General features: G+C 42.6%; 6 protein-coding genes and 2 long non-coding RNA genes across 14 annotated transcripts in view; 4 read left to right on the top strand and 4 right to left on the bottom strand.

Moving 5' to 3' along the window:
- LOC115132857 (E3 ubiquitin-protein ligase MARCHF9-like) overlaps nucleotides 1-2,078 on the top strand; it is a 25,130-nt gene extending 23,052 nt beyond the window's left edge. Inside the window, exons 3-4 of the mRNA XM_065020050.1 lie at nucleotides 13-205; nucleotides 665-2,078. Coding sequence (XP_064876122.1) covers nucleotides 13-205; nucleotides 665-993 — 522 coding nt within the window. The 3' untranslated portion in view covers nucleotides 994-2,078. The remainder of the gene's footprint in view (nucleotides 1-12; nucleotides 206-664) is intronic.
- Nucleotides 2,079-32,232: 30,154 nt separating this feature from the next.
- LOC115132475 (carboxy-terminal domain RNA polymerase II polypeptide A small phosphatase 2-like) lies at nucleotides 32,233-47,786 on the top strand. Its single transcript, XM_029665162.2, has 7 exons — nucleotides 32,233-32,782; nucleotides 42,074-42,228; nucleotides 43,984-44,088; nucleotides 44,352-44,408; nucleotides 45,056-45,148; nucleotides 45,524-45,709; nucleotides 45,943-47,786. The coding sequence occupies exons 1-7, from the start codon at nucleotides 32,722-32,724 to the stop codon at nucleotides 46,066-46,068; spliced, it is 783 nt and encodes a 260-aa protein (XP_029521022.1). The 5' UTR covers nucleotides 32,233-32,721; the 3' UTR covers nucleotides 46,069-47,786.
- A 232-nt stretch (nucleotides 47,787-48,018) lies between these two features.
- Nucleotides 48,019-58,595, top strand: LOC115132474 (probable Bax inhibitor 1). Its single transcript, XM_029665161.2, has 10 exons — nucleotides 48,019-48,133; nucleotides 48,301-48,387; nucleotides 48,986-49,094; nucleotides 54,970-55,090; nucleotides 55,366-55,414; nucleotides 55,541-55,638; nucleotides 55,852-55,931; nucleotides 56,075-56,175; nucleotides 56,286-56,361; nucleotides 56,474-58,595. Exons 2-10 carry the CDS (start codon nucleotides 48,332-48,334, stop codon nucleotides 56,495-56,497), a joined length of 714 nt encoding a protein of 237 aa, XP_029521021.1. The 5' UTR covers nucleotides 48,019-48,133; nucleotides 48,301-48,331; the 3' UTR covers nucleotides 56,498-58,595.
- Nucleotides 57,403-96,960, bottom strand: LOC115132472 (nck-associated protein 5-like). Of its 6 annotated transcripts, none has more exons than XM_065020846.1 (13): nucleotides 95,780-96,960; nucleotides 77,240-77,343; nucleotides 68,344-68,503; nucleotides 67,774-67,881; nucleotides 67,522-67,641; nucleotides 67,225-67,323; nucleotides 64,256-66,913; nucleotides 63,692-64,104; nucleotides 63,206-63,320; nucleotides 62,885-62,960; nucleotides 62,450-62,743; nucleotides 59,547-59,695; nucleotides 57,403-59,401 (listed from the first exon to the last, which is right to left on the bottom strand). In XM_065020846.1, the coding sequence occupies exons 3-13, from the start codon at nucleotides 68,497-68,499 to the stop codon at nucleotides 59,138-59,140; spliced, it is 4,452 nt and encodes a 1,483-aa protein (XP_064876918.1). In that variant the 5' UTR covers nucleotides 68,500-68,503; nucleotides 77,240-77,343; nucleotides 95,780-96,960; the 3' UTR covers nucleotides 57,403-59,137. The 6 variants fall into 6 exon arrangements, 5 of the variants coding, with proteins under 5 accessions (XP_064876918.1, XP_029521017.2, XP_029521016.2 ...); XM_029665157.2 differs by lacking the exon at nucleotides 95,780-96,960 and adding an exon at nucleotides 88,505-88,667; XM_029665156.2 differs by lacking the exon at nucleotides 95,780-96,960 and adding an exon at nucleotides 80,013-80,271.
- A 2,359-nt stretch (nucleotides 96,961-99,319) lies between these two features.
- Nucleotides 99,320-119,812, bottom strand: LOC135572576 (uncharacterized). The gene is made up of 2 exons (XR_010464417.1): nucleotides 119,739-119,812; nucleotides 99,320-100,649 (listed from the first exon to the last, which is right to left on the bottom strand). It is a non-coding gene; the product is annotated as an uncharacterized LOC135572576 (long non-coding RNA).
- On the top strand, nucleotides 109,938-117,680 carry LOC135572577 (uncharacterized). The gene is made up of 2 exons (XR_010464418.1): nucleotides 109,938-113,994; nucleotides 114,124-117,680. It is a non-coding gene; the product is annotated as an uncharacterized LOC135572577 (long non-coding RNA).
- A 1,167-nt stretch (nucleotides 119,813-120,979) lies between the features above and the next one.
- Nucleotides 120,980-131,685, bottom strand: LOC115132471 (cyclin-T1-like). 2 transcript variants are annotated; one of them, XM_065020845.1, is made up of 9 exons: nucleotides 131,454-131,685; nucleotides 129,963-130,044; nucleotides 129,696-129,824; nucleotides 126,079-126,139; nucleotides 125,298-125,360; nucleotides 125,061-125,106; nucleotides 124,671-124,834; nucleotides 124,437-124,507; nucleotides 120,980-124,327 (listed from the first exon to the last, which is right to left on the bottom strand). In XM_065020845.1, exons 1-9 carry the CDS (start codon nucleotides 131,621-131,623, stop codon nucleotides 123,044-123,046), a joined length of 2,070 nt encoding a protein of 689 aa, XP_064876917.1. In that variant the 5' UTR covers nucleotides 131,624-131,685; the 3' UTR covers nucleotides 120,980-123,043. The 2 variants fall into 2 exon arrangements, with proteins under 2 accessions (XP_064876917.1, XP_064876916.1); XM_065020844.1 differs by having other exon boundaries at nucleotides 125,061-125,116; nucleotides 125,299-125,360; nucleotides 131,454-131,683.
- A 5,560-nt stretch (nucleotides 131,686-137,245) lies between these two features.
- Nucleotides 137,246-142,650, bottom strand: LOC115132470 (SAP domain-containing ribonucleoprotein-like). Its single transcript, XM_029665153.2, has 11 exons — nucleotides 142,542-142,650; nucleotides 141,944-142,043; nucleotides 140,508-140,557; nucleotides 140,240-140,301; nucleotides 140,074-140,125; nucleotides 139,901-139,974; nucleotides 139,072-139,112; nucleotides 138,865-138,887; nucleotides 138,691-138,762; nucleotides 137,528-137,602; nucleotides 137,246-137,416 (listed from the first exon to the last, which is right to left on the bottom strand). Exons 1-11 carry the CDS (start codon nucleotides 142,572-142,574, stop codon nucleotides 137,369-137,371), a joined length of 630 nt encoding a protein of 209 aa, XP_029521013.1. The 5' UTR covers nucleotides 142,575-142,650; the 3' UTR covers nucleotides 137,246-137,368.
- Between the last annotated feature and the right edge of the window lie 1,529 nt (nucleotides 142,651-144,179).

Genomic DNA, 144,179 nt, shown 5'->3' with positions numbered 1-144,179 from the left:
TGTTCTGTTCAGTGGCAGGCCATCTCCCTGACGGTGATTGAGAAGGTCCAGATTGCTGCCATCATCCTGGGCTCCCTGTTCCTCATCGCCAGCATCTCCTGGCTCATCTGGTCGTCCCTCAGCCCCTCGGCCAAGTGGCAGCGTCAGGACCTGCTCTTCCAGATCTGCTACGGCATGTACGGCTTCATGGACATCGTGTGCATCGGTGAGGGGGATGAATCATGTGAAACTGGACCGTTTGCATAGTCACACAAATTCTCATACACAGGCCCATGAATACACACACATGCACGCAGGCAGGCAGGCAGGCAGGTAGGCATGCACAAAGATGCACGCAGGCATGCAGGCAGGCAGGCATGCACACACATGCACTCAGGCAGGCAGGTATGCATGCACACGCACAGACACGCACACACACGTAAATCTTTGTAGATAGATTTGTTTTGTGTGAAATGGTGCATTGCCAACCTGAAAACAGATGGTACTAGCTTTGTATCTGCACTGTGTGGTTATGCCAAATGCCAGTTATATATACTAGTGCTATAGTATTTGGCTGATTCTTACATATTAGTTGCTGGAAGTATGTCATGCAAAAGCCTTTAAAATCATTAGATATCTTGCCTTTCCCATATCTGTAAAAATAAAAAACTCTCTCTCTTCCCAGGCCTTATAATCCATGAGGGCTCATCAGTGTACCGAATATTCAAGCGATGGCAGGCTGTCAATCAGCAGTGGAAAGTATTGAACTATATAAAAGCCAATGACTTGGGGGACCCGCTGAGTAGCAGTAAGGGTGGGGGTCGGGGCTCACGAAGTAACTCCCATGGCCTGGGTAGTGGCAGCAGTGGGAGACGGAACCGGAGGTTCAGGACTATTCTGGACCACCACTGTGGCTACACCATCCTGCACATCCTCAGCCAGCTACGGCCCCACAACCCACGCTTTGGCTCCACGGCCAACCGGGAGGTGGTGATGAGGGTGACAACGGTATGAGACTGAACGTGGAAGGGCTGGAAGAAAAGACTAAAACTGGGTATCGTGTTTTCTTTTTTAATCTGGCCAGTTCTTTCAAGTGATTCTGTCAACACCATTGAGGAACTGGATTTCAATACCCAGCCCAGGGAAGGACATGTACAGACAAGACCATGTCTCGCACTGCAGTCAAGCTACTGTGATATTGTAACGACCATTGCCATGCTAGGCTCATCATGATTCCTCCCAAGTGGATTTATCCTACTGGAGCAGTGGTTTGCCCTGAAACAACAACAGACAGAACATGCTGAACTATGAGGATCTTTCCAGGAGTTTGTTTAGAGGTGCACATTTGTAATAATTGAAGAACTGATATTATGAGCTACGTTAAACATGCAAGGCTTTATAACAACGCAATCCAAGGTGAGAACAGATATTTTTCGGGACAATTTCAGGATGCACAAAGAGGATTTTATCTTTAATGTATTTTCTCCGGCATTTTTTGGTATGATTTCCATTTTACTTCTATTTTTTTTTGTGGCAGTATGATTTAAAGAGATACCTGAAACTCCTTATGCCACGCCAAACATTAACAAACTCTGAATAATAATTAATTTACGAGTTTTGCAGTTCTGAAATATTGCTGTAGATAATGATGATTAGGCTACAGACCAGAGAACAACAAATACATCATATCTAAGACATCATATGAAAACAGCAGTTATTACTGCAAACAATAAATACAGGGATCAATGGATAGACTACAAAATGAAGATTATTTATTTATTAACATTAAAATTACTCCTAGTCCTATCTTCTCTGCAATAAAGATATCTGTACATTTCATGGTGAATTTTGCATGGGGTATATACTTTTTTTATGCAGCATCATCATCACATACCATTTAAGCACTTCTACAAATTTGCTCATTCAGAATGGTGCTTTTCAGAAAAGCTTTTTATCCATCTGGTTTCATTGCACCAAACTGTTTTTTGAATCTGTCAAATAGCAGTGTGTTATTTCAGCTAAAACAAAGATGACTGACTCACTGCTGTGTGCTGATGATTCAGATTTGGATTAAAGATGGAGATCTATGTAATCTCTTGCTATTCACTATCTCACTCCTGTGTCATTGTTTTTCTTTATATCTACTTATACATTTAGAAATGACTGCCTCATTCTTATTATTATTAAAACTGCCCTCTTGCAAGTTGTATCTTGTTTCATGGTTTAAATACAATTACATACACACTACCATTCAAAAGTTTGGGGTCACTTGGAAATGTCTTTGTTTTTATGAAGAAAAGCAATTTTTTTGTCCATTAAAATAACGTGAAATGGATCAGAAATACAGTAGACATTGTTAATGTTGTAAATGACTATTGTAACTGGACAACTTCCGGTGAAACTGGAGGGCGCGCAATTCAAATAAATAATCATAAATATTATGGATTTTTAAACATTTATGTACTTATAAATGTCTTATATTGGCTGAAAGCTTAAATTCTTGTTAATCTAACAGCACTGTCCGATTTACAGTAGCTATTACAGTGAAAACATGCCATGTGATTGTTTGAGGACGGCGCCACACATCAAAATATTTTTCCACGGGCACAGGTTTCATACATTCACAAATAACGATTAAATATTCACTGACTTTTTGAAAATCTTTCTCTGATTTGTCATCCAAAGGGTCCCAGCTATAACATGTAGTGTCGTTTTGTTAGATAAAATCCTTCTTTATATCCCAAAAAGTCTGTTTAGTTGGCGCCATCGATTTGAGTAATCCACTCGTTCAACAGCAGAGAAAGAAATCCAAAAATCTACCCCTAAACTTTGTGTCAACAAGTCAAAATACATTTCTATTTACTCCTCTGATACCCTAAAATGTAATCAAACTATAATATTTATTTTGAAAAGAAGTATGATTTTAGCAGGTGAGTAATTTATTATGGCGCGCGCAAACACAAATTTACAAGACTGTGTTTTTGAAGTTACAAGCCTGAAACCTTGAACATAGAATGCTGACACCCTGTGGAAGCCATAGGAATTGCATCCAGGGAGGGACTTTTCAATATGACCTTACTCTTGCATTTCTAAGAGGACAGTCTCTCTCAAAAAAAATGTCAGGTTGGTTATTCTTTGGATTTTCTCCTACCATATCTATTGTGTTATATTATCCTATATTATTTTAACATTTCTACGAACATCAAAGTGTTTTCTTTCCAATGGTACCAATTACATGCGTATCCTGGCTTCAGGGCCTGAACTACAGGCAGTTTACTTTGAGCACGTCATTCAGACAGGAAGTGGAGAAAAAAGGGGCCTAGACCTAAGAAGTTAAAATAACATGAAATGGATCAGAAATACAGTGTAGACATTGTTAATGTTGTAAATGACTATTGTAGTTGGAAATGGCAGATTTTTTTTATGGAATATCTACATAGGCGTACAGAGGCCCATTATCAGCAACCATCACTCCTGTGTTCCAATGGCACGTTGTGTTAGCTAATCCAAGTTTATCATTTTAAAAGGCTAATTGATCATTAGAAAACGCTTTTGCAATTATGTTAGCACAGCTGAAAACTGTTGTTCTGATTAAAGAAGCAATAAAACTGGCCTTCTTTAGACTAGTTGAGTATCTGGAGCATCAGCATTTGTGGGTTCGATTACAGGCTCAAAATGGCCAGAAACAGAGATCTTTCTTCTGAAACTCGTCAGTCTATTCTTGTTCTGAGAAATGAAGGCTATTCCATGCGAGAAATTGCCAAGAAGTCCTCATCAAGAGGATAAGTACGTTAGACTGTCTAGTTTGAGAAACAGATGCCTCACAAGTCCTCATCTGGCAGCTTCATTAAATAGTACCCGCAAAACACCAGTCTCAACGAGTTCCTCTGTCCAGTGTCTGTGTTCTTTTGCCCATCTTTTATTTTTATTGGCCAGTCTGAGATATGGCTTTTTCTTTGCAACTCTGCCTAGAAGGCCAGTATCCCGGAATTGCCTCTTCACTGTTGACGTTGAGACGGGTGTTTCGAGGGTACTATTTAATGAAGCTGCTAGATGAGGACTTGTGAGGCATCTGTTTCTCAAACTAGACAGTCTAGTCTAGTACTTATCCTCTTGCTCAGTTGTACACCGGGGCCTCCCCCCTCTTTTTATTCTGGTTAGGGCCAGTTTGCACTGTTCTGTGAAAGGAGTAGTATACAGCACAGTTTTCAGCTGTGCTAACATAATTGCAAAAGGGTTTTCTAATGATCAATTAACCTTTTAAAATGATAAACTTTGATTAGCTAACACAACGTGCCATTGGAACGCAGGAGTGATGGTTGCTGATAATGGGCCTCTGTACGCCTATGTAGATATTCCATAAAATATCTGCCATTTCCAGTCATTTACAACATTAACAATGTCTACACTGTATTTTTGATCAATTTGATGTTATTTTAATGGACAAAAAAATGATTTTCTTTCAAAAACAAGATATTTCGAAAGGACCCCAAACTTTTGAACGGTAGTGTAGGTAGGTAATTTATGGACATTAGAAGTTTTGTCATCGGCCCATTATTACATTAGAAGTTCTATCAAAAGTCCATTATCACATTAGAAGTTCTGTCAAAGGCCATTTATTACATTAGAAGGTCTGTCAAAAGCCCAGTATTACATTGAAGTTCTGTCGTAGGCCCATTATTACACTACAATCTCTGTCATAGGCCCATTATTACAATGTAATAAACTGTAGTATGATCTCTGCATACTGTGGAAAGGACGCCTCCTAGACGGAAAGGGCGCCTCCCTGAAAGGACGCCTCCTTTGTCACCTCCTAGAGACCTAACCACATACTTCTCTCTTCATAATGCAGTCTAATTCAGGTGTATGGCCTAATCATTCTGATAGATGGCGCCCCAATGCCATACATTCATTGTTACCTCAACGGCTCTAGTCCTAGGGTTTTGTCTAGAAGGGATACAGCTTTTGTCAAAATTGACTTTTTGTAGCAGGTTTAGGATATCTTAAGCAGCAGGTTAGGAGAATGAACGTAGCAAGTTAGGATAATTAGGTTTAGGTTAGGAAAAGACTTAGGGTTAAGGTTAGCTAAAATGACTTTGCCCTCTCTCTTTTCATCTTTTTTTACTAATTGATATTTTGACCAATCAGATCAGATCAGATCTCTGAAAAAGAGCTGATGTAAAAAGATGTGATGTGATTGGTCAAAAGACCAATTAGTGGAAAAAAGATCAAAATGTGCATGCCTTTGTAAACACACCTTTACTGGCCTCCTCTCACCCTCAATGGCTCAGACACCAGTGGACTAGATAAGTTGTAACACGGTGGAACTATTATTTGAATGGATGGATGAGGTGTAAACTCACGAAGTTGGCTATTTCAATACAGTAAGGCACACTATTTTCCTGAATACCTCAATGAGGACTTATAAATGGACAGGTAGCCTACCTTTCGCTTTGAAGACGAGGATGAAGAGCTTCAGTTAAAACATCTTCTCTTTTCTGACGACAGGTAATGTGCCAGTAGGGTTGTAATATTGAGTGCTTTAGAGGAAAATGCAGACCTCTGTAGCGACACCATTTGATTTGTTACATTGACTATTAAAACGTGTGTACTGTACAGGTTGTGTTCAATGCATTATCATGCTATTTCCGTATTCAGTGCATGAAGTATAAAACATATTTCCATTGTCACCATGTTTGAGGGCAATATGTCTTAACTGGCACCATAATACAATGAATTGTTGACAGCTAAAATGTGCATGCTTATTATTTGACTCAGTCAGTTCAATTGTTTGTGTGTGGCCTTTTTCAGCAAGACCCTGTAATGTGCAGTTTGTGGAAAGTCCCAGTTCTCTTTACATGGGTTGGATTAGTTTTGTGTATACAGTAAGCTATGGTGTCTTTTGTGTAGCCTACCACACCACAACCTACCCTAAATTATAACACTTTGTGTTTGCAGAGAGAAACCCCCAGCCTGAGAACATCCACATCTCTTCTCTACCTCCCAGTCTTCCCACAGGCCAGGAGCCAACGCATGGAGAAGGTAAGGGAGCATTAGAAATAGAACAGTAAAGTGTACTATGATAGGAGCAGGTTCGGTTACGTTGGCTGGTTGTTTCAGCGGGAGTCCAAAAGACAACACAGAAGTTAGGGTTTGCATGACAAACACATCTCAGAAACCAAACCAGTTATCAGGAATCAAGGTAAGCCCCATGTGCAGACTGTGTGAAGTAACAATGTTTATTGTAACCACAAGGGCAGGCAAACGACAGGTCAAGGCAGGCAGGGGTCGACATTCCAGAACAGAGGTACAGGTACAGGACGGCCAAGGTACAGGACGGCAGGCAGGCTCAGGGACAGGGTAAGACAGATGTCGGTAATCCAGAGATGGAGCAAAGGTACAGGACAGAAGGCAGGCAGGCTTAGGGTCAGAGACAGGCAGTGGTCAGGCGGGCGGGTACAGGTTCAGGACAGGTAAAAAAACAGGAGGATGCGAAAAAGAGAGACTAGGGAAAAACAGGAGCTGAGACAAAACGCTGGTAGCCTGTCCTTGAACAGGCAAGATGAACTGGCAACAGACAGACAGAAAGCACAGGTATAAATACACAGGGGATAATGGGGAAGATGGGTGACACCCGGAGGGGGATGGTGACAAGCACAAGGACAGGTGAAACAGATCAGGGCGTGACAGTACCTCCCCCCCCTCTTTAGGGACGCCACCTGGTGTCCTACCTGGACGCATACCTGGTTGAACGGGGTGCTGGCGCTGGGACTCAGAGATGAGGGCTGGGTCTAGTGGAGACCCAGGACCTCTCTTCCGGGCAATACCCCTCCCAGTCAACCATGTACTGGAATCCCCTGCCCAGAGGTCGAACCTTCTGGAGGCGTCTCACCATGTATGCCAGTCGGCCGTTGATGAGACGAGGGAGGGGTGGGCATGGAAACAGGAGACAAGGGGCAGTTAGACATGGTTTTAACTCCAGACACAGAAAAGGTAGGAAAAATACAGAGGGGAAGGGGCAACAGAGGACGAACAGCAGAGGGGCTAGTGATCTTGGAGCAGGGGGAAAAGGTCTCGGCTTCTGGGGTAGTAGCCACGGCACTATAGCAGCGTGCCAGCGCCTCAGGCTTGACCTTCTTGGATACCGGTCGGTGCTGCTGAAGAGAAGTCGCCCGGGCCTTACTGAACCCCTCCCGGAGGTCCTGGTACTCTGCGGAGCAGGGTCCGGGCAAATTTCCAAGCCCCCAGGAAGATGTCCTGGGGCAGGCAGAGCTGACTTCAGGCAATGAGAGTGGCAGGACAGGCTCCAGCCCATGTTGGCACCAGTAGCCCAGTCAATGGAGGGATTGTGTCGCTGGAGCCAAGAGAATCCCAATTCCATGGGAACCTGCGGAGACTAAACCAGCAGGAATTGGATCGTCTCGCTGTGGTTCCCCGACACTCGTAGGTTTACGGGGGTGGTCTGGTGGGTGACCCGACCTATAGAGCGCCCATCCAGCACTCTAACACCCATGGAAATGGAGAGGGGTTGAATGGGGATGCCCAGCTCGGACATCCCGAGTCGATGAGTACCTGGAGAGACTTGGATGGTCGCCCCACAGCAGGGTGGCATGGAGAGGTGGGTAAGTAAGGGGAGAAGAATAATTATCTTTAAGACCCACCAGAGTACTCACTCCAATGAATGTGCTGGGTCTCTTGAAGGGACAGGTAGACACATAATGACTGAAAGTACCGCAATACAGACAACTCTGGGTGTTCAGTCTGCGTACGCATTCGGTTGGAGGCAGCCTAGCCCTGCCGAGCTGCATCGGCTCGGGAAGAGGCAACTCAGCGGTCTTCGGACTCTTTTGGAGGAACTCGGGTAAGCTCGAGCTTTACCCCCACCGATAATCTGTGCAGGAACGCGTCGAACAGCGCTTCTGGGTTCCAGGTTCCCTCCGCTGCACCGCATAGAGCCTCAAACTTCTCACCTCCCTCACAAATATCTCCAGACTGAGCAGGTGCCGGATAATTGCTCCCACACCGCCGTGGCCCAGGCGAGTGCCCTACCGGACATCAGTATAATAATGTACGCTATCTTTGAGCGGTCCGAGGGGAACGAAGAAGGCTGCAGCTGGAAAAGGAGGGAGCATTGGGAGCGAAAGGCCTGGCAGGTTCTGGAATCTCCATCGTAGCACTCTGGGGGAGTTCCCGGGAAACCGGGGTGATGGCGCTGCTATCAGCCGGGTTACTGAGGGGCTGGGAGGTTACCGTCATTGTAGGCTGCCTAGTAGGCAAGCAAAGGAATTGCTCCCGCAAAGCATCTAATGCTAGGTCGTGATGTTCGGCCACGTCCTGGAACCCTTCCATCAGACCACGAAGCATCTCCTTGTTTCTACCAATGACGGCTCCTTGGGAGGAGATGGCATTGCAGAGCTGGTCCAACACAGGTATAAATAATGGGGAAGATGGCCAACACCTGGAGGGGGGTGGAGACAAGCACAAGGACAATAATCACCAATCGTATGTACATTACAATGTAACCTGCCTGCCTTGTAGCAGTGATTATAAACTCAGCAAAAAAAGAAACGTCCTCTCACGGTCAACTGTGTTAATTTTCAGCAAACTTAACATGTGTAAATATTTGTATGAACATACAAGATTCAATAACTGAGACATAAACAGACATGTTAGTAATAGAAATGGAAAAATGTGTCCCTGAACAAAGGGGGTGGGTCAAAATCAAAAGTTACAGTCAGTATCTGGTGTGGCCACTAGCTGCATTAAGCACTGCAGTGCCTCTCCTCCTCATGGACTGCACCAGATTTGCCAGTTCTTGCTGTGAGATGTTACCCCATTCTTCCACCAAGGCACCTGCAAGTTCCTGGACATTTCTGGGGGGAATGGCCCCAGCCCTCACCCTCCGATCCAACAGGTCCCAGACGTGCTCAATGGGATTGAGATCTGGGGTCTTCGCTGGCCATGGTAGAACACTGACATTCCTGTCTTGCAGGAAATCACACACAGAACGAGCAGTATGGCTGGTGACATTGTCATGCTGGAGGGTCATGTCAGGATGAGCCTGCAGGAAGGGTACCACATGAGGAAGGAGGATGTCTTCCCTGTAACACACAGCGTTGAGATTGCCTGCAATGACAACATGCTCAGTCTGATGATGCTGTGACACACCGCCCCAGACCATGACGGTCCCTCCACCTCCAAATCGATCCTGTTCCAGAGTACAGGCCTCGGTGTAACGCTCATTCCTTTGACAATAAACGCGAATCCGACCATCACCCTTGGTGAGACAAAACCGCGACTCGTCAGTGAAGAGCACTTTTTGCCAGCCCTGTCTGGTTCAGCGACGGTGGGTTTGTGCCCATGGCAACGTTGTTGCCGGTGATGTCTGGTAAGGACCTTCCTTGCAACAGGCCTACAAGCCCTCAGTCCAGCCTCTCTCAGCCTATTGTGGACAGTCTGAGCACTGATTGAGGGACTGTGCATTCCTGGTGTAACTCAGGCAGTTGTTGTTGCCATCCTGTGCCTGTCCCGCAGGTGTGATGTTCGGCTGTACTGATCCTGTGCAGGTGTTGTTACACATGGTCTGCCACTGCAAGGATGATCAGCTGTCTGTCCTGTCTCCCTGTAGCGCTGTCTTCGGCGTCTCACAGTACGAACATTGCAATTTATTGCCCTGGCCACATCATGCCTCCTTGCAGCATGCCTAAGGCACGTTCACACAGATGAGCAGGGACCCTGGGCATCTTTCTTTTGGTGCTTTTCAGAGTCAGTAGATAGGCCTCTTTAGTGTCCTAAGTTTTCATAACTGTGACCTTAATTTCCTACCGTCTGTAATCTGTTTGTGTCTTAACAACCGTTCCACAGGTGCATGTTCATTAATTGTTTATGGTTCATTGAACAAGCATGGGAAACAGTGTTTAAACCCTTTACAATGAAGATATGTGAAGTTATGTGGATTTGTATGAATTATATTTGAAAGACAGGGTCCTGAAAAAGGGATGTTTCTTTTTTTCTGAGTTTATATGTGCTCTCTGAGTGGATAAATATTTGTTCAGGGACAAGTTGTAGTGCCCCTCTTTGTTCAGGGACACATTATTCCATTTCTGTTGGTCACGCCCTGACCATAGAGAGCTGTTTATTCTCTGTGTTGGTTGGGGCGTGACAGTGACTAGGGCGGGTTATCTAGGTGATTATTGATCTATGTTGGCCTGGTATGGTTCCCAATCAAAGACAGCTGTTTATCGTTGTCTCTGATTGGGGATCATATTTTGGCAGCCATTTTCCCATTGTGCTTTGTGGGATCTTGTCTAGGTATACTTGCCAGTGAACATTATATCAGCGTCACGTTTCATTTGTGAGCTTTGTTTTTGTTCTTTGAGTTTTTCTCTTCCTAATTAAAAGGATGGAAACATACCACGCTGCATCTTGGTCCACTCCTTATAACGATCGTGACAACATGTCTGTGGAACTTGTTCAGTTTATGTCTCAGTTGTTGAATCTTGTTATGTTCATATAAATATTTACACATGTTAAGTTTGCTGAAAATAAACGCAGTTGACAGTGAGAGGATGTTTCTTTTTTTGCTGAGTTTATTTTATTTCAATGCTGTGTTGCTTCTAGACGTTGTTGTTGACGTTATTAACATGTCTTGTGGCTCTTTATTTCAGCATGAAGTCTGTAAATCAACACACATTCCTCATCTAGATCTGTTCCTGAACAATTAGACACTGCAGGTGAACATCTTCAAAGGGTTAAGGCTGCCCTTTCACCCTCAGGCTGAATGCCAAAATTCAGGTTTTTCCTGGTGTAGGCACATTGTCTTAAGTCAGAGAGCGTGTTGATTCCACCTGCACTGATCGTTTAAGGGATGAGCGTCGCGTAGGAGTGACGCGATCTGATGTAAGACAATGAATGGGTGTAGGCTAGGTGTGTTCTAGCCTGGGACAACCATGACTGGGACCTACTCAGGATAGTTTGTCATGGAGGATTGTGCAAGAACTCATTCATTTATTCATTCAAGGTCAATTGAATTGAGAGATGAGATCCTCTTAGACTCACCTATAACTCTGCCCTATTTACAAGTCAACCCCTGGATCAATTAGATGTATTGATCTGTTAATTGCTTTAACTGTCTGTCGATGACTAAATAATACCAGGTATCAGGCTGTGGAGCGTTTGTGATGGTAAGAAGATGAAATGACAGTGGCTCAGCTCTCTCATCACCACTAACATCATATAAAACCTTACAGTAGCTAAATGAAAATCAGAGTTAAAGATTTGAACTCAGTCTCGTCCCTACAGAGCTTTCTGAACCTCCACTTGTCCCATTTCTCTCGGGTGTTGCTGACCCGCTCCATCGCCATCACGCCCACCCTTCTGGTAGCCGTCTTCAAGGACGTCACCCATGAACGACTTCCTCAATGTGTTGCAGAGCAACAGGCAGGTTTTTTTGTTTAAAAATAAATTAACTTCTTTAAGCAGATGAGTCAGGTCAGACAGCAGATCCCCTTTATCTAGTTGCATGTCCACACCCCAGCTCAACCCTTTGTCACGTTCTTTCAAAATCGAACCCAGAAGCAGACCAGGACAAGGAGAGTAGGAAGAATGTGAGTATTTATTTACAAGTGAATGGGTAGATATATCCAGGTGGCATAGCGGGCAGCGGTGGTGAGTTGATGGGAGTAAATAGGTGGATCCAATGGGGTAGCGGAATCCTCCGACGACCAGGCGGGAATGGGGTAAATGATCCAGGTGAGTAACTGAAGACAGAACAAACTGAGGTAAGTTTAAGGCAAGCAATACGTAAAAAACAAAAAAACAAATTCTATCCAACTTGAGGCTGATACTATGGCACAACATACTGTTCATGGCTAACGATCCGGCAGGGAATGGATGTCAGGTCAGAGCTTTTGAAGGGGAGAGGTGATAATCAGGACAGGTGTGCAGATTACTGATGGGATACAGGTGCGGGTGAACATCGATCTCCCAACAAGCTAATTCGCCCGGCAACCAGACAGGGTGCGTTCCAGGACACCGGAAACACACTCCAGGACAGAAACACAGGCAAACAGACTCAGGAAGCGGGATTCGTGACACCCTTACTCTATCCTCAACCCTAACCCTCAACCCTAACCCTAATCCTAACCCCCCCCCCATGCCTACACTAGGGTGACCACATGTCCCACATTGTGTGGGGAAGTCCTGCATTTTGTCCCTTTGTCCTGTGTCCTGCAACCAAACAATCATATCCCGCATTTGATCAACAAATTCAAACACCACTACTTTAGAAAAAAAGGTTGATTTGTCCCGTATTTCAGTCAGACATTCCAACCAGTCTCTTGCAGTCACGTTTGGCTTTATGAAAGGATATACACTGCTCAAAAAAATAAAGGGAACACTTAGCCAACACAATGTAACTCCAAGTCAATCACACCTCTGTGAAATCAAACTGTCCACTTAGGAAGCAACACTGATTGACAATACATTTCACATGCTGTTGTGCAAATGGAATAGACAACAGGTGGAAATTATAGGCAATTAGCAAGACACCCCCAATAAAGGAGTGGTTCTGCAGGTGGTGACCACAGACCACTTCTCAGTTCCTATGCTTCCTGGCTGATGTTTTGGTCACTTTTGAATGCTGGCGGTGCTTTCACTCTAGAGGTAGCATGAGACGGAGTCCCACACAAGTGGCTCAGGTAGTGCATCTCATCCAGGATGGAACATCAATGCGAGCTGTGGCAAGAAGGTTTGCTGTGTCTGTCAGCGTAGTGTCCAGAGCTTGGAGGCGCTACCAGGAGACAGGCCAGTACATCAGGAGACGTGGAGGAGGCCGTAGGAGGGCAACAACCCAGCAGCAGGACCGCTACCTCCGCCTTTGTGCAAGGAGGAGCAGGAGGAGCACTGCCAGAGCCCTGCAAAATGACCTCCAGCAGGCCACAAATGTGCATGTGTCTGCTCAAACGGTCAGAAACAGACTCCATGAGGGTGGTATGAGGGCCCGACGTCCACAGGTGGGGGTTGTGCTTACAGCCCAACACCGTGCAGGACGTTTGGCATTTGCCAGAGAACACCAAGATTGGCGCCCTGTGCTCTTCACAGATGAAAGCAGGTTCACACTGAGCACATGTGACAGATGTGACAGAGTCTGGAGACGCCGTGGAGAATGTTCTGCTGCCTGCAACATCCTCCAGCATGACCGGTTTGGCGGTGGGTCAGTCATGGTGTGGGTTGGCATTTCTTTGGGGGGCCGCACAGCCCTTCATGTGCTCGCCAGAGGTAGGCTGACTGCCATTAGGTACCGAGATGAGATCCTCAGACCCCTTGTGAGACCATATGCTGGTGCGGTTGGTCCTGGGTTCCTCCTAATGCAAGACAATGCTAGACCTCATGTGGCTGGAGTGTGTCAGCAGTTCCTGCAAGAGGAAGGCATTGATGCTATGGACTGGCCCACCCGTTCCCCAGACCTGAATCCAATTGAGCACATCTGGGACATCATGTTTCGCTCCATCCAGGTCATACAGGCACGTGGAGGCCACAGACACTACTGATCCTCATTTTAACTTGTTTTAAGGACATTACATCAAAGTTGGATCAGCCTGTAGTGTGGTTTTCCACTTTATTCCCACTTTAATTTTGAGTGTGACTCCAAATCCAGAATATTTCATTCATTCAGATCTAGGATGTGTTATTTTAGTGTTCCCTTTATTTTTTGGAGCAGTGTATATCATAAGGATATGGTACTGGTGATGTTAAACACTTCTTCAATCGTTGTTGAGATCTGACATTCTTCGCAGCGCAAGACGAGTTATAGGCGGCCAATGTCATAGACCTATCATCAACCAATCACGTTTCTCAAATCCTTTCTGGATAAATACCAGCTAAACTTGGAGAGGACAGTTTTCCTAACTAAAAAAAAGTGTGCTTCTGACGTGGAGCTAGAAAAGTAAGTAAATAGTCAGATTAGACTGAAAGATAGGTGATTTAGTCAAATTTGTGAGGCTCTCCAGACTCTATGCTCCATGATTTCTTCCGGCGCCGACAGAGATGGCCGCCTCGCTTCGTGTTCCTAGGAAACTATGCAGTATTTCGTTTTTTACGTGTTATTTCTTACATTGGTACCCCAGGTAATCTTAGGTTTCATTACATACAGTCGGGAGGAAATACTGAATATAAGAGCAACGTCAACTCACCATCATTACGACCAGGAATATGACTCTCCCGAAGCGGATCCTGTGTTTTGCCTTCCACCCAGGACAATGGATCGGATCCCAGCCGGCGACCCTAAACAACGATGCCGTAAAAGGGGCAAACGAGGCGGTCTTCTGGTCAGGCTCCGGAGACGGGAACATCGCGCACCACTCCCTAGAATACTACTCGCCAATGTCCAGTCTCTTGACAACAAGGTTGATGCAATCCGAGCAAGGGTAGCATTCCAGAGAGACATCAGAGACTGTAACGTTCTTTGCTTCACGGAAACATGGCTCACTCGAGAGACGCTAACGGAGTTGGTGCAGCCAGCTGGTTTCTTCACTCATCGCGCCGACAGAAACAAGCATCTTTCTGGTAAGAAGAGGGGCGGGGGTATACTTTATGATTAACGAGACGTGGCGTGATCATAACAACATACAGGAACTCAAGTCCTTCTGTTCACCTGATTTAGAATTCCTCACAATCAAATGTCGACCGCATTATCTACCAAGGGAATTCTCTTTGATTATAATCACAGCCGTATATATTCCCCCCCCAAGCAGACACATCGATGGCCCTGAACTAACTTTATTTGACTCTATGTAAACTGGAAACCACATATCCTGAGGCTGCATTCATTGTAGCTGAGGATTTTAACAAGGCTAATCTGAAAACAAGACTCCCTAAATTCTATCAGCAAATCGATTGCGCAACCAGGGCTGGTAAAACCCAGAATCATTGTTATTCTAACTTCCGCGACGCATATAAAGCCCTCCCCTGCCCTCCTTTCGGAAAAGCTGACCACGACTCCATTTTGTTTCTTCCAGCCTACAGACAGAGACTAAAACAAGAAGCTCCTGTGCTCAGGTCTGTTCAACGCTGGTTCGACCAATCTGATTCCACGCTTCAAAACTGCTTCGATCACGTGGATTGGGATATGTTCCGCATTGTGTCCAACAACAACATTAACGAATACGCTGATTCGGTGAGCGAGTTCATTAGAAAGTGCATTGACGATGTTATACCCACAGCAACGATTAAAACATTCCCAAACCAGAAACCGTGGATTGATGGCAGCATTCGCGCGAAACTGAAAGCGCGAACCACTGCTTTTAACCAGGGCAAAGTGACCGGAAACATGACCGAATACAAACAGTGTAGCTATTCCCTCCGCAAGGCAATCAAACAAGCTAAGCGTAAGTATAGAGACAAAGTAGAGTCGCAATTCAACGGTTCAGACACAAGAGGTTTGTGGCAGGGTCTACAGTCAATCACGGATTACAAAAAGAAAAAAACAGCCCCTTCGCTGAGCAGGATGTCTTGCTCCCAGACAGACTAAATAACTTTTTTGCCAGCTTTGAGGACAATACAGTGCCACTGACACGGCCCGCTACCAAAACCTGCGGACTCTCCTTCACTGCATCCCCAGCTGTGTTCTCGGAGCATGCGCAGACCAGCTGGCTGGTGTATTTATGGACATATTCAATCAAGCCTTATCCCAGTCTGCTGTTCCCCCATGCTTCAAGAGGGGCACCATTGTTCCTGTTCCCAAGAAAGCTAAGGTAACTGAGCTAAACGACTACCGCCCCGTAGCACTCACTTCCGTCATCATGAAGTGCTTTGAGAGACTAGTCAAGGACCATATCACCTCCACCCTACCTGACACCCTAGACCCACTTCAATTTGCTTACCGCCCCAATAGGTCCTCAGACGATGCAATCGCAACCACACTGCACACTGCCCTAACCCATCTGGACAAGAGGAATACCTATGTGAGAATGCTGTTCATCGACTACAGCTCAGCATTTAACACCATAGTACCCTCCAAACTCGTCATCAAGTTCGAGACCCTGGGTCTCGACCCCGCCCTGTGCAACTGGGTACTGGACTTCCTGATGGGCCGACCCCAGGTGGTGAGGGTAGGTAACAACATCTCCACCCCGCTGATCCTCAACACTGGGGCCCCACAAGGGTGCGTTCTGAGCCCTCTCCTGTACTCCCTGTTCACCCACGACTGGCCATGCACGCCTCCAACTCAATCATCAAGTTTGCGGACGACATTACAGTGGTAGGCGTGGTGTCAGGAAAATAACCTCACACTCAACGTCAACAAAACAAAGGAGATGATTGTGGACTTCAGGAAACAGCAGAGGGAGCACCCCCCTATCCACATCGACGGGACAGTATTGGAGAGGATAGTAAGTTTTATGTTCTTCGGGCTTACACATCACGGACAAACTGAATTGGTCCACCCACACAGACAGCGTTGTGAAGAAGGCGCAGCAGCGCCTCTTCAAACTCAGGAGGCTGAAGAAATTCGGCTTGTCACCAAAAGCACTCACAAACTTCACCAGATGCACGATCGAGAGCATACTGTCGGGCTGTACGGAAACTGCTCCGCCCACAACCGTAAGGCTCTCCAGAGGGTAGTGAGGTCTGCACAACGCATCACCGTGGGCAAACTACCTGCCCTCCAGGACACCTACACCACCCGATGTCACAGGAAGGCTATAAAAATCATCAAGGACAACAACCACCCGAGCCACTGCCTGTTCACCCCACTATCATCCAGAAGGCGAGGTCAGTACAGGTGCATCAAAGTAAGGACCGAGAGACTGAAAAACAGCTTCTATCTCAAGGCCATCAGACTGTTAAACAGCCACCATTAACATTGAGTGGCTGCTGCCAACACACTGACTCAACTCCAGCCACTTTAATAATGGAAATTGATGGGAATTGATGTAAAAATGTATCACTAGCCACTTTAAACAATGCCACTTAATTTCATGTTTACATACCCTACATTACTCATCTCATATGTATATGTATATACTGTACTCTATATCATCTACTGCACCTTGTCATCTTTATGTAATACATGTATCACTAGCCACTTTAAACTATGCCACTTTATGTTTATATACTCTACATTACTCATCTCATATGTATATACTGTACTCTATACCATCTACTGCATCTTGCCTATGCCGTTCTGTACCATCACTCATTGGTACAATATGTACATATTCTTTATCCCTTTACACTTGTATGTATAAGGTAGTAGTTGTGGAATTGTTAGGTTACATTACTCGTTGGTTATTACTGCATTGGCAGAACTAGAAGCACAAGCATTTCGCTACACTCACATTAACATCTGCTAACCATGTGTATGTGACAAATACAATTTGATTTGATTTGATGCTCATTAGTTGCTCATTCAACATATTGGCTGCTGCTTCACTCAATCCCCTTTTAAAAGTATCCCTTACCCTTCCTAGCTGTTTAACATTCTCTGAGACCAACCAGAAATGTTTCCTTTGCCAAATCTTCCAAGATTTTCATAAAACAGCCACACATGTGGCCTCTCGTTTCTGCATTACCAAATTTTGCGCAAGGCAAAATAGTAGATAACTCAAGGATCAGATGTGTAGGTGCTGCTGGATCACACTGGAGTTCCACCACTTCTCACACTGGAGTTCCACCACTTCTCACACTGGAGTTCCATCACTTCTCACACTGGAGTTCCACCACTTCTCACACTGGAGTTCCACCACTTTTCACACTGGAGTTCCATCACTTCTCACACTGGAGTTCCACCACTTCTCACACTGGAGTTCCACCACTTCTCACACAGGAGTTCCACCACTTCTCACACTGGAGTTCCACCACTTCTCACACAGGAGTTCCACCACTTCTCACACAGGAGTTCCGCCACTTCTCACACTGGAGTTCCGCCACTTCTCACACTGGAGTTCCGCCACTTCTCACACTGGAGTTCTACCACTTCTCACACCGGAGCTCCGCCACTTCTCACACCAGAGCTCAGCCACTTCTCACACCGGAGCTCCGCCACTTCTCACACCAGAGCTCAGCCACTTCTCACACCGGAGCTCCGCCACTTCTCACACCAGAGCTCAGCCACTTCTCACACCAGAGCTCCGCCACTTCTCACACCGGAGCTCAGCCAATTCTCACACCGGAGCTCCGCCACTTCTCACACCGGAGTTTTGCCACTTCTCACACCAGAGCTCAGCCACTTCTCACACCGGAGCTCCGCCACTTCTCACACCGGTGTTCCACCACTTCTCACACCAGAGCTCTGCCACTTCTCACACCGGAGTTTTGCCACTACTTCTCACAATGGTGCTCTTTTAGTGAAGTTAGATCAAAGCTGTATCAATGTCTTGGATGATCACATAATGATTCATTAATGTTCTACATAACATATCCAAGTATAATAGCATAGTATAACGTTACTGTTACACAAGAAACACCACATTTCTTTTGACACTTTAGGATGGTTAGCTGAATAGTCAAAAAAAAATATCTCATGTAGCAAAAACGCAGAAGCCTGCGCCACTACACAGAATGTTCTTTGATTAAAACAAAATACAGGAAGACTACAGTTAGTTAACACCATCTGCTCTAATTTGCTCACATAATTTACATTTTATCGTGTGTGTGGGGGGTGGGGGGTTCTGAGCAATGTTGCCTCTATGCCACACAGCTCCCCCTTGACTGCTGAGTTTTCCCTGTGCGTTAACGCTATCAATGTTTTCCTTTACTGTGACAGTTGTGATCGAATCAACTAATACTGGCCACTTTCATACCAAAACGAAATATGCAAGAGATTTTGCTGTAGGCAGAACGTATCTGAGTAGGGATCTATTGCGCCCATACTCTACATAGACCTGTGCAGCATAACCAATCAGAGCTGCACTAGGCCTATATGCAAATAGACCATTGCCATATATGGATCTTTGCCATTTACTTTGAACTGGACTCTGTTTACAGCTGTGGTCCTGTGCTTGTTTTGAAATCAAAACAAGAGCTGCATGTAGCCACGTCCACATTTAGTTCATATCCTTTGCTAATTTGTGAGTTACTGGCCCTGTTATAGATCATTTGTAGTCAGCAATAGGGGAATGATTGCTTCCTACAAGAGCACAAAACGTGTACGTACATTTCTAGACATCTTTGAAAAGTGAGTCAAGTAGAGAAAGCTTTTTTTGTCTTAAAGGGGCAGTGTTGTATTTTGAGACTGCCTTATCTGTAGGATAAACAGGTTAATGTCAAGCCCTGTATGTTTTTTTCAAAAGTCTCATGGAATGTACAGTCGTGGCCAAAAGTTTTGAGAATTACACAAATATTAAGTTTGCTGCCTCAGTTTGTATGATGGCAATTTGCCTATACTCCAGAATGTTATGAAGAGTGATCAGATGAATTGCAATTAATTGCAAAGTCCATCTTTGCCATGCAAATGAACTGAATCCCCAAAACACATTTCCACTGCATTTCAGCCCTGCCACAAAAGGACCAGCTGACATCATGTCAGTGATTCTCTCGTTAACACAGGTGTGAGTGTTGACGAGGACAAGGCTGGAGATCACTCTGTCATGCTGATTAAGTTTGAATAACAGACTGAAAGCTTCAAAAGGAGGGTGGTGCTTGTAATCATTGTTCTTCCTCTGTCAATCATGGTTAACTGCAAGGAAATACATGCTGTCATCATTGCTTTGCACAAAAATGGCTTCACAGGCAAGAATATAAATGCCAGTAAGATTTCACCTAAATCAACCATTTATCGGATCATCAAGAACTTCAAGGAGAGCGGTTCAATTGTTGTGAAGAAGGCTTCAGGGCGCCCAAGAAAGTCCAGCAAGCGCCAGGACCGTCTCCTAAAGTTGATTCAGCTGCGGGATCGGGGAACCACCAGTACAGAGCTTGCTCAGGAATGGCAGCAGGCAGGTGTGAGTGCATCTGCACGTACAGTGAGGCGAAGACTTTTGGAGGATGGCCTGGTGTCAAGAAGGGCAGCAAAGAAGCCACTTCTCCCAAGGAAAAACATCAGGGACAGACTGATATTCTGCAAAAGGTACAGGGATTGGACTGCTGAGGACTGGGGTAATGTCATTTTCTCTGATGATTCCCCTTTCGATTGTTTGGGGCATCCGGAAAAAAGCTTGTCCGGAGAAGACAAGGTGGGCGCTACCATCAGTCCTGTGTCATGCCAAAAGTAAAGCATCCCGAGACCATTCATGTGTGGGGTTGCTTCTCAGCCAAGGGAGTGGGCTCACTCACAATTTTGCCAAAGAACACGGCCTTGAATAAAGAATGGTACCAACACATCCTCCGAGAGCAACTTCTCCCAACCATCCAGGAACAGTTTGGTGACGAACAACACCTTTTCCAGCATGTACCTTACCATAAGGCAAAAGTGATAACTAAGTGGCTTGGGGAACAAAACATTGATATTTTGGGTCCATGGCCAGGAAACTCCCCAGACCTTAATCCCATTGAGAACTTGTGTTCAATTCTCAAGAGGCGAGTAGACAAACAAAACCCCACAAATTCTGACAAACTCCAAGCATTGATTATGCAAGAATGGGCTGCCATCAGTCAGGATGTGACACAGAAGTTAATTGACAGCATGACAGGGCGGATGGCAGATGTCTTGAAAAAGAAGGGTCAACACTGCAAATATTGACTCTTTGCATCAACTTCATGTAATTGTCAATAAAAACCTTTGACACCTATGAAATGCTTGTAATTAAACTTCAGTATTCCATAGTAACATCTGACAAAAATATGTAAGACACTGAAGTAGCAAACTTTGGAAATTAATATTTGTGTCATTCTCAAAACTTTTTGCCACGACTGTAGGCCTACATTGAACATCACACATTGGCTGCTAATGTAGGTTGAATGATAGAACAGCAATTTCCATGTTAAAATGTTATGGGATGCATTTTCTCCATTTTTTTTTTATGGGGACACCTACATTATGATCAAATAGCCACAGTAGCCCACTTGGCCAAGGTTAAAACTGTACTTTGAAGTGGGTACATTCTCAGTGTTTACAGAATTGTCACAACTTTGAAGTTTGCGCTCAATAACATTGGTGCTGACTATTTTTGTTCATGTTTTACATTTTTAAATGTAACCTTTATTTAACTAGCCAAGTCAGTTAAGAACAAATTCTTATTTACAATGACGGCCTACAGCAGCCAAACCTGGACGACTTGCGCCACCCTATGGAACTCCCAATCACAGCCGGTTGTGATACAGCCTGGATTCGACAAGGGAGTCTGTAGTGACGCCTACTAGCACTGAGATGCATTGTCTTAGACCTCTGTGCCACTCGAGAGCCCGTGTGGGCTACAATATCCCGTGAATGTCTTGCAAAATCATCCTATTTTTCCACATTTTGGGTATTTTAAGCGTGGACACCTTAGACCACACCCCAGCTCAATCCTAACCCTAGCCTCAACCCTAACCCTACCTTCATGTCCACAACCCAGTTCCACCCTAACTCTAGCCTCAACTCTAACCATAACCCTAACCCTAGTTGTATCTCCACAGCCTGGTTCAACCCTAGCCTTTACCCTAACCCTAACCCTAGCTTCATGTCTACAACCCAGTTCCACCCTAACTCTAGCCTCAACCCTAACCCTACCTTCATGTCCACAACCCAGTTCCACCCTAACTCTAGCCTCAACTCTAACCATAACCCTAACCCTAGTTGTATCTCCACAGCCTGGTTCAACCCTAGCCTTTACCCTAACCCTAACCCTAGCTTCATGTCCACAACCCGGTCCAACCCTAACCCCTGTCTCAACCACAAACCTAGCTCTAGCTTCAGCTCCACACCCCGGCTCAACCCTAACCCTAATCCCAGGCAAGCTGTTGCATTCCAACAGAGTAGTTGGTTGATGATTTCTGTTTCTCTCACTCAGCTGCCATTCCAACAGAGTAGTTGGTTAATGCTTTCTGTTTCTCTCACTCAGCTGCCATTCCAACAGAGTAGTTGGTTGATGCTTTCTCTTTCTGCCATTCCAACAGAGTAGTTGGTTGATGCTTTCTGTTTCTGCCATTCCAACAGATTAGTTGGTTGATGATTTCTGTTTCTGTCACTCAGCTGTCATTTACTTTGATTCCCATCCTCACTTTCACCAGTTTGTCATCCCTCATGACTGAATTAGACAATGGATTGTAAGTATACTGTGAATATGCTGAAAACGTTACAATTTTAGCTACATTAAATTGTATATTTTAAAGAACATCATATGATAATATGAGAAGATTCAACGTACAATTTTTTTGATCCGAATGATTTCTGTTGCTAACCACCATTCTTTCAGATTTTGGAAGATTGGGGAGGAGTTGTGATCCTGCTAGTGTGTTGTATCAACGTGTACTTTGTGGTCATCTATGTGACAGTTTTGGACAGTGTTTTTAATTTTTATTTTATTTAACCTTTATTTAACCAGGCAAGTCAGTTAAGAACAAATTCTTATTTTCAATGACGGCCTATATGTGCTGGCTGCTTTTCTTTGCATAGGATATTTGGGATTTGTAGGTTACCTGGTAAGTATTTATTTTAGTTTAGGCTGTTTATTTATTACTGAAAGCTTTGTGTGGTCAGTTTTAAAGGTTTTTCACTCTTTGTTTTCTATGTCATGCAATGCATACTAAACTAAATTGGTAATATAGAGGACCACTTTAATCTTCAACCACTGAGTCAGTTATTAATCATTTGACAAACTTTGCATGAGGACAGTTATATGTGTGAGAATGCCCTCCTGGCAGTATAATGATTATACATTGTACTGAATCTCTCACACACCTTTCTCTCCTCTGTCTCTCCGTCCCTTTCTCCCTCTCTCTAGGTGTTGTTTAGTCTGATAGCATTAGGCGTGTCCTGTCTGGATGTCAACAGCAGGGTCAGGAACGACACCACAGTACTGATACAGCAGCTGTGTGTGTGCGCGTTCGTGTGCGTGTGCGTGCGTGTGCGTGTGTGTGCGTGTGCGTGCGTGTGCGTGTGCGTGTGTGTGTGTGTGGCTATGTGAGGATCCTTGGGATATTTTTAAGTTAATTGACATATTAATGGTAATAGGACTTTCTTTGTGATGAGTCTAGAAAATTATTGTGAAATGGTACTGTAAATGTCAATATATTATTTATTCACTTAGTGACTGAATTACATCTTGAAATGGTTAACTCAAATAGATTTTCCAATTTTTTTGTATGTGGTGGTCAATGAGATCTACCAGAGAAAAATGGTTTCATAATGTCAGTGCTTGACAGAAGCCTAGCATTCCTCAACTCCTGAAACGACTTTTCCATTAGATGCCATTGATCATCACATAAACATTAGGGCCATCTATTTGATGTGCTATGAGATCGGTGTTTGCCCTCTACCTGTTTGTTTGTTTGTCTTGTCTGTATAATCTTTAAAAATATCAAATAAAAAAACCTTGATTACATTTTTTTATCGTACAGTCTGTACAGTCGCACCTCCAGCTTTGGGCCAGTAACCGAAAGGTTGCTGGATCGAATCCCAGAGCTGACAATCTGTCGTTCTTCCCCTGAGCAAGGCAGTTAACTCCCTGTTCCCCGGGCACCGATGACGTGGTTGTCGATTAAGGCAGCCCCCCGCACCTCTCTAATTCAGAGGTATTGCGTTAAATGCAGAAGACATTTCAGTTGAATGCATTCAGTTGTACAAGGGACAAGATATCTCCCTTTCCAAATATCACCTTCAAGGCTCATTGCATAGCCTCACAGCACAGGTTTCATAATGCACGTGCTTGACAGAAGCCTAGCATTCTGCCACAGGGAGGCACTGTTGACTAAAACTCATGGTAATGTTTAAAAGTACCAGACTACCAGTACTGTAGTCTGAACAACAAACATTTATGCCATGCCATGAGTTTTTACATATTGTGAAAGTGCATCACTTTATTTTTATTTGTACATCCACCATGTTCATCTTATTTCACCTCAAATATAAGTCTTGATTGCTTCTGGATGCAATTGCTACCGTGTATAGCTAATGTTGTTGATTGGAATTCTTATCCTAGTATGCACAATTGTGTCATTACATTTCCTGTAGAAGACTGGTAGAGTCATTGTTATAAGAGTTTAGCATATTTCAGTCCTCAAGTGCCGTGCTGTGACTGTGAAATAGAGCGCCAAACAGGTTTTCTTTGCATTGTGGTGGCTGGGAACGTTTTCCTGTCATTGAGGCAGCAGCCTTATGTAAGGAGGAGTTTTTGTTTTTCTCTATGAGCCAATCTTTCCCTGCAATAGGCCTCTCTCACAGCCTGTCCAGCAGGCCCCTTTCCTGGAAACATAGCCCAGCAGAGGCCACTAAGGGGCAGGGGAAGGAGGAGGGAGGGGAGGGGAGGTGGGCTTCCAGCAAATCACATGATCCTAGACCTAAAGTCCCAGTCCTACATAAAGCTCAGATGTGATCTTCATAGTCGCCATAGCCAAGTATGGAGGGGGCAGACATTGAACATGTATGCTAGATTTACAGAGTCTGATTGGAGATACAGTTGAAGTCGGAAGTTTACATACACATTAGCCAAATACATTTAAAGTCAGTTTTTCACAATTCCTGACATTTAATCCTAGTAATAATTCCTTGTCTTAGGTCAGTTAGGATCAATCACTTTATTTTAAGAATGTGAAATGTCAGAATAATAGTAGAGAGAATGATTTATTTCAGCTTTTATTTCTTTCATCACATTCCCAGTGGGTCAGAAGTTTTCATACACTCAATTATGATTTGGTAGCATGCGTGGTCCCATGGTGTTTATACTTGCATACTATTGTTTGTACAGATGAACGTCGTACCTTCAGGCATTCGGAAATTGCTCCCAAGGATGAACCAGACTTGTGGAGGTCTACAAAAAAAATTCTGGGGTCTTGGCTGATTTCTTTGGATTTTCCCATGATGTCAAGCAAAGAGGCACTGAGATTGAAGGTCGGCCTTGAAATACATCCACAGGAACACCTCCAATAGACTCAAATGATGTCAATTACCCTATCAGAAGCTTCTAAAGCCATGACATGATTTTCTGAAATTTTCCAAGCTGTTTAAAGGCACAGTCAACTTAGTGTATGTAAACTTCTGACCCACTGGAATTGTGATTCAGTGAAATATAAGTGAAATAATCTGTCTGTAAACATTTGTTGGAAAAATTACTTGTGTCATGCGCAACGTAGATGTGCTAACCGATTTGCCAAAACTGTAGTTTGTTAACAACAAATTTGTGGAAGTTGTAAAACGAGTTTTATTGACTCCAACTTAAGTGTATGTAAACTTCCGACTTCAACTGTAAGTAATATGGTTAATTACATGTTTAGGTTCATGTTTAATTTAAACAGTGTATTCCCAAATTAATATTGTGTTGATATTGTGTCATATTTTCTTTTACAGAATTGAATAACTTTTTAGGGCCGTGGTTCCGTGGTGGGAACATAAATCAGCGAAAATGTTCAAGAGCGCCACCTATAGTTGTTGATAAAACTCAAACTTTCATTAAAATGGACATACAATGTACTGAATTAAAGCTACACTCGTTGTGAATCTATCCACCAAGTCAGATTTATAAAATGCTTTTCGGCAAAGGCATGAGAAGCTATTATCTGATAGCATGTATCCCCCAAAATACAGCAACGTCACCTAACGACAGATTTTGCGATAGCCGGGGGCTACTCAAAACGCAGAAATAAAATATAAAACATTCATTACCTTTGACGAGCTTCTTTCTTGGCACTCCTAGATGTCCCATAAACATCATTTTGGGTATTTTTTTGATTAAATCGGTCCATATATAGCCTAGATATCGATCTATGAATACTGTGTGAACAACGGAAAAAAATAGCGTTTTCTAACATAACGTCATTTTTTTAAATTAAAAAAGTCGACGATAAACTTTCACAAAACACTTCGAAATACTTTTGTAATGCAACTTTAGGTATTAGTACACGTTAATAAGCGATAAAATTGATCACGAGGCGATGTAAATTCTATAGGTGTCCATCTGGAAATAATGTCTGGAGAAATCTCAACCAAAACATCCTGTCGGAGACCGGAGGAAATCGGCTCCCTTGTTTCGGTTTGACCAAGAAACAAAGCCGAAGCAAATGACAAGACTCTAGACATCGTGTGGAAGCTGTAGGTACTGCAACCTCGACCTCATTTAATCCGGTTCACCTTTAACAATTTCTGGAAGTGGCGCATGGATATTTATTTCCATTTTCAGTGATCAGATTTTCCTGCACTTTTCGATGAAACGCACGTTCTGTTATAGTCACAGCCGTGATTTAACCAGTTTTAGAAACGTCTGAGTGTTTTCTATCTAGACATACTAATCATATGCATATACTATATTCCTGGCATGAATAGCAGGGCGCTGAAATGTTGCGCGATTTTTAACAAAAAGCTGCGAAAATTCGCAGCTTCCCTAACGTAGATGTGCTAACCAATTTGCCAAAACTGTAGTTTGTTAACAAATTTGTGGAAGTTGTAAAACGAGTTTTATTGACTCCAACTTAAGTGTATGTAAACTTCCGACTTCAACTGTATGTAATATGGTTAATTACATGTTTAGGTTCATGTTTAATTTAAACAGTGTATTCCCAAATTAATATTGTGTTGATATAGTGTCATATTTTTTTTTACAGAATTTAATAAGATGAAGTTTGATGGTGAATGATAACTATCTGCACATTTGGATTGTTTTGTACAAAGATTGATAGATCCTGATTCTCTGACCTTGCTCTTTTCAGATAACTAAGATTGGAACTAAAGAATAAGATAGGACATTTGAAATTACTTTGTCTAATTATTTATTTTAAAAAAGCTTTCCTTGAAACTTCTCATGTTTATAACACAATTTTATAACATAAAATGTTCAACTCAATTATCTTTCAGTGATTATTTGGGAAATCAAATGCTGCTGTTGTCACGTTCGTCGTACGAAGGAGACCAAGGTGCAGCGTGGTAAGCGTACATTCTTCTTTATTATAAGAACGAACACTGAACAACCAAACAAAAATAACAAAACGAACCGTGAAGCTAATATGAGTAGTGCAGACCGGCAACTAAACATAGAACAAGAATCCACAAACACAAAAGGGAAAATGGCTACCTATATATGACCCCCAATCAGAGACAACGATCAACAGCTGCTTATTATTGGGAACCATATCAGGCCACCATAGACATACATACTACCTAGACCTACAAAACTCCTAGACAATACAAAACTAACATACCCACCCTAGTCACACCCTGACCTAACCAAATCCCGGCCGCAAACTCCCAGCCGCAAACCTGAACCTATAGGGGAGGATCTGGGTGGGCATCTACCCTCGGGGGCGGGTCTGGTTCTGGACCCCAGATCGCCGCTGGAGGCTCCGGACTGTGGCCCGCCGCTGGAGGCTCCGGACTGTGGCGCGCCGCTAGAGGTTCCGGACTGTGGCCCGTCGTTGGAGGTTCCGGACTGTGGCCCATCGTTGGAGGTTCCGAACTGTGGCCCGTCGCCGGAAGCTCTGGACTGGGAACTGTCGCCGGAAGCTCTGGACTGGGAACTGTCGCCAGAACCTCTGGACTGGTAACTGTCGCCGGAAGCTCTGGATTGGGTACTGTCACCGGAAGCTCTGGATTGGGTACTGTCGCCGGAAGCTCTGGACTGCGGAGGCGCACTGGATATCTGGTGCGTGGTGCCGGCACTGGTGGTACCGGGCTGGGAACACGCACCTAAGGGTGAGGGCGAGGAGCAGGCACAGGACGTACTGAACTGTGGAGGCACACCGGAGGCCTAGTGCATGGTGCCGGCACTGGTGGTACCGGGTTGGTGACACGCACCTCAGGCGAGTGCGGGAAGCAGGCACAGGACGTACTGGACTGTGGAGGCGCACTGGAGATCTGGAGCATAAAGCTGGCACACTGCGCCCTGGCTGTGCGGGGCGCTAGCACAGGACTCACTGGGCTGTACAGACACACCGGAGACACAGTACGCAGAACCGGCGCAGGATATCCTGGTCCAAGGAGGTGTACTGGAGACCAGGAGCGCTAAGCCGACACCATCCTTCCTGGCTGGATGCCCATTCTAGTCCGGCAAATGCGAGGAGCTGGAATAGAGCATACCGGGCTATGAATGCGAACTGGAGACACCATTCGCATCACTGCATATAACAGTGCCTGACCAGTCACACGCTCCCCATGGTAAGCACGAGGAGTTGGCTCAGGTCTCCAACCTGACTCAGCCAATCTCCTCGTCTCCTCGTCTGCTTCGCTTTCGCTGCCTCTATCTACTCCTTAGGAAGGCGATACTCCCCCACCTGCGTCCAGGGTCCTGCTCCATCCAGTATCTCCTCCCAGGGAAAATGGCTACCTAAATATGATCCCCAATCAGAGACAACGATCAACAGCTGCCTCTGATTGGGAACCATATCAAGCCACCATAGACATACATACTACCTAGACCTACAAAACCCCTAGACATACAAAACCCCTAGACGATACAAAAACTAGCATACCCACCCTAGTCACACCCTGACCTTACCAAAACAATAAAGAAAACAGAGATATCTCAGGTCAGGGCGTGACAGCTGTGCTGTTTTGCAACATCATGTAGGCTACTTGTATATTAGTTGCAGTATAAGTGTGCCACCATAATGGTTCATTTGTAATCTACATAATTTGATTTAATATCAATAATAAAAACACATGATTTAAAGCAATGTCGCATGATGATTTGAATTACTCTTCACTTTTTCTTCATTGTCCTTAATCCTCTCTCCCTACTCCACTTCTAATGTTTGTTTGGTGAATTTTTGTCAGGTCTCACCAAGTTGTGTAGTTTGTTTCCCACAGGTAGAACACTACTCTCTTTCACTAGTTAACAATTGGGTTTCATCTTTTGAAATGAAGATGCCAAATTGATAGATACACTACTGCTGCTAAATATGGAAACGATAGTATGTCATCGTATGGCTCTTCCATTACTTCTCCATTCCATTACACACTCTTGTGTGTCACTTTGCAATTCATAGTCAAAACAGGGCATCAGCATCAGCTGCCCTTCTCTCTCTTTCTCCATCTTTGTAGTTCTCTCTTTCTCAGTCCCTCTCTCTGTCTCTCTCTTTCTCAGTCCCTCGCTCTGTCTCTCTTTCTCAGTCCCTCTCTCTCTCTCTTTCTCAGTCCCTTTCCATGCCTCTCTCTGTCTCTCTCTTTCTCATTCCCTCTCTGTCTCTCTCTCTTTCTCAGTCCCTTTCTCTCTCTCTCAGCTCTTATAGCTCAGAGGAATGCAAAGACAACATGACCAGGAGAGAGACACTTTAAAGACAGACAGACCAGAAAACAAGCACAGAGAAACAATTTCAAGTTTAATTTGTGTCATCAGTGGCCTCATTTTTTTTACATTGAGCCTCATGACATTTTCCAGGTCATCCAGTTGATGCTAATTTGACATACATTCACAATGCATCTGTGTTGCTGTGTAAAAACAGTCCGAAAGCAGGAATGCAAACAGCTGTGCCATTCTTGTTTATGCTTTAGTTTTGTGGTTGGCGTTTTGATCCGGATCCATGATTTTGGCAGTAGGGCCCCAGAGTTTCTCTCTCTCTGCTCCAGTGTTGTTAGTTGGGTTTTAGTCATAAAGAAACAACATCTTCCGTCTTTTGCGTCCTCTGCTCAGTGCTCCTGTTAGAATACACAGGTTGGCTTCCAAAACATGCTGCACCCAAAAGAGATGCAGAATTTCCTGATGTATGTCCCTCTCTCTGTGTGCATGTCCATAAGCATTTCATCAATGTGTTATCTTATTTCCATGTATTTCCAGTCACAGTATACACCTGCCTCACATCACACAGAGTCAGTCAGAGCACTCAGCCCTTACTGCACTACAGGTGTGTTCTGAAATTCACCCTCTGTTGCTGTTGAAGGTGTTATTGTTACACATTATTTCAGTGTCAAGAGCATTTCAAAATGATAAGAAACACATTTGTTCATCCATTTCAGTGTGTTCTGTGGAGCTGGTGAAATTTATTTTTAGACAACAATCAAAAATAAAAATGCACCTCAGGAGGTACAGTGCATTCGGAAAGTATTCAGACCTTTCATTTTTTCCACATTTTGTTACGTTACAGCCTTATTCTAAAATGGATGTAATTATTTTCCCCCTCATCAATCTACACACAATACCCCATAATGACAAAGTGAAAAAAGTTGTTTTCTCTTTTTTTCGCAAATGTATTAAAAATAAAAAACAGAAATACTTTATTTACATAAATATTCAGACACTTTGCTATGAGACTCAAAATTGAGCTCAGGTGCATCCTGTTTCCATTGATCATCCTTGAGATGTTTCTACAATTTGATTGGAGTCCACCTGTGGTAAATTCAATTGATTGGACATGATTTGGAAAGGCACACACCTGTCTATATAAGGTCCCACAGCTGACAGTGCATGTCAGAGCAAAAACCAAGCCATGAAGTCAAAAGAATTGTCCATAGAGCTTTGAAACAAGATTGTGTCGATGCACAGATCTGGGGAAGGTTACCAACAAATGTATGCAGCATTGAAGGTCCCCAAGTACACAGTGGCTTCCATCATTCTTAAATTGAAGAAGTTTGGTACCACCAAGACTCTTCCTAGAGCTGGCCGCCCAGCCAAACTGAGCAATCGGGGGAGAAGGGCCTTGGTCAGGTTGGTGACCAAGAACTCGATGGTCAATCTGACAGAGCTCCAGAGTTCCTCTGTGGAGATGGGAGAACCTTCCAGAAGGACAACCACCTCTACAGCACTCCACCAATCAGGCCTTTAAGGTAGAGTGGCCAGACGGAAGCTACTCCTCAGTAAAAGGCACATGACAGCCCACTTGGAGTTTGCCACCTAAAGGACTCTCAGACCATGAGAAACAAGATTTTCTGGTCCGATGAAACCAAGATGGCCTGAATGCCCAGCGTCACATCTGGAGGATACCAGTCACTATTCATCGCCTGGCTAATACCATCCCTACTGTGAAGCATTATGCTGCAGATATTTTTTTCAGAGGAAGGGACTGGGAGACTACTCAAGATTGAGGGAAAGATGAACAAAGCAAAGTACATAGAGATCCTTGATGAAAACTTGCTCAAGAGCACTCAGGACCTCAGAATGGGGCGAAGGTTCACCTTCCAACAGGACAACGACCCTAAGCACACAGCCAAGACAACGCAGGAGTGGCTTCGGGACAAGTCTCTGAATGTCGCTGAGTTGCTCAGCCAGAGCCCAGACTTGAACCCGATCAAACATCTCTGGAGAGACCTGAAAATAGCTGTGCAGCGACGCTCCACATCCAACCTGACAGAGCATGTGAGGATCTGCAGAGAAGAATGGGAGAAACTCCCCAAATACATGTGTGCCAAGCTTGTAGCGTCATAACCAACAAGACTTGAGGCTGTAATCGCTGCCAAAGGAGCTTCAACAAAGCACTGAGTAAAGGGTCTGAATACTTATGTAAATGTGATATTTCAGTTTTTGCTTTGTCATAATGTGGTATTGTGTGTAGATTGGTGAGGAAAACAAAAATGTAATCAATTTTAGAATAAGACTGTAAAGTAACAAAATGTGGAAAAAGTGAAGGGGTCTGAATATTTTTGAATGCACTGTATGTGATGTGTGCAGCACTGCATTTCACAAAAAATACTTAGCTAGCTACCTCTTCCTTCATCTGTATATGATGAAGTGTTGTCATGTTGGAGTGCTGGAAAATTACAACAAATCAACTAAACAGATTACCATTAGTTATGATGGACATAAACATTATATTTAGCAAAAATTGTATATTTATTTGTAAGGAAACAATCATATACTGTGGATAAACTTGAATGCTTAAGTTCTGTTTTTTCTTAGTCATTACTGCAATTACTGAAGTCCTGTGTCTCAATTAACTAAATATGTATAATATTATCAATGACAATATCAATAAAAACATTATTATTATAATGATGATATATCGAAGAAAAAAATTGCTTAATTTACTAATCAAATTTATTACAATCATAAATGCACACTCAGTCGTAAGAAAACCAGCTCTGGAACATATTTTGGTGTGGAGAGTGCAGAATGGCGAGGAATGCCTTTGCAACTCCCACTTTGAAAAGATCCAATCCGAAACGAGCAACGGTTTCAAGGCGCCCTTGGTGTCCCATTCGAAGAAAAACAAAGCCCAGAAAAAAAAAATACATCTCACATTTAAAATCGAATTATATTCATAACCAATTCTCTTTTTGAGAAATATGTCCGCCGATGTAATCTGTTTTCTTTTCCTCCTCTCGGTAATATCAATTTGACGGTGTTGTTTATCTGTAGTAAGGGGAACTTGAAACCGCCCCTTGCCCCATTTCCTCGGTTGTTTTTCTTCTTTCGCCTGTATTCTCCATGTTGTTGGAGCGAAAAGTGAGGTCTTCGCAGAGACAGGAAGGGGCCGTTCGGTTCCGAAATATACTAGCGATAAAGTAAACCGAGACGCGCAGCCGAGGAAAACGCAAAGACGAAAACATATCCAAGCGCCCTGCCCCTCCCAGAAGAAGCAAGAAATAAAGAAGCATTGTTGGTGATGAATTGTAGCGTCTTCCATATCCAACAAAGCCACGGATGACAGTTATCAGGGCAATCATTTAGTACCTTGTCAATATAACCTAATGAAGGCTGCTTATCTCTGTTTGGGGAACGGATTGGATTTTGAGGGCTCTGTGCTTGTCAGATGGAAAGTTCTATCATCACTCAAGTGCAAAAAGAAGACATTCAATTGTCACCGAAAACAGGTAAGAATATGATATGCTCCGGTTTTTATTGTTTGTTCTGATTAATCATGGGTTTAACTAGAAGGGTAAAGGTTAGTTTGATTTGGAGGAGCTTCGTTAAGTAATCAAATGAAAGCACTCTAACGTTGATGCAAACATGTTCCCAGCGCGTCCATTTGACAGTTCCAACGTCGCGGATATTGCGCGCGACATTCTAGAGCTCACTGTTGTTCTTCACGGTCGGATATGTACACATTGGATTAATCTGGCATATAAATAGACTACGTTGAATATCAATATTATATTTCATGATGATTCAAGCCGCCACATGCAACTGATGCTGAACATGGATTGGTTTTCAAATGTATTATGGAACACCTGCATAATTGGAAGGGGAAAACCCCTCTGGTACAAACACATTTTTAACAATGTAAGAGTAAAGGCTATTTGAAAAACCGTATCGCATTACATGTCTTTTGTCATCACGAATTCAAGGTTGCCAATAATATTCAGTCACTGTTTGTTGCCTACTGTAAACAATTCAAATCAATATTTATTTCCCATTTTACATGATTGGATTTTCAAGACCAATCAAATGATTCAGTTGTTGATGCTACAGTATTTCTATCGATCAAAACAAGGCTACAACATCCAATACCAAATTATTATTTCATTAATTGACAGACAAATAATTTTGCGTGTAAAATGTTCAACCAAACCAACCCCAAATTTAGCCTACCCTGTGTTTTTCATATATCTGTCCAGCTGTTGTATGTCGCCGTTCCATTTATTACTTTGTCGCATATGTCTCTAGGCAGCCATACACACAGCACAGCACAGCCATGTCTTGTTTTTGTTCGCAGGCTCAGGCTGGAAACACATCAAGGCAGATCAATGCGCGCAGGGTGGCACGCTATCCTAATGTTATTATAAAAATACCACATCACAGGCCTATACAATACAAAGATTGGCAGGTGTATGATATACAATTTGCTGTTGGAAATTAAACCAACAACGGTTGCGGATGAAAAACATAACCGTAGAAATGCCAGGTGCCGCGGTCGATATTGACAGTGGAATGCACAAGCACACCCCTCAGCACACGCCCTCCGCCGCCCATTGTAAAGCGCGGTTTCAAAGAATCTTTGTTTTCATGCTTCAGGCATTCGGGTTTGAATTGGAGGGCAGGGTACTGCTGTATGGTTATGGTTGATTTACAATACCTGATTATGTGTGATAGGAGCAGCAGGGTTATCCTATGTTTGCTCAACAGATACAAATCTAATAGATTCGATTATTTGATTATTATAGATTGTTTTTTTTCTCTCATTTATTAGAATTTTGTTTCGATATATTCAGGAATAGGCTATCCTATCCTTTAAAATGACTTTTTGGCACTAGCATGTTATGTTTGTGTTTATAAAGGAAATCCACAACAACAATCATGTTTACAGTTAAGTAAGCTGTAAGCTGCTGGGTAATATGCCTATACATGTCAGCCCTAAACGATTTTGGTAACACTTTATTTGAAGGGTAGCTACATAAGGGAGACTTCATAACACATTAATAATGCTTTCATAAACAATACATGAGCATTTCATAGATGCATATGCCAACAACCACATGAATTAGAATTTTTTGACCGTTCAAGTACTCACATTATTATTTTTTTCCCGAGATCTCCAATGGAAAAAAGTATATTTTTAGAACACAAGGCCTGCACTGGAAAAACATATGTGCACATTTATCTATACGTTTATGCCAACAGTGTGCAACGATGCTTCATTTATTATAACCGTTACAGATAACAAATCCTAATTGCTAAATTGCCATATTCAGTCAATAAAAAAGCAAGTGCCATTTAAGATTAAATTATTGAAACCATACTATCAACTGGTTATATTATATTGTGGAAAACAATCTTTTTAAAAAGACACACATTTTATTGTAAAAAAAACATGATGTTATATAACAGAATAAAATATATCAGAATATTTTTCCAAATGAAAAAGTTGCCAGTGCAAGTGATGCGCATCTCGAGTCTGGGAAAGTTATTCTCAAAGAGTGTTCATTTGAAACGGGGATCAATTTGGCCAGTTAGAATAGAATTTTCTAAAATTCATTGAACACTGCATGGTAATGAATGCTTAATGATTCTGGTGAAAATATATGTCTTTATCAAACTAATGTTTTTGCATATTTTCAGTGTGGAACCTGTCTATATTAGGGGGATTATAGCCTAGGCTAACTAATTCTAAATGGCACTAGCAGTTTGCAAAGTAGCCTAAGTGGAAACTAGATGGGACACAATTATTCCTAATCTGCAGCTCATTGTTGGAATGCATATTTTCCTACATCAATAAACCAGTCCATTTTTGAATTTGTGATAAAACTGTCATCATCTGGCAAGGAGTATATAGCTTGTGTATCCCATCAGTTAGATACATTTTTATAGACAGTTATTTCTATAGGAGCTTGTGTGCACACTCAGCACACGTGTGTAGTGAGCGGTCGGAAGGCAATCGAGTGAATGACACAAGGAGGGGAAAGGGAATTTAGGGAGAAGAACTGTGCGATGCTTGGGTTGGTTTCTTTTTTTGTTGTGCTCCGCAAATGCAGATGTGCAATTGGAACACTAGAGTCAAAGCAAATTAACATTGGCTTCAAGACAAAATGTCAACATTTTTTTTCGGGACAATTTCACTTGCCTGTTTGGGCAGCCACAAAGCACAGTCCACCAAATAGTTTTATGTTATTTGAAGAAAATGTATCTCTGGTTAAAGATCAAGCTTTGACGTCCGTTCAAGTACTTATGCCCATTTCTAACATGAATACTGCAGATTTCAACATGTGGTTGTTGACAATGACATTACTGAAATGCTAAAGAGCTTCTTTATGAATGTGTTAAGATGCTTACAGACAGGCTCCAAAGGTGTCATAGACTTCAATGGGAGTAGGGCGTGGCGGGCGGCGAAACGCAAGCAGTGTGGTTCCTGGTGCTCGCTCCCATAAGCGGCGCCGCTGGCCCTGCTCTTGAGGCACCAAAAGATGAAATTAGCTGAAGTCTTGAGCGGCCGATGCACAAGGTTAACCAATGAGCAGAGTTAATCTTGTCAACCATTGTTTTAATGACAACATTCGAGCTGACAACAACCAGGACCGCTGGTCTCTACTAGAGGTAGACCGATTATGATTTTTCAATACCGATACCGACTATTGGGGGACCAAAAAAAGCCGATACCGATTAATCGGCGATTTTTTATTTATTTATTTGTAATAATGACAATTACAACAATACTAAATGAACACCTATTTCAACTTAATATAATTCATCAATAAAATCAATTTAGCCTCAAATAAATAATGAAACATGTTCAATTTGGTTTAAATAATGCAAAAATAAAGTGTTGGAGAAGAATGTAAAAGTGCAATATGTGCCATGTAAGAAAGCTAATGTTTAAGTTCCTTGCTCAGAACATGAGAACATATGAAAGCTGGTAGTTCCTTTTAACATGAATCTTCAATATTCCCAGGTAAGTCGTTTTAGGTTGTAGTTATTATAGGACTATTTCTCTCTATATCATTTGTATTTCATTAACCTTTGACTATTGGATGTTCTTATAGGCACTTTAGTATTGCCAGTGTAACAGTATAGCTTCAGTCCCTCTCCTCGCTCCTACCTGGGCTCGAACCAGGAACACATCGACAACAGCCACCCTCGAAGCAGCGTTACCCATCGCTCCACAAAAGCCGCGGCCCTTGCAGAGCAAGGGAAACAACCACTCCAAGTCTCAGAGCGAGTAACGTTTGAAACATATTAGCGCGCACCCAGCTAACTAGCTAGCCATTTCACATCGGTTACACCAGCCTAATCTCGGAAGTTAATAGGCTTGAAGTTATAAACTGCTGTTGACAAACACACTTAAGTGCTGTTTGAATGAATGCTTACGAGCCTGCTGCTGCCTACCATCGCTCAGTCAGACTGCTCTATCAAACCATAGACTTAGTTATAACATGATAACACACAGAAATACCAGCCTTAAGTCATTAATATTGTCGAATCCGGAAACTATTATCTCGAAAAAACAAGGCGTTTATTCTTTCAGTGAAATACGGAACCGTTCCGTATTTTATCTAACGGGTGGCATCCAGTCTAAATATTCCTGTTACATTGCACAACCTTCAATGTTATGTCATAATTACGTAAAATTCTGGCCTATTAGGCGGCCCAAACTGTTGCATATACACTGACTCTGCGTGCAATGAACGCAAGAGAAGTGACACAATTTCACCTGGTTAATATTGCCTGCTAACCTGGATTTCCTTTAGCTAAATATGCAGGTTTAAAAATGTATACTTCTGTGTATTGATTTTAAGAAAGGCATTAATGTTTATAGTTAGGTACACATTGGAGCAACGATACGCACCGCATCGATTATATGCAACGCAGGACACGCTAGATACACTAGTAATATCATCAACCATGTGTAGTTAACTAGTGATTATGATTGATTGATTGTTTTTTATAAGATAAGTTTAATGTTAGCTAGCAACTTACCTTTGGTTACTGCATTCACATAACAGGCAGGCTCCTCGTGGAGTGCAATGAGAGGCAGGTGGTTAGAGCGCTGGACTAGTTAACTGTAAGGTTGCAAGATTGAATCGGCCAAATCGGTGTCCAAAAATACCGATTTCTGATTGTTATGAAAACTTGAAGTCGGCCCTAATTATTCGGCCATTCCGTTTAAACGGTCGACCTCTAGTCTCTACACACAGTAGGCAGATTTTCTCCCGGTTCAATTGCTGTTTACTATGGCCCGTCCGAAAGTGCCTTTGAAGTCCTTACCCTTCAAATAGTGTTACCACAAGTGCTTTAAGTTACATAATTTTTAACCTGTTACCCATGGCATATCTGTTTCCTGTGACCCAGGGAGGGGCTGTCTATTCTATTTATTATATTCTATATGTGTTGAATGATGTCACCCAGGCGAGGGCCCAGTGTCCTGTATGTTTTTATATAGATAGACAATGTTTTTTTACAGGAGTGGAATTGGAAATTATCACTCTATGAACTCAACATGTAAAATCCTATAGAATTCCTAGAGGAATTAGCCTTTAAACACATGTTTACATTTTTACAAGTGAAAAAGATTTATCTTGAGTTCCCATACACTCTTCCCCAATTCCTTAGTTATGTACACTATATGAACAACATTATTTGGCTATTTCAGCCACACCCGTTGTTGACAGGTGTATAAAATCAAGCACACCGTCATGCAATCTCCATAGACAAACATTGGCAGTAGAGTGGCCTGTCCTGAAGAGCTCAGTGACTTTCAACATGGCATCGTCATTCCAACAAGTCAGTTCATCAAATTTCTGCCCTGCTAGAGCTGCCCCAGTCAGCTGTAAGTGCTGTTATTGTGAAGTGGAAATGTCTAGGAGCAACAATGGCTCAACCGTGAAGTGGTAGGCCACACAAGCTCACAGAACGGGATTACGAGTGCTTAGGCGTGTAGTGCGTAAAAATCAACTGTCCTCGTTTGCAACACTCGCTACCGAGTTCTAAACTGCCTCTGGAAGCAATGTCAGCACAATAACTGTTCGTCGTGAGCTTCATGTAATGGGTTTCCATGGCAGAGCAGCAGCACACAAGCCCAAGATCACCATGCGCAATGCCTAGCGTCAGTTGGAGTGGTGTAAAGCTTGCCGCCATTGGACTCTGGAGCAGTGGAAACACATTCCCTGGAGGGATGAATCATGCTTCACCATCTGGCAGTCCAACGGACAAATCTGGGTTTGATGGATGCCAGGACAAAGCTACCTGCCTAAATGCATAGTGCCAACTGTAATGTTTGATGGTGGAGGAATAATGGTCTGGGGCAGATTTTTAATGGTTCGGGCTCGACCCCTTAATTCCAGTGAAGGGAAATCTTAAACCTACAGCATACAATTACATTGTAGACGATTCTGTGCTTCCAACTTTGGCATCGGTTTGGGGAATGCCCTATCCTGTTTCATACAGAAATGGTTTGTGAGATCGCTGTGGGAGATCTTGACTGGCCTACACAGGCCCTGACCTCAACCCCATCGAACAACTTTGGGATGAATTGGAACGCAGACTGCGAGCCAGATCTAATCGCCCAACATCAGTGCCTGACCTCATTAATGCTCTTGTGGCTGAATGAAAGCAAGTCCCCTCAGCGATGTTCCAACATCTAGTGGAAAGCCTTCTCAGAAGAGTGGAGGAGACCCACTCCATATTTGATGCCCATGATTTTGGAATGAGATGTTCGACGAGCAGGTGTCCACATACACTACAAAAGTATCATCATTCCAATTGCTGCAGACGCCCCCCAAAGATGACAGGAAGAGAATGATAGGTGGGAAATTAAAAGATAGTATCAAGGCTTGAGGTTATGAATCAGGAGAGAGTCTCATAACTAACACTACTTCACAAAATATGACAAGCATGATGAGTGTTGTCGTGATGTGACTCATTAATCCGATAACTATTTTTATCAAACTGTTTTAATTGATATTCTATTAAATTAGTCATGTAACAATTAACTCAGTAGGAATTTGGGGCACCACAGGAAAAGTTATTTAACGAGTTACTATCTCCTGACTTAAACTCTAAAGATATACAGATATCTCTTACATCAATAACAGTCAATTATTAATTATTACCTCATCAGTTGCAATATCCCTGGATTTCCAAGAACCCTATCCCTTTGAATATTCAGTACTACACAAATTGATTTAATCATTTTATTTATTAACTAACTAAATAATAACACAGAATACCATACACACTTACATGAGATAAAAGTTCCTAGTGGACAGACATGGTATGACTGCTTGTTACACAATGGAAAGGGGGTGGGGAAAGATAAAGAGCGTGAACATATCGTACATACATTTGGAAGCTGTACTCACGGAAATATGAATACTTTGCACATGAACGACCGCTCATTCAAATAAAAAAGGCAATGTATATATTTATGCGTAGATGTCTTTGTCCTCTCTCTGTTGAAACCACTAAGTCTGTCTATGGGGTGTGGTTCGATGTAAGTCTCTGGTTGTCCACCAGAGGTCACAATCTCCTTATGCTTATTTGATCTTGGAGTGTTTGTTAGTGTAGATACTTCAGACATACCTACGGTGGTCAGAGGGACCTATTCTTCCCCCACGTGTTGAGAGTTAAATGTCCTAGAACCACTTTTACATGCACAGCTGCAGACTGTGAGTATTCTGGTCTAGTCTTTACCTTCTTCACTCGTGTTGAGGGTTTCAGGTCTTCTAACCCTTTCGTAATGTGTAGCCACCGTTCCACACTGTCTGGTCTTGTAGTTTTAACCATTCGCGATGCCTGGTTTACACCATCCGTCTGCTTGATCCCTAGTTGATTATTAAGGGTTCAGCTCTCGACCACTTTACACGCCAGCAGCGAACCGGCACGTTTTGGTCTGGTTTCCAAAGTTTCTAACCATTTCAACGTGTGGACCGCAGCCTCACGTTCTCTAGTCTAGTTTTCATAGGTTCCAACCATTTCGAAACGTTCAGCTCACGCTGTCTGTCACGCTGGTCTGATGTAAATTTCGTTAGCGAGTCCTTTTAAGCACTCTGGTCGGAATGGCGGTTCCATCACACTGACACGAACTCTGAGCTCACTTGGGCGTGGCTACTGACGGCATAATTTTGCATGGAAAAACAATTATCATTTAGAATGCTAAAATCACATTGCTTTCTTCACGAAAGTATTCTCATATTTAATCATCATTTTTTTTACAACATTTAGATGTTAACCTGATATACACAGTGTACAAGCTCTTCAAGTTACAATGTTTCCGTTATAACGTTTTTCTATCCATTTTAATGACATCACCATATTCCATCTCTCATCATTCCCATCGTTCGGATGTTGAAATATATTGTCCAATTGTTCTTTGTTAGATGTTGAAGTTTTGGGTGGCCACTCTTCTGTAACACAACGACATTCCATTCTCCCAAACTAGAGACCAGAAAGCAGTTGGTCTGCTGCATTACAATTTACGATCGACGTGAGGTGTCATAAAACCCACACATCAATCCCCCCCCCCTGCTCTGTAGAGCTGATCCACTGTAACCGGATCTTTGGATCCTCACAGGAGAGTCAGTGTTCAGATGTGTGAATCACACTTTTTCTTTTTAAATCAGTTTTTTATTAATCCCTTTGATAGCTTTAGTCAGTACAGCCATCTGTGTTTTGTATATCAGAGCCATCCATGCATTCGATTTTTATATACTATTACCAGCGGTGCTATGCATATCCAATGCTATTTGCCTCTGGTGTAACCTTTGAACTATGACACATTTTTACATTGACTGATCAAAGGGACTTGGAGCATTGAGGTGTGACTGGCTTCAGCTCGCTCCACTCCAACCAGAGATCTTGTTCCAGGAGAGTCAGTGAAACGGTTGGAATGTTTTCTGTCTGTCTTTTTTTTTTATACAGCAGAAGTTACCGACCGTATCCTAAATGACACACTACTCCCTATATAGTGTACTACTTTTGACATGTGCCCTGTGGGGATTAGGGTGCCATTTGAGACTCAGTCACTGCCTGGTGAAGAGTGTGGGGTTTCCCGCACTCTCAATGATTATATAACATGTACCAACCTCTTCCAGCTTCCAGCAGCAGCAGCAACCTCATTAAAGGCAGATTTTTATTTGTGTGTGTTTGTCCAACTGTGCTTGTGTCCGTGCGTGCGTGTTCAGGCTGGCTGGCATCTCTGTAGTGTAGAGGGAAGCCTTTCGTGAAGGGAGCACAGAGTTCATTCTACATGTGTGCAGTAACTATGTCTCTCAAAATGGGGGAAATCCTCCTAACTACTTTATGGCAAAATCCTGAGAAATTCACATCATACATTTCCCTAACATCTACAGATGTAAGGTCTTAACTTGAGCCAGTTTGCTACAGCAGGATGATAATCCTGCAACAAAAAGAAATGTGGATGAAATTCATGGAAGGGTTGATACATTTTATCGTAAGGGAAAATCAAGTCTGAAATGTCAAAGTGGAAATTACAAACTTCAAAAGCCTTTTTAAACATTCTCCAAGTTTTAAAAGTTCTCCTGCTACAGGGGGATCAAATAAAAATCCTACATCTGTACCTGGATTATAAGAACCTTCATTGCAGGTGGAATCACCATAATGTGTTGGTGAATAGCATTTTCATTTGGGACAAATCCATATATCACTCAGAGTTTTGATCAAAAGCTTGGTTGTGTCATAGGCCTACAGCATTCTTCTTTTTGGTCTTGTGACAGGCGAGGTGAGCAGATCTTCTCTGAAGAAGCCTAGGAGCTGTAACATCTTCAAAGCACTCTTCTGTTGCCTCAGAGGAGCACAGGATGCCCGGAATCCACCATCTCCTTCACAAGATGCCTTGCTGGGGCCACAGGACAATGGGGACGTTGTCAAGGTAACATAATATATTATTCTCAACATCTCGGCTGCATTGTTGTAATTATCCATATAGCGTGTATGGGCTGTAGTTTACTGTATTTCAAACAAGTGTGGGACTACTATGTAGCCTAAAGTGTCCTTTTTGCATTTTGCTATGTTTGCAAAGCTTGTTGGGACCGCTTAAGCAGATGACAAATGAATGGTTTTAACCACAAGGTTTCACACATTGTAATTTGGCTAGTTTTATACTTTTTTTTATAGGACATGAATCTTGTGTATACAGTTTAGCTAAGTATTTTTAAACCCAAACAACGGTCAGGCTTAGCTCAGCTTTCTTTTTATTTTACAACTGTCAACTTCCTCATCAAGTGTTTAACAACTCTGCCATGCTTATTACAGGAAAATTATATATAAGCAGACAATAACTACACAAGTGATTGCTTTCCTATCTTGAGCAATACCCTGTGAGAATTTGTGGGATTATTGCCCGTTGATGTTATAACAGCATGATGCAATAGAAAATGGCTGCTGCACCTGTTGTGAACTTGTTGAACACTATAACCATGACTGTAGGCGGATACAGAGTAGTTTAGGTCTGTTCATATTAATCTCCTATGATGATAAGACAGCTGAGTGCCTTGCAATCCACTAAGGCGAAACAGTGGTGCAGTGGGCCTACAAAGAGTGGATAATGTGATGTGTATGTTAGTTCATGTTGGAGATATTAGATATGTACAGTATTTTGTACCTGGTACGTCATAACCGAAGTGTACAGAGGAATGACAAATTGTGTGTTGCCCACAAGCAACTAGTGAGGCTGTCAGTGTAGGGGCGCTAGCGCCATGTAAAGGCGTCCTCATGCTTCCCATCCCAAACAGTTCCTGCATATATTAAAACAACATTTTGTGATGTTTTGGTCTTCGGCAAGGGTTTATCGGCCGTTCGTGCACACAAAAAGTTTTTCTGACGCAAGCCGAAGCTCAGTAGCCAAAGTATACACCCCTTCGTCAGTAATTGGTCAACAGTAGGAATTCTTCAATTAATTGTCAATGAGAAACGACTCGGTTTTCATGCAAATATTTCCACTTGAGATATACTGCACCAAACATCTTAGATGTAAAATTGCGTGACTAAGACCATCTCGGCAAAAAACGTAAAAATGAATGACATATATCTGGAGTTATCTTAATTCGGACTGTATTGAAGAAATGGCTTCGGCATCTCAAGAGGGACAAACGGTACAATTGCCGCTTCTTTTTGTTCACATTGCCTAGTGTCCTCCAGGCAGCGCTGTAGCTGTTGTGAAGCATGGGTATTGTTTGGGTCTTTGAATTTAATCTGATATTCTATTATTACACTGTTAGAGCTCTTTTACCCCGACCTACATGTACATTTTACCTCAACTACCTCGTAACCCTGCAGATTAACATGGTACCGGTTGTTAATTTATTGTGTTCATATTTCCTTTTTTAATTTAGCACATTTTTCTTACTTTTTAACTCTGCATTGTTGGTAAAGGGCTCGTAAGTAAGCATTTCACATTAAAGTCTACATCTGCTGCATTCCGCGCATGTGACATAACATTTGATTTAATTTCAACTGCAGTTATTCCCTGTGCTTGTAGAGTGAGGCACTGTGTTTACTAAGCATAAGAAAAGCCTAGTAAAAAGGATAAGATGTGGTGTTCTCTGCACAGTCCTGTACTGTACTCTGTAGTACTGGCTGGAGATTGTGTCAGCTATAGTGACCCTGTATGTCCCCTGTGCCACAGCTGTCATCAGGGCCCAGTCTGCTGCCTGAGATGACACCCCAGGACCAGGGGAAGATATGTGTGGTCATAGACCTGGATGAGACACTGGTGCATAGCTCATTCAAGGTAGCTACCGCTTTTCCACCCACTCACTGTTACATGTGGTTTTGTAAGGGGTGTTTGTATGCAATGCAAATGTAAAATATATTTCATGAAATTAATTATAATTTTGAATTACATTTAAAAAAAGTGTATTGTTTGATTTACGGAATGATTTATAGTTTAGCGTTTAATTTAGGGATTTGATCCTATGTAATTACATACAGTATAACTGTAAAGCCCAGGAGCATCATAACAACAATCTTCCACGGTGTTCCTTCTCTCCTCAGCCTATCAGTAATGCAGATTTCATAGTGCCTGTGGAGATTGAGGGGACCACACACCAGGTAAAATCTCTCATCTGAATATGTTATCTGTGTGCTTGTAGAGGTGGGTGGGTTCGTATTGTGTGTGTGTTATGGTCAGTGTTTGCCGAGGTTAAAATGGGATGTGTCTCAGGACAGATGTTTGTTATGGGCGCTGTATGAGCCCTCTACTGGACAAAAGTTGAATGGGAAAGGAAGTAAACAGTTCAATTCAGCTTAGTCAGTTCACTTCATTTTGCTCACCAATGCAATGTACCAGAGATAATATTTAAACTCTATATATTGAAATGTACTGGAGTCTGCTGTACATGCAAAACTACATGCAAAACTTGCACTTCAGGTCAACATGATAACTGTTGTGGTGTTTGGAATTCTTCTCCATGGGCCTCTGCCTGGTTCAAGTAATCCAGGATAGGCTGGTTAACACCTGCACGGCCTATTCTTGATTACTTGTTTCAGGAACCAGCCACCAGCAACTGAGATGGGAACAAAATGGACACAGCAGAGGAAGAAAAGAGTTAATGTTACCTTCCAAATATTTTCTTCCAGATACTTTATTACTGTTCATTTATAAAGCAATTGCTAAAATACTTCGTAACAAGCAGAAATGTCTGTTACTACACAGGTAAAAGAGCTACCAAAGCTTCATGCCAGGTGTTTGTTTTCAGGTATACGTGCTGAAGAGGCCTTATGTGGATGAGTTTCTACAACGAATGGGAGAGCTGTTTGAGTGTATTCTGTTCACTGCCAGTCTTGCCAAGGTAAGCCGAAAAGACCTAACGAAACCTTATCTTGTCTTGACATCTGGCCTATTTATTTGTTGTTCTTCATGAAAAAAACTCTTGTATTTTAGTTTAGAAAGTCTTACTACTTTTTTCTCTTTCACAATCCTCTGTAGCCTTTTCCCCATGCACTAGGTGACCTTTGTAGTACCAAAGACTGCTTTGTACATTTGCATATTATGAGCTAGCATACATTCCATAATCTAACCCATAGTTACATTATTAGTAGCTTTGGTGCCTTGATGACACCTTGTTAGTCCTGACCAAACTCCCTTTCCTTCTTCCTCTTGCCATTTCCTCCCTTCCCTGATCCTGGTCTTCCTCCTTTTCCCCCTTTTCTTTGCCTGCCCCCAGTATGCAGATCCAGTGACTGATCTGTTGGATCAGTGCGGGGTATTCCGGGCACGGTTGTTCCGGGAGTCCTGTGTGTTCCACCAGGGATGCTACGTCAAAGATCTCAGCCTGCTGGGTCGAGAGCTCCATAAGACCCTCATCCTAGACAACTCTCCTGCCTCCTACATCTTCCACCCAGAGAATGCTGTGAGTTTGAGTTTCATTCAACTTCTGTCAACTCAAATGTGACCTCTTTCAGGATTCAAAGTGATTATTAATAGGATACTAGTTCTGATTCTACTGCATTCTGATTCTATTCTAACCTTATATTCCACTTAACTTTTGGATTTAGTAGTTATATACGACAAGAATATACAGTTGTCAATACTGCAAAGAAAGCATTAGTAAGTGAGTGAATAGTTTCTCTGATGCTCCCTCAGGTTCCTGTGGTGTCCTGGTTTGATGATGTGGAAGATGCTGAGCTGCTCCACCTGCTGCCTGTGTTTGAGGACCTGAGTCAGGCAGAGGATGTCTACACCAGACTGGGGGAGCTACGAGCACCATGATGGAGGGACCCTGCTGATGAGCACTTCATGACATTCTAACGCCTTTTCTCTGACTCTGAGTATCTCTCTGTATGTCAACCACTGTCTGATAGTTCTGAGCGAGAACTACCAAAATACTGTAGAGTACTACAGTCATTCCAAATGAATATGAATAAAGTGGTTATTTTTTTCAAACCAGAAGCCTGCATGGCCTGATCTGACTCAGGACACTTGTATCTTTGTGCCTTTTTCGTAAACAAACACAAAAAGCAAGCAGCTCAAACTATTTTTATTAGCATTTTGTCAAATAAATAAATAATAATCTTCCAATCTCGCTATGCAATCCTCTTCTGTAATCATGATAAACTTCAGTGCTACTTGTTATACGGTTCACAGTCAAATCCAGAATGCCAACAGAATGTAACCTTACATGTTCCATGATATATGACCAGTTAGTATATGCTCACATACTCAATGTTTAACTGATACGTATGTAAATGTTTGTATTATTAACTGTAAAATGGCCAACAAAGCAAAATGCCACTCCATTTAAGTACTGAATATATTAGAATAAATAAAGTCTTCATAAAGTTTGAGACTTTATATACATTATATCAATGTATTTTTCTGAATACCATTAATAGCATGCATACAGTGATGTTATAAAGCTTTAAAAAGCTTCTTGAGTTGATCATTTAGGACCACATTTTTTAAGATTAATTCCTTTATGGTCACTTGAATGCAGACATACTGGATGCATGGCTACTCAGCAAAAGTATATTATATTGTCGCTCTTAGAATATTTGGTCCAGTCTAACACGTTTTCCTTGGAATACTAAATGACAAAATTGCACTTGTTGTTTTATAAATAAGACTGCTAAAAAGTGACAACTGTACCTTTCAAATTCAGTCAGAGACATCATGCACTGCCTGTGCAGATATATGCACCCTAATGCCATGCTGGATGTGGTCAAATACTGTATTAAAAAAAGGATATGTAGTTGTGGTACTCTTAATTCTGAAATGATATGCCTTTTTTTCTTATACATTTTGTGTATTTGTTTGTGTATTATTTGCCCACTACAAGTGAGGGTATAGAAACAACAATATTGAAAACATCTGCCAAATTATAATTTGTGCCTAGAGTTTTTGGATCGTGTAAACAAGTTAATCAAACACCACAGATTATTTTCCTCCCAAGAGTGCCTTTCAAACATCTCTTAACCTTCCAATGCCTCCTCATATCATCATAGATGATACCAACGACATTGGCTTATCCAAAAAGCAATAACCAAGTTCAGGGTGTAGATCAATGACAAATAACTAGCAAAATCTGGATTATTTTATGTAAATACAATCAAGTATGTTTTTAGAATGTTAAATATCTGTTTTTATTGTCTAGCTACATGTTGACCACTAAAGAAATGTCCAATCCTAATGAATAACCAAAGCTATCTGGTTGTTGATATTGTGTAGATTAAGTTGTCCTCATTGATATTGTTATAATCAAACAAAATAAAGTGTACAAAATGTACATTTTAAATCAGTAACACATATTAGGCCAGATCATTGTGTTTAGTGCTAGGGTAAAAACCAAAACGTGCACCCTTTGGGATCCCCAGGACCGAGTTTGAGATACAATGTTGCTACTTTCAATAATATTGGACTATTTTTTTAAAGAAATACATGTATTTTGGAGCCAAACTGGTCAAACGTTGCCAAATAAAAGTTTGATTATATTTCCTTGTCGGTGTGTGTTTTTGTGGAATAGTCAATTGTTTGTGTATTAGGAAATTACGATATTTTCATAATTTGGGCTATCTGGCATCCTTAGGGCGTCCATACCCTAAACCCTAACTTGAACCATTTTAAACGTCAACTTCGATGCGGGTATGGACGTCCCAATGATTCCGGATGGCACCGACAATAGAATAAATATCAATGAGTTTTTTTGCAATGTGATGATGTCACTACGTTGCGACGCTCAATCGAATGACACGTACAGTTAGTAAACAAGGATAGATAGAAAGTTGTCGAAGGAAATAAAAGACAAGGAATAAAGCTAGCTGGATTACTACTGTGCCAAGTACGTTATTATTACTATTTTTTTCGTTAACGTTTTAGCTAACGTAACTCTTAGAGTTACAATTCTGGCTAAGTAATGTTAGCTAGCTAGTGTAGCTAGTTAACTAACGAACAGTCAATAATCGTTGGTTACGTTAAAATTAATCTTTGTAATTTCCTTGTTTTTAGATCTGCCAAGATCTCAGAAACCTGTCTCAATATGAACGTGTTTGACCGCAGCATCAAATTGGATGTTCTCCTCAAGTTCTCCCAAATGTAAGCAGAACTCTTCTGTCAAATTTCTAATGCAGATAATACATGCTCTGTATAATGCAGAGACATACCAATAAATTAATATGTCGTTTTCAATGGGAATAAATGAAACATAGTGGATAGAACAAGTAGGGAGCTGGGCAGAGCCAAGCACCAGCTAGCGAGGTCGTATTGGCGCGTTCTAGCATGTATTTGCATATTTCCTTTAGCAAAAAATAATTCCGTGAAGTGCGTGTGTAATAACTCAATTCGCCCATACACTCCTAAAGAACGCACATTTGAAACTTTGACAAAAAGTCACGTTTACAAAACTTGGTGCACTTTTTAGTTTTGGAAAAATAACTATAGGGAGATCTGGCTTTACTTTGATGAGAAAATCAGCTGAATGCCTGCCCAGTTCCATCTCGCTCCATACTCTCAAACTGCCAGACACTGACTGGGCTTCATCTTCTCACCATATTTGGTGGGAAATGGAAATTCCAACTGGATGCTTCAGATTTATACATCCGGTGAAACATTTGACACCTTGTTCTATCTGTCCATACTTATGGTAGCTAGCTAAATGACTAACGTAACATGGTTAACACAATGCTTTTCCCAGTTCCCAATCTACCCAGTTACACCTGAAGAATGTCTACTCCAGTTTGGCAGTTTGCATGTTCGTGGCTGCAGCAGGCTCCTACGTCCATGTTGTCACACGGCTCTTTCAGGTAAACAGTAAGCACACTACCCGATAATAGACACATTGATAAATACTTGGGGTGAAACGGTATGTCTATTCGTATTGAACCGTTCTGTACAGGGTGCACGGTTCGGTACGCACTGCGAACCGAACAATACATGAATCATATATTATAGCTAGGAAAATATATATCATTGTAAAAAATATATTATTGCATAAACCAATAGCGTATAAATTAACGTGGGAAAAATATCCACATAGTAATAAAGTTGTTATAGTTGTCTGCAGAGACCGTCGTAGCAGCATTTCGCTTATGAAGGAATTAGCAGCTAGCTAAATGCAAAGGAGCAACATGGCAAGCTTTGGCGAGCCAGAACTAGAAGACGCCCCAGTATCATGAATGTCTGCCGTCTGGGAACATTTCAGGTTCCCTGTAAACAATAACGGGGATTGCCGACGAGTGGTGGATAAAACGTCTACAACATGTAGGCTCTGTTAATTACTGATAGCATATTAGAGTGGTGGATAAAACGTCTACAACATGTAGGCTCTGTTCATTACTGATAGCATATTAGAGTGGTGGATAAAACTTCTACAACATGTAGGCTCTGTTCATTACTGATACCATATTAGAGTGGTGGATAAAACGTCTACAACATGTAGGCTCTGTTCATTACTGATAGCATATTAGAGTGGTGGATAAAACTTCTACAACATGTAGGCTCTGTTCATTACTGATAGCATATTAGAGTGGTGGATAAAACGTCTACAACATGTAGGCTCTGTTCATTACTGATAGCATATTAGAGTGGTGGATAAAACTTCTACAACATGTAGGCTCTGTTCATTGCCGATAGCATATTAGAGTGGTGGATAAAACGTCTACAACATGTAGGCTCTGTTCATTACTGATAGCATATTAGAGTGGTGGATAAAACGTCTACAACATGTAGGCTCTGTTCATTACCGATAGCATATTAGAGTGGTGGATAAAACTTCTACAACATGTAGGCTCTGTTCATTGCCGATAGCATATTAGAGTGGTGGATAAAACGTCTACAACATGTAGGCTCTGTTCATTGCCGATAGCATATTAGAGTGGTGGATATAACTTCTACAACATGTAGGCTCTGTTCATTACTGATAGCATATTAGAGTGGTGGATAAAACTTACAACATGTAGGCAACATGTAGGCTCTGTTCATTACTGATAGCATATTAGAGTGGTGGATATAACTTCTACAACATGTAGGCTCTGTTCATTGCCGATAGCATATTAGAGTGGTGGATAAAACGTCTACAACATGTAGGCTCTGTTCATTGCCGATAGCATATTAGAGTGGTGGATATAACTTCTACAACATGTAGGCTCTGTTCATTACTGATAGCATATTAGAGTGGTGGATAAAACTTCTACAACATGTAGGCTCTGTTCATTGCCGATAGCATATTAGAGTGGTGGATATAACTTCTAAACATGTAGGCTCTGTTCATTACTGATAGCATATTAGAGTGGTGGATATAACTTCTACAACATGTAGGCTCTGTTCATTACTGATAGCATATTAGAGTGGTGGATATAACTTCTACAACATGTAGGCTCTGTTCATTGCCGATAGCATATTAGAGTGGTGGATATAACTTCTAAACATGTAGGCTCTGTTCATTGCCGATAGCATATTAGAGTGGTGGATATAACTTCTAAACATGTAGGCTCTGTTCATTACTGATAGCATATTAGAGTGGTGGATATAACTTCTACAACATGTAGGCTCTGTTCATTGCCGATAGCATATTAGAGTGGTGGATAAAACGTCTACAACATGTAGGCTCTGTTCATTGCCGATAGCATATTAGAGTGGTGGATATAACTTCTACAACATGTAGGCTCTGTTCATTACTGATAGCATATTAGAGTGGTGGATAAAACTTCTACAACATGTAGGCTCTGTTCATTGCCGATAGCATATTAGAGTGGTGGATATAACTTCTAAACATGTAGGCTCTGTTCATTACTGATAGCATATTAGAGTGGTGGATATAACTTCTACAACATGTAGGCTCTGTTCATTACTGATAGCATATTAGAGTGGTGGATAAAACTTCTACAACATGTAGGCTCTGTTCATTGCCGATAGCATATTAGAGTGGTGGATATAACTTCTAAACATGTAGGCTCTGTTCATTACTGATAGCATATTAGAGTGGTGGATATAACTTCTACAACATGTAGGCTCTGTTCATTACTGATAGCATATTAGAGTGGTGGATAAAACTTCTACAACATGTAGGCTCTGTTCATTGCCGATAGGATATTAGAGTGGTGGATAAAACGTCTACAACATGTAGGCTCTGTTCGTTGCCGATAGCATATTAGAGTGGTGGATATAACTTCTACAACATGTAGGCTCTGTTCATTACTGATAGCATATTAGAGTGGCAATACGAGTAACAAGACTACTCATTTGGGCCGACATCACCCCGAAATGCCAATCGGTGGGACTAGGCGAAAAAATTCAACGGCAACCACTTCTTCCCACACAGCCTCTGGCAACAATATGCGTCCGGTAGGGCTAAAGAAATCAAGCAAAATTCATAGCGGCAGATATGATACCCTTCTCTGTGGTAGAGAATGCGGGGTTCAGAAACATGTTTAAATTGGTCGAGCCGCGCTTCACTATTCCTTCCCCGTACACATTTTGCCCAGACATTAATACCTGCCTTATACAAAACAAATAAAACAACTTGAGAGAGAGTTGTCAGAAACGCTGTCTGTTGCTCTAACAACAGACAATTGGACGTCTAGAGTTACCTTACTGTAACGGCTAATTTCATTATGGCAGAGTGAGAGATAAACAGCCATGTCCTTCAAACACGTCCTCTTGAGAGTAGTCACACCAGTGAAAACCTGGAGGAGGAGCTAAGGGAAGTAGTTGCAGTGTGGAAGTTGGAGAGGGATGATGTAATGATTCCTGTGACCACTGACAAGGCTAGAAATATTGTAAATACTGTTGCACTAGCTGGATTGAGGCCACAAATAGGATGCTTTGCTCACGTTATTAATCTAGCATCTCAAAAAGCAGTATCACCTCCTGTTTTCAAGACAAAACAGGAGCTGTTGGAGCTGCCAAACTACAAACTAATCCAAGATGCCACTACTTGATGGAATTCAAGCCATGACATGGTTGAGAGATACCTTGAGCAGAAAGTCACAGTGTATTCTACACTGACTGATCAAGCTGTGAGGAAGAATGTCAAAGATATTGTGACTTTGTTTGAAAATGACCTAAGAGGAAGTTATCAAAGTGTGCCTCTCAAAACAGTCACAACACTGATATGCACTGAGAGCATTCCATCAGTTTCCGCTCTATGAAAACAATGATCCTGAAATCAATGGTGGCATCTGATGAAGATGAACCCGCAGTAAGGGATGTCAAGACTGCTATCAGAGTTAGCCTGGAGCCTAGATATGCTGACCATGGTGTCCAAGACTTCTTACACAAGAGCACCGCTTTGGACCCCCGGTTCAAGTCCCTGCCGCACCTGGATGCTGCTGCTCGTCTGAGAGTACAATGAACTCACAGCAGAGATGGTGACCAATATACAACAGGTATTGTATTTATTTTGTTAATGTGACATTTATTATTTTATTAATTAGTGATTTAACAATTAATTATAAAGTAATAATTGTAATTGTCATAGTTGACGCAAGAGCACAAAAAAGAGCTTTGAGGACACCTCACCCTGGGTGAACTTGATGGAAGATTTGGGTTTAGATGATGCATAGACACAGCCACCAGAAGCACTGCAACTAATAATAGCACTGCCACCTCACGACACAACCACCCGAAGCACAGCAACTAGCAACTCGCACTGAAGTGCCGCTTTAAAAATACAATTCAGAGCATGGACTGACTTGGTCCTGGAGAAAGAGTATATAAGAAGCATGCTTTCAATGGAAAGGCATGATAGTGCTACTTGACTTATCACCGACAGACAGCTCGTGATACTTCAACTATCATCAACCTAAAAGGTAAATAACTGACTTTCATACTCTAGAACAATTGTATCTCTTGACTTCTGATTTCTGAACGAGACATACTGAGACTTCTACCCAGTACACTCCTTGTGCTGAATACATCCACCTCCTAAACGGAGTGGATAAATAGCAACAGTGGAGTTACAAAGGGTCTTGATCTCGAACCGTTCTCTTCACTAATCACTAAATCATAGTACAAACTTATAGTAGGAGAAACAGATACTGAGTGATTGGATAAGCCTCTAGAGCAATTGTGAGTGGAAGAACATACTCTTTGGAGACCAACCAGGTCAACCTACGCTAAGGTAATTAACCACTTGTTGTAATACATATATAAGGCATTAATAGTAGTAAGTGTTTTGACGATGTTTGATGTTATAGATTAAGGACCAGAAAGAAACTAATAACGTGTACAACTGTGTGAACTGCAAACATTGAATAAAAAGTAGAAACTAGACCCAAAACCCTAGGGGAGAGAACAGCTCTGACACTCCCGTTCTAGGGAAACAAGTCTAGTTTCTACACTAAAGACAATATGATGGTTTGGACAGAATAATCATTTTATTGTAACAAGTATCCTCTATATTAATACTCAAGTAGTATTAGTCGACGGACATAGACTGTAACTCGTAACCAAGGTATAGCTTGCGTGAGTCTAGATATAAGAGCATACAAAGGGAAAGCAAAGCAAGAGGTACTCTAAATCTGATTGATATTATTTAAGATAATCCCGAAACCAGCCTAACGGCATCACACAAGGCTGATCTCTGAATAAAGGGCAGGATACATAACCAGGTCAGTCCGGCGGATCTGTGAGTCACCTGTTAGCCGGGTGACATTAGAATTTGAGTGAGACGACTTGTATCAATCTCGACGGGGGCACCTTAGCGGTCCTATAGCAAAATCCCCTACCGCGACACAGTGTCTGATATATATATATTTCTAACAACAAATCATATTTTTAAAGCCACTTCAGAGATAGTAATTCTCATCTAATTTAATTCTTCAGGGCTAAGCCACAGATACCACAGGAGCCAACCCCTCTCCACAGACTTCAGACGACAGGGGTTCTCCTCCAGAAAATAACGTCTGCCATGGCTGAGCTTTTTGGGGAGTTGTTCACAACCCAGGAGCAGGGAACCAAGTCAAAGGTCAAGGTCATAGAGGAGGAGGTGACCTCATACAGGAAAGTGGACTGTATTCCCCTGGATGCTGATCCACTTACATGGTGGAAGACCAAATATTTAATATACCCTCATGTTGCCATGTTAGCAAGGTGCTACCTGGCTGTGCCTAGGACCTCTGTCCCTAGCGAGAGGGTATTCTCCACAGCGGCTGACATTTTCACAGTAAGCCTATCTGTGCTCACTGCAGATAATGTGGATAGACTAATCTTAAAGAAAAACTTAAAAATTTGATTAAAATGTTTTGTGTTTTGTTTTTTCTCAAGTGATCCTATTTTGTTGAAGGCACTGCTATGTGACTTAATGTTGATATATGCTGCTGGACTATGCACTCCTGTTGAAGTTCTGTTTTAAATGACTATTTAATTTCATGTTATAAGGCAGGCACTGCTGGTTTTTGTTGTCCCTTTGTTTCCATCTGCTCCTGGGAATTCAAGCTGCCCTGTTTACTATTATAATACATGGAAAATCTAAATAGAAATGACATATTTCTCAGGCATTTATTTTGGCGATGTATCAAAACCGTATCGAACCATGACACCACTGTACTGTATCGTACCAAACCGTGAGTTTTGTGAACCGTTTCACTCCTAGTAAATACAGTAACATTCAGATAGATTTTAGGCAATGTTGAAGCTATAACTACTAAAAATACTTTGGGCTTTATCCTATTCCTCTAGGGTGGGTTGCTGACTCTTCTGGGTTCCCTGGGCATGGTGGTTTGGTTGTCCATGACACCACACAACCCAGAGACCGAGAAGAAGAGACTGGCTATCCTTGCAGGGTTTGCTTTCTTCACAGGTAAACTCAGAGCTTTAGACAGCCAATTTTGGCTGTTATTGACTGTTAATTTGTCAGTCATTGGAGGGGAAAAAAACTCATTATAAAACAGGTTGAATCCTGGATGCTGATTGGTTGATAGCAGGGAGTTAGTTATTCACCACAATCCCCGGGTAATGTCTGTTAACAGTTCCATTTTAAATGTATCAATGCGCATCCACTGTCCCATGGCACAGCCAGGCAATTCATAAACTTTGTCTCCCCTGCAGTCAAATTGACTTTTTCTTTCTCACCAGGTGTTGGTCTTGGACCAGCAATGGACTTTGTCATCATCATTAACCCAAGGTAGAACATCGAAGCCTATGTGCTATTAAATATTTTTGGAAATAATTTCTTAGGAGTATTTGTTATTCAATTGAGTCAAGAAGATTGTCCTTAAATTGTGTGTCTATCTATCTGGTCTCTCTCTAGCATCATTGTGACAGCCTTCCTTGGAACCTCAATCATCTTTGTCTGCTTCACTCTCAGTGCCCTGTATGCCAAGCGCAGGAGCTTCCTCTTCCTAGGAGGTACAAAGATGTAATACGCTATTCAGTAGCATAGTTATTTATCTGTTCTGGTCATAATATCTTAACTTACTTGAATAAACCCTTTTGCTCCTTGAGAAGCACAAGTCATTCACAAATTTCACAGAATTTGTGTTAATTTAGTCAAGATATAACCCCCCAAAAATCTTGAAACAATGTGTGATTTTTCCTCTGACGTGTTTGTTGTCTTCTCAGGTACTCTGATGTCTGGCTTGTCTGTCCTGTTCCTGGTGTCTGTGGTGAACTTGTTCTTTGGATCAGCGATACTCTTCAAGGTAGCCTAAATATTTAGAGCCATCTCTTACTACTTGGATGTGAAGTGATTCCACTCGTAAATTTGGAAGTGTGTAATATAATTGTGTGAGGAGGTCTCAGCAAGGTGACTCAGATGTAACATGGCTCTTCTCTTCACTAACAGGCTCACATGTACCTGGGTCTGGTCATTATGTGTGGCTTTGTTCTGTTCGACACTCAGCTCATCATTGAGAAAGCAGAGAACGGAGACAAGGACTACATCTGGTAAAGCATTTCACCAAATAAGCAGTTGTAAAACTTTTTACTTGCTGATGTATTAGAATGAAAGATAATATAACGTCAATGAAATTAAGTCATTGTTTTTCTTTTGAAAGGCATTGCGTGGACCTGTTCCTCGACTTTGTGACCATTTTCAGAAAACTCATGATTCTCCTTGCCATGAATGAGAAGGTAATTTGTTTTATTTTCCCCCAAAGACAGATTATTAATCTCGTGTAATGTTTACTTTTTCTCATACTAGCAAATGTCACAATATGCAAATGGTAATATTTTATATTTTCAGGACAAGAAGAAAGAAAAGAAGTAGATTAAATAAATCCAGTTGAAGTTTCAAATGAAAAACGATCTGTGACAAGGAACAGAACCAGCAACAAAGCCTCTGTCTGCAGTGCTGTTGGTGCTTTCACTATTTGTCGTTCTTGGTATTTTTTGTCCATTGATTTGAGCTTGCAAGAGGTTATAAGGTTGTATTTTAGGCTATTGCTGCAGTGAGAATGCTTGTCCTGTAGGGGGAGTGGTTGTTCTATGAAGGTCTACATAACAAAACTGAACTCTGTGCCGTAATTGTTTTTTATTTTATTCAGAAGGCCGTTTGAGCTTTTGGAGATTAATCATAGTTTTATGTTCTAATATTTGGATTTGTTAATGCTATTCCTCTAATCTGTTTAGTTTATGGAAGGGTTGTGACAGACATCCTGACCTGTTACGTCTTTATCAAATCACATTTTGTCACATGCGCCGAATACAACAGGTGTAGTAGACCTTACCGTGAAATGCTTACTTACAAGCCCTTATTAACCAACAATGCAGTTCAATAAATAGTTAAGAAAATATTTACTAAATAAAACGTAACAAGAAAATAACAATAACGAGGCTATATACAGGGGGGTGCCGGTCCCGAGTCACAACTTCTCATTTTCCTCTTATTTACTACTTCACTGTGTTACGTTGAAGAAGAACGTATTGGTAATTCGGCTGACCTTTAATGAAGATGTACATTTGCATTTTATGGTCAGTTTGTGCGCCACAAAAAGGACTGGTCAAGGCTGTAGAATAAATGGATCAACTGCCGATGCGTTCTCGTAATATTTTTGTTATCTGAAAAGGCCAACTGTGAAAAACATACTTTACCAGTGATAACTTTGAATACATTTATCAAATTAGGTTAACTAAATGCAGTTTTCATTGCAGATATACATTTCAAGAGCAAGGTATATGGTATAATTTTATTTGTGCTTCAGTGAGAACACATGAACAAGAAATAATCAAAAACCTTATTAAAATAATGTTGACATCTTAGCTGTTCAAGATTATGACATCCAAAGTTAAACAATCTATTTTAGCCAGGTGACTGCATTTACAAGTTAACAAATAAAATGGACAATTACAAATATGCAGTTGATTTAACATAAAAATAAATACATAATTAATTGGACAATATTATTGCTGGCATATTACCTTCAGAGAATGGTCGGCTAAACTAAACGCTTTCTTGGCAGTTAGAGAAAATCTTAACCCCATCAACAAACAATTTGACATAAAATTAAATGTATTCAATAGTGAAAAATGAAACTCAAGATGAAGGATTCAGTACATTGGGTGTGCTGATAAAGAGAATGATTTATTGGTAATGAGTCCTTGCATGTTCAGGTGAAGGTTGGCGTAAGACTTAATTAACAAGACATTCAATTTCAACATAAAATTATTTTTTGTGTGGGAATGTTCGATATTGTCATCATGTGTATTACCTATTACTATGCGATTAACTGAAATGTTAGTTATTTTTGTTTTCAAATGGACTGACATCCGTTCAATTATTTGAATTCCATTTAGTTGTTTTCTGACCTCAATGACCACATTGCGCAGTTTCTCTAGAGATAAATCGGTTCAAGCCCGAACTGTGCAATGTAGTAGGGAGTTGTAGAATATTGAACTGTTGGAAAGTACATCATTTCGCGCTGAAAACCGTGGTAATTAACTACAATGACCATAATACATTGCGCAGCTACTTGGCCGGTCTGCTTCTTTTAGGCATGCTACCTTAGGTTAGTGTGAGGCAGACAGAAGAATGCGCGATAGGGATAGAGAGCACTTGCTTCCTGAGGTGTCTACATGCATTATCTAAGTGATTGATAGTTGGTATTCAGCGGTCATAAAAATATGCCTTATTTATTTTGAACTTCTAAAATAGGGATTTTGTCAGAGCATAGGCAGCAGCTCAATAGAGATGAGATGACTTGGAATGGAATAATAAGGTAATATACACAACTGGAATATTTGATTAAATGAATGTGAATACATGGTGCAGTAATGGGCAGTCACTTTCAAATGTAACTACCATCATTGGACTTTGTTTTATTCTGTGGTACAGCATTTAATTAGCAAAATAAATAATTGAAATCAAACTGGTATTGTTTTTTAGTAATTGAACCAAAAAGACCTCAAAGTCCTAATCGCTCAGCACACTATTTCCATAATCATACAATTATATAAATAGCTATTTTGATTAGCAGTGTGTTTGTCCAATTCTCTCCTGTCATAAAACAGTGTTATTGTGAATAGTCTATCCTTTGGGTTGTAGTTATCCTGAGGAGAGGTTTGTCTTTCCAGTTAACCTTGAAACATACAGTAGCTGGTGAGAAAGCAAACATGAAAGTCTTAAGGGGACACCATCTTATCACAGTCCATATTCCTCTAAGGATGGTCAGCATCACTTGTACCCTTTTCACACTACTGAGACAAACTAAGCTGGGTCGGACCAAGCTGTATCCGGCTGGCCTGGTTACGCATCCGCCATAGTAGCTAGAACCATTCTGAAAAGAACATTTTGGAATTGGAGCCAGCCCAATTTGGTTCAGGTTGGTACGATAGTGTGAAATGGGTATATCTTAGCACAGTCCATATTCCACTAAGGTGGGTCAGTTGGCACCATAGTAAGATCTGCAAGTCATCCCTGGCTGCCACAGGAAGAGAGGCTGTCGTAGAGAGAGTCACTGAGTGACTCTGGGGTCTCTAGGACCTGCGGGCGGCTGGGAGAGAGGGCCTCCTCAGGCCTCTCCCTCACCAGCTCCAGGCTTGTCTCGCGGCCAAGGCCCATCTCTGGGGCACTGGGCGCACTGCGGATCTTCCCCCGTCGGCTCAGCCCTGTCTGGGCCGGCACCGGCAGACTGCTGGGGTCTATGTTACGAGATCCAGAGGTACCACAGGCCTTCTATAAGGTAGAGAGGGAAGAGGAGGGAGAAGAGAGACTCAATAGTAAAATGTCACAAATCCACAATACATTTGTAATAATCCTATTATTAATGAATTACATATGCAAAAATGGTTAGTCTGAAATGATCATGCTTTAAACAAACCCCTCTGAAAGGGGATCCATAGGGGGCCGTCTCCACCTCTTCTTCCACAGCCAGGTACATCTCAGTGGGCCCTGCAGGGGTCTTCAGGTTGGGGAAGGTCCAGGTCTTGGAGCGGGGGGACAGCATGTGAGCTCCATAGGCTTCTGTGTCTGCAAAGGTTACAAAATACATTTGAAACAGGATTATACTCAATGAAAGTCCATACATAAAGTACATTGTTAATGTATAAAAGTAATTTCAAGGAGAAATTTGCGTTTTTTTAACCAAATCTATTTTTGATGTAAAAATGTTTTGAGACATTTAGCCCAACCAGCGATGAACTTCCTCATCCTCGTTGTGCAGTCTGGGGCTCTGGAAAAAAACATTAACAAATGCTGCAAAATCACCCATATATGTCCTTTTAGAAACAGAAATGCTCTCAGTATAGTGATGCAGATTTTTAGATGTTGTACACATGAAATTGTGTCATTCCGAACCTTATCCGCAACATTATATTCCATGTGCGACTCAAGCCATTTCCCCTATCCAGCTGTTCCATCTAAAAAATGACTCTACTATTATTATAAAAGCTGCCGACAAGGGAGGTGCAATAGTGATGCAGAGACTATGAAAATTAAATTCTAAGAACTCCGTGATTATGAATTTTACAAGACTCCCCAGGGATCCTAATAATCAATTAAAGTCTCTGATCCATGATAAACTGTCAAAGTTATTGAATGAAGGGGAAATTGCAAAGACAGAATGAGTACATGCAAGTTGACTGCCAAACCACACCTGTCATATACACTCTCCCCAAAATTCACAAGAGCATGACGCCACCTATACCAGGCTGGCCCATTGTGAGTAGTAACAGATCTCTGACAGAAAACATTTCTACCTTTGTAGACCATTTCATGAAACCCTGGGTGTCCTCTCTCCCCACCTACACCAGAGACTATTTATTTTATACATCTTCTGAAAGCTGTGGACCACATACCAGAAAATTATTTTCTGTGTACTTTTGATGTTACCAGTCTATATACGAACATCCCCTACCAGGGTGGCCTAGAGGCCCTCAAGTTCTGTCTCAGTGAACTTCCCCCTAATGCTCTACCCAGCACCAACTGTATTGTGGACTTGGCTGAACTGGTACTAACCTCCAACTATTTTCTCTTCAGAAGATACTTTTTCTTACAGACCAAAGTAACAGCGATAGGGAGCACTGTGGCTCCTAATTATGCTAAACTACAGTGCATTCTTAAAGTATTCAGACCCCATGACTTTTTCCACATTTTGTTACGTTAAAGCCTTATTAGAATTAAATCGTTTTTTTCCCCTCATCAATTTACACAAAATACACCATAATGACAAAGCAAAAACAGTTTTTTTTACCCAGTACTTTGTTGAGGCACCGTTGTCAGCAATTACAGCCTCGAGTCTTCTTGGGTATGACACTACAAGCTTGGCACATCTGCATTTGGATAGTTTTTCCCATTCTCTGCAGATCCTCTCAAGTCCTGTCAGGTTGGATGGGGAGCGTCACTGCACAGCTATTTTCAGGTCTCTCAAGGACATTCAGAGACTTGTCCCGAAGCCACTCCTGCGTTGTCTTGGCTGTGTGCTTGGGGTTATTGTCCTGTTAGAAGGTGAACCTTCACCCCAGTCTGAGGTCCTGAGCGCTCTGGAGCAGGTTTTCATCAAGGATCTCTCTGTACTTTGCTCCGTTCATCTTTCCCTCGATCCTGACTAGTCTCCCAGTCCCTGTTGCTGAAAAACATCCCCACAGCATGATGCTGCCACCACCATGCTTCACCGTAGGGATGATGCCGGGTTTCCTCCAGACTTGATTCTTGGCATTCAGGCCAAAGAGTTCAGTCTTGGCTTCATCAGACCAGAGACTTGTTTCTCATGGTCAGAGTCCTTTAAGTGCCTTTTACAGAAGAGTGTCTTCCGTCTGGCCATTCTACCATAAAGGCCTGATTAGTGGAGTGCTGCAGAGATGGTTGTCCTTCTGGAAGGTTCTCTGAATGCCAAGAGTGTGCAAAGCTGTTATCAAGGGAAAGGGTGGCTACTTTGAAGTAGCTCAAATATAATATAATTTTGATTTGTTTAACACTTTTTTTGGTTACTACTTGATTCCATATGTGTTATTTCATAGTTGATGTCTTCACTATTATTTTACAATGTAGAAAATAGTAAAAATAAAGAAAAACCTTGGAATGAGTGTGTCCAAACTTTTGACTAGTACTGTACATTTTTTGTATATATTGAATGTTGATATTGTGAACCGATATGATATATTTTTACCTCCTGTTTCAGGAAGTGATGTCACTCAGCACTGCCCCTATATATAGGACCTTCCACATGGGATATGGATGCCTGATGAAGACCTAAGGGTCGAAACAGAACAATATCACCTGGGAGCATGAAAGGGTGTGCAGCGTTTTCTTTTTTATTTTTAATTCTTTGTGTAGCCTGCTGCTAGAATGGACAGAGAGGTATTGCTCGAGTCACAACAAAATGGAATATAACGTTGAGGATAAAATTCAGAATAACACAATTTGATGTGTACAACGTCTAAAGACCTGCATCACTATAATGAGAGCTCTTCAGTTTCTTAAAGGAGGTAGTTGGGTTTTTTCAGAGCCCCCGTACTGCACAACGAGGATGAGGAAAGTGAATCACTGTTTGGAGTACGTTTCTCAAAAAGTCATATAAAAAAAAAGAAGGTTTTGGGCCCTTCTAAAACATGCCATTTACATAAAAAAATAGAGATTTGGTTGTATAAAAGCTCCAGTTTTTCTTCATTATACCAAATCATCAGATTGCTATACGTATTACGGGTATATGTTTGATTTAGAGAATTGTGATGTACAGTAGTTGATATTATGAACTTATGTATGCAGTATTTCTCAGTATTGTACCTTCATGAATGACCCCAGCTGTTTGCCTGGGCATGCCTTTCCCCTCCAGTACAGACCCGTACATTACCGGGGCAGTCATGTCTCTGTGAGATTGATAGCACTGCTCCATGGATGAGGGCTCTCTGTCCAGGGTCCTAGCCCTCCTCCCTGCCCGGCCAGGAGAACCAGAGGAGCCATGCTCAGCTCCAGCCCCCCTCACCTTAGACAGGCTTCTCCCAGGCGTACCACTACAGTAGTTAGGCAGAGGGAAGGTGCCAATGCCACTGTCCAGGGTGTAGGTGGAGGCACCAGAAGCTAGGAGAGAGAGAACATGGACAATCAGACTGATTCAATATAAAACCTTCTCTAATTTGATTATTGATTAGATTTGGTAAGGATTAACACAAAATACTCAATGCCTCCATGAAAAATGATGAATCTGATCAGTTTTCTTACCTGCGAAGTGATGAGAGTGAACTGGGTCAGCTAAATTGTCATCTGAGGGGACGTTGCTGATCATATGTTCTGAACCCTGAGTAAGTAAAAAAAAATATCTCAAAACGCACATTTACACATACAGAATAAAGTTTAAATACTCACCTTCTCCATTCACACACAGAATAAAGTGGAAATACTCACCTTCTCCATTCACACACAGAATAAAGTTTAAATACTCACCTTCTCCACTCACACACAGAATAAAGTGGAAATACTCACCTTCTCCATTCACACACAGAATAAAGAAAAATATTAAATGGCAATTAATCTGTAGTTTACCTTCTGCATGTCCTCCCCGCTGGTGGTGTGTCTGCTGAACGGTCTGGAGGTTTTACAGTCAAAGGAGAGGCGTCTCTGAGCCACACTGATGCCACTGAAGTCCTTCCCATCCACCCTGTAGTCACACAGACACAACATAGAGGTAAGATGTTGTTCAAAAGAGGAAAGGCAACAAACATTTGACTTTATCTTTGCACAAAATTCACATTTTAGATCCAGCGATAAAAAAACAGCAAACTTCATAGAGTAAATTATTCAAGGAGTTAGTCTGATGATGCCCTCTGATGTCATCGGCCTCCCCCTTGCTTGAAGCACAATAGAGGAGCAATAGAGAACAAAAGAGGAACAGCCCCTCCCTTCAGATAGAGCTTGGCGATAGTTAATTAAAAAGATATCAACTTAAGTTGTTTTACTTCAATCAAAAGCAATACAAAACAATCCTAACTGACTAAACATATATTCCCAGAGCTTAAATCTATTCCTCACCTGTTCAGTAGCTGCTGCATGAAGTTGTCTGAGCGCGCTCCCCTGTACATCACAGCCAGCTGGCCCTGTGATTGGTCCATCACCACCTCACAGGAGTGGCCCCTTCCAGACCGGTCCATCCCGACCCCCCCAACCCCGTTCACGTAGGCCCTCTCCTCCTCCAGAGCTCTCCTCAGACCCTCCGCCTTCTCCATCAGCATCGAGATATTTAGGCTCTCCACCCCCACCCCCTCTCCTTTAGACTTAGACCCCGCCATTTTGGAAGGGATATTCAGCCTCCACTCTCCACCTTTCTTCTCGTCTTTGACCTTAGGTGGTATGTCTGGTTTGCGGCTGAGAGCTGGGAGTTTGCTCTTCTTCAGGCCAAACCAGCTGGCGATCCCGTTAGAGGCCTTCAGTTTGACCTCAGTAACCTGTTCAAAGTCTTTATTTATCAAATTGCTGACAGCAAACACTGAAATACTTTATATTAACAAACCAATTCCAGCTCCAAGAAAAAATTAGACATGTCACTAATAAATAATGCATAAAAAAATATATCACAGAAAAAAAAAACATTTATACCTGTCCTCTGTCCTGTTCTGCCAGCTTCAGCATGTTCTCCTCGATACCCTTCATCACCTTCTCCTCAATGGCTGACGTGGGGCCAAGTGTGGGGCTGGAGACAATAGGGAGAAGGTGTCTCTTCTCCTCTTCCGGCTGCTGCGGTTCTGGCATTGGGAGCGGGGGAGGAAGGCTGTCACTGTATACTGTGGTGTTTCTCTTGTTTGCATTGAGTTTGCTCCTGTCCTCTGACTTGGAGGAGTACCGGGGGACCAGGGCTGGGGCCTCCAGGGTGGGCTTCCCAGTTCCAGCTGAGGGAGCCAGGCCCTGGCACGGTTTAGACGGGGACTTAGGAGGGACCTTGCTGGGGCTGCTGCTGCTGTAAGGGATGCTGGGTGCAGGTTGTTTACCATGGTAAGACAGGTTCAGAGAAGCCGGGCATTTCATGTTGTTGCGTAAAACAATGGGAGTGTCAGTGTTTGGAGACGGGAGGCCCAGTTTACCTTTGGGGCTGTCCGTCTTAGCCACACCCACTCTGGATGAGAGCATCTCCAGCTCTGTCTTGGCGACTGAAGAGCCAAAGAGAGACTTAGCTGCTGGATCATAGGACTGACAGCCACCTGGGAAAGCAACGCTACCAGGAATACCTTTAAGCTTACCGTCCAGAGAGTCTGTATATTCCGAGTGTCTCTGCTCCTCTAAATGACCATCCACAGGGCTCTCCTCTGTCTTATTCCTGTCATCGTTAAAATAGACTATATTCTCCTCACTCTGAGGCTCTGGCTTGTCTACTGGCAGGAGCACATTGATTTGTAAGTCCTCTGAGCTCCTCAGCTTGCCAAGTGCAGCCAGCCTGTATTTGAATGTGTGACTAGACTCGGCTGGCTGACTCCCTGACCCTGCTACCCCAGAAGGCCTCTTGGGAATGGACGAGGGATCATGTCTCTTGGCTGGGAGAACTGGAGGCTGGGACTGGGAGAGATCAGAGTTCTGTATTGTAGCCTCTCTAGTATCCTGGTCCTGTGATCCTCTGTCTTTCATGCTGGCATAGTGAGCTGGGCTGCTCTGAGACTGAGCTGCTCTGAGGGCAGAGGGGTTGGGCAGACTGTGGTGGCCGTGCCAGACTGGGCTCTCTGTGTTGCCATCCTGATCGGACGAAGATGAGGAGGACGAGGAAGAGGATGAGGAGTCCGAAGCAGGGGACAAATGCTGCTGCTGGAGAAACAGGACATTGTCTTTCTGTAGTAGTGAATTAATTTGCTTCCTGTCACTATCTGTTATGGTATGAGAGAAAGATGATACGTTTACGTTCTCTGGGACCTTGGATTCTTCTACCTGAGCCGAGGTGGAAAGTTCCAACATGTTCTCATAGTACGGGACCTTCTGCGAAGAGGCCCTGGGTGTGTGAGAAGTGCCAGGGGCCAGTGGATCGGGGACACCATTGTTGGTCTTGGGGGCTAAGAGGCTCCTGTAGCAAAGCTCCTTGGCTGGAGGGGAGCAGGTGTCCTCAGGCTGAGGCGGGGAGGTGGGGGCTGAGGCTGAGTGCGTAGTGGCTGGGTAGGACTCGGACCTGGCGGGTGGAGGAGGAGGCTGCCTGGCCCTTTCTGTGGTAGCGGCTCTGCGTGAGGGGACAGGGGAGTGGTACACCTCATAGTTGTTAGTGCGACAGGGGATCTTAGACGTGCGGGTGAGCTGGGGGCTCAGACGGACAGGGCTGGCCCCTGCCTGGGTCCTCTCTGCCATTGTAGGGATCTTTAGGAACTTGAGGACCCTGGACGGGGAATTGATGGCAGCAGCTTTGATGTCGCTGAGACAAGATGAAGGGATGGGGCTGAGGGCCACGTTGGCTCTCCCAGAGAAATCCCACTCCTCTGCTGGGCCACCGTCTTTCTCTGGAATAACTACATCACTCAACACGTTATCACTGTCATTGGAAGAGAAGATAAACCCATTGGTTTCCAGCTCACAGTATGCTAGCTGAGGGTTGTCCTTCACTCCAGGGACAGGCAGCTGGGAGGTAAACAAACTACCATCCTCATCAGACTTCCCTTTAAGACAGCTCTCCTTCTCTGTGTCCTGGACCTGCCCAGTCTTTAATCCAGCCTCTGGGCCCTGATTGGCTGGGCTAGTCTGATCTACAACTGTGATTGACAAGTAAGAGTTAGGACCTGCTGGTTGCTGGTGGTCATTCATTGTCTGTTGTTTCTCCACTGATGTGCTCTTGATGTGGCATTCACTGATAGCAGCTGTGGTGGATGTGCCTTTGACATTGTTCGGGGTCAGGTTGAGCTTTGCAGTACTACCACAAACATAGTTACATTTGACTGGACTGTCTGTGCTCTTTTTGAGGTGTGTAGGACATAACTGCCCTTCACCATTCATGTGCTGCTGTTGTTGCATGTCGGAGTCTGAGCAGGAGCAGAGTGTCTGGTGCTTCTTACACAGGTCTCCAGCAGCCAGGACAGCCTCTGTGGACATCAGGACCTGACTGTAGTCACAGAAGGTGATGCTGCCTGCAGAGGGGTGGAACTTGAGGGGGTCTGTCTCCTCCATCTTTCGAAGGACCTCCAGAATGTGTGCTTTCTTCTTGAAGAATGGGGACAGGGCATCCATGGATGCGGCTGGGCCTCTGGGGGGAGTTGCTGGGGCCTGTGGCAGTGTGCGGTGAAACCCATTTCCCTGTGGAGAGAAAGATTGTCAGGTTGTTATTATAGAAGTGAGTGTGTTCTCAATAACCTTACTGGTTAAATACAAGGTAATAAACAAGATTGAAATCACTTAATTCAACACTTCCAAGACTGCAGCCTCATTGTTAAACAGAGATTAGAACATCAAGGTATCTTGAATACAATAGTGAAATAGAAAGAAAATGCCATTTCATCTGAGAAACCTTGGAACCCACTGAATATGTCATGACAGCTAATGTTGGAGGAATGCTGGAGACTACAGCCATGTCTTAGGGTGAAGTGCTAACAGTGCTCTGTCCACACCTTAGCTTGTGCGTCGCTCTGTGACTGTGACCCCACCTGCTTGTCAGAGACATTGTGCAGCAGCTGTGTATTGTATACTGGGAGGGGTCCTGGCTGCACCTGTAACATGAGATTCAATGCAATCATGTACACCACTTTAAGCACAGCATTGTTATAGGAATCTATACATTACAACAACATGAAGCAAGAGGTATAACAGCTGAGAGATTCATTTCAAATACTCAGCAGATGTAGAGCCTCCAATGCCATAGGAGTCTGCAGCCATGTCTCAGGGCAAATTGTGACGTTACTTCATACCTGGTCCTGAGAGCTTGACTGGTTGGGTAGCTTCTGCTGGAAGAGCTCACACAACACTCTGTTCTGTCTCTCCAGGTCAAACACATGCATCTTCAGCTTGATGCACTCCTCTCGCAGATCCTGCAAAGACACACAGAACACACACACAATGTATAGCACAACTATAAGTTAACTACGATGACAACCCATGCCTTAACTGCTTGTGGTTCAAAATGGTGTTTTGTCAAAGGTGGGTTGTTTGTTGCAAATGACCTTTTGGTTGAGGAGGGCATGGACCACATGGTTGGCCACCTCATCCAGACATCTCTCATATGCTTCTCTTTGATTCTCATTGGCCAACAAAAGAGCTGAGTTTTCTGCCTGTCAACAGGAAGACAAAAGATTATTCCTAAATGTTAATATATTTTTCATATGTTAAAACAAAAGAGGGAGTGGTTCTTCAAATTAGGGCTATTTGGAGAAGCTGTTCAAAAGAGGACATTGTATTGTTTCTTTGTACTCCCTGACGAAGGCAATGCAGCCGAAATGCGTCGGATTTTTTAAACTTTGTTTCCATTGAACATGAGATACAAATAAAGGCATTTTAATTAATTATATGAAGAGTGCCTTGGTCCTCCTTTCATTTTGATGACCAATTCACCACTTTTACCAAAGAGCCCCTTCTGTCTACCAATATGTACTATTGTGAACCTTAGTAGCGCTTCCCTTCCTCCTCTTCTACAGAAATAAAAGCACCGAATGTGGTAAAATTATATAATATTTAAAACATGATATAATTTGAGATGTCTTGTATTCATTTAATTGTGATGGTGGTTGGCTCACCTCCAACTCTCTGAGTCGGTCCATCAGTTCTCCGTTGTTCTCCTCTTCCTCCAGGTAGTCCTCAACGTCTCCCTCCTCTTCCTCCAGGTAGTCCTCAACGTCTCCCTCCTCTTCCTCCAGGTTATCACACATCCTCGGTTCTGTCTCATCAGACATGGTTCTCATCATGAACACAAGAAGGCGGTTCCTAATGTTACAATCGTCTCACTTTACTCACAAAACCACAATGTACTACGTAACCACAAGCATAAGTCTACCCTTGCCTTGGGACATGGCTGTAGACTCCTATGGCATCTAACAGCTAGACCATAGGAGACATAACAGCCTCATCTCAGGGCAATAATCTACAGTTGAAGTTGGAAGCTTACATACACTTGGGTTGGAGTCATTAAAACTCGTTTTTTAAAAACTCCACAAATTTCTTGTTAGCAAACTATAGTTTTGGCAAGTCGGGTAGGATATCTACTTTGTGCATGACAAGTAATTTTTCCAACAATTTTTTACAGACAGATTATTTCACTTATAAATTACTGTATCACAATTCCAGTGGGTCAGAAGTTTACATACACTAAGTTGACTGTGCCTTTAAACAGCTTGGAAAATTCCAGAAAATGATGTCATGTCTTTAGAAGCTTCTGATACGCTAATTTGACATCATTTGAGTCAATTGGAGGTGTACCTGTGGATGTATTTCAAGGCCTACCTTCAAACTCAGTGCTTCTTTGCTTGACATCATGGGAAAATCAAAAGAAATCAGCCAAAACCTAAAAAAAAAGATTGTAGCCTCCACAAGTCTGGTTCATCCTTGGGAGCAATTTCCAAACGCCTGAAGGTACCACGTTCATCTGTACAAACAATAGTACGCAAGTATAAACACCCTGGGCCCACGCAGCCGTCATACTACTCAGGAAGGAGAGATGAACGTATTTTGGTGCGAAAAGTACAAATCAATCCCAGAACAGCAGCAAAGGACCTTGTGAAGATGCTGGAGAAAACAGGTACAAAAGTATCTATATCCACAGTAAAACGAGTCCTATATCAACATAACCTGAAAGACCGCTCAGCAAGGAAGAAGCCACTGCACCAAAACCACCATAAAAAAAGCCAGACTACGGTTTGCAACTGCACATGGAGACAAAGATCGTATGTTTTGGAGAAATGTCCTCTGGTCTGATGAAACAAAAATAGAACTCTTTGGCCATAATGACCATCGTTATAGTTGGAGGAAAAGGGGGGACGCTTGCAAGCCGAAGAACACCATCCCAATCGTGAAGCACGGGGGTGGCAGCATCATGTTGTGGGGGTGCTACAAACCTGACTCAGTTACACCAGCTCTGTCAGGAGGAAGGGGCCAAAATTCACCCAACTTATTATGGGAAGCTTGTGGAAGGCTACCCAAAATATTTGACCCAAGTTAAACAATTTAAAGGCAATGCTACCAAATACTAATTGAGTGTATGTAAACTTCTGACCCGCCTGGGAATGTGATGAAAGAAATAAGAGCTGAAATAAATCACTCTACTATTATTCTGACATTTAACATTCTTAAAATAAAGTGGTGATCCTAACTGACCTAAGAAAGGGAATTTTTACTAGGATTAAATGTCAGGAATTGTGAAAAACTGAGTTTAAATGTATTTGGCTAAGGTGTATGTAAACTTCCGACTTCAACTGTACCTCAAATAACAGGGAGTGTTTAGCGATAAAGACATTCTCTTCTGAGAATGGAACAGTAAATCCCTCTAGTGTCAGGTTCTTGATGATGGAGAGATGTAACACTATTCTGCCATGTTAGACTGGATGTGCTGGATCAGATAAATGTATAACTGGTGTATCCATCTGTTTGCTGGCTTTAGCTAGATAACTGAGGAATCTATAGTAATCTATAGCACACTGCGATTCTTTTGTCAAAGCCTATAGGAGCAGAACATATGGTAGTGTTAGGGTTCAGGGACAGCTGTAAGTAGAGGGAAGGTACTGAAATCATCCCCTCCAACGAGACCTAAACAGACAGTGCTAGACAGGTCACTTAAAGTAAACCATACTGTAGGTAACAAACACAAACATACTGTCGGAATGATTCCATTCTAGAACATACTGTTGGGATGAGTCCATTGTACAACAAACATGCTGTTGGGATGAGTCCATTCTAGATCCTCTCTCTCATCCTCCCTTCCCCACCTCCTCCTGATCCTCCCTTCCACACCTCTCTCCTCCACCCTCATCCTCTCTCCCCAACCCTCATCCTCTCTCCTCCACCTCACCCTGATCCTCCCTTCCCCACCCTCATCCTCTCCCCTCCCCCACTTCTTTCCTCCCTCCCCACCCTCATTCTCTCACCCACCCTCTTCCTCTCACCCAACACTCCTCTCCCTCCTCTCTCCTCCACCCTCAACCTCTCACCCCACCCTCATTATCCCTTCCCCCACCTCTCACCCCACCCTCATCCTTTCTCATCCTCCCTTCCCCACCCTCATCCTCCCTCCCCCACCTCCCCAACCCTCATCCTTTCTCATCCTCCCTTCCCCACCCTCATCCTCCCTCCCCCACCTCCATCTTCTCTCCTCCACCTCACCCTGATCCTCCCTTCCCAACCGCTCTCCTCCACCCTCATCCTCCCTTGCCCGCCCTCATCCTTCTTCCCCCACCTCACCAACCCTCATCCTCCCTTCCCCCACTCTCATCCTCCACCTCACCCTGATCCTCCCTTCCCCACCTCTCTCCTCCACCCTTATCCTCCCTTTCCCACCCTCATCCTCTCCCCCACCTCTTTCCTCCCTTCCCCACCCTCTTCCCCTCTCATCCTCCCTTCCCCAGATCCTCCCGTCCACACCCCTCATCCTCCCTTCCCCACCCTCATCCTTCCCCCACCCTCATCCTCCTTCCCCCACCTCCCCAACCCTCATCCTCCCTACCCCCACCCTCATGCTCTCTCCTCCATCTCACCTGATCCTCCCTTCCCCACCTCTCTCCTCCACCCTTATCCTCCCTTTCCCACCCTCATCCTCTCCCCCACCTCTTTCCTCCCTTCCCCACCCTCTTCCCCTCTCATCCTCCCTTCCCCAGATCCTCCCGTCCACACCCCTCATCCTCCCTTCCCCACCCTCATCCTTCCCCCACCCTCATCCTCCTTCCCCCACCTCCCCAACCCTCATCCTCCCTACCCCCACCCTCATGCTCTCTCCTCCATCTCACCTGATCCTCCCTTCCCCACCTCTCTCCTCCATCCTCCTCCCTCCCCCACCCTCATGCCCCTCCCCCACCTCTTTCCTCCACCCTCACCCTCTCTCATCCTCCCTCCCCACCCTCATTCTCTCACCCCACCCTCATCCTCTCACCCAACCCTCCTCCTCGCTCCTCCACCCTCAACCTCTCACCCCAACCTCATAATCCCTTCCCCAATTCTCACCCCACCCGCCCTTCCCCACCCTCTTCCCGTCTCATCCTCCCTTCCCCAGATCCTCCCGTCCACACCCCTCTCATCCTCCCTTCCCCACTCTCATCCTCCCTCCCCACCTTCCCAAACCTCATCCTCTCACCCCACCTTCATCCTCCTTCCCCCACCTCTCACCCCACCTCCCCAACCCTCATGCTCTCTCCTCCATCTCACCTTGATCCTCCCTTCCCCACCTCTCTCCTCCATCCTTCCCCACCCTCATCCTCTCACCCAACACTCCTCTCCCTCCTCTCTCCTCCACGCTCAACCTCTCACCCCACCCTCATCCTCCCTTCCCCAAACCCCCTCACCTCCACCCTCACCCTCTGTCCTCCACCCTCATCCTCTCTCATTCTCCCTTCCCCAACCACATTCTCACCCTCGCTCCCTCCCCCACCTCAACCTCTCCACCCTCATCCTCTCTCATTCTTCCTTCCCCACCCTCATCCTCTCACCCCACCCACCACTCTCCTCCACCCTCATCCTCCTTTCCTCATCCTCACCACACCTTCCCCCACCTCACCCTCCCTCCCCCACCTCCCCAACCCTCATCCTCCCTTCCACCCACCTCTCACCCCACCCCACCCTCATCCTCTCTCCACCTCACCCTGATCCTCCCTTCCCCCTCTCTCCTCCAACCCCTCCCACCCCACCCTTTCCCCCACACCCCTCTCCTCCAACCCCCTCCCACCCCACCCTCATCCTCTTTCCCCCGCCCCACCCTCATCTGCCCCCCCCTTTACCCCACCCACCCTCTCCTCCAAACCCACCCCTCATCCTCTTTACCCCAACCCACCCTCATCTGCTACCCCACCCCACCCTCTCCTCCAACTCTACCCTCATCCTCTTTACCCCAACCCACCCTCATCCTCTTTCCTCCACCCCTCTCCCTCCTCCTTTCCCCCCACCCCCTCTTTCCCCCACCCTCATCCTCCTTACCCCACCCTCATCCTCTTCCCTCTTTCCCCCCACCTCCATTCCCTCATCCTCTTTCCCACCCTCATCCTCTTTCCTCCACCCTCATCTGCTCCCCCCACCCTCATCCTCATCCTCCCCCGCCCTCTCCTCCACCCTCAATCCTCTTTCCCCCCTACCCTCATCCTCTTTCCCCCGCTCACCCCACCCCCTCCACCCACCCTCATCCTTTTCTCCCACCCTCCTCTTTCCCCCACCCCATTCCCTCATCCTCTTTCCCCCACCCATCACCCCCACCCTCAATCCTCTTTCCCCCGCCCCACCCTCATCTGCTCCCCCACCCCACCCTCATCCTCTTTCCCCACCCACCCTCATCCTCTTTACCCCACCCACCCTCATCCTCTTTCCCCCCCCCTCCCTCATCCTCTTTCCCCCCGCTCACCCTCATCTCTCCCTCCACCCACCCTCATCCTCTTTCCCCCCTCATCCTACCCTCATCCTCTTCCCCCCGCCCCACCCTCCCCCACCCTCTCTTTCTCCAACCCCATCCCCCCACCCTCATTCCCTCATCATCTTTCCCCCCACCCTCATCCTCCTCACCCCACCCTCTCCTCATCCCCACCCTCCTCTTTCCCCCACCCCCATTCCCTCATCCTCTTTCCCCCACCCATCACCTCCACCCTCATCCCCCACCCATCACCTCCACCCTCATCCCCCTTACCCCACCCCAATCCTCTTTCCCCCGCCCACCCTCATCTGCTCCCCCACCCTACCCTCATCCTCTTTCCCCCAACCCTACCCTCATCCTCTCCCCCACCCTACCCTCATCCTCTTTCCCCCAACCCTACCCTCTTTCCCCCAACCCTCCCTTTCTTTCCCCCAACCCCTATCATCCTCTTTCCCCACATCCTCTCAACCCCCTCCCACCCTCTCCTTCAACCCCACCCTCTTTCCCCCACCCTCATCTGCTCCACCCCACCCTCTCCTCCAACCCCACCCTCATCCTCTTTTCCCCACCCCACCCTCATCCTCTTTACCCACCCCTCCTCTCCTCCTCTTTTCCCCACCATACCCTCATCCTCTTTCCCCCAACCCACCCTCATCTGCTACCCCTCTCCTCCTCTTTTCCCCACCCTCATCCTTTCCCCTCCACCCCCTCTTTCCCCCACCCTTCCACCCATCTCTCACCCCACCCTCATCCTCTCTCCTCCACCCTCACCCTCTGTCCTCATCCTCTCTCATTCTCCCTTCCCCAACCACATCCTCACCCTCCCTCCCCCATCTCAACCTCTCCTCCACCCTCATCCTCTCTTTCTTCCTTCCCCACCCTCACTCCCCACCCACCACTCTCCTCCACTCTCATCCTCCTTTCCTCATCCTCACCACACCTTCCCCCACCTCCCCAACCCTCATCCTCCCTTCCACCCACCTCTCACCCCACCCTGATCCTCCCTTCCCCCTCTCTCCTCCAACCCCCTCCCACCCCACCCTTTCCCCCACACCCCCACACCCCTCTCCTCCAACAACCTCCCACCCCAACCTCTCCTCTAACCCCACCCTCTTTCCCCCACCCTCATCCTCTTTCCCCCGCCCCACCCTCATCTGCTAACCCTAACCCCACCCTACCCTCATCCTCTTTCCCCCAACCCTACCCTCATCCTCTTTCCCCCGCTCACCCTCATCTGCTCCCCCCACCCTCTCCTCCAACGCCACCCTCATCCTCTTTTCCCCACCCCACCCTCATCCTCTTTACCCCAACCCACCCTCATCTGCTAACCCTCTCCTTCTCTTTTCCCCGCCCTCATCCTTTCCCCCCACCCCCTCTTTCCCCCACCCTCATCTCTTTCCTCCACCCTCATCCTTTCCCCCCACACTCATTCCCTCATCCTCTTTCCCCCCCCTCATCCTCCTTACCCCACCCTCATCCCCACCCCCATTCCCTCATCCTCTTTCCCCCACCCCCATTCCCTCATCCTCTTTCCCCCACCCCCATTCCCTCATCCTCTTTCCCCCACCCATCACCTCCACCCTCATCCCCCTTACCCCACCCCAATCCTCTTTCCCCCGCCCACCCTCATCTGCTCCCCCCACCCTACCCTCATCCTCTTTCCCCGCTCACCCTCATCTGCTCCCCCCACCCTACCCTCATCCTCTTTCCCCCACCCCTACCCTCATCCTCTTTCCCCCGCTCACCCTCATCTGCCCTCCCCATCCTCTTTCCCCCACACCCCTCTCCTCCAACCCCACCCTCTTTCCCCCACCCTCATCCTCTTTTCCCCACCCCACCCTCATCCTCTTTACCCCAACCCACCCTCATCTGCTACCCCACCCCTCCTCTTCTTTTCCCCACCCCACCCTCATCCTCTTTACCCCAACCCACCCTCATCTGCTACCCCACCCCCTCCTCTCATCCTCTTTTCCCCACCCCACCCTCATCCTCTTTCCTCCACCCACCCACCCTCATCCTCTTTCCCCAAACCTACCCTCATCCTCTTTCCCCGCTCACCCTCATCTGCTACCCCACCCCTCCTCTCCTCCTCTTTTCCCCACCCTACCCTCATCCTCTTTCCCCCAACCCACCCTCATCTGCTACCCCTCTCCTCTTTTCCCCACCCTCATCCTTTCCCCCCCACCCCCTCTTTCCCGCACCCTCATCCTCTTTCCCCCGCCCCACCCTCATCCTCTTTCCCCCAAACCTACCCTCATCCTCTTTCCCCGCTCACCCTCATCTGCTCCCCCCCACTCACCCTCATCTGCTCCCCCCACCCTACCCTCATCCTCTTTCCCCCAACCCACCCTCATCTGATACCCCCTCCTCTCCTCCTCTTTTCCCCACCCTACCCTCATCCTCTTTCCCCCAACCCACCCTCATCTGCTACCCCTCTCCTCTTTTCCCCACCCTCATCCCTTCCCCCACCCCCTCTTTCCCCCACCCTCATCCTCATCCTCTTCCCCCACCTCCATCCTCTTCCCCACCCCCGTCCTCTTCCCCCACCCCCCGTCCTCTTTCCCCAACCCTCATCTTCTTCCCCCACCCTCTTTCCCCAACCCTCATCTGCTCCCCCCACCCTTATCCTCCACCCTCCTCTTTCCCCCACCCTCCACCCTCATCCGCTCCTACACCCTCATCCGCTCCTCCCACCCTCATCCTCTTTCCCCCAAACCTACCCTCATCCTCATCTGCTCCCCCACCCTACCCTCATCCTCTTTCCCCCAATCCTACCCTCATCCTCTTTCCCCCACACCCCTCTCCTCCAACCCCCTCCCACCCCACCCTCTCCTCCAACCCCACCCTCTTTCCCCCACCCTCATCCTCTTTCCCCCACCCCACCCTCATCTTCTTTACCCCAACCCACCCTCATCTTTTCCCCACCCATCACCTCCAACCTCACCCTCATCCTCCTCTTTCCCCCCACTCAGCGAGTGAGTGATCTGGAGGAAAGAGATTCCCTGCTACAGAAATGGGCTGATATGAGAGAGCCATAGAGAAGCACTGCATACAAAAAGGAGTTTGTGTACAAGGAGGACGGCCATATTGCCGCTTCCCTATTTTCCTCATTCTAGAATGACACTCAGGGAAAATGTACGTCACCCAAACAATTTACGATATCCCCGGATAAAAAGACATGCTTTATAACAATCTGCAGTCTGTGATATTTATGAATCATATTATACATACTTCCTTCCTTCATCTCCCACTTCTCTCTGCTTTGTGAGACAAAGAGAACCCTGACTGTGATTCCAATGTTTATTAGCTACTGTAGATAATGGGTCTGTGAGATGCATAGAACGGAACAGTCACCCCTCATCCCTTTAGTGCCTGATCACTTATAACCCTGATATTTGACTGACATACAGGAGGATCTATAAAGAGAAAACTTCTAAAGAGCAAATTGTATTTTACACCACCATCAATAAAATATCGAAACACAGTATCTCCCTTTGTTTCCTATTCAAATGCCACAAAACTAAAGCGAGGACACTGAGAATCTGACAATGGCCAAAAGGACATGAAGAGAAAGCAGAGAGTGACATACACAGATAACAAAAGGGTAACCCTGAACACCATAAGGTAGACATAGCTATTTCAGCAGCACTGCTTGTTTTCAATGATGTTCCCACCTCCACTGTGCTTTCCCCATAATACATCCACAGAAAACAAAGAGTACATGAAGTGCAATGACACACAGTTTCCCAATTTAAATGTAGAGAACAAGATATATCACGTAATCTCTGGGCTGGAACACATAACACCGGTTTTCTCTAAAACGGTTGTAAAATGGATACCTGGTATAAAAAAAAGTATGCTTGAGGACATGTGATGTGCTTTTATAAAGGAGACAAAAATCTGTAACATTATACCATAAGAAAACAAATGTGTCATGCACCAGAAGTAAATTGCCAAGCAGGGGGTCTCCCCAAAGGTATTATCCAGCCAGAAGCTATTGCAAGGGGGGGGTCAGTTTTCATGGGTGGAACATACAAGACAAAGAACATAGAAAATAACTGTCGACTAGAACAGAGTCATCTGGAACAGACAGTCACCTGTGATGTCAGCTCTCCTTAGAGTCGAGCACTCAGTCCTACTCCTCGGTGTGGAAACCACCTCTCTCTCGCTCTAGTCTTCTCCCAATGTCAGAGCCAAAAAGCTGAGGAAAAACAAAGTTACATCTTGTTATCATCTGTCATCCTCGCAACTGTTCTCTCATCCCTCCTTTTCCACCACACCACAGTATTCAGTCAGATTTGCTGACATCAACCATTATTTTGATATAGTCTAGGACATCAAGGCCATCTTGCTCCCTCTTGGTTTCCCAGATGCACACTCAGAAAAAACATCTCCAGAGAGGGGCTTCAAAGTGGTTTTAGCATGTGTGGACCTTAGAGAAATAGCATGTCTGTCATTATCAGGACCCTTATTCATAAAGTGTCTCAGACTGTTGATCTAGGATCAGTCTAGCCTTTTGGATTAAAATAAGATTATATGGTCAGCGAGATCCTAGATCAGCACTTCAAGGCGCTTTGTGAATACAGACCCAGAGCAATGTCATGTCACCATCAGGACTGGGCCTGGTATGGACTTCCTATCCTCCCAGACAGTTCAAGACCACAATCTGCCTCTCCCTCTCATCTTGCCTTCTTTTCATCGGAGTCATTGTAAAGTGTAATGAAAGAAAGATGAATAATTTAGCAGAGAGACCCAGTAGCCTTTAAGAAATCCCCTTTCATGTTCCAGTGATAATAACATGTCATGCATGCTGCAGACACGCAGTATTAAAATCACTGTATTGAACATCAATGTAACCAGTCTGCAATCTGGGATTCCCCATTACTGTACTGTCATCGGTAGTTATGTTCAGTTTCCACAAGACTTGCCCTCATAGCTAAATGAACACACTCCGATGCTCTCTGTCATAGGTTGAGTCCCATGTGGCACCCTATTCCCTATGTAGTGCACTACTTTTGATCATAAGCATTATTTAGGGAAGAGGGTGTTATTTGGAAGGTTGCCTTGTCCTCATACTGTAGCTTGCTAAATAGGAGCATGCTTAGTCACTGCCATAGGCTTCAGATTCAGAGTCAGTCTAGTCTGGCTGCGTTCCTTCAGACAAGATTAGTTTAGATAAAGAGCTACAGTATTAGCTCTTCACTCCCAAGCCGCCCACAAGGGAAACCAAAGCTGATCCTTTAGATCTTGTCAACTTCCAATGTGATTAGCATCGGCCTTTCCCACTTTGGGTTTCCAGCTGCAGATCAAAGTCAGAACACACAGTCAGAACACACCGGTTCCATTTGTGAAAATCCTGACCTGTGATCTGTTGTTGTGCGACAAAAACAACAACTGGTGTTAGAGATTATTCTTATGATCCACTTGCCATAGCCAAATAGTGTTATCGGGTGCACACACACCTGATCACATCCAAGAAACTGTGAAAAATGGCACTTCTTGAGCAATGATTTTCTTGAGAATGTGTTTTGCCTGTAGAGGTTGGTAACATGGATATTTATATCATGCGGTGTGTGTGAGGTAATCTGAATGGAGCTCAGAGTTCAAAGTGGCTCGATCTGGTGTGATGCCACAAGGAATGAGCCGACTTGCAGACTACACTCTATATTCATGGAATGGGGGCAAGGCTACAGTATAAATCAAAGACAACTCAGCAGAGCCAAACCCCTTCAAGCTCCTTAAATCATGTCAGTCAGTCACACACTTGGGGATTTGGATGCTGCCGGGCGGAGGCCATCTCAGGTTATATCAAACAGTACCCTTCCCCATCTGCCAATCTGGGATGGCACAGATTGAAGTTCTCTCGGTGTGAACAATCAAAGTGTGTCAACAGGTGATGTAAACAGCATTGAAGACTCAGACAGACAAATTGAACAGGATCTTAAAAAAAGAAATCACGACCCGTAGGAATAAATCTGAATAAACATGACTATCAACACTGTCAGTAGCCTAAAATACAGTATGTCACTGTAGATACACATTTACACAGTGACATAGATCATATTCAGACTATTGGATTCATTTGTTACTGTGGCTTCTGATGTTTAGACAAAATAACAGTGAGATTAGTCATCCAATAAAAGATTTTGACTGAAGGTACAGGGGAGAGAGGGGGAATAACAGATCGGGGAGGGGCGGAGGGACGATTCCCAAAAGAACCCAGAGGTTGGATCAATGCCATGTCTGAGACTAATCAACCTGAGTGGTGCAGGCCTCGCGGGGATATTTCTAAATATTTACCAGGCAACCCCACCCTCCGTCCTCCCTACAGGAACTGCATTATAAGACTGCCAGTCCCGATACAGCGAGACCGGGGAGGCTTTGTCATAATTGGGCACACTAAACAGCAAACCACATGTTTACACATGCCCCTCTCTTATGATCTATAAAACAAACTAAATCAACCCCAATCAAAACGCATCCATGTTGGGTTGAACAATTAAATTACTAAACATGGATCTGAGTGCTTAGCGTTGCTCCAAAAATTGTCCACTGATGCTGCAACAATGTCATACGTGTTTCATAATAACATAGAGGTTACATAGACCTGCCTGTGGGCGTCTGATCTCTGCTTCCCAAGTTCATCTGTCCTCTCAGTCTCCACAGCTAATACATCATATGGTGTGGTTCTGTCACCTCACCTGTCACATCAACTCTAGATCTCATATCTACACAATCAATGAAATCTAACACAGCCATAACGGCACAAAATTGACAAATAGTCTAGACTACATTGTCAGTCCTAACAATGAAAACGTTTCACTGTATATGTTCAGATCTGCTTGTCCTAAAATGCCCACCCAGTCTCACCTTGCTTCATATCCTAGCATCCACTCAAAGCACCCGAGAGAGCCCCAGGCTAAAGAAAATCAGTTGTAAAAAAAGCCCCACAATGTAAGTATTTTCCAGTTGAAGAAAGGATTTATCCACAAGATGATGCCCTCTCCTCTAATAAGGAACGATTTCCTCTAAACTACTGATAGAAAAAGGCCCATCCTCGAGCATGTGAATTGTGTGCATCTCTCGCCGGCTGCCCTGTGCTGTGCCGTCTGCCTGCAATATCTCCCATTGTTCCAGGGCGAGTGAGGAGGCAGGCTTCCTGCCCCAATAGACCCTGCCTACTACAATAACTGTAGACTTGCCCCCACCTCTCTCCTCCTCCTCTCCAACTACTGCTAAACATTAACCCTGCAGCTGCTGGTCAGGCCATAAAGGAGCGAGACAGAAAAGAAAGGGTGTTATGTTTCCAAAGAAACCCCACTATGTAACAGACAAAAGCGTGGACCCAGAGAGGATATCCAACAGTCTGGCTAGTTGGTTTGTTTAGTAATGGAGTTATCCAGCCAGGGCTATTCAACTGCTTGTATAAAGAACATGAGTTCTGTGCTAAGAGGATTTTATCCTGAATCAGACCATTAATGACTATTATTAATATGCAACAGAGGGAAAGACAAAGAGTGAATTAATAACCATACATGAACAACCAATACATAAGCTAATAATTAGAATATGCTGTTTGATTTGTAATAGCATTATTAATTTGTGAATTGATTAAGCAGCTAATGATTCTTTCAAATAACAGCTTTAATAAATGCCTTACACCAGTATGCCTAATTGTTTAGTATTTTCTAGTAAATATCACATCATTACTAATAGAAAGTTAGGTGTATCCTTTCTTCATTGACCCTAATTGACTTGACATAGAGGCCTGAGCTGAATGTACTGTACTTCAGCCTTCCGGAACGCAAAATAAAAAGCCTTTTGGTTCTTTTCTGAATGTCAGTGTCTGCAGGCTCTCTCACTCTTGGAATTTATTTTTAACCTAAGCAGCTTGCCAGTGGTGCCACATTCTGACAAAAGCTTTTAAACCTCTGACGATTCATCCGCGGCATTGGATAAAAATCATTGTATTGCCACATATTGTATTGAGAACAATTCAGCCATACCTACATCTAAAACGGCACTAGGTTGAGGTGTATCCTCCTTCCTGCTATCAAAGAGACAATCAATGCAGGGCAACAATAGAGAGACAGAAATTGCTGTCTGTCCACCTAGTGGTTGGAAGTGAGAATAAACTGTTTTCATCTCCATCCAAAGTCATATATAGGGAATATGATGCCATTTGGGACTCAGTCAATGCCTCTGCTCTGTCAGTCATTAATCCACATGGGCATCTATCTCTATGGGATGGATGTAATGAATGGCACAGTCACAGAACCAATCCCCTCTGAGGGTCAGATAGGCTGCCATGGCCCATAGTCACCCATAAAATATTCACTTTTTCGAGGATCATGACCCACAAATAGAATACTAATGTTATGTTACTGATTGGAGTTAGCGACTGTAAGCTATAGGTAATGGATTTATGATCGAGGTAGAGTAAAATCAGAATACTGGTAGCTAAAAATCTCACATTTCTTAACATAGTTTTATTTATCAGTGGTTACTGGTAAACTGCAGTAACAGTACATTGTGACATTCAGATTGAGTCACTAGTGACATGCTGACAGACCCGGCCACCACGGAGCACTGTTCAACGTGGCACCTTACAGATGTGCGAAGACATAGCAGGACATTTGACTTAAGCACAATGCAAACAGTATGAAAACCAAGTTCATTCTATAAGACTGGCTTTCTCTATAAAAATACAAAATCCTCAAGGTTCTACCTGCCCTGAACCTGTATGACTAAAAAGGCACAAAAATACACTGCATCCAACCTTCAAATCAATATATCCCTAACACAATAAAGAAATTCAGCTATACATTGACAGGTTGTCCATCTGACTGACACATTCTTCTTCCTCGTTGAGCAGTTGGTTGGTTTGCAAAGCGAGCCTCGTTGCTGTCAAAGGGGATTCGGGTTTTAAATTAGACTCCTGAGGTAAAAAACCCTATTGAGAGGCAGACAGTTTAATGGCCTGTAATAGGCTCAGCTTCATGGGAGGTGGAGCTAATCCACCTATAAGAAATGTGACACTGGCTGCTTCTGTGCTCTGCTGGGAGACACACACACACACACGTGCATGCACACACACACACTCTACTGGGAGATGGGTAGGGTGGGTCCACAGCTGGGGCTATAAAAGGGGAATGGTGGCCTCTATGGTAATTTGCATGAAGCTTCAGCGAATCCTTTACTAAGACCATGAAGTCTCAAATCGTACTATCCATTCCAGAGACATCCCCGGCATGTACTATAGCTTCTGCATTGCTGATTTTAACTATTCATGTGGTGTATACAAAGACATTCCTTTAAAATGCATAAAAAGACCAGATCCACCACAGAAAAACATTATTCCGTAGCCAGAATAACAATACATTTCTTCCAGGTAAAAAATATTTGATTAATGTTCAATAAAAATTTAATGTATTGTTCTTCTTACATTTCACGAAACATTAAACTCAAGTCATTTTATAACATGTCTTGCCTATTTTTTACAGACAGGTTTTATACAGCTGCAAATAGTACAATGACAACTGGAGTCCTCTTAGTAACAACCGGTGTGACATGCTGACAGACCCGGCCACCACGGAGCACTGTTCAACGTGGCACCTTACAGATGTGCGAAGACATAGCAGGACATTTGACTTAAACACAACGCAAACAGTATTTTATTTATTTATTTTACCTTTATTTTACTAGGCAAGTCAGTTAAGAACAAATTCTTATTTTCAATGACGGCCTAGGAACAGTGGGTTAACTGCCTGTTCAGGGGCAGAACGACAGATTTGTACCTTCTCAGCTCGGGGATTTGAACTTGCAACCTTCCGGTTACTAATCCAACGCTCTAACCACTAGGCTACCCTATGAAAACCAAGTCCATTCTATAAGACTGGCTTTCTCCATAAAAATAGAAAATCCTCAAGGTTCTACCTGCCCTGGACCTGTATGACTAAAAAGGCACAAAAATACACTGCATCCAACCTTCAAATCAATATATCCCTAACACAATAAAGAAATTCAGCTATACATTGACAGATTGTGTCAGTCAGATGGACATTCTTCTTCCTCGTTGAGTGGTTGGTTGGTTTGCAAAGTGAACCTCACTGCTGTCAATGGGGATTAGGGTTTTAAATTAGACTTTGAGTTAAGGTGTGTGTCTGTCCCCGAAAACATTCCACAGGGATGCTGGCCCATGTTGACTCCAATGCTTCCCACAGTTGTTCAAGTTGGCTGTATGTCCTTTGGGTGGTGGACCATTCTTGATACACACAGGAAACTGTTAAGCATGAAAAACCCAGCAGCATTGCAGTTCTTGACAAACCAGTCCGCCTGGCACCTACTGTACTACCATACCCCGTTCAAAGCCACATATATTTTGTCTTGCCCATTTACCCTCTGAATGGCACACAAACATAATAAATGTCTCAATTGTCTCAAGGTTTAAAAATCCTTCTTTAACCGGTCTCCTCCCCTTCTTCTACACAGACTGAAGTGGATTTAACAAGTGACATCAAAAAAGGATCATAACTTTCACCTGGCCAGTCTGTCATGTACTTAATGTTTTGTATACTCAGTGTATATTGCACCCTTAAGGTTCTATATAGCAACTCTGAGGTTCTGATCAATGAACCCTTTGGTTCTATCCAGAACCTTTTTTCTAAGAGTGCAGCCTTCCTTACTGAACAAATTCAGGTAATAACTCACTGTTTCACCAGCTCAAAACATTTTTGTTTCTGTGTTGTACCTACTGGACACAACCCCGGACCCCTGCAATGTTCCACAATGTTTGCCTACTGATTGTGGTCCTGGCTATAGAAGAGCAGGGTGGTTCTCAGGGCCAGAGAGGTGCAGGGACCATTAACATCTGGGCAGGCTCACAGCCAGCCGCTAACATCTGGACACCAGGCATCGTGGGCACGTCCTACACGGCACTCTATTCCCTATATAGTGCACTACTTTAGACTAGAGCCAATAGGGCTCTAGTCAAAAGTAATACACTATGTTGAGAATAGGGTGTCGTTTGAGACGCAGGCCGTGTCATTCAGTACAGACGCCCACAGAACCAGCTCAGCTGAAGCCAAGCATGTTCTCACATCCCAACATCCACATCCTTTGTTCTCATGTCTGGCCAGACCCAGAAAGATTTATTCATAGAATAAAATATATATAATTGAAGCCCATTGACATTACAAAGAGGTTACTATATGGTTGGAAACTCCATACATCTTTTATTTTGACTGTCTGAGATGACCAAGAGCCATCTCTTTATCAAAACAATTGATCATACAGATGCCAGAGGGTAGCTAGCTATATATAATGTTCATGGTATGTCCAAGTATCTTCATGTGTTTCTAGTGCATTGAGAAATTAGATTGATGGTAGCGGTTTTAAGTAGGAGAGCCTGAATTTTAAACATACCAGCAACAAGGCATATCCTAAGCTTACTAAGCCGCTTGTAGGAGTGAAGTACTGATTTTTTACTAAGCCGCTTGTAGGAGTAAAGTACTGATTTTTTACTAAGCCGCTTGTAGGAGTGATGTACTGATATTTTACTAAGCCGCTTGTAGGAGTGATGTACTGATATTTTACTAAGCCGCTTGGAGGAGTGATGTACTGATATTTTACTAAGCCGCTTGTAGGAGTGAGGTACTGATTTTTACTAAGCCGCTGGTAGGAGTGATGTATTGATTTTTTTTTTAAAGGGCAGTACCCTAAAAATGCACCATTTTAAGCACAAAGGAGCACTATTTTGGATGGCAATCCATGAGTGAATGAACCAATTTTTTTTTATTTCTGTCACTTCATGTTCTTTCAGATCAGGTTGTTTTCACAATCACGACCAACCATTTAACATGTCATTGGCCAAACCGGATGTGTGCCATTGACCTGGCTTGCTTGAATTGATTAAAGACACTACATCGCAAGCCATATATCCTGGTTGACGCGATGAATTAGATGTTTGTTACAGCTGCTTTGTGGAGGTGTTTTAACCAACTGCAATGTTTGTGTGACCGCAGATTCCATTTTAGGGTGGATTTTGAACGAGTTTTAGTCCTTTACACTTTGAGGAACACTCACAGATGAATGAATTGTTGCAGTATAGGCCTATATCTAAGCCCAAATGGCTATTGTTATTTTCTACCAAGCAAATGATTTGATACAGTTTATATTAGTAGACAAATACCAGGGGAATAGTTTAAGCGGTTCTTAATGACCCATAAATAATGTTCTGCCTTTAACATTCCAGTTGACTGACACAGGCACCAACTCTTCTGATTCTGTGGTTTGTGGTTTTTTTAAGAAAAGGAGAAACAAAAAGGCTGCTGGGTAAAACAATGTAGATGAGGGAAATGTTCTTTCATCCAAATTTCTGCAGTGTGTTTGGAAACAGTAGTGATGTCTCGGGGAGACCTTGGTCCTGCCTCCTGCTTTGAGCTCGGTCATATCATTCCAGCTACACAGGGTAATTTATGAATATTTGTACATGCCTATGTGATGCAGCTCCAGAAGCGCCTCGGCTGGTGCGGCTGCATAACCATGGTAACTACCTGCATGCAGCAGACGGCAGGGGTGCAGAGGGAATTAGAGGAAAAACTGATAAGACGAGACGGGAGTGGGGTTAGTCTGGCTGACACCCAACTCAAAGTCACATGGGTCGCGTCAGCAAGGCTAGAGAGGGGTAGCCCTGCCCAGCACATCTTCAAAGGATGCTGATGAGGCATATGCAGAGGGGAAGCAGCAGGTTTAAGAAAGGTAGGCCTCCTATGGCCTGGTGACAATGTGACCTATCTGTGGAAGGCATTCAATAACAGCACTGTAGAAGCGTGTCTGAATGGAGCCCTGTGCAGATGTAACTGTTATCAATAGTCTAATTCAGGGCTCTCCAACCCTGTTCCTGGAGAGCTACCGTCCTGTAGATTTTTACTCCAACCCTAATTTAGCGAACCCGATATGTATGGTTGACAAGCTGAATTGGGTTAACTACACTAGAGCAGTCAACACAACCAGGAACAACATAGTGACCGCTAGGGAATTAATTACCTTGACTTTACAGAGGTTCTAATCTAAAAATTCAAAATAAATGTTACATTTAAAAAAGTATGAAATTAGGCCTATTCCATGAGTAGGAGCCCAAGGAATAGTCAAACACTAAGTCTACATCTAGTCTTGGTCTAAAATGTTATGGCTGATGTCTTCTGTGAGTATTTGGATATCGTAATGATGTTCAAATGTCAGCATGATTCTGTCAGACTCAGAACACAATGGATACATGGAAGCTTGATGATCAATGGCCAAATAAACACATATTTTGATCATGTGCTACTATGTCAGATGTAACATGATTTGCATATTTTAAAGACAGTCTTGTTGCAATTAAGGGAAGTATATAATTCAGTTTATCTCAATGGATCCAATATTCATCATGTTTTAAGCTTGTAAATCGTTCAAAAATATATGCAACAATCCCAATCTTATAACATGATGACATATAGCAACTGTGTCTCACAGGCATACACTACTGTTCAAAAGTTTGGGGTCACTTAGAAATGTCCTTGTTTTTGAAAGAAAAGCACATTTTTTTTGTCAATTAAAATAACATCAAATTGATCAGAAATTCAGTGTAGACGTTAGTAATTTACAACATTAACAATGTAGCTGGAAATGGCTGATTTTTAATTGAATATCAACATAGGTGTACAGAGGCCCATTATCAGCAACCATCACTCCTGTGTTCCAATGGCACGTTGTTTTAGCTAATCCAAGTTTATAATTTTAAAAAGGTTAATTGATCATTAGAAAACCCTTTTGCAATTATGTTAGCACAGCTGAAAACTGTCGTCCTGATTAAAGAAGCAATACAACTGGACTTCTTTGGACTATTTGAGTATCTGGAGCATCAGAATTCGTGAGTTTGATTACAGGCTCAAAATGGCCAGTAATAAATGTGTACTACTCCCTTCACAGAACAGAGCAAACTGTCTCTAACCAGAATATAAAGAGGAGTGGGAGGCCCCAGTGCACAACTGAGCAAGAGGACAAGTACATTAGAGTATCTAGGTTGAGAAACAGATGCCTCACAAGTCCTCAACTTGCAGCTTCATTAAATAGCATCCGCAAAACACCAGTCTCAACGTCAACAGTGAAGAGGCAACTGTGAGATGCTGGCCTACTAGGCAGAGTTCCTCTGTCCAGTGTCTGTTCTTTTTCCCCCATCTTAATCTTTTATTTTTATTGGCCAGTCTGAGATTTGGCTTTTTCATTGCAACTCTGCCTAGAATGCCAGCATCCTGGAGTTGCCGCTTCACTGTTGACGTTCAGACTGGTGTTTTGAGGATACTATTTAATGAAGCTCCTAGTTGAGGACTTGTGAGGCATCCGTTTCTCAAACTAGACACTAATGTACTTGTCCTCTTGCTCAGTTCTGCACCAGGGCCTCCTACTCCTCTTTCTATTCTGGTTAGGGACAGTTTGTGCTGCTCTGTGAAGGTAGTACACAGCGTTGTACAAGATCTTCAGTTTCTTGGCAATTTCTTGCATGGAATAGCCTTCATTTCTCAGAACAAGAATAGTTTCATTAGGATCTGCTTCTGGCCATGTTGAGCCTGTAATCAAACCCACAAATGCTGATGCTCCAGATACTCAACTAGTATAAAGGGCAGTTTTATTGCTGATTTAAATCAGGTTTTCTAATTATCAATTAGCCTTTTATAAATTATATACTTGGATTAGCTAACATGCCATTGGAGCAAAAGAGTCCTCTGTATGACTATGTAGATATTACATTAAAAATCAGCCGTTTCCAGCTACAATAGTCATTCACAACATTACCAATGTCTACACTGTATTTCTGATAAATGTTGTTTCTTTCAAAAACAAGGACATTTCTAAGTGACCCCAAACTTTTGAACGGTAGTGTATGTGACACAAAAGGCATGCAAAAACATCTGTAAACAATTAGAGCCAGGGTGAGGGAGTGCTTCTACCACCCATTACACTTGAATTAGTCACTGCTGTTCATGGTGTAAGTGAGCACATTTTGGTAACAATGCTTAAGTCTAATGGCCTAGATTCCATACTGAACTGAAATCTAGGGGTTCCCCATAGTCAAGGTGGTGTGTTAACCCAAAGGTGAAATGCTATCCCAAACTGAATTGCAAAATCAATTCATTCAAATGTGACTTGATCTCACTTGCACTCGCTTCGTTTTATTTTTCTCTAAGCTAAAACAAATCTGTCGACATTTAGACAAATGTCATTACATCAATAACACGACTGCCTATTTTACCTATTTCGCTTGTCACATTGGTGCGACAACACACGCGCGAGTCGAATCGATACATTGAAATCAAACTCACCTCAATTGTAGTTTTGGTGGGTCCTGCTGAAAACTGACCATTCAGTAATGTATTGGCCCAAATATACTCAATGGCTACGTTATACAATAACCTTTATATAAGGCGGTGTATTGAGAGACCACCCCTGTCTTGTCTTGGGCCGTTTTATCGCTTCGTCTGCATGGGTGTATTCATTACGCAGATTCTGTTGCAAAACGTTTTCCAACAGAAACTGTTTACCCCAAACGGAAATGGTTAACAAAAACGAGAGTTTCAATTGCACAAATTCAGGTAGGCTCCTCCCCGTTTCGTTCGGTTCTTAAAAGGCAAACTGTTTCCATTGCAAGAGGTAATGAATACACCCCAGGTTGCCTCCGCTTGTTTGCAGCGTTTGACTTCTCGGACTGGGTAAGGGAAAGTGATGTCATCAAATTGTTCCATGTTGCCAAGTACGACTTTTTAATGTCACTTTGTCGTCTCAAAAGTTCCACTGATGATGCTTTGGAGAATAATATCTTTTAATTGAAAAAGGCAAATCAAGATGCAGGCATTTTCAGAAAGTACATTAAGGCTGCATTTAGACAGACAGCCCATTTCTGATCTTTTTTTCCCACTAATTGGTCTTAGACCAATCACATCAGATCTTTTCACAAAAGCTTTTTTTCAGAGCCTATTGTAATTGGTCAAAAGACCAATTAGGGGAAAAATATCAGAATTGCCTGTGTAAATGCAGCCTAAGTGCGGTACAAATGTAAATGGGTTGCACACACAAAACAGAAAATCTGAAGAGCTTATGTACATCCAGGAACTTCTTTGCAGTTGCTGGAGTTACAGGTGAACTCATGACAAATGAAAGGAAAACGCTGCACACTGCTGTTCATGAGATTTTAATTGACAACGTTTCAACCCTGAGGTCTTCATCAAGCATCCACATCCCAGGTGGGCGTGGAAGGTCCTTTATATTAGAGGCAGTGCACAGTGACATCACTTCCCGTTTTAAAGGTGCACTGTGCAGAAATCGCTCTGCCATTTCCTGGTTGCAAAAATTCAAATAGTTTACCTTAGTTTGTGAAAAAACAAGCAAGTATAGAGTAGAGAATCATTGTACCATCTGAACCTCTATCTTCTTCATAAACAAAAATATTGTATTTTCAGTTGTTTGAAGCTCGTGTTCAAAACCAAAAGTAAAAGACACAAAAAGGAAACTTAAGAACGGGAAACATAGAAATAGCGCACATAGAACAGATCTACCACTTTTAAAACTCACACTTCTTTGTAAATTTGCTCAGGTTAACCAAAAAGTTACATATTGCAGCTTTAAGGGGTTGCCCCTGCCTCAGAAAGTGATGTCACTGAGCACTGCTCCTATATAAATAACCTTCCAACCCATCTGGGATATGGCTGCCATGGTGCCTAGAGGCAGCCGTAGTAGTTTACTCTTTCAAATTATTAACTTTTTTATGCACATTGTTTTTAAATCAACCTTTTGGTTTTTTGATAGCTTATCAAGATCATAGGAATCGTTTTTATTTTGATCATTAACATTAAGAGTTAGCATATGTGGCTACTTCTCCAACCTCACCAATCAACTAGCAAAATGTCTGATTTCCAATGTCAGCCTAGCTAAATCTTCCTTGATCCTCATCTCATCTACCATGTACGAGTCCAAAGGCAGGACCAAAACATTCAGAAATGGCAGCAACCTTCATTCATTATACAGAAGGATTCCTTAGAAGTCTTGCACAGATTAAAACCAACCCTATGTAAGGAGCTCAAAAACAGCCTCTTTCAATACAAGCTCCTATGGAAAACATGTAGACGGCGAGGTGGTAGAAGACTAATTAACAAACCAACGTCTAATGTGTGCACTCGTAATGAGTGCAGTACAACATGCCCACCGGACTTGGACGATAAAGGACACCAGCCATTTCTGCAGACTGACCCTCAGGCAAATGACTTCACCCACTCCAAGCCAATACAGTCCATACAGAGCACAGTGGATCAACCTAAATGTAATGTAAGTTTCCATCAATGCCTCCACAAGTTTTGCAATCTACAATATCCAATACTTAACAAGTCCTCTTTTGTATGAGTTTCTCAGACAATGACTGACATGATCTGAAACATGGCTCAAAGAGGGGACCTTTACCATCAAAATGAGGCAGCGCCGCCTGGATATACATATTCCGAAAGTATTCAGACCCCTTGACTTTTTCCAAATGTTATGTTACAGCCTTATTCTAAAATGGATGAAATTGTTTTTCCCCCCTCAATCTACACAAAATACCCCATAATGATAAAGCAAAAACAGGTTTTTAGAAATGTTTCAAATGTATTAAAAAATTAATTAAATGTGATATTTCAGTTTCATAAGTATTCAGAACCTTTAGCGATTACAGCCTCGATTCCACAAGCTTGGCACACCTGTATTTGGGGAGTTTCTCCCATTCTTCTCTGCAGATCCTCTCGCTCTGTGAGGTTGGCTAGGGAGTGTCGCTGCACAGCTATTTTCAGGTCTCTCCAGAGATATTCGGGTTCAAGTCCGGGCTCAAGCCAAAGAGTTCAATCTTGGTTTCATCAGGCCAGAGATTCTTGTTTCTCAAGGTCTGAGTAGTTTAGGTGCCTTTTGGCAAACTCTAAGCATGCTTTCATGTGCCTTCTACTAGGGAGTGGGTTCTGTCTGGCCACTCTACCATAAAGGCCTGATTGGTGGAGTGCTGTAGAGATGGTTGTCCTTCTGGAAGGGTCTCCCATCTCCCCAGAAGAACTCTGGAGCTCTGTCGGAGTGACCATCAGTTTCTTGGTCAAATCTCTAACCAAGGACATTCTCCCCCGATTGCTCAGTTTGGCCGGGCGGCCAGCTCTAGGAAGTTGTGTCTTTCTTCCATTTAAGAATGATGGCGGCCACTGTTCTTGGGGACCTTTAATGTTGCAGAAATGTTTTGGTACCCTTCCCCAGATATGTGCCTCAACACAATTCTGTCTCGGAGCTCTATGGACAATTCCATTGACATTACGGCTTGGTTTTTGCTCTGACAATTGTGGGACCTTATAGACAGTTGTGTGCCTTTCCAATCATGTCCAAATTAAATTTACCAAAGGTGGACTCCAATAAAGTAAACATCAAGGATAATCAATGGAAATAGAATGCACCAGACAACTCTCATTTGCAAACATAAAAAAAAAACTGTATTTGCTTCGTCATTATAGGGTATTGTGTGTAGATTGATGAGGAAAAACATTTATTTAATCCATTTTAGAATAAGGCTGTAATGTAACAAAATGTGGAAAAAGTCAATGGGTCTGAATACTTACTGAATGCACTGTAAATACATTGAAAAGGCGAGCAGCCAAGGCCTTGCTGTTATATACAGAGACGGCTTCATTTTAAACCCACAATATGCTGCTGATTTTCAGTCGAGTGCCTTGCTTCAGCCTTGAGTGCCTTTCCTCTAAGTCGACCTGCACCCACTCTGTCCTGAACCCCCAACCCAGACTGCCCCTCCCCTCAGCAACTTCACAAAGTTCCATCCACCACTACAGTCAATCACTTGCTCCCTTGACCCTATCCCTACACAAAACCTGCTCATCTAGCCAACTTCAGTTTGTCACCACCCTCATCAACAAGTCCCTGCTGACCGGTGAGGTACCAATGCAATCACTCTTCAAAACATCCTATCCAACTACAGCTCCATCCTCCCCCTTTCTATCAAAAGTGTTGGAGAACGTGGCTGCAAACCAGCTTCAATTCCATCGGTCTTCCAATCAGCTGTACACATTTTTCCAGTCTCGCTTCTGGCCCTTGCACAGCACCAAAACAGCTCAGGTGAAAGTTAGCAACAACCTACTGATGGCTGCAGATTCTGGGTCACTTAGCCTCCTCCTCATCCTCTTAGATCTGTTCTACTTTTGACACCTTTGCCCAAGACATCCTCCTGCGGTGTCTCAGAGAGCACATTGCAGTCTCCGGAACTGCTCTGAACTGGTTCTCCACCTACCTCTCCAATAGGAAGCAGTAAATCACGATTGGAAATCCAGATCGGAGGAGTCTACAGTCACACGTGGTGTCCCACAGGGGTCCGTTTTGGGGCCTATTCTGTTCCTAATCTACATGCTCCCTCTCAGCGAAATCCTTAGAGACTTCACTGAGTATACAAAACATTAAGATCACCTGCTCTTTCCATGACAGACTGACCAGGTGAAAGCTATGATCCGTTATTGATGTCACTTGTTAAATCCACTTCAAATCAGTGTAAATGAAGGGGAGGAGACCGGTTAAAGAAGGATTTTTAATCATTAAGGCATGGATTGTGTGTGTGCCATTGAGGGCGAATGTGCAAAACAAAAGATGTAAGAGCCTTTGAACGGGGTATGGTAGTAGGTACCAGGCGCACCAGTTTGTGTCAAGAACTGCAACGCTGGTGGGTTTTTCACACTCAACAGTGTGAATCAAGAATGGTCCACCACCCAAAGGGCATCCAGCCAATTTGATAAAACTGTTGAAAGCATTGGAGTCAACAATGCCTGTGGAATGCTTTCGACACCTTGTAGAGCCCATGCCCTGACAAACTGAGGCTGTTCTGAGGTCAAAGGGGTGATGGTGCAACTCAATATTAGGAAGGTGTTCCTAATGTTTGGTATACTGAGTGAATAACATCAACTTCCACAGCTACGCTGACGATACACAATTATATATTAACACAAATCAGGACACCATCTCAGCCCTAGCAGCTGCCTAGATGACATCAGGGCATGAATGAAAGAACTTCCTCTAGCTGAACTGCAACAAGACAGAGGCTAGGCTTATTGGGACACCCAAGCAGGTCACCAGTGCTTATTGGGACACCCAAGCATGTCACCAGTGCTGAAAACATCTGCACTAAAACTGATGGTCAAGCAATCCTTCTGTCTTCTTAAACCCGGGAGTAAAGTTTGATCCTTCGCTGTCCTTTGATGCCCATATAAAACATATCTGCAAAAAAAAAAAATTCCATCTAAGAAGCATCGCCCAGCTCAAACCATCGCTTTCGCAGCCAGATGCAGAGAAAATCATCCACACATTGATCGTCTCCCGAATTGACAACACTGTTCGGGGGCCTTCCAGCCAAATCACTTCAGAGGCTTCTCTAGAAAAGTCCACAACACCCACATCCTTGCCAAACTTCACTGGCTACCGGTCAACTATAGGACTGACTTTAAAATTCTCCTCCTAGTGTTTAAAGCCTTGAATGGATTTCGCCCCACCTACTTTAGCGACCAATTTCTATCAATGAGCCACATCACACATGCCACTCCAACACACCACTGCTTCAAGATCCCAAGGAATGTACTTCGGGGGACTGAGCCTATCTCTTGCCCCTCACCTATGGAACTCTTTCCCTGACCAGAGCTGCTCCACCAATCTGAACTTTTAAAAAGAGGCCTTAAAACACAAACTGACTTTCTTATAGTTCAAATCTGGAATGTAATTTTAGCACCAAGCCCACTATTGCCATGTCCTGCCTTCAATCTATAATATGTTATTGTATAAAAAATAATAAAAAATTCTGCCTATGTAAAACTTTCAGATAAATGAAATCATTTAATTTGATACATGTGCCGAATACAACTGGTGTAGACAACTCAGTGAAATGCTTGCTTACAGAACCTTTCCCAACAACGCAGAGTTACTATTTTATTTTTGTAACTAAACGAGGAAAAAAATATATACAAGAATGGAGCTATATACAGCGAGTATCTGTACCAGATCAATGTGCAGAGGTACAAGATACTTGAGGTATGTACACATGATCAAAACTATGTGGACACGTGCTCGTCGAACATCTCATTCCAAAATCGGAAAAGCTGACCACGACTCCATTTTGTTGATCCCTGCCTACAGACAGAAACTAAAACAAGAAGCTCCCACACTGAGGTCTGTCCAATTCTGGTCCAACCAATCTGATTCCACACTCCAAGACTGCTTCCATCACGTGGACTGGGATATGTTTCGTATTGCGTCAGACAACAACATTGACGAATACGCTGATTCGGTGTGCGAGTTCATTAGAACGTGTGTTGAAGATGTCGTTCCCATAGCAACGATTAAAACATTCCCAAACCAGAAACCGTGGATTGATGGCAGCATTCGCGTGAAACTGAAAGCGCGAACCACTGCTTTTAATCAGGGCAAGGTGACCGGAAACATGACCGAATACAAACAGTGTAGCTATTCCCTCCGCAAGGCAATCAAACAAGCTAAGCGTCAGTATAGAGACAAAGTAGAATCTCAATTCAACGGCTCAGATACAAGAGGTATGTGGCAGGGTCTACAGTCAATCACGGATTACAAAAAGAAAAACAGCCCAGTCACGGACCAGGATGTCTTGCTCCCAGGCAGACTAAATAACTTTTTTGCCTGCTTTGAGGACAATACAGTGCCACTGACACGGCCTGCAATGCAGCTGAGGTGAGTAAAACATTTGAACTTGTTAACCCTCGCAAGGCTGCAGGCCCAGACGGCATCCCCAGCCGCGCCCTCAGAGCATGCGCAGACCAGTTTTAAGTTCCTCGGCATACACATCACAGACAAACTGAATTGGTCCACCCACACAGACAGCATCGTGAAGAAGGCGCAGCTGCGCCTCTTCAACCTCAGGAGGCGGAAAAATTCAGCTTGTCACCAAAAGCACTCACAAACTTCTACAGATGCACAATCGAGAGCATCCTGGCGGGCTGTATCACCGCCTGGTACGGCAACTGCTCCGCCCACAACCATAAGGCTCTCCAGAGGGTAGTGAGGTCTGCACAACGCATCACCGGGGGCAAACTACCTGCCCTCCAGGACACCTACACCACCCGATGTTACAGGAAGGCCATAGAGATCATCAAGGACAACAACCACCTGAGCCACTGCCTGTTCACCCCGCTATCATCCAGAAGGCGAGGTCAGTACAGGTGCATCAAAGCTGGGACCGAGAGACTGAAAAACAGCTTCTATCTCAAGGCCATCAGACTGTTAAACAGCCACCACTAACATTGAGTGGCTGCTGCCAACACACGGACTCAACTCCAGCCACTTTGATAATGGGAATTGATGTAAAATATATCACTAGCTACTTTAAACAATGCTACCTAATATAATGTTTACATACCCTACATTATTCATCTCATATGTATATGTATATACTGTACTCTATATCATCTACTGCATCTTTATGTAATACATGTATCACTAGCCACTTTAACTATGTCACTTTGTTTACATACTCATCTCATATGTATATACTGTACTCGATACCATCTACTGTATCTTACCTATGCCGCTCTGTACTCTGGCTTCAGGACAAGTCTCTGAATGTCCTTGAGTGGCCCAGTCAGAGCCCGGACTTGAACCCGATCGAACATCTCTGGAGAGACCTGAAAATAGCAGTACAGCGACACTCCCCATCCAACCTGACAAGAACTTGAGAGATTCTGCAGAGGAGAATCTCCCCAAATACAGGTGTCTCAAGCTTGTAGCCACATACCCAAGACTCGAGGCTGTAATCGCTGCCAAAGACGCTTCAACAAAGTACTGAGAAAAGGGTATGAATACTTATGTCAATGTCATGTTTCCATTTATTTTATACATTAGATCAAATTTAGAAAAATCTGTTTTTGCTTTGTCATTCAGGTAGTGTAGATTGAGGGGGGAAAAACTACTTAATCAATTTTAGAATAAGGCTGTGGAAAAAACTCAGTGTCTGAAAATGTTCTGAATGCACTGTACAGTAACTAAGACTATGACTAAGAGCAATGTACTGTTCTATGGAGTACGGTTACTTTTACAATGTACAATTATTGTTGCGCTGGTAGCCTAGCAGTTAAGAGTGTTGGGCCAGTAACCGTAGGGTCCCTGGTTCGAATCACCGAGCCAACTAGGTGAAAATTCTGTTGATGTGCCCTTCAGCAAGGCACTTAACCCTACTTGGGAAAGGGGGATAACCTAGTCAGTTCTACAATTGAATGCATTCAACTGAAATGTGTCTTCCGAATTTAACCCAACCCTAATTGCTCCTGTAAGTCGCTCTGGACAAGAGCTTCTGCTAAATGACTAAAATGTCAATGTATAATTTAACAGCTTTGACAGTGCTGCAGCTAAAGAGGGTTGATGCAGAGTACCATAATAAAATGGTAGACAAACACCTATATAGGGCTCTGGTCCACTAGCCACGTAGGACCAGCCTGATTTTTGCGCTCCCCATTCCATTTAACAAGAGTGAGCTATAGACAGGTCTGGCTGGTTCACAAGGCTACTGGTCCAGAATCATTATCAAGAATTAAACATGACATCTCACCTGGTCCTCTATAGACCATCTCTCTCACAGAGCTCCATGTCAGCCGAGTCGTCGTGTCCAGCTCAGCCCCGGTCAGGAATTCCTTTGGGACCTCAGCAATGGCCCTGATCGCCTGGTTCTCCAGGGCCAAGGCTGTGTGACACGTCAGAATGGACATAGGACCTGGATGTAGTCGGGTGTCCAACAGGAAATTAACAGATGGGGGGAGGACATGTGCTGCAAGAAGTTTATATTCCTCAAAGTAGATTAATACAGCTAAATAGGCTGCAGGGAAAGTAAAAGGCAGATTTTTGTGAGAATGTACAACCAAACTGTAAGCCTTGTTAACGCTGTTCTAGGAGGTGTGTGTAGCAAAGTGTTATTTTAGTATCAAAGTATTTTAGAAGCTATTTTGGTATCAAAGACCCATCATTTAAGTTTGTATTCATGCCTTTAAGAAAAGCCTGAACTTTTATATTGGGTTTTGTCTGGCATCCCAGGAAATCAAGCGAGAAATCATGTGCAAATCCTGGAGACGGTCATGGTTAATTTATTAACACATTCTTACATGCTGACTAGACTGGGCATGTTGATTTTGTCCATCCACACCAGACGCAATCAGGACACGCAGGTTGAAATATCAAAACGAAGTCTGAACCAACTAGATTAATTTGAGGAAAGGTCATGCACATTTAGCTAGCTAGCTTGCTGTTGTTAGCTAATTTGTCCTGGAATATAAACATTGGGTTGTTATTTTCTGGATCTTTGTAGAATTTTGACCCCTTTTGAGTCACAAAAAAAGCGAGTTCCCTACTCTGACAATTAAATTGACAGATTAAAGGGGAAACCTAGTTAGTTTCTAGTAATCTCTCCTCCTTCAGTCTTCTTCTGTGGACTTTATATGGCAGTTGGCAACTAACTTTAAAAGGTGCATTACCACCACCAACTGGACTTGAATGTGGACCTCAGTTCATCTTTGAATCCCCCACGCGGGTATATGCTCCTAAAACCCAATGAGGAGATGGGAGAGGACGAACTTGCAGCGCACAAATATAAAAAATAGAACCAAGTAATATATTAGTGCCTGGCTACGCAGATGCTAATTGATGCGGGCAAGCAGTTTGGATAAAATTGTAAAACAGAATGTACACATACATGTTATTCAACGCTCGCAGTGTGGTCTGCACGTTAGACAGCTGTGTTGCAAAGGCAGGAAGTAGCTTTGAGCAGAGGTTTGCATTTTCAGTGCAGTTGCACTCATGCGCATTCCCCACCAGAGTATATAACACTTAAAACATGGGAGTCAAAACACGCAACATTTTAGACAGTTTGGGGGTGAACATTTGAGGAATAGAGGCGTTTATTCCTTCCAACTGAATTGACTATCCCCTTTGTTAATAAGGGGGAAAACCAGCAGACCATGGGAAGAGGTTAACGTTGTCCCGGTTTGGATCTGAACAGCTATAACAAGCTGCCAGACTTGATTAGGGAGAGTGTAAATTAATATTTGGGGTGAAAATCAGTTGGAAAAAAAATCTGGGTATATTAGCCATGGGTTAATCATTATATTATGGATATATCGTAAGAGCAGGAAACTTGGTGGGAGTCAGACTTTACGTACGTCGCTGAGCTCTAGCGGCAGGCTCTCCGTGGGCTGTAACGCTGCAGCACTCAGGTACATGTTACTGGGCAGTACTGCATCTAGCTGCTCTGGGGCCAGGGCTGTCTGCTGTTCAGGCTGGTACATGGGGGGCGGCAGGCAGAGATGCAGGGGGCAGCGAGGCTCCTCAGACTGGCCCATGTGGACCGGCCTATCACACAGAACATCTTTTAGCCCCGGACACATGTTAAACAGTACCTGGTTACTGTCCTTGTAGATGTCTTAGTCTTATGGTCAAGGATAAACACGTAATTAAATAAAGTATTAGATTGCATCTTTGTGGAAAACACCATCAGACCGTGACTATTAGATCTAGGATATTAAGTCTATAGGATGTTATTGCATTTCCATAGATGCATATGGCATTAAGAAGTTAAACAGAAACAAACATCTCCCAGTTAGTAACACATAACATGGAGATTATCAGGGTTACTACAATTACCACATACCAATAAACTTAATATAATTACACTATGAATTAGACTTATGCAGCGATTACCAGCGTTACGTCACACAAGCTCACTACAATAACAGTATTTGGGTACTTGTATGAAAAGCGGGAAGGTGCAAATGATTTACAAGGTTGATTGGTTTTGTACAACGATACTCTGTACCTCATTTACAATAGCTTTACTTTGAATTAAATCAGGGTTTATTGATTCTTGGAAAAACATGCTAAATCAACAGCTGAATCACTTGCTACATCAGTCATTATGTTCAGCTTACTCTTGGTGACTATACAGTGCATTCAGAAAGTATTCAGACCCCTTGACTTTTCCACACATTTTGTTACATTACAGCCTTATTCTAAAGTTGATTAAACTACTGTTGTCTCATCAATCTACACACAATACCCCATAGTGACAAAGCGAAAACGGGTTTAGATATTTTAGCAAATTTATTTAAAAAATACAATACAGAAATACTTTATTTACATAAGTGTTCAGACCCTTTGCTATGAGTCTCGAAAATGAGCTCAGGTGCATCCTGTTTCCATTGATCATCCTTGATGTTTCTACAACTTGATTGGAGTCCACCTGTGGTAAATACAATTAACTGGACATGATTTGGAAAGGCACACACCTGTCTATATAACGTCCGACAGTTGACAGTGCATGTCAAGGAAAAAAACCAAGCCATGAGGTCGAAGAAATTGTCCATAGAGCTCCAAGACAGGATTGTGTCGAGGCACAGATCTGGGGAAGGGTACCAAAAAATGTCTGCAGCATTGAAGGTCCACAAGAACACCATGGCCTCAATCATTCTTAATTGGAAGGAGTTTGGAACCACCAAGATATTTTACAGCAGCAGGGACTGAGACTAGTCAGGATCGAGGGAAAGATGAGCAGAGCAAAGTACAGAAAGATCCTTGATGAAAACCTACTCCAGAGTGCTAAGGACCTCAGACTGGGGTGAAGGTTCACCTTCCAACAGGACAACAATCCTAAGTACACAGCCAAGACAACACAGGAGTGACTTCGGGACAAGTCTCTGAATATCCTTGAGTGGCCCAGCCAGAGCCCGGATTTGAATCCAATCGATTGAGGGGAAAAAAACTATTTAATCAATTTTAGAATAAGGCTGTAACGTAATAAAATGTGGAAAAAGTCAAGTGGTATGAATACTTTCTAAATGAGCTGTAAGCAGGTTACGTTTGAAAACAGTGTTGGATGTATGCATCTGCTTGAAATAATGATATTATAATTTGTTAAGGAGAAAAGGAGGTGTTTGTTCCTTCCAACTGAATTAACTATCCCCTTTGCTAGAATGGGGGAAAACCAACAGACCATGGGAAGAGGTTAATGTTGCCCTGGTTTGGATCTGGACAGCTACAACAAGCTGCCAGACTTGATTTAAGGCCACATTTACAATAAGAGGGAGTGTGAAAATGCAGGTGCATCTTCTTCAGTTCAAGCACATGTAAGAATTTGAAGGGCACAAATGTCCAAGAAGTAGCGAGGCTGGCTGGTTAACATGGCAACATCCAAGCTTATGTTGTAGGTTTTGCCACAAAGAGCATTAATAACTTACATAAGTCCATGTAAGTTATTGTACTCGTGCACATTTTAAAATCAACCCATGATGGATCATAGATCACACTATGACGGATACGAGAGATGCAGTGTCGTGTCATTGGGATAAAATGGTTAGAGCAGCGGGTCCCCTCCACGTAGAAGACACACCTCTGGTTGGATCTCACTGTACGGACCTGTAGAGAGAACACACAATAACAGGGCAAAAAATATTAAAATCTTCAAACAAAAACTTCAGCTTCAAGTTGAACACAAAATACATATTGAACAGAGGTTTCACATGCATTTGCTAACAAGTTATTCACGAAATATGGCAAACTATCTGTGCAGTCTGCAGCAAAATATCACACTGTGCCCTCTACTGGCACTGTATTGTACATGGAAGGTCAAGCAGAGTGGTTTAACGGTGCTATAGACAGGTTGGTTATTTAACAACAAAACCGATGCATGCGGAACATTGGGGCAAAACACACAGGGTTGGCTTAGATTGTTAACAAACTATATTTAGTCTCCAAATGTTTATTGAAAACATATATACATTTGCACAATGAGCACCCATCTCTCAAATAAATTGTTAGTAAGTTAGCTAGCATAGAAGTGAAATCAGTCGAAACACCTCAAAACAAAACATCAAATCAAACGTTATGTCACATGCGCTGAATACACGTGTAGACCTTACAGTGAAGTGCTTTACTTACAAGCCCTTAACCAACAATGCATTAAAGAAAATACTTTATAAATAAACACTTTTTTTAAACAATAAAATACCAACTTTAGAAGCTTCTGATAGGCTAATTGACATCATCTGAGTCAATTGGAGGTGTACCTGTGGATGTATTTCAAGGCCTACCTTCAAACTCAGTGCCTCTTTGCTTGACATCATGGAAAAATCAAAATAAATCAGCCAAGACCTCAGAAAAAAAAATTGTAGACCTCCACAAGTCTGGTTCATCCTTGGGAGCAATTTCCAAATGCCTGAAGGCACCATGTTCATCTGTACAAACAATAGTATGCAAGTACAAACACCATGGGACCACGCAGCCATCTTACCGCTCAGGAGAAAGGCGCGTTCTGTGTCCTAGAGATGAACGTACTTTGGTGCGAACAGTGCAAATCAATCGCAGAATAACAGCAAAGGACCTCGTGAAGATGCTGGAGGAAATACTTATTTTCCACCATAATTTGCAAATAAATTCATAAAAAATCCTACAATGTGATTTTCTGGATTTTTTTTCTCATTTTGTCTGTCATAGTTGAAGTGTACCTATGATGAAAATTACAGGACTCTCATCTTTTTAAGTGGGAGAACTTGCACAATTGGTGGCTGACTAAATACTTTTTTGCCCCACTGTATATCCACAGTAAAACGAGTCCTACATCGACATAACCTGAAAAGCCACTCAGCGAGGAAGAAGCCACTGCTCCAAAACCGCCATAAAAAAAAGCCAAACTACGGTTTGCAACTGCACATGGAGACAAAGATCATACATTTTGGAGAAATGTCCTCTGGGATGAACCAAAAATAGAATGGTTTGGCCATAATGACCATCGTTATGTTTGGAGGAAAAAGGGGGAGACTTGCAAGCCGAAGAACACCATCCCAACCATGATGCAAGGGGGTGGCAAAATGGGGCAAAATGGCTTAAGGACAACAAAGTCAAGGTATTGGAATGGCTATCACAAAGCCCTGACCTCAATCCTATAAAAAAACATTGTGGGCAGAACTGAAAAAACGTGTGCGAGCAAGGAGGCCTACAAACCTGACTCAGTTACATCAGGCGGAATGGGCCAAAATTCACCCAACTTATTGTGGGAAGCTTGTGGAAGGCTACCTGAAACATTTGACCCAAATTTAAAGGCAATGCTACCAAATACTAATTGAGTGTATTTAAACTTCTGACCCACTGGGATTGTGATGAAAGAAATAAGAGCTGAAATAAAATCCCTCAATCATTCTTACATTTCACATTCTTAAAATAAAGTGGTGATCCTAACTGACCTAATTAAGGGATTTTTTACTAGGATTAATTGTCAGGAATTGTGAAAAACTGAGTTTAATGTATTTGGCTAAGGTGTATGTAAACTTCCGACTAACTATGTAAGTCAGTGAAAAACAAATTCTTATTTACAGTGACGGCCTACCCCAACCAAACCCGGATGACGCTGGGCCAATTGTGCGCCGCCCTATGGGACTCCCCATCACGGCCGGTTGTGATACAGCCCTTGAGCTACCTAGCTAGCTAGACATCTGATTGAAATATCAGCGACTATTTACCAGTTGTATACTCATTCTCCAAGAGTCAGGGGGGTTTTGTTTGGGGGATGTCTGTTGTCATGGCAGGAGTTGAGGGATGTGAAAAAAATTCCCACTGTCAGCAGCGTCTCTACCATTTGCCACTAAAAGTCTGGTTTGAAGTAGTTTGTTTCACCTCTTGGCCTATGTCATGGTCTACTCGCATAGGTAGGCGAGATTAGAACTCAGATCAAGAAGCCTTCTGAGCATTGATCAACACTGGGAAGGCAATAATATGTGGATAAACGATAATTAAAATAAAAAAGGCGAGTAAATGCCATTTCACAAATGTACATTTTAGTCATTTAGCAGACACTCTTCTCCAGAGTGATGTACAGTAGTGACTGCATACATTTTAGTACTGGTGCCCAGTGGAAATCGAACCCACAACCCTGGCATTGCAAGCGCCATGCTGTACCAACTGAGCTAAACAGGATTATTAAAAAAATAGCGCAAACGCTATTTACCCTCCACTACGTCGCAGGATGGGTCTGGCAAAGCCATTCCTAAACATCAATATCCTGCAAGGCAGAACTGAATCTGCATTTGCCCTGCATTTTAGCTAACAATGTGATGTTTGGAGGCGCCTAATCAGTCAGTTCTGTACCTGCCTGGCTAACACTGAACCCACACCAGCTGTGCACGTGCGCCATCGTGCATACATTTATTTTGTCCCCCTACACCAAACACGATCACAACATGCAGGTTAAAATATAAAAACAAACTGAACCAATTACATTCATTTGGGGACAGGTCGAAAAGCATGACACATTTATGGCAATTTAGCTAGTTAGCTTGCACTTCCTAGCTAATTTGTCCTATTTAGCTAGCTTGCTGTTGCTAGCTAATTTGTCCTGGGATATAAACATTGAGTTGTTATTTGACCTGAAATGCACAAGGTCCTCTAATACGACAATTAATCCACACATAAAACAGTCAACCAAATCGTTTCTAGTCATCTCTCCTCCTTCCAGGCTTTTTCATCTTTGAACTTATATGGTGATTGGCATCTAAACTAATAGTATTACCACCACGACCTGCAACACAGTTCATCTTTCAATCCCCCACATGGGTATAACCAATGAGGAGATGGCACTTGGGTACCTGCTTCTATAAACCAATGAGGAGATGGGAGAGGCAGGACTTGCAGCGCGATCTGCGTCAGAAATAGAAAGGACTTCTATTTTAGTCCTTGGCAACGCAGACGCTCATTGACGCGCACGAGCAGTATGTGTGCAATAATAGGCTCTATGCATTATACCGCCTCCAACGTTCTAATTTACTTCTGACCGGGTTGTTGACTTCCGGAGCGAGTTCTGCTATTGTTTTTATCATTAGCTTACTAGCTATCGTCAATGCATTTATGACTGAAATCGTTCGCAATGACTACGTTTAAATTACAGCCCCGCAAAGGAGGTGCTAATGAACATTGTTCAGTGCCTCTGTGTTCAGTTTCTTCCAAATGTAATGGTATTGTGAGCTTCCATTGTTTCCCGGTCAATGTAGAGCTCAGAAAAAGGTGGTTGGTGGCAGTACGTTTTGACAACTTTACGGTCACCAAACACACAAAGGTGTGTAGAACACATTTTGTCGAAAGTGACTTAGTTGAGGGAAAAATTGGGGGGGGGGGGCAATACCTAAAAAAGGGTGTTGTTCCTACTGTCTTCGCGTGGAACAGGCACATTTAAAAAGAGACCTGGTGTTTGGGAAAGAAGACAGAAACCTCCTGCTCCGACTGAGGGGCATGAAGAACAAGGTGCGCTGCCTATGGACTGTGCCGTCTCTGATGGGGTCCAGACCCATGATTACTGTGCAGTCCCTGAACCCGCAGCCCTGGACAAGAGAAATTGAGGAGCTTCGAGCCAAGCTGGAGAAACTGACCACCCAACGCGGCTTTGGTCTACAGCGATTTGCTGGTTCTGACGAATATACGTTTTTACACGGTACAGTAATGGTTTATTATTATCCAGCATTACTATTGTTTATTATTTACTATTAATTATTAGTATTATTATCCCAAAGTCCATCTTACCTTTAAGTACATGTTCATTGTTATTTGAAACTAGGCTAGCATATCTTAGCCTAAGTAGGCACATTGAATGTATATTGTCTTTATATTAGTTTTCAGTTAACCCCCAAAAATGCTCCCAGGTCGTTACTTCAAATAAGATTTGGTTCTTCGTGCACTTTCCATGTTAAATAACAGAACATTTAAAACAAATTCACTGCTGTGTTGATAGCTGCTGTGAATTACAGTACGAATTGCAGTAACAAGAAACGAGGCTACAATAGCAGCTAGGTCATGTCTAGTGCTTAGAGAAGATGGGCAATAACAGTAATGAGCTTTTTTGGTATTCAAATACTCTGGGTCCATCTTTAGATTTGCAAGCTACACCCACCTGATGGCCTTCTGGCACTTGATTGAGCGGGCAGCAGAGACCAAGTTTATAAGAGTCACAAGCACCAATTCATCTGAAACAAGTGTTACTCGAAGAAAACCGGTAAGGGACAACTTCATTAAATACTTGAGTATATTATTTGTTCTTACTGTAATTGTTAAACATGATTTACTTTTTGTTATGGACCGAATATAAGGACTATTGTACTAAAATGGGTTTCTTTAAGTTCAGACACTGCCATCAATCGACGAGTTCTTCTTGTTTATCTGTCGCATCAATCGACGAGTTCTTCTTGTTTATCTGTCGCTGGGTCTGAAGCAGAAGGATTTAGCCCATCGGTTCAGCATCCACCAATTGACAGTGAGCCGGATTATCATCTCTTGGGCCAACTTCCTCTACTGTCTGCTTGGATGAGCACGGATATGGATCCCCAAGAAAACCGTAAAAGCCCACCTGCCACCTGAGTTCAAGGACTATCCAGACACCCAGATAGTGATCGACTGCACTGAACTCCGCTGCCAGACACCATCTTCACTACTACTGCAGAGTGAGGTGTTTTCTTCCTACAAGTCACACTGTACCTTTAAGGGCATGTTGGGAATGTCACCACATGGAGCTGTCACTTTTGTGTCATCGTTGTATGCTGAATCTATGAGTGACGAGGAGATCTTCAAGCAGTCTGGAATTATTTCCTTACTCACTCCTGACATGGCCATTATGGTGGATAAGGGATTTCTCGTAGATTACATTGTTCCGTGCAAGGTCTACCGGCCAGCCTTTCTGTCAAGACGCACACAGATGCCAGCGCATGAGGTTAGGGAGACCCAATCCATTGCCAGGCTGAGAGTGCATGTTGAAAGAATGATCCCCAGAGTAAAGGAGCACAAGCTGTTTGACACAGTCATCCCCCTGACCATCTCAGGCAGCATCAACCAATTATTTGCAGTGGCGTGCCTGTTGGTCAACTATCAAAACGGACCTTTGGTCAGAGCATGGGCCAAGCCAGTGTAAATGTACGTGTTTATATTATAGCAGAAAAATAATAATTTGTTTATCTATGACATGTAATCAATCATTTGTGTTGTTGTGAATATCAGTTTGTGTGGAGCTTGTATTGGCTTTAATTAGGCAATGAGTAACAGGGGTGGGGGGAAGAAATCAGGTAAACACAGAATAACCAGAATGCAAGATTGAATACGATGTTGAAGATGTGTAATTGATTAACTGAACTGTTGAACATTTTTTAAACAAATCTATTCTACTGTAGATTTCTTCACAAGAACATCAATACTTATTTTTCATAAAACCACTCAATTTGGCACCCATGCATGGGATCTATTCAGGTGCGAGAGACACTTCTGCAAGTAGTGGTAAAAATAAATGGTCAACCTTCTCTCTTATAGTTTTTGAAACCTGTAGATCTTAATATATCCTTTCAACTAGGATGTCCTCCTGTGCACAGCTGACAAAGTCACACCAGCTACAACCTGTGAGAAGGATTTGACCTTGCACCTGCCAGTAGTAAGCATAAGATCTCAACTTCAGCTCTCCATTCTGTATCTTCAGGTAAGGGCAGTCAACATAACTTGGTACATTTGGGCACTTGACCTCTAAGAGTCCAAAGTGTGGTCTTACACTGGGATCAAATATGATTCCATCTGGAGAGGATCCTAACCACGGAGCATTTGGGTGCACTACGAAGCCACACGGAAAGAAATTAACATTCTTCAGTGTGCAGTACTCCTGTACAGCCACTGGCTCCATGGCTAGCCCCCTCTTCATCTCCATGGTCTGCATACACATAACACTTCCTGCAACACAGGAGCAGTGGCTTTGAACCACTATCACTGGTACAGAGTGCTTTAACACCATCTCTGAAGATAAGTGTGATGAAAGACTGAAGTGAGAATGAATAACATTAAAAATATAGTAGTGTCTATTCTTCTTAACTAAGGGCTCATTTAACTATACAGGAATACATTGTGTTTCAGTAACAAAACTACCAAACACTGCATCAACAGATCTTTAGTGCTGCTTTTGATACCATCGATCACCACATTATTTTGGAGAGATTGGAAACCCAAATTGGTCTACATGGACAAGTTCTGGCCTGGTTTAGATCTTATCTGTCGGAAAGATATCAGTTTGTCTCTGTGGATGGTTTGTCCTCTGACAAATCAACTGTAAATTCCGGTGTTCCTCAAGGTTCCGTTTTAGGACCACAATTGTTTTCAATATATATTTTACCTCTTGGGGATGTAATTCGAAAACATAATGTTAACTTTTACTGCTATGCGGATGACACACAGCTGTACATTGCAATGAAACATAGTGAAGCCCCAAAATTGCCCTCGCTAGAAGCCTGTGTTTCATACATAAGGAAGTGGATGGCTGCAAACTTTCTACTTTTAAACTCGGAAGAAACAGAGATGCTTGTTCTAGGTCCCAAGAAACAAAGAGATCTTCTGTTGAATCTGACAATTAATCTTGATGGCGTTACTCTGGACCCTGATCTCTCTTTTGACCAACATATCAAGACTGTTTCAAGGACAGCTTTTTTCCATCTACGTAACATTGCAAAAATCAGAAGCTTTCTGTCCAGAAATGATGCAGAAAAATGAATCCATGATTGTTACTTCTAGGTTAGACTACTGCAATGCTCTACTTTCAGGCTACCCGGATAAAGCACTAAATAAACTTCAGTTAGTGCTAAATACGGCTGCTAGAATCCGGACTGAAAAATGTGATCATATTACTCCAGTGCTAGCCTCCCTACACTGGCTTCCTGTTAAGGCAAGGGCTGATTTCAAGGTTTTACTGCTAACCTACAAAGCATTACATGGGCTTGTTCCTACCCATCTTTCTGATTTGGTCCTGCCGTACATACCTACATGTACGCTACAGTCACAAGACGCAGGCCTCCTAATTGTCCCTAGAATTTCTAAGCAAACAGCTGGAGGCAGGGCTTTCTCCTATAGAGCTCCATTTTATTGGAATGGTCTGCCTACCCATGTGAGAGACGCAGACTCGGCCTCAACCTTTAAGTCTTTACTGAAGACTCAGCTCTTCAGTGGGTCCTATGATTGAGTGTAGTCTGGCCCAGGAGTGTGAAGGTGAACGGAAAGACTCTGGAGCAACGAACCGCCCTTGCTGTCTCTGCCTGGCCGGTTCCCCTCTCTCCAATGGGATTCTCTGCCTCTAACCCTATTACAGGGGCTGAAATCACTGGCTTACTGGTGCTCTTTCATGCTGTCCCTAGGAGGGGTGAGTCATTTGAGTGGGTTGAGTCACTGACGTGATCTTCCTGTCTGGGTTGGCGCCCCCCCTTGGGTTGTGCCGTGGCGGAGATCTTTGTGGGCTATACTCTGCCTTGTCTGAGGATGGTAAGTTGGTGGTTGAAGATATCCCTCTAGTGGTGTGGGGGCTGTGCTTTGGCAAAGTGGGTGGGGTTATATCCTTCCTGTTTGCCCTGTCTGGGGGTATCATCGGATGGGGCCACAGTGTCTCCTGACCCCTCCTGTCTCAGCCTCCAGTATTTATGCTGCAGTAGTTTGTGTCTGGGGGCTAGGGTTAGTTTGTTATATCTGGAGTACTTCACCTGTCTTATCCGGTGTCCTATGTGAATTTAAGTATGCTCTCTCTAATTCTCTCTTTCTTTCTCTCGGAGGACCTGAGCCCTAGGACCATGCCTCAGGACTACCTGGCATGATGACTCCTTGCTGTCCCCAGTCCACCTGGCCGTGCTGCTGCTCCAGTTTCAACTGTTCTGCCTGCGGCTATGGAACCCTGACCTGTTCACCGGATGTGCTACCTGTCCCAGACCTGCTGTTTTCAACTCTCTAGAGACAGCAGGAGCGGTAGAGATAATCTTAATGATCGGCTATGAAAAGCCAACTGACATTTACTCCTGTTGCATCCTCGACAACTACTGTGATTATTATTATTTGACCATGCTGGTCATTTATGAACAATAGAACATCTTGGCCATGTTCTGTTATCTCCACCCGGCACAGCCAGAAGAGGACTGGACACCCCTCATAGCCTAGTTCCTCTCTAGGTTTCTTCCTAGGTTTTGGCCTTTCTAGGGAGTTTTTCCTCGCCACAGTGCTTCTACACCTGCATTGCTTGCTGTTTGGGGTTTTAGGCTGGGTTTCTGTACAGCACTTTGATATATTAGCTGATGTAAGAAGGGCTATATAAATACATTTGATTTACCAAATAACCTGTTAAATGGGCAATTCTAAATTGGAATTGGGACTCATCATTAAAATCGATCTACTGATAAGATTAAACGTTGACACCGTCTCCAACACATTTTGACCATGATGACAGTGTCTCACAGGAGATGTTTAACAAGGTCCCTAGAAGCTATCTATAACCTTTCCCTACTCTCATGCTGTGCAGCTTCTCACTCTTCCTCATGGACCTGTGGCAGGCAGCCCTCACGGTGATCTCCCCTGTCAATGTATCTTTGTTAGATACTGTGTAGAAGACATGAATAACAATTATTTTAAGCTAGTAAATGTAGTTAGCAAGCATAACTTAACCAAGCTAACGAAAATATACACATTCTCAGGTAGATTGTCAAACTTACGTCATTTTACCAAGTAACTAGCTAGCTACAGTTAATAGTTAAATTAGCTAGTGTAAGGAAGTGCTATTTCTTATGCAAATGACCAGCTTACTGCTATTACATTGCTATAACTGAGACAACGTATTTTCACAGTGAAACATGTTAGGTCCCATACAGGATAGCTTCCACACCCGCACACACACATACACACACTAACTGCCGAGGACACACAGATAAGACATACACCCACACATTGGGAGGAAGAGACACAGCCTTGACTTGCAGACACAAGCACACACACACAATCTCCTTCCTAGCCGAACATTGTGTGACTGAGAACGGCACGACGAGACCCGGAGGAACGACGGACGGCTCAACAGGACCAATCCAAGAAGACAACACCTCAACTGTGGCCAACCAAAAGACCGGGACTTCCAGACTCAACCCACTTTCTGTACTGTACATAACATGCTTGCAATCTGTTATCGGGGCTTCTTTCTGCTGGTTCCTTGTGAGCCAAATGAATGAGCCCGTATACGTTGTACCAGATATCTTTACTCTGAATAAACTGTCGCTTGTCATACAATTTACCACCTTGTCTGAATCGATCCTTGACCGACTCACCCTATCTACATATCCCATTATCAACAGAAACTTGGTAGCAGAGTGATGGTTAACTAACGACCCAGTCCAGAGTGGTTGATGTGGGTGTGAGGGGGCGAGTTGGTGGAAGGACGGTTCGCGGAGGACAGGTGAAGACATTCGGGGGAGGACAACAATTCTGCTCAACTCGGTAAACTGATCACAAGGTTGACCATAAACAAGGTAAGCAAAACCTGTTAAATCAAACTTTGCATATTGTCGCATAGTCTATCCAAATTTGATCAGTATTACCGGGTGTGAGTATGAATTCTTGTTTAAATTTATATGCATAAATGACATGAGAATGACAGTGAAGTAAACATATGTGGTCGTAATTCTATTCAATAAGTCCTGCTGTGACAGGTCCGACTGAGATCGGTAAGGGATAGAATTATAATTCTATTCAATAAGTTCTGCTGTGACAGGTCCGACTGAGATCGGTAAGGGATAGAATTAATAAGTGATAATTCTATTCAATAAGTCCTGCTGTGACAGGTCCGACTGAGATCGGTAAGGGATAGAATTAATAAGTGATAATTCTATTCAATAAGTCCTGCTGTGACAGGTCCGACAGATCGGTAAGGGATAGAATTATGATTCTATTCAATAAGTCCTGCTGTGACAGGTCCGACTGAGATCGGTAAGGGATATAATTAATAAGTGATAAGTCTATTCAATAAGTCCGGCTGAGACCGGTCCGACTGAGATCGGTAAGGAATAGACTTAAATTGTGCTGTGATAAGTGTAACCATTCAATAAGTCCGGCTGAGACCGGTCCGACAGAGATCGGTAAGGAATAGGTTCGGGGTGTTCGAGAATTCTCAAATGTATGTGCATAAGTGTTAAGTGTCTACTGAATGATAAATTGAACGAATGCTTAGAAAATGTTTTAGATGTGTCGACTATATCGAGTGAATGTTTAAACGATGTTTTAGTTGTGTTGCCATATAATCTATTGGTTGCGCATTCCACAACGCCGTGTAAATTAAACAACGCATATAAAATTCTGAGTGTGCGAGGGAGCAGCTCTGAGATAAGGCAGAGTACGTGGCTCCAGGAATTCATCACGGGTATTTACCAGTGACGGGCTAAGTATACTCAGATAGTCTGAATATATATTTCAATTGGTCAAAATATACATATATATTTACTAAAACATACAATACATGACAAATGGTGACCCCGACGTGATCTGATAAAAGGACATCGCTGGACATTGGTGTGCCAGCCGATTGGCCAGTACTGTCGTCGGACGGTGTGTCTCACAAATCCTGACCGGTCAACTAAAAAGGGTAAGCAGACACCTGTTGTGAAAAACTAAAGTTCTGCACATTGGAGTTATCCAAATTTAGTTTTGTGAGACACCTGTTTGATGTAAGTTACCAAATTTAAACTATTATGATGTGTGAGATTGGAAAATAGTTGAGAAAGTAATATCTCCATTGGCAACTGCAATTTTATTATTGATCAACCATACTTAATGGTGCATTGTGTATGGGATGTACTAGTATGCCTGGCTGGTAGGTGGTAACAGAGAACACTTACTACATGTATGAATGGTGGGTAACGGGTGACCACCAAAGCTTGAATGGATAGTCTGGGACTACATGTATGATTCATTCTAGTTGATTATAAAAGTGTGACTGGATAGTCTGGGACTACATGTATGAGTGGTGGGTAACGAGTGATCACCAAAGTGCGAATAGAAAGCCATATGATGCGAACGTGATGTACTAGGCAGGGCCAAGTGTGAATGACGGATATTTAAATTGATTACTCGGACTTGAGACCGATTTAGCCTTTGGGAAAGGGTCTCTCTAAGGTCCAAACAAAGCATAGGTGTGTGTGAAGTACATTGGGTAGTGAAGTCGGCGCACTAACTACCAAGTTTGAGTGAGACATTAAGTTGTACTAGAAACATGATCCGGTTGACACGTTAGTCATATGGAGTGATTGTATTTTTTATTTTGTACATTTGGTATTGAAGTAAAGGTGATAATCCGGGGGACACTAGACTTCTTAATACCCTAGGGGACCCACAGTGCATAATTGAGTTCTTACTTTAGACCTAATTGGGGGCCGATTTAGCCGTAGGGAAAGGGTACCACTTGGGTTTTAGTAAAGGCATAGGTTGTTGACAGTATTGTAGTGTACATAAAATGTCGTTGGAAATAGAAAAGGTGTTGAAAATGCTGAAGTCCACTCTAGAATTAAATGAAGGCAGAGAGGGCAAGGAGTGGAAGAGACGGGGTGAGAAGCTGTACAGAGAATGGACAGAAGGCGGGGCCATTGCATCTCCTACTGGTCTGCTTGCTGGGGAGAATAAAGATTTGTGTGTGTATGGTGTAAATTGAAGTTTACTGGCGTAAATGAAGATTTGTGAGACTCAAATCGTGTGCATGAAATACGCTTGATATTCAGTCGGGGACTAATATCGGTATGAATGAGGTCGGGGACCAAGCGAGTGTGGTACATTAGGTATTTCAGTTGGAGCTGGTACCGGTGAGAATGTTGAAAAAGTCGCAGGCTTGCTGATGAGAGTTATATCATAGAATATTGAGGGGGTGTGCATGACTGTTGGAAAAGGTGTTAAACTCTATTAACGTAAAATTCTGTGTGTAGATTTATATTATGAGGTTTGAACTATACTAATATTGTAGAATTACATAATCAACATCTGAACATACTTACGTTAAACATTAATTGAGCCACTGAGTAATAGATAAGATATACACTAGGTACGGGGCGACGGGTGTGGTCGATGTAAGACGGGAGTGGTGTTCTATCCAAGTGCTGAGAAATAAGGTAGATTTATTTTGTTCTTTTAATTAATTTACACAAGTACTTCCCGGTTATTGATTTTGGTTTGATTGTTCAGATAACACCACTGAAATTAAACAGGAGGTTAAGGTATACTAACATTAGAATCTGTTTTCATTATGGGGAACAATGAAAGGCCCGCAGAGGGGATTGCAGGCTGATGTTTTTATGTTAAAGGGACAGTGCACGTTTATCACAGTTGTGTGTGTGTCTAATGGCTGGGTATTCAAGACAGATCGGGGAAAAGGCAGGCGGAGGGGCCCTCCCCCGCACTGCAGAGACCTTGAAGGTTGGAGAGAAGAGAGGAGAGGTTTTGGAAGGGGAGCCAGGACAGGCAAAGATAGCAGTTGCTGAGTGGAGACAGGGGGGAGAGTTGGACATGTGGAAAATGAAAGGGGCGCTCCTACATGATAATGTCAGAACAGAAGGATAATATACTAATCTTACCTAAGTCATTATTTAGAGTAGGTAAGGTTGTTACCTGGGCAGAGCCAGGTATCAAAAGGGGGATGGGTAAATTGTGGTCTAGGATAGGATGGGGCCTATTGGATAAGAAACTAATAATTTTAAAATAATGTAGCTAACAAATGGGCATAGAAGTTAAAGATATAATCAGATAAAACATATGAGAAATTGTTTGTTAACCAAGCCTGTATGTCCAGGATTTTATGCATTACAGGTGAACTACAGGTGAAGTCACTCAATCCAGTCCCAGAGGCTTGGGGACCATACCAAAGACTCCTGGTGACAGCTAGCTGAAAGAGCTACCCAGATTCATATCGCACGGCGGGAGGGTAAGACACATTGTCCCTGTCGAACAATAAACAGTGTTCGGGAGGAGAACTGGAATTAACAGAATTCCGGGGGCCATCTCTCAAATGAAGTAACCCTCCCTGTCCTGTCACCCCTGTTTTTGTTCATAGAAGTGAAGATGTGTCTGGCTCTTGCTAAGTGATGTGTTCTTGGGGAAAGGGTGGGGCTTCAAATGGAAGCTGTTCGTCTGAGCTGTCTTATCGTGGGTGACATATTCCTGATACAGCACGTCCTACTTGAGTATGCGGAGAGTGGTAATTTGACCCATGGTTTAGACGATGAGGATTTTGTTCCAAAATAAGCATAAGAGATCCCTAGATCTGGGTAGACAGGAAGTTAGAGTAGAGATTACATGATAAACGACTTCGGATTGGAGAAGAGGGTATCCTTATAGCATAGGGGATCCCACAAAGGTGGATAGGTTTTCCATGATATGGGAAAACCTGGGAGCACTGTTGAACTTTGTAAAGGTGATGAAATCCTACTAACCATCAAAACTATTAAGCTCTCTGATGCAGGCACTTACACCCTCGGACTACAAAGGACGAGGACAGACATGATGGGTGTGTTTTCTATTAAGGTGCTGCCAAAACCAGAGGTCCCAGACGAACCAGGGCCAGACACACTCCTCTACCACCCCTGGACCGAACCTGCCACCTACCACCACTGTGTTAAAAATACCATTCAGGTAATTAATGTTAGAGACTATTCAGCTATTGATCAATTAGGCACTGAGACTGGTTTTGATGGTAGGGACAATTTGTGGCTGTCTTATATGAGGTACACAGCTAAAACCCTGAGAAGAAAGGACTGCATTATTTGTAGTCATGCTAGACCTGTTCTGGCTACACACCCATTTGCTGTAGGAGAAGGAGAGGGGTGGTTGTGTATTCTGAGAAGTTTTTACCAGGTTAAGCCCAATTCAACCCTCTGTTCCTCTTTGAGCCTTGTGTTTCCTGCAGTACCTCCTCATCGGGCCTCTTGGGGTGTTGAGGCATATGGGGGCAATTACAGTTGCATCACGGGTACAGGTAATGGCATTGATTATGGGAGATTGCCTGAAGCTGATTGCAGTAGTAACATAACCATTAATTCCACTTGGCCAGTTACAGGCCTAAACCAAACTAGTGGTCTGGCTGATGTGTGGTGGATGTGTGGAGCCAAAAGAGTGCTGAGACCCATTCTTAGAGGAGAATGGCAAGGTACGTGTGGTCTGACCAGTTTGATAATTCCACTGACCATTGTTGATGTTACTGCTGAACAGCTGTTGGGTTCTGTATCCAGGGGACCTGAAAACATTCCATCCCATGGGAGACATAGACGTAGTGCTCCATGGACAGAGGATGTAGTTGACATACACACTAACCTGTTGGGAGTGCCAGTGGGGGTTCCTCATGAGTTTCAGGCCTTGGGTAGGAATGATGGACTCTGGCACTTACTACCTATTATGGGTCCAGCCATAGTGGATGCTAGACAGACTGCATGGATTAATTATATCTACTATAATCAACAGCGTTTTGTGAATTACTCCCGTGATGCACTCACTGGTATGTCTGAACAGCTTGAGGCCACATCTGGGGTTTCCAGACAGAATAGACTTGCCTTGGATATGCTTCTTGCCAGTCAGGGGGGCGTCTGCAAGATGTTCGGTAAACAATGTTGCACGTATATTCCTAATAATACCAGTCCAGATGGTAGTATATCTAAGGCCCTTAATGGGCGTGATGCACTATCTGCTAAGATGAGGACCATGGCGGGGGTGGAGGAGTCTGACTGTTCAAATGAGTTGGGAGCCTGGTTAGGTAAGTACACTGGTATGGTGGTTACTGGATTTCTGACCCTAATTCTTGTATTATTTGTTATTGATGTGATGTGCTGCTTGCATCATACCGTGTTTTAAGAAGTCTGTTACAGATGTGGTGAATGCTTCAGGCATGATGCCTTTGCTTGATGCTCCAGTTGGAGATGCTGATACTGAAGCATGCTTTCAGGGGAGGATGGGACTGACTGAGGATGACACATGGTATGCTGTGGGTGAGGTAGTAGAATACATTTTACACCACCACAGTTCCTTGTTATACATTTTATGATAGGTTTTCTTTCCAGTATGTTTGTTCTCCCTGTTGTGAAGGTTTAGAGTCCCTGGGTGGCAAGGAGCCCACCTGGTACAGGATAGGAGTAGCTGAGAGGACCAGATGGTTTATAATAATTCTTTACTCTGTTTTCCATGACCAAAGTTTTATCCTACATCTTACATGTCAATAAACAATAAAGTCTTATCCTGTTTTTGTCAACAGGGGGAGACATAAGCATATATCACTTGATTTTTATTTTTTCTTGGTTGATTTTTATTTTCTGTAAAAAAAATATTAAAAAATAAATAAATAATAATAATTATATTTTATTAATAATAAACTTTTTAGTATTTTCTTGAAATGCTATTAACATATTACTATGTTGGGACTGCTGAAATAAAGGATAATGAGTGACACCCTAGCGGGTGTCAAAAGGGGGACTTAAATTGCACACCATTTTCTTTTGTTCTGTTTTTGAATGAGCTGTTGTTCTCTTTTGACATGAGGGTTGTAAGTTCCTAGGTGGCTGGTAGCCAATCTAGTACATAGTGGGATCGAATGGAGGACATGAAGGTATTTTAAACTTTGTAACTGTTATATGATTCATTGCTGAATTTTTGTTCACACCCTTGGGGGATCCTGTATTTTACATTATAGCCATTACCATATATATGATTGAATATTATCTGCTGTTGCCTTGTGTGGATGTATGTATGTGTTATGCAACATAGCTGACTTGAAACATTGTTCAAAGTTTCAAGGCCATGGGCCTTTCTCATGATGGAAAAGTAGCATGAAGACAGGAACTGTTCAATGAGTTGGGAGGGGGATCCCGTTGCTTTTACTGCTTTTTGAGCTTCTCCATTCTATGTCGTGCCTCTTCTGAATTGGGAAGAAGGGGCATGTGGACCATTCCGCCTGACTTGCCTAGTTTATGTCACATCTCTTAGGAGATGTGAAGAGAGGGAATCACAAAACTTTTCCTTCTGGGAAAAGTTTTCTTTTTGTGTCTGGATCTAGTTAGGTTGTGTCACGTCTCTGGGGAGACGTGAAGAGAGGGATTTGTAAGGAAGTGCTATTTCTTATGCAAATGACCAGCTTACTGCTATTACATTGCTATAACTGAGACAACGTATTTTCACAGTGAAACATGTTAGGTCCCATACAGGATAGCTTCCACACCCACACACACACAGCACACACACATACACACACTAACTGCCGAGGACACACAGATAAGACATACACCCACACATTGGGAGGAAGAGACACAGCCTTGACTTGCAGACACAAGCACACACACACAATCTCCTTCCTAGCCGAACATTGTGTGACTGAGAACGGCACGACGAGACCCGGAGGAACGACGGACGGCTCAACAGGACCAATCCAAGAAGACAACACCTCAACTGTGGCCAACCAAAAGACCGGGACTTCCAGACTCAACCCACTTTCTGTACTGTACATAACATGCTTGCAATCTGTTATCGGGGCTTCTTTCTGCTGGTTCCTTGTGAGCCAAATGAATGAGCCCGTATACGTTGTACCAGATATCTTTACTCTGAATAAACTGTCGCTTGTCATACAATTTACCACCTTGTCTGAATCGATCCTTGACCGACTCACCCTATCTACATATCCCATTATCAACACTAGCTAATGATTGTAGCTAGCTAACGTTATATCACTGACTTGGTACTCACCTTCATAGTTGTCTATGTAGCTTCCTATATACATATTGCCCACTGAGGAAGTACAGTTCCCGCTCAGCCCAGTCAAAACTGTTCGCTGCTCTGGCCCCCCAATGGTGGAACAAACTCCCTCACGACGCCAGGACAGCGGAGTCAATCACCACCTTCCGGAGACACCTGAAACCCCACCTCTTTAAGGAATACCTAGGATAGGATAAAGTAATCCTTCTCACCCCCCCCCCCCTTAAAAGATTTAGATGCACTATTGTAAAGTGGCTGCTCCACTGGATGTCATAAGGTGAACGCACCAATTTGTAAGTCGCTCTGGATAAGAGCGTCTGCTAAATGACTTAAATGTAAATGATAGTGAACCCATTTTCATTCTTGCTAGCTGGAGTCTGAGGCTGATGTAACAATTCAATGTACATCATTAATATTAATATGAGGCAAATCCTGAAGACACCTAGTAAAAAACTGCGACATAGTGGTAGTAACGTTATATCGTCGATAACAACTAGACTGACCGGAAATTGCCAAACGGATAGGAAGTGTGTTTAGAACGTTCGATCATGGAATGTGCATAAGGGCTATTGAATAACATAGATTTCTACATTTATTTTGCAGCGCACGCGACGCGAGCGGTGTAGTCAGGGTGAGGGGACAGCATAAATGTATGCACGATGGCGCATGTGCACAGCCGGTTTGGGTTTGGTGTATGTGGCAGTGTGGGTAGAATGAGCGAGCTTGCCTGGCAGCCAGTGCGCAAAACACGTGAGAAAATGAAACTGTCGTCTGCCTGGAAATGTATTCGTAAAACCAATACATTTCTAATATTTTTCGGATTAGCATATTTGATAATTTTCTATTCTCTCATTTGAATTCAACTTGAGAAAATGTCTGATTTAAGGTATTCTATTACTTGAATTTCAGAGTGCCAAATCCAAGTACTTTAAGAACCTCAAGCACTTTGTGCGAACCCTGTACATTGATAAAAGTTCAAATCATAAAGTTACTGGTCCCCTCCCCATGTCAAACTCCTGGATTCAGGAGCCGGGTTTATTAAGAGGATAGGGTGTTTCACCCTAACACTCATTTTAATACACCAACGGTAACGTAATATTCCCTTACTGAATTTAAATAAGTACCGCCTTGTAACCAATCAGAGAAGGCATGTTTGCAGAGGGGCGTGGTTAATATAGCTATACTGCGGGAGTTGTCATGTCATTGCTGCTGTGAACCACATCACGAGATACCAAATTGGAGATGTATAATAAAATGCCATTTAAAATGTGGTTCTAGTTGCTTTATGCATCACCAGATTTTCTTGAAAATGTATTTAACTGCATCCAAGTTTCTTGACATTGGCGGTTCAAAGAGCTGTCAGTCAAGGCAAGCACAAGAATATAAGCTCCCCGCCCACTCAGGGTCATGGCTAGTTACCAAAGCCACAAAGTCATAAACCCTTCCTATTTCTACAAATTCTATTCAAACGTGATTTTAAAACTAACCTTAACTACACTGCTAACCTTATTGCTAACTACCTTAATTTATGGTTAGGCCTGAGGAAAAAAATGTACTTAAATTGAGCATTTCTATCCGTACATTTTTTTTAAAAATGGCTGCTATGTTTGTACCTCAAAGTGCTATTTTACATGGGAATCAGAATGACTGTTCCGGACCTTAATGAGGGATCCTGCATAAACCCAATCACGTGCAACATGGAACAGGCCCGCCTCTTTTTTTTAGCCGAAAATTCAGCGAACTGTAGCTTTTTTGTTGTCTTGCTAGCCAGCTAGCTTTTAGTAGCCATGTTTGTTTAGCGTTCGTTAGCCTCGATGTAGCAAAATAGTTATGTATTCGCTGTCAATGTACAGTTGCCCTCTGATGTAACCAAAATATGTAATGGACAAGAAAAGTACTTTTTTAAAAGCATTTTTGTTGATACAACGAAGAGTTTACCTTGTCGTTACCTAACCAGTTATCGAAAGCAACTGCGCCTTTTTCCCCCGCACACCCTGAGTTGAGAAGATACCCGCCCCATTTGAGTTTTGATTGGTGTAGACTTGTGGGTGTGACATACACGATTGTTTGAAAGACCTCTCTGTCAAGTTAGAGAACCCACATCTGCGCTAGCGGAGATATTCAATGCATCTAGCCTAAGAACATCCACCACACCCCCTCGGACCATATTGCCTAAATATACTAAACATTAGGAACGTATTCCTAATATTGAGTTGCACCCCCCTCAGTGTAATGTCTGTAAAACCACGTTTGTTGCATGATAAGATACACAAGAACATTTAGAAAGGGGTTTTTCTTCAAACATTTATTGACATGGGATTATATCAAACACATTTTTAAAAAATAACCGTGTTCACAACAAAACAATGCAGACTTTTAGATACATTTTAAACAAAAGATAGCCCAAACATTCCTATTCCAGACCTGAGTTTGTGGTACCACGACAACATTAACAAGAGCAGGTACAAACTGATACAACTTTTGTAAAAGTTTATGAAGTAGTTGAATAGCAGTGACTTTGCACTTGGTTGCATGTCTTCCTTCTATTTTCATATCAGTGTTATTTTGTAGTTATTCATGTTCAACAAGCATTCACACAAGACAGACTGCATACAGTTATCCATGTATCAGTCCCAGTCGATCCTTAACTAAATATAGTACGATAGTGTGTCTTATAATACAAAACACAGAATGGAAGCATAATGCTCTTGGTAATACAAAATACAATTTCCTCAGTTTTAACAATAAAAAATCTGTTTGATTACAATCTTGCTGGGATAGAGATTCAGTGCATTTTAAAGTATATCCATGTGTTTCTCTTCATATATCATCATAAAGGCTTACCTGAGTGACAAGAATCAATGGTTGGGCTCAAGTACTGTAGAAACTGAGCAGACTGTAGAAACAGTAGAACCGTACACCTGTTCCCTTAATGCATCAGTTAAAGTACTAGGAAACAGCTCCCATAATGTCAACTCTTTCCATTATATACAAAACCAATCAATAACAAAATACCACATCAAATCAGTATGCCACAGCTGTGTTACATGATTTCCAGCTGATTAATTGTCCATTGGCAGCTTATAGATTGGTCGGTTGTTAAGCAACAAAAGCAATGTGTGCACAACTATGGGGCAAAACAGACAGTGTTGGCTTAAATTGTTGACATGTAAACTATATTTAGTCTCCAATGTTTATTGAAAACATAAATACATTTGCACAATGAGCACTTGTCTCTCAAATACATTGTTACAGTTGTTGGTTAGCTAGCTTGTGAAGTTTAGCCATATTAGCAAAGATGTGACATCAGTCAAAACACCTAAAAACAAGACATGGTATCAAGAACAAGAAAACTAACTTAAATGAGCAGCCTCTTGTACTGGTTCTAGCCATCTGGCCATCCAGAATCACAACACACAGACTTCTGCCCCATTGAAACATGTGCATCGTTTTTGTGATGTTGTCAGCTAACCCATCCATTGGACAAAGAGAGTTCTGTTAAACGGTCTGAAACATGTCAGAGCTAAGTTCAAGCCCATTTCCACTATCATACAATTTTAAACATGATTTAATGATAAAGACTATACCAGTTTGTTCATAAGTATGACAAACAGCAAGTCTGGAACATGAAGGGAAAGATTATCTTAATTGAACAGGTCATTCTCACTGAAATTAAATGTAGACAATGATGGTTGACACAGTGGTACTGGAGATGTTATGTTAAAACCTCTAAAAAGTCCCTCAGTTGAGCATGTGTGATTGCCACAAGCAACCATATGGTGAGGCATGAAACCAGAAAAACAAATTATCTAAATAATATAGACAAATGATTATGCACCTTATCAAAATCTCACAAAAATACAATTTCAGTTGCATTCAAAATGTACGAGTGAAGACATCAGTTATCGTTAAAACAGTAGTGGAAGCAACACTATGAATTCTGTTCAAAGCACTAAGACAAAAATCAGTCCATTATCAAAATGTGTAGGAATATGTAGATAAGTACTGTAGTATAAACTCTGTACGTTAGTGTAATTATTTGAGTATTATGACTAACATTTTACAACCATTTAAAACAATGACTGCAACACATTCATATATAGAAACTAAAATACAAGCCTTGAGGAAAATAAAAATATATATTTTTTAAAGTCAACTTCATATTTGTCATGTCCAGCATATACCCAAAATCAACATGTGAAAATAGCACATTTATGTTTAGTAAAAAATAAAATTTAAAAAATGTAAAAGAGAGGAAGATAAGTTTTCCTAATATGCACCATTTAAACCAAATACGAGTCGGCATTGCATACTCATTGGAAACACTTATATTACTCTATTTTTTACTACAAAAAAATGCACAATTTGCACATGTTGATGTAGGGGTGGTGCTAGAGATGAATATGAAGTAGAAAAACTGAAATGTTCCTTTTAAATTTCAAGTATTTTTTGCAACTTTTAACTTAAATGTGAAAATATTTTGTCCACTAAAGTAATTTTACATAATTAATATATAAAGTGTTGCAAATAATGCAGAGGGGAAAAAAAATGTACTATAATAGACAAAAATGGGGGAGGGGGGATCTGATTCAGTGACTACTTTTTAAACAAAAACATGTCAAACGATGGCTTTGAAGACATGCATTCTCAAATAGACTTGTGTAAGGAGCACTCAACTATCATTCAGTTCAACAGGACACAGCAGAAAGCGCAGGGGAGGCAGTTGGCAAAATGTTCTAATTGCATTCAACACTAATAATAAATAGTACATTTAAAAACATTCTGAAAAATACTAATTGTTAGCGAGACATACACAATTTAAGAAGTGAAGCAGACAAGTTTGTTTCTTCTACTGTGCATTCAAAATGACTTAAACAGCCATGTTTAAAGTATCAGGTCCAGTCATTCCATGAAATTGGATTTGAGTTCATATCACAATACAAAAATGAATAACATCAAAAATAGTATTTACATTTTTTTATAAATAAATTCATTTTGTTTTCTTTCACACCTGTTATTGCCCCACAGATGTATTGGATATGATGATGTAACAAGGGAGAAACTTATGTACATGCATCACTGATAAGTATGTATTGGAAGTACATTTCTTTGCTGTCAAGTTGAAAACCACAACATGATTCCTTCAAACACATAAAGGGACCCAAAGTCACAGTGCAAATGTCTTATGGAAGGATGTGGAGGCGTCTACAGATACTGTCAGTAATTCACCCCTTCATCAGGGATCATTTGGGTAAAGGGGGTAGCGGGGGTGGAGGTTCAGCAGGCAGGGGTGGTGGTCGAGAGCCCCCCCTCGACCCTCCACTGTATCTGTACTCCCCGTACTGAGACCGGTAGTCAAACATGGGAGGCTGAGCAGGTTGGACCCCCTGAGCACTCAGTAAAGAGTTCAGCATCTCAAATGTGTCCTGGTACTCATTTGACTGGCTTCCCCCACCTGCATTGTGTCCGTTAGTGTCAGTCTTGTCCCCCTTGGAGTGAGAGAAGTTTCCCTGGTGGAGGGAGGGGAGACCCAGGGATGGGAGGATCTCAGCAGTTTGCACCCCCAGGGAGTGTGCACTGGAGGCAGCTAACAGAGCAGGTAGCTGGTAGGTTGAGTTCCTGGAGGACTTAGAGACTTTGGAGGGGTGGGATCCCTGGGACTCAGTGGAGTGTGTCCTCTTTCGAGAAGCAGAGGAAGAGCTCATTCTAGATGAGTCACTGGGGGTCTTTTTGCTACCACTTCCTCCTACAGCTCCAGCAGCACTGGCTGAGTGTTTATGTGACGAGGACGAAGACACGGAAGCACCGCTCAAAGACGACGATGAATGATGGTGGTGGTGGTGATGGTGGTGGTGGGAGCGATCTCGATGCTTGCCCTCCCTACTCTTGCCCCCCTCCTCTCCCGAGCCTGCACTGCGTACTTTCTCAGGCACCCGGATTCTCACTTTTATGTCCTGTTCTCCTCCGGCTCCTCTGTTCCCTCCTCCACTGTGCCCCCCTCCTCCCCCAGTCCCCAGAGGGAGGCGCATCTTCAGGGAGCTGCGCTCGCCCCTCTCCTTTTCCAGGGGGATCTTGAGGATGATGGGCGAGGGGCTGCTGAGGTCAGAGGAGGCTAAGCTGGAATGGTGGGAGCTGGACTGCGGCTGATCACGGTGGTACTTCTCCTTCCTCTGATGTTGGCCTATCAGAGCTTGGGCTGCCGAGGCATACTCCCTCTTCACGCTGGCCTCCATGTTCTCCAGCTTCCTCTTCTGAGCAGCCAGGACATCAGCGTGCTTGGCCCGGTACTCACTCAGTGACACCTTGGCTGGGGCGTGCAGCTCGACGTGGTTGGGCTGGTCGGAGCCACTGCCCAGGGTCGACTTGAGCTCCAGTAGTATGGGAGCCATGGATGAAGAGGAAGGGTTGGAGAGGCTGGCCAGCGTGGTCTCAGAGGACGACATGGAGATCATGCTCATCATACAATCTGTCTGGTCCCCGTCCTCTGGCACCTTAGACTTCCCTCCCTTCACTGTCTGACCTGCCGCCTGGGACAAGAGACCATTGCGTTAAGGAACAATATAAGGAAATACCCTGAATGAAATGGAGCTATGAGAATTTAAAATCAGTGCAAGTATGTTACAAACTACAACTTACTTTCCAGTTGCGAATGCGTTTTAATCGGCTTGGTGTCTTCTCCAAGATCTGTAGGAAGTCGTGAGTGAGTTCTGTGGGTAACAAAGTATTACAATTACAAGGTGCTCTGCAATTCACTTCCTTACAATATAACCAACGTCTGCAGTACATCTCAAAGCAAGTGGCTCAGCTGACAGCCATGAGTTGTTTATCACGTTACATCATCATATTCAACAAAATGAAATTCAAACATACCATCCAGCAGCTCAAGGGTGACAGTATTGTCTACATACTCCCACCAGTGCTTGCCGTCTGTGGAGACAGGGATCTCCCAGTTGGACCACTTGCAAGCCAGGTGGATGCAGACGCAGGCCACTATGGGTGGGCTGTACTGCAGGCAGAATGTGGTCAGGTGTAGGCTACACAGCAGGTTGAGTCCCAGATCAACAATCCAAAGGGGGGGAGAGAAGAAACCGATTCAGTTCCAGAATACGATGAAGAAGGACTGTGCATCTCATCAATGGGTGGTGATTTCATTCTAATACAGGTCATAATAACAGCTCCTTTTTCAGTTTAGACAATGTTGCATTTGTATTGAATTGACAAATGTAAAGCTCAAAGTTGAACACAGAGTGAACAGCATACCTGTTGGTAGCCATGAAGTATGAGGTCTGGGCCAAATCCTTACTCGCTGGGACAACAACACGAGAAACAAGAAAATACAATTAAAACCTGCTGCGTTCAAAATAATGCCATTAAATACATGCAATAAAAATACTCATAATACATTTAAATGGGTAAGAACCATTTATGCTATTTGTAAAAGTACTAGGGTTCTCAAACTTCACCAGTAGCCTAGAAAGGGGGTTTGTTGATTCTTACCTCTGACGAGCTGGGTGCACTTGACAACGTGAGTATGTGGGTGGTCAATGGTGATTTCAAAAGCTGTAATGAAGGGGGTAGAGTGGAGACAAAAGGTTTCATGAGCAACAGAATTTCTAAGAACACTCTAGAATCTTCTATCCTGATTTATGGGAACCTGAGGGTGTTAAGTCAAAATAGCTTCAGCTCAATAGATACTGAATTTTCAGTATTCTCACTGTGCGTTAAAATAATTCCCTGAAAACCAAAGTCTTATGAAACTACAGTAAATAGTGAATGAATGCACTGCTTTAGATCTTCAGATGACAGGCCCTGTATAAGACAAATGTAAATGAGTGAGTTGAGAATTAGAGGTTTAGCATTAACATTTAAGCCAGTCATTGAGACAAGGGTTATAGGTGGTGAATGGGCATTTTACGGTGCCATCCAAATTCTATCAATACTGTACTAAATTCATTATCTCTAATGTGATTACAACCAACATATCTTCCATCACAACAATTACGTGACTCAAAAGAATGGCTTAAAGTCAAGAGGAAAAGGTAAAAGAAAGTGCTGCGCTGTAAAGTTAATGACGAAAACAGCGGGGAACCGAAAATGCAAGACAGTACTGATAAAGTGAGCATGGAAGACTAGATGTGACCTTCCAATGGAATGGGCTGCTACTCAAAGACTGCTGTAGACCAGAACAAAGAGGTTAATATTATCAGTAGGCAAGCATCACATCTCTCTATTTTGGGATGAAATCAAAGACCCCATTCATTTGTCCATCCCAACTTACCCAGGGTCTGGAGTATAATGCTCTCAAGAATGACCAGGTCTTGGGCTTGTTGCAGGTAAGCCTGAGGTTGAGAGGACAGGCAGGAGACAGGCATTACTCACTAGGAGGCATTCTCTCACCCCTCATGTCTCACTCACACCTCTTGCTTTCCCTTTACGCAGTCTTACCTTCAAGGAGGTACAACTGCCTCAGAACACCCAATTTCTTACTTTGTAATAACAATTTAAGCACTTAAAGGAGCATGATGGTAAAGGTAAGATTGAGAAAAAGGAAAACCCCAAAGCGCAGGATAGCTTTAAAATTTCTACAGATCAAAGCAGTGAGTATGGATCAGGGGTTGGATCCGGTTAAGGGAACAGAACCGAAAACAATGGCATTTAAGGAACGGAAACAGAACCTGGAATGAAAACGATCCACTGTTCCGGAACAAAACCATTATTTTAAAAGCATGGGAACCGGTTAATAACACTATTTTATGTTCCAGGCACATTTTTCCTAGTCCCAACAAAACGTCCATGCAATGCCCTCACTCGGTCACTCAAACTTATTCCAGTGTCTGTTTGCAACCTAAAAATCTTTGCCTGTGCCGGTTACCTGCCCGTCCCCCTCTGAAGCATAGGCTACGGTACTGACGTTAGAAGCATTATTCAGAAGATAGGGAGATAGATTTGTAATTGGCTAGAGAAGAATGGATACATTTTTTTCAATGCTAGTTAAGGATACTATAGGCCTAGTTACCTTGATGGATTGGGATAGGGGGCAGCATTGGGAAGTTTGGATGAAAAGCGTGCCCAGAGTACTGCCTGTTACTCAGGCCCAGAAGCTAGAATATGCATATAATTAGTAGATTTGGATAGAAAACACTAAAGTTTCCAAAACTGTTAAAATAATGTCTGAGTATAACACAACTCATATGGCAGGCGAAAACCTGAGAACAATCCAACCAGGAAGTGGGAATTCTGAGGATTGTAGTTTTCAAGTGAATGCCTATCGAATATCCAGTGTCTGTGCGGTCAGATTGCACTTCCTAAAGCTTCCAGTAGATGTCAACAGTCTTTAGAAGTTGTTTCAGGCTTCTATTGTTTAAGGGGAGAGAATAAGACCACTCAAAGCAAGTGGCTCAGCTGAAAGCCATGAGTTGTTTATCACGCGACGTTCTTTCCCTTTCCTTTCTAATGAAAACAGTATTGTCCAGTTGAAACAATTAATATTTATGATAAAAACACCCCAAGGATTGATTAGAAACATTGTTTGACATGTTTCTACGAACTTTAAATGGAACTTATGACTTTTCATCTGGACTTTGTGCATTTGGATTACTGAACTAAATGCCCGAACAAAAATGAGGTATTTCTGTAATTTAATGTAGCTCTCTGCAATTTCACCGGATGTTTGTTTGAGACGACGCATTTCTGAACAATTTCAAATTAGGTTTTTGGACATAAAGATGAACTTTATTGAACAAAACAAACATTTGTGTAACATAGAGTCCTGGGAGTGCCACTAGATGAAGATCAAAGGTTAGTGATTAATTTTAACGCTATTTCTCACTTTTGTGACACCTCTCCTTGGCTGGAAAATGTCTTTTTTTTGTGGCTAGGCGCTGTCCTAACAATCATATGGTGTGGTTCGCCGTAAAGTATTTTTGAAATCGGACACTGTTTGGATTAACAATAAGTTTCTTTAAAATGGTGTATAATACTTGTATGTTTGAGGAATGTTGATCAGATTTCTGTTTGAATTTGGCGCCCTGTAATTTCACTGGCTGTAGGCCAGGTGTTCCGCTAGCAGAACCCCCTTACCAGAAAGGTTAACCTCAGGGATAGTGGCCAGTATTTTCACATCCGGATGAAAAGTGTGCACAAAGTAAACTGCCTGCTACTCAGGCCCAGAAGCTAGGATATGCATATTATTAGTAGATTTGGATAGAAAACAGTCTGAAGTTTCTAAAACTGTTTGAATAATGTTTGTGAGTATAACAGAACTGATTTGGCAGGCGAAACCACAAGCACAATCCACACAGGGAAATGTTTTTGAGGTCAATCTGTTTACCATTAGTTTTCTATGGTAAGCCCTTTTTAATAGGAATCTAGTTGCAGTTCCTATGGCTTCCACTAGATGTCAAGTCTTTAGAAATTGGTTGTTTTTCCTTTGAGAAATTAAGAAGTAGCCCTGTTCTTTCCATGTGTCACTCCAGGTAGACTCTAGTCTTTTGGTGCGCACTTCACTTTGTTTTCATCTGGTATTGAACACAGTTTATTCTGTGTTAAATTTTATAGATTATTTACGTTTTACAATACCTACATTTGGATTAGGAACGTTGTTTGAAATGTTTGGACCAAGTTTACAGGTAACTTATTAGATACTTGGGCGAGTTGGAACCGGTGTATTTTCTGTATCAAGTGCGCCAAATGAATGGACATTTTGGGGGTATAAAGAAGGAATTTATCAAACAAAATGACAATTTGTGATGTTTCTGGGACATTTGAGTGCCAACAGAAGAAGATCTTCAAAGGTAAGGCATGAATTATATCGTTATTTCTGAGTTGTGTCGCACCTGGCTGGTTGAAATGTTCAAAGCGTCTGCTTTCGCCATAAAGCCTTTTTGAAATCTGACACTGCATCTTGGTTAACAAGAAGTTAAGCTTTATTTTGATGTATTATACATGTATGTTTTGTTAATTTTTATTATGAGTATTTCTGTTTTTGAATTTGGAGCGCTGCAATTTCACTGGATGTTGACAAATCAATCCCGTTACCGGGATCTGAGCGGGAAGGGATCACTTAGAAGTTAAGTATTACTCTGTGGACCTAATTCAGATTATGCATGACAAGATGCCCAGCATGTCAAGCCTCCTCCACTCCCGCAAAATTTCAGTCGCATTTGCATCATAGGCTACACTTGTCTGTCCATCCTGCATGTAAACAACTAGCTTGCCTGCTCAATCTGCACTGATTGGTGAAGAAATTGAATGAGATAAGTTTAAAAAAATTGATTTCACAGGTTAAAAAAGGAACAGAAAGGTATTATATAAACTAGCACTTTTTGTGGGGTTCAAACCAGTCAGAACTTTATTTTGCTGAGACAAAAAAAAAAAAAGAAGTCAGTTCAGAACAAAATAATTTTGGTTCCAACCCCTGGTATGGACAGAACTGTTTACAGATCTCCCCGTCTGAAAGGAAGATGGTGAGTGTGTGGAGAATATCAACAACCTCTTTCACAACCTGTGAAAGAGAATGCATTGGAGCTATGTCTTTGTCACAAAAGATATCAAGACCACTTCAAATGTTATCAAGAACTTTAAAGTCAAGTTGCATTAAATGTTATTGCTCCGTTTCTTACCAGAACTTGTATCAAATAAAGCAAAATATCTAAATCATTTTTAAAAATTGTTTCATATAACACCAACAGCCTGCAAGCGGAGAAATCCATGTCAAACAGTTATGATGCAACTACCATCATGCATATTGACACAAAAGTACGTACTTTGGGTCTTTAAAAATACCAAAAAAGATAGAGAACACTGGATCTACACTCAATCAGTTTGTGGTCAGAGGATCACACTGCAAGTGTCATAGTGAGTTTGAAGTGGAGTGGTCAGACCATGGACACTTACATCACTGCGGATGTCTGGTGAAGGGTCCTGAGGGTTAAGGCATGCATGGGTCACCTTGATAACATGCTCCAACTTGCGGGGCTGTTCCTCAACCTTTGCAGCCAGGAACAGTGTCGCTGGAGCTATGACCTAGGGGTAAAAAAAAAGGTACATTTTGTTCAAAACTGGTGTCTTGTTAGTGCTACACATTATGCATTTCACAAAAGATTGAATTAACTTTACAAGACACAATTGTGCAAGGGAGGCTCAGCGTGCAAAAGTACTTACATTTCTGTGGAACCTGGTGAAGGACTGGATCATGTAGAATCGGTGCATATACACAATAGCAGTATTAATTGTTAGCTGGGACCTGATGCATAAGGGTTAAGGATTATAACATATGATATCTCAGTGAGATTTAACTCAAAGTAAATTGACAAATTACGGAAATGTTATGTAACAGCAGCTACCAACTTATTTTCAACTAAACTAGCTAGTTGTGGGTGTGGCTAAGTGATCTGCTGTAACTACTCCTAATGTTGACTGGTGGTACATAGTAGGAAATAACTGGCTAGCTAGAACAACATACTAGCTGGCTAGAACAGCATTCTCAACCTGGTCTCAGAGTTTGTATGTAAATCCGAGTCAATCCATTTAGCATGTTACATTTGGTATGGGTGGCTGGGTGAGGTAAAACGCAAATGTCTAGCAACCCAAAGGTTGCGAGTTCGAATCTCATCACGGACAACGTCAGCATTTTAGCTAATTAGCAACTTTAACTACTTTTTATGTTAGGTTAAAGGGCTATGGGAATGGTTAGCTAACTCCTAAACGTAAACCTAACCTAGCTAACATTAGTGAGCTAGCTAATGTAAGCCACATAGCTAGAATTCGTAACATATTGTACGTTTTGCTAAGAATTGTATTTAGTAACATATACAAAATGGATGATGCACATTAACAAATTAATACATACCATACGAAATGTAACATATCATACTAAATTGTGCTTATTGGCTGTAGTAACAGAATAATACATGCTCTGATACCAGTTTGACATTCTGGGTCAGAGTTTGTTGTAGTTAATTAAGGAAGTAATTAATAAGTGGCCACGAAGAAGCCAATGACATGGTATCAGAAATAAGAAACTAACAAGCTTTAATACACAGGGGAATTTGTATCACATTGCAGCATTGGACCTCTCACCAATACCATTTATATTAGGTCGTAAACGCCAGTTAACGTTCGCTTGCCCCAGGATGTTTTTAGCCTACTCGCTAGCTAGCCACTCGTAATAGCAGATAAAGACTGCCAGCTTAGCTCCCATAACAGCGCCACAGATCTTTGATATCACCCTAACACTATGGCCAACAAAACCAATGCTTTTATCAAAATATAATAACGTGTTTAATACACCTGAACCCCGTTTATAATAAATAACTGTCAAATGGCCCCTGCTCGGCTTTTGTTCTCCACAGGAAGCTTATGCCTAGGCCGCAGAGGCCTACACTAAACGTTAGCTAACTGTCTAGGCTAACTATCTAGTTGTGCTAATAGAATCCAACTCCCTGGCACTCGCGAGTCACAGCAGCAAGTCTGGGCTGCTTGTTACAAATAGCTATTAACTACGCCAGTCTGTACACACCACAGATGAATAAATAGGATAACATGAATACAGTATCCATATAAGATAGCAACTAGCCATGCCGCCAAACCGGCATCAATCTCTATAGCTAGCCGTTAGCAGGCACAAATCGTCCCCGGCCCGACAAAAGATACACATTGAGTCGCTGTCCCATGTCCTGTAGAAGGTTCGCGGCTTGCTGTCTGTAGGATAATTCCTTGTCTGGATCAAGCCCCACACGACGAGATGGGCTATTCTCGATCTGTTCTCGGGTGAAGTACCATTTGTTGTTTGTTCCAGAAGGAGAAGGGAACGAAGCCGCCATTACTGAGAAGGACAATTTTTTAGACTCGTGGTACGTCACAGGAACTGACGTCAATGGTGTGGATGGCGTAAATATGCCATGTGTCCCTAAACATAATTTCTAAACATCTGTAGCAAATAAACGAAACCTCTCTGGTATCCATGGCCTGACAGAAAAGTAAATGCGAAGGGCCTACAATCAGCAGACAAGGGTGAGTTAATCTATAACATATTCCTGGTTTGGACGAGGGATGCAGAATATCGCCTCGTCTGGGGACTGTTTTGGATTATTGCAGGTGTGGTGTAGTCTGGTCGCTTTTACAGTCGCGGAATAATCACCCTTCGGTAGTGGATAATTCAGCCTACCAATTGAGGAGGAGCTGTGAACGTCAGACGACCATGTCCCCTATGAAGAACTCCGGGGCTGTGTGAGAATGTAGATGAACTTCAAAGGTACTCTCGCAGGTGGAATCTGAAAATCCAAGGTGTAAAAGAGGTAGAGGGAGGGGATATTGGAGAAGTAGTCATTAATATCCTGGGAAAAGTGGCACCATGCATCAACGACAGGCTAAGAGACGTGATTGATGAGGTACATCGATTTGGGAAACGAAGATCTGATGGACCCCCTCGCAATATCATATTGCGCTTAACTATGCGCCATTACAGGGACATCATATGGAAAATGGCCAAGGGGAACAAGTTTCTGGACGAGAAGAAACTCCGCATCAAAGAAGCTCTGATACCGCAGGATCAGGCTGCCAGAGAGAAACTGTGGCCGTTTATACAGAAGGCGCGACAAGAGGGAAAGAAGGCGGGGTTCAAGGGCCCACACGCGTTTATCGAAGGACGAATGATTACTGGGTAACTCTGTTGACATTAACCAAATTGGAACTGTGAGTACTACCATGAGTACAGTTAATGTACTGCCAATTATACATGTACCGTTCGAACTACAACTGATGAACACTTGCCAAAGAAAAGGAAGTTAATAGATTTGTTATTCTGTTGACCACAGCTACCTCATCTGAGCGTAGTTTTCCGTGGAGTAATCCTCTCAAGGTTCACTGTTTGTTTTATTGTTCACATAAATACTTGTTATCTAATTTGTGTTCACTCAATATCGTTAGTCTGAATGCTAGGGGTTTGAGAAATCCTACAAAAAGGAAAGCTTCATTTTTATACTGTAAACGCAGTAATGCAGATTTTGTTCTTCTTCAGGAAACTCATTAGGGTGAAAGTGATTTGAAATTTTGGAAAGCACAATGGGGAGATATGGCCTATTTCAGTTATGGATCAAATCAGTCTGCTGGTGTTTTGACACTTATTCACAAGTTTAAAGGTGACATTCTAGAATCCACATCTTCACAAGACGGCAGATGGGTCATAGTAACTGTTAAACTTGACAATGCTGTTTTCATCATCTGTAATGTATACGGACATAACTCACATGCTCCTAATAAGACCCTTTTTACCCAATTTACCAGGAAAGTACAGGATTTAAACAACAAATACTCGGAGGCTTTTCTAATTATTTCAGGGGATTTTGATGAAACACCTGATGCATCTCCTGATCATTTTCCTCCTAGAACGAGTCAAAACCCTCAAAATAGTAACATTATCATTACATTATGCAAGGATCTCTGTGTTGAGGATGCCTGGCGTTATTTCAATCCGGATGCTAAGGGTTATGCCTGGACCAACACAACTATGTCACGTAAATCTAGAATAGATTTATTCCCAATTTCCCTTTTTTTGTTACAATTTGTTATAGATGTAGATCATCCGTTGGCTCCCTTTTCTGATCATCACTTGATTTCCCTGAATTTACAAGCTACTAAAACATCAAAAGGTACTCGAGGATATTGGAAATTAAACAATACACTTCTTAAAGATACTGATCTCATTGAAAACATCAAATCATTAGCTATAGATATTTTTGCTAGAAAAGACTTGGGTCATGGAAGCAGATGGGAATATTTCAAATATAAAGTCAAGAGTGGTAGCCATTAAAAGAGCTGATGCAATTAAAGAACCATAGAGAAAAAGGAGATGATGAGCAAGCTTGACAGTTTTCTAAAGAAAGATAATCTATCTGAAAAAGAGGAGTTTGTGTTCAGGTCTTTACAACTAGAATTAGAACAGATTTACACAGATCTGGCAAAGGGTGCCTTTGTAAGGTCAAGAGCAAAATGGATTGAAGAGGGGGAAACAAACACTAGTTACTTTTTTGCACTTGAAAAGATAAACTACAAAAGAAAATATATAACTGCACTCAAAATTAACGATGTTTTATGCAAAGATCCCATTACAATATCATCATTTGTCAATTATGAAAACCTTTACAGCTCTCAATTTCAGGAAGATGGTTGTGAAAGTTACATTTGCCCATTCAGAATTGTGTCCCTGCAATTGAGGATGATTTCCACTCAGTTTGCGATTCACCTGTGTCAATTGGAGAAATTAGAGGCTCTGAATTCAATGAAAAAAGGAAAATCACCTGGCCCTGATGGCCTGTCAGTTGAATTCTATAGACAGTTGTGGGAGTTACGAGAAGACCCGATTTTCAATATGTTTCAAGATTGCATTAAAAATGGGGAAATGGTCTCCACTATGAAACAGGGCCTTATTTAATTGATTCCGAAGCCTGATAAAGACCCTTCTCTCATTGACAATTGGAGACCAATTACTTTATTAAATGTTGATTACAAATTGATTGCTCTGGTTTATGCCAAAAGATTAAAGAAAGGAATAGATACCATTATAAATGAGACTCAAACAGGATTTATGAACATTTGTTTAGTCTTGGACTTTATAGATTATTCAGATGCATTCGACTCAGATGCGGTTGTTCTATTTCTGGACTTCTGTAAAGCCTTTGACACATTTGAATATGAATTTCTCTTTAGGTCTCTTAAACTTTTTGGATTTGGTGAATATTTTATTAAAGTCATTTGCATGTTTTACAAAGATATAAATAGTTCTGTGCTACTAAACCTTAATATTTCCAAAATATTTAGTATCAACAGAAGTGTACGACAGGGATGCCCAATTTCGCCATTTTTATTCAGTTGGTTGTGGAACTTCTATCTCTAGATATTCTGAAATTTGTATGGCTTAACCATTTTTAACAAAGAAATAAAAATTGCCCAACTGGCTGATGATTCTACTCTTTTCTTAAGAGACAAAGACCAGGTCGCACATGCCTTAATGCTATAACTGCATTTTCTATTGCATCAGGATTAATGCTGAATATTTCTAAATGTGAAATCTTATGTTTATTTGACTCTGATGATCAAGAAATTGAAAATATTCCTGTAAAGGACTGTGTTAAATATTTATACATCTGTCAAAAAAACACTTAATCAGACATTTGAATTTCTCTCCTAAAATTAAGAGAACTAAAAATATATTTAATAATTGGCTACAAAGAGATATTTCTATACTTGGGAGAGTACTTCTGTCCAAGGCAGAGGGACTATCTCGTTTTGTGTAACCCTCATTATTGTTATGTGTAAATCCAGCTACTTGTAAAGAGATCAATAAGACCTTTCTTGACTTCATCTGGAAAAACAAGTCTCACAAACTAAAAAAATATGTCCTTTCTAACAAAAGAGCTGAAGGCGGTCTAGAAGTGTTGGATTTTGTTGACATAAATAACACTTTCAAGATATACTGGTTGAAAAAATGTTTGCTCGATACTGATTCAATATGGTATTTCATTCCAAATAATGTGTTTAATAAATTGGGAGGTCTTCAGTTTTTACTGAAATGTAATTATTTTCCTGAAAGATTCCCTGCTAAATTGGCTAGGTTTCACCAACAAGCTTTACTGGCATGGAAAATATGTTACCTGCACAATTGTTCCCCTCATAAAGCTCTTTTGTGGAATAATTCAGACATAACTGTAAGGAATAAGTCATTGTTCTACCCCAGCTGGCATGAGAGGAATATTGACTTTGTTCTTGATATTTTTGACACGGGTAATATTCTCACATATGAACAATTTAGAACATTGAAAGAGTTTCCAATACCTTTCAGAGAGTTTATGTGATCAAAGCCGTTCCCAGTGGTCTAACTACACTTATGAAGTCATCTTAATTTGGGGAATGATCACAACGTTTATCCAGAACTCAGATTGGAATGCGTGGGCTTACTTGAGAAATCTTGTAATAAATATATAAGACAAATTCTTCATTCACAAAACCAACTTACACAGAGAGAAACGTTTTTCTGGAACATGCTTATTCCTGACATTGTCTGGAAAAATGCATGGTTAAGGCCTTAATACTGTATACCAAACAAAGTTAAGGAAGTGCACTTCAACATTTTACACACGATCTCCATGTAATTCTATGATTTCCACATTTGTAGCTATTGATATCTGCGTTTTCTGTGAAAAGGGTGAGAATCTGTCTCACTTGTTCTTCGAATGTAAATGTGTGTCAGAGTTTTGGGAAAACCTTGCAAAGTACTTATTTACCATTATGAACACTGCCTATAATTTTAACATAAAATATATGTTACCATTGCAATGATAACAAAAACCACTGAAATTGTAAATTTTTTATTCTTGTTGCCAAATACTTTATACACAAACAAAAATTGAAAAATTCTATACCAAAATTACCAATTTTTCTGATTGAATTCTCATTAAAACACTAACCCTAGTGAGTAACAAGAATAACATCTTCATGAATCATTATAAGATATTTTCAGAGTGAATATAATTGCACTTAAATTGTTTCTTTTTTGTATGTTTGAGCATTGTTAATACCTGTGTTTGGTTTGCTAGACATGTTTGATGTAGCAATGTCAGTTGATTTTTGTATTATGAATCAAATAAATGTATAATAAAAAATAAAATAAACCCATCTGAAGGTGTGGAAGACATCACCCAATAAATCCCAAATATTTATCATTTTAAAAGCGACCGAGATTCTTCTTATAAATTGCTATATAAAATAAATCCATTAATGTTATTACTACTTAGCAGAATGACCCAACAAACAAACCAACCCGGTCTCAGGACATTTCATATTATCCTGTATGTAAATCCAAGTCACTTGGTATCTTTTAATTTGTGGATGTCCAGCACCAATTTCATAGTACAAATTGTATCTAGGTGGCTAGCATTAGATGACTGTTAGCTAGGTTACAGGTTAAATTTAGGAGTTAAATTAGAGTTGGAAGATTAGCTAAAAATGGTTAGGGGAAGGGTTAGCGAGCATGCTAAGTAGTTGCAAAGTAACTAAAAAGTAAGTTGCTAAAATGCTAATGTCTGAGATTTGACCTCAACCTTTAGGATGCTAGACGTTTGCGTTATACTCCCACCCCACCAACTTTATTTTTGTTGGGGGGGGGGGCCGGATTTACATTTACTATGTTGCATCTAGTCAACGAGACAAGGCTGCACAAACTCTTCCCTTTACTTGTCTGGCTTCCTATATTGATACTGATTAGTGAGATTGAGCTGACAAGTCAGGACCTCAGGTCTGGCAATGTAAGCACATGGTCCAGCATGCTGTTTCAGGCCGCTATCTTGGGGGACCCAATGAGGCGGGTGCCCTGCTACCAGGCCGTGTACTCCACTTGGTACAACTAGATGATAATCAAGTAGCAAACCCATAGAAAGAATCACAGAAAATAATGGAAAACGACTTTAATGACCAAATGTAATGCAACTGATAATTGACAAGCTATATACAGTACATTTCAGTTCTGTTTGCAACAAAATAAAAAACCATAAAACATCTGTAAATACCACAATTTACACAGTCACATTTCCAAATCTTTCAGAACGCTTCCGTTTCTTTGCCTGTGGGAAAAAAATTAAACCATTAAAAATATATATATATATTTACGGTATTAAGTATCAAAGAAATTGTATAATACCTGTATTGATTCAATACAGAATGTGAAAACATACCTCAACGTCAGGTGTAACAGCAGCGAGTATCCCAAATCTTTCTTTCCGCTTCTTCAGCTTTTCATCTTCCTCAACCTGTAACACACAAGCATTTTGCTACACCCACAATAACATCTGCTAAATGTGTATGACCAATAAAATGTGATTTGACATATGGTCTTAAATATGTAACTTGGAGGTGACTTAATCAAAAATGCTTTAGTGTAATAATCACAAGGTTTCGATTGAGCATTTCTTTCAGGATGCCCTGTAGTCTAATACACACACCATACAGTTCATTAGGTACACCACCCCATTCACAAAAATGGATCACCCCTAAAGACAGTGCGTTACGTGGCTGTGGCTTGTTATATAAAGCAGGCAGAGGCATTCAGTTACTGCTCGATAGAAAGTTAGACTTGTCAAAAGGAGTGACCTAAGCAACTTTGAATGTGGTATAATCTATGGTGCCAGGTGCACCGGATCCAGTATCTCAAAAACTTCCGCACTCCTGGGCTTTTCATGCATGACGGTGTCTAGGGTTTACCAAGAATGGTGCAGCAAACAAAAAAACATCTGGTCAGCGGCACTCCTGTGGGTGAAAACAACATGTCGAGGAGGTCAAAGGAGAATGGCAAGAATGGTGCAAGCTAACAGGCAGGCCACAAACAGGCAAATAACAGCGCAGTACAACAGTGGTGTGCAGAACGGCATCTCGGAACACACAACTCATCAATCCTTGTCACAGATGGGCTATTGCAGCAGACGATCACACCGGGATCCATTCCCATCAGCTAAAAACAAGAAGTGGCTCCAGTGGGCACGCGATCACACACTGGACAATTTGAGGAGTGGAAAAACATTGCATGGAACATGACAGTGAATTCAGTCTACTTGAGTGGCCTGCGCAGTCCCCAGACCTCAACCGAGTAGAGCATCTTTGGGATGAAATGGAACAGGCCGTCCGCAGCATGAACGTACCACCGTCCAATCTGCAACAACTGCGTGATGCTATCGCATTAGCATGGACTAACATCCCTGTGGAATGTTTCCAACACCTTTTAGAAAGCCCTGAAGAATTCTGTCTGTTCTGGAGGCAAAGGGGGGTCCAAGGCAGTACTAGATAGGTGTACCTAATAAGCTGTCCAGGGAGGATAGAAGCTGCCCTACCCCTAGGCACTCACCTTCTTGGAAACTGAAGAAACGTTCCCGCCAAATCGCTCTGCTCGCTTTTTTAGCTGTTCAACACTGACCGCCTACACAGAACACAGAGATGTTTGATTAAATATTCTGGGTCACTTATGGTTACATTATTTAAATGAGGGGAGGTCACTGTTTCTCATATTTGGATTACTCACAGTGGATTTATTCACAGTAACACCTTTGATAGAGAGAAACACTAATTAAAACCAGAGTGCAAATGCAGGAGAAAACAGTATCATTACTTGTGATAATGAGGTTGTTCAACACTTGTTTATAAACTGACTGCAGGTTATGGTTCTTGGAAAAAAAGAACATTAAAACCACACATGAACTGTGAAAATGACTGGAAGATTCACACTGACCTGGGATGGAAGTTGGAGGTGCAGCAGCGGGCAAACCAAACCTGAACACAATGCATATTTAATCAAATTAAAGTTTGTCACATGCGCCAAATACAACAGGTATTTTTCACCTTAGAGTGAAATGCTTACTTACAGGCTCTAACCAATAGTGCAGAAAAGGTATTAGGTGAACAATAGGTACGGTAAGTAAAGAAATAAAACAGTACAAAGACAGGCTATATACAGTAGCAAGGCTACATACAGACACTGGTTAGTATGTACATTTTTTAAAATTATTTATCCGTTATTTTACCAGGTAAGTTGACTGAGAACACGTTCTCATTTGCAGCAACGACCTGGGGAATAGTTACAGGGGAGAGGCGGGGGATGAATGAGCCAATTGTAAACTGGGGATTATTAGGTGACCGTGATGGTTTGAGGGCCAGATTGGGAATTTAGCCAGGACACCGGGGTTAACACCCCTACTCTTACGATAAGTGCCATGAGATCTTTCATGACCTCAGAGAGTCAGGACACCCGTTTAATGTCCCTTCTGACATATGGTTAAAGTGACTGCATATGTATGATGAACAGAGTAGCAGTAGTGTAAAAGAGGGGTTGGGGGGGTGGTAGGACACAATGCAGATAGCCCGGTTAGCCAATGTGCGGGAGCACTGGATGGTCAGCCCAATTGAGGTAGTATGTACATGAATGTATAGTTAAAGTGACTATGCATATATGAGAGCAGAGTAAAAGGGGGGTTGGGGGTGGGGCACACAATGCAAATTGTCAATATAGGTTAATAGATATGCCCAATCAATAGTGTGGGGAATATTTGTGGGATACTGACCGGGCAGCGCGTATGGCCTTCTTGCCATCAGCTGACGCAGGGACATTGAAGCGTTCTGCTCTTTTCTGTACCCTCTGAAAACAGGATTTAAAAAAATAATTATAAGGTTAGCACACCACCATTGCATTGACGACTTGTCATGACTGGTGAGAGTGCAGCAAGCATCATATTACCTCATCCACAGACGCTGGGGGTGTGATTTTTACCACTTTCTTTTCAGCAGTCCTGAAACGCATTAAAATCACATGACTAACATATTTCAATAGGGACATCAGATCATCAGGAAAATGGAGGGAAAATGTCACTTCAATGTGTGTTCACATAAAAGGAAAAACTTACTCCTCAGACACTATGGGTTTCTTGTCATTATCCTCAGTGATGGCATCCTCTTTCGTGAGGTCCTACATGTTCAAATGCATAAAGCATCATCAAGAAATGCACCTATGATTTCACATTTATTTTCCTAGCAGATATTTCACCAAAGCAATTGCAGCATGTACAAAGTGACTTTATACTGTATGATCAAAATCATACTGGACATGGTGGAACCCATCTAATCCATACATGAAGTGCCATTGCTGCTATAGTGGTTTAAAACCAGGCTTACCTCTGGCTCTTCTCCCAGAACATCATCTTCATTTAGGCCCATGTCATCCTCTGTTTAGGATGAAAATCAGGCTTATGATTCATCTTATCATTTCATAGACTCAGTAGACTTTTCACCATATTGCTCACACCTTTTAAATATAAAAGGGTGTCAAGGGGTAGGGGCTAGTAGAAGTTGATTTGGAATTCAGCAAGTTACACTTTCATAGGCCAATTCAAATCCTCAAGTTTGCAGATGACAACAGCCTGATTACCAAAAGTGACGAGACATGCTACAGGAAGGAGGTGAGGGCCTTGGCGGAGTAGTGCTAGGAAAATAACCTCAACAAAACGAAGGAGCTGATCGTGGCTTCAGGAGAGAGCACGCACCCATCCACATTGATGGGGCCGCAGTGGAGAAGGTGAAAAGCTTAAAGTTCCTCAACATACACATCACTGACAATCTGAAATGGTCCACCCACACAGATGGTGTGGTGAACAAGGCGCAACAGTAAGTTGAAGAAATTTGGCCCCCAAGACCCTCACATTTTTACCAATGCACCATTGAGAGCATCTTGTCAGGCTGTAGCATTGCCTGGTACGGCAACGGCACCGTCCACAACAGCAGGGCTATCCAGAGGGTGGTGCGGTCAGCCCAACATATCACACTGCCTGCCCTTCAGGATATATACAGCACCCAGTGTCACAGGAAGGCCAAGAACATAATCAAGGACCTCAGCCAAATGAGCCACTGACTGTTCACCCTGCTATCATCCAGAAGGAGGTTCGTACAGGTGCATCCAAACTGGAACCAAGAGACAGAAAAACAGCTTCTATCTCAAGACAATCAGACTTAAATAGCCATCACTAGCTGGCCTCCACCCAGTATCCTTCCCTGAACTTAGTCACTAGCTGGCTATCACCCGGTTACTCATCCCTGCACCTTGGAGGCTGATGTCCCATGTACATAGACATGGAACACTGGTCAGTTTAATACCGTTTCCCCCATTTCAAATGTATATCCTGTATTCTAGTCAAGGCCATGCTATTCAACTATTGCTGTACATATACTATTCTATTCACGTATTCTTCAGATATACTACATATTATATCCACACTGTCCATACATCCCATCACACACACACTCAACATGGCTCATCCTAATATTTCTACATTTCTTAATTCCACTTGTATACTTTTAGATTTGTGTGTTGTTAGATATTACTGCACTATTGGAGCTACGAACACAAGCATTCCGCTATATGCGCAATAACATCTGCTAAATAGGTGTATGCAACCGATAACATTTTATTTGATCGACATCGGCTGATTTGATATAAGCTGATGTAAAAAGGGCTGATTAAACACATTTGATTGATTGGAAACAGCACCAGGCTTTATTATAGTATGGGAACCTGACCCCATGTGTATTTAGTCCATCCATTATTGCATGCTCACCATGTTCCTCCAGATAAGCCTGAAGTCGTGTGATCAGTTCCACTTTGTTGCCCTTCACATCCAGACCCCTGGTCTCACACTCATGCTTCAGTTCAGCAAGCTGTGGGAGGTCAGACATGAGTGTAGATTACTGGTTAGATTACATTTGAGATTTCCCACTAAATGGCAATTTTTTAAAATTCAAATGTTACTGCCCAACAGTGAAGTTTGGCCTAACATTCTCAAGCACATTCTGTACAATTTTCATTCATTCACTTGTAGTCGCGCATGCGCCGATGTCAGTTGTCAACTTCACAGCAGTAGCAGAGCTAACTTTGGCCCTCGTTGAATAACAAAGCCAACCCAATACACGCGTGGATATCTTAAACCTCAAAATACCTTGTTAGCTAGCTACACCGTGCAGCAAGCATGGACTATTTCCGTCCTGTCCGCTAGCATCTGCTAGCTAGCTACCTACGACTCTTTGTGTCCGAAGATCCCCAGCGTGCTAGATCATGATTTACAATGTAAAGATAGCTAACAACATACAATACTTGATTTCCCCAAAATGTAATACCGGTATTAGAAGTTTCAAACTAAGCTAAAACGGGTTAACAACCTTTAGTTTCTGGAGCTCCACAACTTCAGCCATCTTGCTTTGTTGTAGTGGTAGGGCATTCGCGAACGAACGACTCTTTTTGAACGGCTCTTTTTGGTGACCGTCGGGAACCGAATTGCAACTGTGAAAGAGCCGTTAATTTGGCTTCCTGATTTGCATAGCCTAATGTTATTGCTTTTTGAGCCCCAGACATCGATTATCTGATGACAAATTATTTAAAAAAAATATTCACTGAAGATGGTAATTGCTCAGTGCAGGAACAATCTAGTCTGGTTCGCGCTCATTTTTTCAGTGCGTTACATTTTTTCTCAATTTGTTTTTGCAGGCCATCTAATAATCTGGTCAGGTAAAAATGTATTTGAACTCAAATTTCACGATCTGGTAGGCAACCTTTTTAGGATTTAATTTATATATTGACAATTTCATCATGGTTTTAGGTCCATTCCTAAGAACTACTGAACGAAAAGCCCGAATTAACGGCTCCTGAGGGGAATGAAGACCAATGATACCAGTCACCGAAAAGACTCGGAATGCCTATTACTACTTGGATGAGTAGATGCGGAATCTGTTTCATCCATCAGAAATCGACCCGTCTGCTTCTTCAGTAAAATCCCAACCGCTTTGAGTTGGTACATTGCGATCATAAATCTTTTTTTGTTTTTGTGTGTAAATTCGGTGTAATTTTAGTAATTTGCTTTGACATAATAAAATGTATAGCCCAGTTTTTCATGTAAAATATCTTTATTGATAGGCCTAAGTCGTTCATTATATACATTGATCCATACTTTTTTTATCCAACAGATTTAGAAGGGAACAATTAAACTATTTGACTCCAATACATGCGATATAATCAATGGAATTTCGGATATGCTAATGAATTGCGTCACAGATGGTGCAGTATTCTAACTACATTATGATGCATATTTCTTGACAAATAATCATGTTCAGAGGCATGTTGTTCTTTCCTGTCATGCTGTGCAATGGAGAACGACGTTTCTAAAAGCAATCAGGTAAACACTTTTGCTTTCACCTTTGCATTTTGCTAAACTTGTAAACAATTGTCTAGCCTAATTGAAAAGGTAAAATAGGCAATTGTGTACTCCAATAATATGAAGTCTGAACATAGTCCTACTGTTTAAGTGAATCAAGCTTAATTGCCATCAAAGTTTACAAGTCCCATGCTCCGAACTGAGCTACAAAGGACTACAAAGTGAACTATTCTTATGCGATGAGTAACCTTGCCTGAAATGTGTGTTATCTGCCTGAGCTAATGCCTAGATTTAAGCTCAGTGGGATAACATGCACATTGACCTCGGTTCAAATCCAGTCCGTCTCATGGTTGATGCTAGGCGGTATCCCTGGGACATCCTATGGAGCCAGGCCCCTGGCAACAACCCTCTGGCCAACACACACAGTGAGGGAGTTTTATTACGCTGGCCCGGGTTGACCCGAGCAATGGCCAGTCACATCATTGGGTGAAAGCAGGGAGGAAGGAGCACCCTTCTCAATAAAACAGTAATCTGCGCCAGTCGGTCATGTTGTCAACAAGGCAGCATGGTGCATCTTCCAGAAACACATCTCTTTTGCATAAAATAGGTGTTTGAATTTTCAAACTAGTTTTCATTGGGAAGGCAGATA

The sequence above is a fragment of the Oncorhynchus nerka genome, linkage group LG7 (assembly GCF_034236695.1).
Source record: "Oncorhynchus nerka isolate Pitt River linkage group LG7, Oner_Uvic_2.0, whole genome shotgun sequence".
Lineage (NCBI taxonomy): Eukaryota > Metazoa > Chordata > Actinopteri > Salmoniformes > Salmonidae > Oncorhynchus > Oncorhynchus nerka.
This window is presented reverse-complemented; position numbering and strand designations above follow the sequence as displayed.

Bases quoted from the DNA above. Each gene is read 5' to 3' on its own strand.
- LOC115132475 (XM_029665162.2), top strand. From the start codon at position 32,722: ATGGAAAGTTCTATCATCACTCAAGTGCAAAAAGAAGACATTCAATTG. The intron at 42,229-43,983 runs GTAACATAATAT...CCTGTGCCACAG, and splicing joins ACAATGGGGACGTTGTCAAG to CTGTCATCAGGGCCCAGTCT. The intron at 44,089-44,351 runs GTAGCTACCGCT...TTCTCTCCTCAG, and splicing joins TGGTGCATAGCTCATTCAAG to CCTATCAGTAATGCAGATTT.
- LOC115132474 (XM_029665161.2), top strand. From the start codon at position 48,332: ATGAACGTGTTTGACCGCAGCATCAAATTGGATGTTCTCCTCAAGTTC. The intron at 48,388-48,985 runs GTAAGCAGAACT...TGCTTTTCCCAG, and splicing joins CTCCTCAAGTTCTCCCAAAT to TTCCCAATCTACCCAGTTAC. The intron at 55,091-55,365 runs GTAAACTCAGAG...CTTTCTCACCAG, and splicing joins AGGGTTTGCTTTCTTCACAG to GTGTTGGTCTTGGACCAGCA.
- LOC115132472 (XM_029665155.2), bottom strand. From the start codon at position 68,511: ATGATGAGAACCATGTCTGATGAGACAGAACCGAGGATGTGTGATAAC. The intron at 67,882-68,343 runs GTGAGCCAACCA...TCCTGTTGACAG, and splicing joins ACCGACTCAGAGAGTTGGAG to GCAGAAAACTCAGCTCTTTT. The intron at 64,105-64,255 runs GTATAAATGTTT...GACTTTGAACAG, and splicing joins CAGAACAGGACAGAGGACAG to GTTACTGAGGTCAAACTGAA.
- LOC115132471 (XM_065020844.1), bottom strand. From the start codon at position 131,623: ATGGCGGCTTCGTTCCCTTCTCCTTCTGGAACAAACAACAAATGGTAC. The intron at 125,361-126,078 runs GTAAGTTGGGAT...CCTTCATTACAG, and splicing joins CATTATACTCCAGACCCTGG to CTTTTGAAATCACCATTGAC. The intron at 125,117-125,298 runs GGTAAGAATCAA...GTTTCTCGTGTT, and splicing joins AGTGCACCCAGCTCGTCAGA to GTTGTCCCAGCGAGTAAGGA.
- LOC115132470 (XM_029665153.2), bottom strand. From the start codon at position 142,574: ATGGCTGAAGTTGTGGAGCTCCAGAAACTAAAG. The intron at 142,044-142,541 runs GTTGTTAACCCG...GACCTCCCACAG, and splicing joins TGGAGCTCCAGAAACTAAAG to CTTGCTGAACTGAAGCATGA. The intron at 140,558-141,943 runs GTGAGCATGCAA...CATCCTAAACAG, and splicing joins GGCTTATCTGGAGGAACATG to AGGATGACATGGGCCTAAAT.